At 38.0% G+C, this 144179-nt stretch overlaps 5 protein-coding genes and 1 pseudogene across 5 annotated transcripts; all 6 read left to right on the top strand.

Moving 5' to 3' along the window:
* The first annotated feature begins 10838 nt into the window (after window positions 1-10838).
* LOC121959489 (immunoglobulin-like and fibronectin type III domain-containing protein 1) lies at window positions 10839-46546 on the top strand. Its single transcript, XM_042508810.1, has 26 exons — window positions 10839-10971; window positions 17406-17492; window positions 25506-25625; window positions 26796-26938; window positions 28207-28306; window positions 28447-28491; window positions 30239-30272; window positions 30439-30622; window positions 31838-31951; window positions 32042-32210; window positions 32442-32714; window positions 32875-33010; window positions 33758-33813; window positions 36163-36189; window positions 38577-38701; window positions 38866-39007; window positions 39165-39458; window positions 39546-39842; window positions 41130-41309; window positions 41414-41542; window positions 41642-41950; window positions 43374-43459; window positions 43570-43762; window positions 43862-44158; window positions 45513-45839; window positions 45953-46546. The coding sequence occupies exons 2-26, from the start codon at window positions 17444-17446 to the stop codon at window positions 45955-45957; spliced, it is 3834 nt and encodes a 1277-aa protein (XP_042364744.1). The 5' UTR covers window positions 10839-10971; window positions 17406-17443; the 3' UTR covers window positions 45958-46546.
* A 3440-nt stretch (window positions 46547-49986) lies between these two features.
* LOC121948677 (immunoglobulin-like and fibronectin type III domain-containing protein 1) lies at window positions 49987-61146 on the top strand. The gene is made up of 24 exons (XM_042494078.1): window positions 49987-50038; window positions 50215-50337; window positions 50425-50558; window positions 51640-51739; window positions 51838-51879; window positions 51960-52005; window positions 52126-52309; window positions 52438-52551; window positions 52647-52809; window positions 52974-53246; window positions 53360-53811; window positions 53848-54031; window positions 54127-54251; window positions 55038-55179; window positions 55314-55607; window positions 55720-56016; window positions 56296-56475; window positions 57488-57616; window positions 57701-58009; window positions 58103-58188; window positions 58335-58527; window positions 58634-58930; window positions 60720-61046; window positions 61142-61146. Exons 1-24 carry the CDS (start codon window positions 49987-49989, stop codon window positions 61144-61146), a joined length of 4251 nt encoding a protein of 1416 aa, XP_042350012.1.
* Window positions 61147-78458: 17312 nt separating this feature from the next.
* LOC121948666 lies at window positions 78459-95899 on the top strand (annotated as a pseudogene).
* Window positions 95900-106308: 10409 nt separating this feature from the next.
* LOC121948655 (immunoglobulin-like and fibronectin type III domain-containing protein 1) lies at window positions 106309-119834 on the top strand (the record flags this gene model as incomplete). The annotated part of the gene is made up of 21 exons (XM_042494058.1): window positions 106309-106435; window positions 106531-106670; window positions 106917-107016; window positions 107604-107630; window positions 108572-108608; window positions 108721-108901; window positions 109953-110066; window positions 110142-110304; window positions 110434-110706; window positions 110890-111240; window positions 112265-112389; window positions 112549-112690; window positions 112786-113079; window positions 113190-113489; window positions 114418-114594; window positions 114701-114829; window positions 114988-115296; window positions 116606-116691; window positions 116787-116979; window positions 117110-117406; window positions 119482-119834. Coding segments are annotated over 21 exons (3918 nt in total), but the record flags the coding sequence as incomplete, so codon positions are not given.
* A 2472-nt stretch (window positions 119835-122306) lies between these two features.
* On the top strand, window positions 122307-125928 carry LOC121948644 (neurofilament light polypeptide-like). The gene is made up of 5 exons (XM_042494047.1): window positions 122307-122682; window positions 123872-124350; window positions 124450-124597; window positions 125340-125531; window positions 125692-125928. Exons 1-5 carry the CDS (start codon window positions 122413-122415, stop codon window positions 125926-125928), a joined length of 1326 nt encoding a protein of 441 aa, XP_042349981.1. The 5' UTR covers window positions 122307-122412.
* Window positions 125929-130423: 4495 nt separating this feature from the next.
* Window positions 130424-143554, top strand: LOC121949147 (protein phosphatase 1 regulatory subunit 12B-like). Its single transcript, XM_042494766.1, has 7 exons — window positions 130424-130788; window positions 136336-136352; window positions 136506-136641; window positions 138765-138866; window positions 139303-139353; window positions 139465-139515; window positions 143177-143554. Exons 1-7 carry the CDS (start codon window positions 130687-130689, stop codon window positions 143261-143263), a joined length of 546 nt encoding a protein of 181 aa, XP_042350700.1. The 5' UTR covers window positions 130424-130686; the 3' UTR covers window positions 143264-143554.
* The last annotated feature ends 625 nt before the right edge of the window (window positions 143555-144179 follow it).

The raw sequence follows: 144179 nt of genomic DNA, 5'->3' as shown, positions 1-144179 counted from the left end.
CACCGCCGCTAGAGGTCCCTCTGAGGATCAAAAACTTCAACAAACACAAATACTGTTATTTATCACGCTGATTTTGGAAGTTAAAAATTAGGGTTACAAACATCAAAAATGACATATTTTCTACTAACATTGCAGAAGAATGGGTTCATTTTGGTGGTGGACTGATGGTATAACAGCAAAGAGAAATGATGCAGTACAAAACCCCAAATAAATATAAAGTATATTGTTGATATTTGAGCTTTTTGAGTGCACACTATAAGAGATGCAGAAGGAGGACTGTGTTGATCCCAAACCTCTGAGCAGTGAGCCACCATCTTCCTGCTTTTCTCAATTATGCCCACCTTCTGGTAGCAGTGGATTGAGCAGCATTAATTGGACACATGTCACCAGTAAAAGGACACCCGGCTGGGAGGGAGGAGGGGGGGACTAAATGACCCAGTAGTGCCAAGTTTGCAGTATTCCAAGTTAAGCGTCCTAGCATGCACCAGCAACAGGTGGCGCCTTTATGAGTGCCCTGAGTGTTGCATGACAGCGACAGCTATGGTTTTATCACCATGGTCAAGGGGAGAGACGGGCGAGGGGAGGGGGGGAGAGGAGTCCAATGTCAGTGGATGAGACGGTAAAAGTACGACTTAGTAAAGTGTGAGAAACAAGGAGAAGGAAATGGCATCTGGGGAAAGAAAAATCCCCAGTTGATAATGATGAGTGAGAGTTTAAGGCTCCACTTTCTCTTTTAACATTATGGTGCAAAGAAATGAAGGAGATCGCTCCTTAGCTGGAAATAGAGACATCTCAGTTATCCCAAACGCTCCCTCAGCAGCCGAATCACATGATGTACAGAGAATTCCAGGGAGGCCACACTGACCTCGACCTCTCCGACTCTCGGGAAGCTAAAACAGCCTGGGATCGTGACTCAAGCCATTTGGGCGACCCCAAAAAAATCTCAACTAATGATGACTCTAATATTAAGTGACCAGCTACAAAAAGCCCAGGGGTGGAAAGTAACTAAGTACATTTACTCAATGATTGTACTTTAGTACAATTTTGACATACTTTAAATTTACTTGAATATTGTCATTCTCTGCCACTTTATTCTTCTATTGCGCAACATTACAGAGATAAACATTGCGCTTTTAAGTCCAGTACATTTATCTGACAGCTATACTGTAGTAACTAGTTACTTATTAATAAAAATCTAAAATATAATGTTTATATGATATGCTGGAGTGCTGTGCTACAAATCTACCCAGCATGATACAAAGTATAAAACTGGCTCCACATCTATAGACAACATGCATTCATTAAAAAAAAAAAGTAAACAGTCCATCAATATATAAATCCTAAATACAGCGGATTCCTTTTGAGTGCCATGCTCAGAGGGCCAGGTCAAGTTTAGCAGAAGTGAAAAGGTGGTTGGATAAAATGGGCGCCAACAAGGATGGACGCTGCAGGCCGAATTTATTATGAAAATTGTTTCCATATTTTTGTAGTCTGACAGATTATTGGGTGGTCAGCATGCAAATTAACAATAAGAGTAAGAGAGGAAGTGACAAGACTGTGTAGGGGCCATCTGAGACTCCATCCTCATCCAAATATTATTTCTAGGGTTGGAGTGATTGTGGACCCACTCAATAACCCTCTGAATATTTATGGCCCAATAGTAGTAAAGTAAATTGGGGGTAGCCAGTCCCCTGCAACGCTTGGGCCTTTGCATGAATGTTTTACGAATATGTGGTTGTTTACCGTCCACATAAAAGCAGATATATTTCAAGTTGTGAGAATACCCTCAGGGGAGTGAGAATGGTAATGTTCTGGAAAAGATATAGAAACCGTGAGACAATATTCATTTTAATCAAATTTACACGGCCTACGACAGATAAAGGCAGGGCACGCCAGTGTTCAAGATCAGATTTGCATTTCTCAATTAAGGGGATAAAGTTAAGCCTGAATAGTTGTTTGGGGGAGCGTGAAACTTCAATGCCTAAATATTTGAAATTGGAGCTAACCTTCTTAAAAGGGAATAACGTGGCTGGAATGTTAAGAGCCAGGGAGTTAATTGGGAAAAGTTCACTTTTTTCCAGATTAGGTTTGAAGCCGGGTGGAAGCTGAATTTGTCTGTAAACTCCCTTATCCCTTTTTTATCTTGTGTGCCATTGTAAAATACTTTTTTTTGTTTGTTTTGTTTTGTTTACACGTGTTAAGTTTGTTATTCGTCACAATTTACAGTATTAGTCTTTAATTTATGTTGTTTATGTTACTGGCTTTGTGATTATTATGTATAATTCAATGCTCTGTTCTTTAAAGGGGTTGTTCCTTAGCACTGTTAGGCAACGTCCTTTTTTAATGTCCCCTGTCTACATTGTATCTACTGTGTGTCGTTCTATGAAAAATAATAAAAACTATAAATCTCAAAAAAAAAGTTTGTAGCTGTATATTTTTCCAAATGGTCCCAAGATCGCTAAGATAGGAGACATGGAGAGGGTGGGATTGCACAGATATAGAAGAAGGTCATCTGCATAAAGCGACGCTTTATGTGTAATACTCCCTCTGTGTATACCTCAGGAAGCTGCGCACTGACAGAGACAGACAGCTAAAACTTTAATGATAACATTAAAAAGTAGCAGGGACAGCGGGCACTCCTGTCTAATCCCTTTAAAAACCTTTGCTCTGAAATGCTGTGAACACTCCCGCTGAAGGAGCTAAAACGACAGACTCGTTAGCAGCTAACTCAGAAGCAGAAACATGCCCGAAAAACAAGTGCTGTTCCACAACAAAGGACTCTCATTCAGAAGTTAACGGCAGGTAATGTTAGCACACACACCGGCAGCGGAGAGTGGTAACTGTCGGAAGGAGCTGCTAACCCTCTGAGCGGAGGACGAGATCAGCCGCCACACAACAGAGATGGTAAACGACGTTATGCCTCTGTTACTGTTTAGAAAATATGCTGATGTGTATATTATATGTCACAATAAAGGCAGATGCTCTTGTGTTAAACGTCACACCTGTCATGCCTTTTTTGATTGCGGGATGCCGGGATGCAGTATAACAACACACCGGAGTGGCATGATGCCGCCATCGTTTTCTTCTGTGTAAAAATGCAATGGCGGTATAAAAGGGGGACTTCACTGTGGCCCCAAAATGCAATCTCTGTATAAAAGCAGCTATTGGTTACTTAAGTAAAGAATCACAGTACTTCTTCCACATCTGGACTAGGGACCGGAATTAAAACCCGGTTCTGCTTAGGACCTGGTTACACTTTTTTAAAAACCCTAAAATTAATAATGTTTGAGCTTATCAATACTGCTGTTGAGTCACGTGGGTCCTATAACGTAACATTGCACCTCAAGTCGAGTCACGGTATTTAAATCCCATCACTGATCTGCATCAAATTAAATCTAAATGCGTCTACATGATGTGTTCAAATGTAGCATGAAGAAAAAGAACGTCCTCTCATGAGCTCTCATCATCTTATAATACATCATTAAAACTACTGATGCCAAGATTTTCCAAAGTAAATATTTTAAGGGGGCGCCTGGTGGCCCAGTGGATAGAGCAGGAGCCCCATGTATAGAGGCTGTGACCTCACCACAGCAACCGCAGGTTCGATTCCAGCCTCGGCTATTTGCTGCATGCTCTCTCTCCCTTTCACACTTGTACTGTCCTATCGATTACAGGCAAAAATGCCCCAAAAAACTCTTAACAAAAAAAGTAAACATTTTTTAAAAAAAATACAATAATTTATTTCCTAATCACTAAAATCATGACTGAAAGTGACAGTGAAACTAGCTCTGTAAAAAACATATACTCATCTTTCTTCCAAATAATAGAAAAGTATCGATAGTGGTATTGATGAGGACTCAGATTGTTAAGGAGTCTCTATCATGGTATCAATGTCAAAAAAAATTAACGATCCCCATCCCTACTATGGGCACGACCTAACACGTTACATTTTTAACATTCACCTCCACCAGGAAAGACAATCACAGGATGCAGCCATGAGTATAAATACTGGAGGATGAACAAAATGACTTAAGTATATAATTGCCACAATTACAACCCCCTTCACCCAAGACCCTGCAGGCCGAGCTGATCCACTTCATACCCACATCCATCTGCACTGCTGATGAGTGACTCAGACCTGATTCATCAATGCCATCATGCTTAAACATCCAAAGACTGCCAAAGTTGGGTTTTTTTTAAAGATCTAAATCAATCTCTACAAGTGCAGCTTCATAGTCCCTACTCTTGTAAGGAATATCTAATTCTAGTCCATAACCTTGCTTACACCCACATAATTAAGACCTAATTTTGTCTACGTTTAACTTCATCTTTCAGCTAATAGCCGCGTGAAAACCAATTTAGCTCAATGTGCTGTGTTGACAGGTTGACACCAGCTCCCACTCTGACCATGGCAACATGCCAAGATGTGACCATCTCACGTTCCTGCTAAATTGTCAATTAACATGTATGAAGACGGTATCATCTCTCTTATCGAGGTAATACACACGTCTGTTCAACCATCTGTTAAGTGCGCCATGCCAGAGCCGTGCATGGGCCATACAGCGGGAGAGAATTCAGTCTGCTGCTCACACTTGTCTCCTCGTTACAGTTAAATGTAGTTGAGTTAATGATACAAATGTTGACAATGTGAAGATGTAGACAGTTATTTCTTTGATTGTGCATTATATTTAGAGCCTCTTCAGTGCCATATGTAGCAACAAGAATACACTTTAAGTAACACATTTAAATTCGTATCCTGCTACTTTATACTTTGACCCCATAAGGGACATATCAGGATTCCAACACGTTAACCAATACATTTTCAAAACTTACACATTATAGAGCTTCATAATATTTCCATCATATTGTACCCTATCACCATGACTATATTTAAGTATCGAATACTAGTGCAACAGACTATTTAGTGTAACGAATCTATTCATGTCCGTTCATTTCCAAAGTCAACAAACATTAATGCTATTTATTTTGCAGAGTAAACCATAAAGCACAAATGTTGCATTAATTGCAAGTTGCAAAACAATGAAACCAAAGATAATTTTGATGCCGTACGAATAATTTGCTGTGGACAAAAATAAACAAATCGCAGATGCAGGTCAAAAATAACAGATGACGATGCAACAACTTCTAACAAACTCCTTTCAATAAATAAAAACAAAATTTTAAAAAGCATCACCTGCATTAATAAGTACATTGTGACTTGTTTGGGACTCGAAACTCAAAGTTTGAGACTTGGGACTCCACTTGGAACTCACCAGTCTTGACTTGGGACTTGATTTGTGACTTTAGTGTGAAGACTTGACCCTTAGTTGTGACTTGCAAAACAATGACTTGGTCAAGCCTCTGCAATATATACAATATATAGTGTACCTGACTCTTAATGGGATGATTTTGCATACTGAATACTTGATGCTTTAAGTACACTTTGATGCAAGAACTTCTTTACTTTTACTAGAGACAGATTTTAACTGATAAACTTTATTATAGTATTTTTATACAGTGGTATTTCTACTTTTACTTTAGTAAAAGATCTCAGTACTTCTTTCACCACTTTAAGATGACACCAAAAATCTGACCCACTAACTTCCTGTGTGTCTCTCAGACAGTCAGGTAAAGGTAATACCACATGTCAAGAAAACTGCTTCCACTCGATTCACATCAGACTGCAGGTTTTCTAGGTGTGATAAGCATTTTGCTACGAGGACGACTTCGGTCAATGTGTCTTAGTACATTTTCAGTACAAGTACTCCTTTGAAAGTATAATTCAGTCAAAATTGAGTTTTCCACACTGTTGAGTCCATGACGGGGACATGATGAACGCCACTTTAGAGTCAGAGGAGTGTGAAAAGTGAGCTTTCAATTACTCTGGAGGTAAAGTAAGAAGTTTAGCTGCCTGTTCAGCATCACTGGTTGGATGCATGTGTGCTTCAAGGAGGTGAAAAGTTTTATTTACTTCAGCATCCTGGTTCAGAGGTGAGATAGAGGCCAAATCTTGAACCCAACAAACACACTGCAGCCAGACATAAATCCGTTTGTGACTGTTGTTATTAAATTTGAAAAATACATATGATAACGTCACTTTCTTATTGGTGCGTGCCAAAAATAGAGAATGCTTGTGACCTTCGAGAACTCCTTGACAGGGCTGCGCAAAGCTCTGAACTCTGAAACCTTTTCACAACTACTTTTACAACCAAAGGAGTCAAAAATATCTCCTGATTTCTATACATGCCGCTTTGGGCCGAGTCCAGACCGGGGTGTATCAGCATAGCAAATCCAGCAGAGGCAGTAAATCAGACACATGGTGTGACCTCATCAGCGTCTCGCCTCTTACAAGGATTGGGGGCATTACCTTTTCTGATCGCGTCTGTGAACTCCCTGAAGCCCCAAAACATTATCCACGGTTGATAAAAATGTCTCTCTGATTCTGACACTATCAAAATGATCCTGATGAAAGTAGAGCTGCCACTGACACCTGAGGAGGAGAGCCGTGTCGCCTGGGAAAATTCCACCTTTGCAGTGCTCTCAATGCAAAAAGAAAAAAAAATCTTATAATGCTGTCATTAAAAAAGAAAGAACAGCAATTACATTTGGCAACTTTAAAAGCTTTCATGTCAAATGATGCAAACTAACAAAGTAATTGATGCTTCACGGACAAATATCAAATACAGCTGCCTGCGTCTGGCAATAATGTAGTGGTAAAATGCTACATTGACCGAGACGGATCAAAATGAAAAAGAGCGAGATAAGACGTTGCTTGAGGGAGCAGGCTCAAAGGACGAAGTGGAATATCAAAGAATAGGTAGATATGGACGGTAAATGAAGTGGAAGGGAGGCAACAGGGAGCCAGAGGAGGTGGAGTGTGAATTATGACAAAGACCATTAGAAACAGATGCAGACACACTTGTAAGGAGCCAGTAGGCATGTGGGTCAAGGAATTTAGTGAATGCTAAGCCGTCACTGGATACATATACCTGAAAGCTTTAGTCAGAAAAACAGTAAACAAAAATACGAGGAAGTGAGAAACAGCAGGGGAGGGGAGATCATGGAGGTAATCTGAGACAAGCTGTATTTTTAGTGCAAATTCCCCCTTTGTGTTACACTGCAGTTCAGGAAGGAAACGCTGTCGAAGGAAACATAAACAGGGATTTTGGTAATAACAGGATTGTAACTTTGGAAGATGCCCACCCTTGTTTCATCTAACTTATATTAGCTGCAAAAACTGGTAAACTTCTTTTTCCCACAGAATCAGGACTCTTTTGTTTGAAGCATGTTTTGAAGGGATGTCATGAACAGCAGGAGTGATTACAGCAAGCAAATCCAGTTTCAATGTACTTGTGGGAACCCGTCTATAGTTTACAGACAGGCTTTAAAAATAACACAGTAAAGTTCTTTCTCACAGTGTAATTTTTGTCATTTGTATTGTCTACACTGTGATTCTATTAGTTTGTATGTGTCAGTTTCCATTTATTACGTGCATTAAGCGCCTTTTCAAAATTACCTTATGTTGAGGTTTAGGAAAAGATCAGAGTTTGGGTCAATACATGTATGTTTGTTACATAAATTTAGTCATAAGACTATTAATCCCACACTGGGGAAATTCACACTCTACAACAGCTCAAGCAGCAGAAGCTGAAAAAAACGCAAAAAAAATAAGAGTGCAAAAAAAAGGATAAAAATACAACAAAATACAAATTAGAAAAAAAGTTAAATAATATAAAATACACTTCATACACATTTAACTTATACAGATACTGTATGTACATGATTGGAAGTTGCACAGGATAATGAATCCACACATGGTGTGTAGTATATTTACTATAAAAACATAGAAATACAGCCTTTAGATATTATTGCACAGTAGGAAAGTACAGGGCATGTTACACTGTTAGAACGTTACTCAAGTCATCTCACATTTCTTGGTTATAGCCTAATAAGTCAACATCGACTCTTGGTTTCACACGCGATACGAAAAGCGGTCTCCTAGGTGAAGGTATCTCCTCTCTACATGAACTCTGTTGCTCTTTACTCTACATCACCTGACTTCCTCTGTTTCTCCCCTTATACTCGCCAAAGCCACACGAAGCGTCAATTGTAGGGCTGGTGTTGTGCATGATTGCGCTAAAAGAGCACATTCGTTTAATGAGCTCATGTTTTTGACGAACTGAATGCGACCAACTGTAACATGATCTTGAATGCGAGCCATATGAGCTACAAATCTGAAACGCCACATCTCGTTGAAGAATTCGATCAGTCTGGAGATACACCTGCAGGTGAGTGATGAAGCAGAAGTAAGAAATGAATGCAAACCTATTCTTTTGGGGGACTATGAATTTAGGTTAAAATTGTCTTTACTTTCAACATGAACTACTTTATTTTAATCTGTGTAAACTGAATTTTGAGCTTGCTCGTGAAGTGTGAACGCTGCATGGGGCCGCTGACCAGGCTGCTGTATTTGTTGAGTTGGGAGTGATAACGCCTTATAACCTCCATCGAGGTGGGATTTGTTTAAGATTATTGACTTAGACTGCATTTGATTCAGCTGGGCATCACCAATAAACTGGCTTATCAGTGAATATTTCTTGACTGTTGCTATGAAGCCTGCATGCGTGTGTGAATTACTTCAGAAGCTAATAAAGTTGATATCAACAAAGTCTTCATATAGAAATATCTTCTACAAAATAAATGAAAGCAAACAAAAGCACATCAAATAACTTCATAAGTGCTCAATCAATCAAATCATATGACTGGACACAATCGTCACAAGCCCTCCTCATTAAATTATTTTCTACTGGCATCTTGTGTCTTATATTACCGATACCATCCTGCTTTATTTGTGGCTACAAAACCGCATTGACCCAAATATAGCACCAGACAGTTTTTTTTTATGCTCCTCATCAACCCATGCCCGACCTCGACCTGACTAGATGACACGGCCAAACCTTCGGCCAATATACCAGAACATGCCTGTGGTGTTATCTTTCCATGCAAGGGAACCCGTAATCCATTTAAGTAGCTGGCGAACATGTATGTATGCTTAAGCATTAAGTGCTTATGATTGTATGACATCTAGTAACATGTAAGCGACTCGTTTGTTACTGTATTAGATTCCATAATCGCATATGATGTGTAGCTGAGTAACTAAACATCAGTATTAAAGCACAATTAATACAAATTCCCAAGTAAAAAAAAAAAAAAAATTCTTAAAAATAATAATTCAAAATAAAAAATAAAAGCAGACCACATTGTTTTTTGCAATGACTTGTACTTTTGCTTTGCATAATGCATGACTTGCAGAGGTACAGAACCGTGGCCACCTGCGAGAAAATGATACCTTCGGCATTTTTGTTCAAGTGAGAAAGATTTACGATTGTTATTTCCTGAGGGCAAAGTTCACCAGTTTTACCATCGGGGCATGACATTACACACATTTCAGGGAGGTCTAACATACCTGTCTCTTTTATTTATTAATTTGTTTGGGGGATGTTTTGCCAACATCTATTTATTTAAAAAAAATCTAAAAAAGAAAACAACAACAACACTTTTACAGTTACTACTGTATATAAGTTTTTCATCATGTTTTATATGAGGTACACTGTGAAAAAAAGAAAGGCTGTTTTACTGTATGTGTATTTCTGGTAAGGATTTTACAGCAGATTTTACAACACTTGTCTATACACTTGATCAGATTTCAGATGTTCATGAGAACATAACAAACTCATAACAGCTGCTCCGTGTTTGACTCGACACCCGATGGGGGGTGACAATGTTACGCACCTACACATCACTTCTTTATTTAAGCCTCTAAGGACAGTGGCTGGCAACGTTTACGGCACGTCTTAAAATAATACAACTCCCAACATGACATGGAACTGGAATACCAGAGTCTGTAATAAAAGACAACAGGCACAAGCATTCGAGGGCTGCAGCCTTGAGCCTTGATTTAGCTGTAATGCATCTATAGGTTTTATTCCAAGCCTAATACAGAATCACATGTCCTAAGTTGACCTGAATATCAATTCTAATGTTTCTGCTTTGTTTTCAAATGCCTGCCTTCAAACTTCATCCGGTGAACATCATCATTATAAATTTCCACTCCAGTTTGTCAAATCAATATCGGCCATTTAGAGATTCCTTCTTTTGTTAATTGAAGTTGGCAGGATGGTAATTAAAATGTCCCAGTTGTTGTCAAGAAGGTATCACTTCCACTAAACCTGATTACAGGAAATCATCCTCACAAGACAGCATCCTGAAGTTATCCAAGCACACAAACAAATGTTGATTTTTTTTGTGAAAATATCCACCTGACGGCTTGATTTTAATATCCTTTTCTTAGGTTTTATGCAGGGTGTGTTTGTAATAGAAGTGTGCTGAGTGGAGCGAGATAAGCAGGTGCATTGCAAATTAATGTCTACTGTCTCATCGGCTGCATTTTATCTGTATTCAATATTACATTCCTTTCAAATGAGTCTCGGGGAAAACAGACACAACAGGAGTTTGGTTCTCAGAGTCTTTATTTTCATAAAGAACAGGGACTTTAAGAGTTAAAGACTCCCATTAACAGCACACTGACACGACTTAATCAAGTCCTTAACTTGTGTACTCCGTGTACTCGATTCCAGGCTTGTAAACAAACTTCATTCATGTGCCACTACATCTGGTTTATGGGAACAAATGATTCTTTAAGAGGTGTTTAACCTGCTCTGTGACCCACCCTTCACTGTGCCCCCTCTGTCCCTGACCGCCCACCCAACCACCAATGTCTTTGGAGTCACCACAAATACAAAAAAGCCTAAACAGCTTTTGGCAGTCACTGGGTCTAGTCAGTAGAGGAGCATCAAGCACAGACTTTGCACGCTGCTGGAAGGATCTATTACATTGACAAAAATTAGGAGAAGGCACAGTGTGACCAGACTGCTGCCTGAAAGGGAACAGAGCTGAGAGGACTGTGAGCAGGTAGGTGGCCCTAAAAAATGAAGGCAAGCTAGATGAGGAAATACTCTGAACAGAGAGCAAAAATGGATTTCAGTCAGTCTGATTTTTTTTTGTAAGTCAGGTCCTGAGAACATAATCAGGATAAATACAATGTTTGCATCAGAAAGACGTCAGCATTTTGTGAGCAGGTGTGCAAATAGGCGCCGTAAAAACAAAACTGAATGGAAGTCTGTTATGAATACGTATATTTTCCTTTACAAAGGGTTGCTGTGCTTAAAGAGCAATAAAGTAACTTAGAGCACAATTTTATGTGCTACCTAATTCCACTTGCTCAAATTACAGCGTGTGTTAATAATTTTGATATTCATTAAACGTTGTACAGGATTTAGTTACACACAAATTTGGTGTTGCTGCATGAAATCACTTCAGTGCGGCATGCAGGCTTCTCAGTTTGAATTTCACAGCTTTAAATCTGGGAAGCTGGATCACAGCAGTGAGGTCAGAGCTGTGAGGTTGTCGGGTGATGATGACTAACTTTAGATGGAGGTATCAAATCGATATGTAGCCTGAGATTCAGGGTGCTGCGTGCAGGCTGTGGGTTGCATTTTGGCAGAAAATAGGATTTCTTTTCACATTAAAAGAAGCACTGTGGCTGATAATGTTGGCGCTGTACTTGTTTCTTTCTATGCCTGTGTTTCACATCCTGCACATGCAGAATGTGCTTCTGTAAAAAGCAATTATCTTCAATGTGGTTACGCTTCGTAGATCTGAAAGAACAAGATCAATTTAGAAGATAAGACTAAAAACGTAACACAGAGTAAACACGGACTGATCAAAACACGCCGCCACACACAACATGCAACAGCCTAAGCATTTCTTGCATGTTTTGAACAACAAATATGCATCAACTTGTCAGGCCTCTAACAGCGATTGAACAAATGAGCAAATCTCCTGGGAAGTTTAAATAGCACCATTAGCGCTCCTTTGACACCAAAAGGCCTTGTCATCGGGCTGAGTTTCATGTGAGTTACACAGCTGAAGCCACTCTCTGTGTCGCACACTGCAGTCAGTGACGTGTGGAGAAATGCAGCGAGGGACATTTGAGAAGCTACCAAATGCCATTTCAAGAGTATGTGGTCATTGGTGCAGTCATCTGCAGAGGGTGACTGAAGCCCTGAGACATGTCACGTACTACTGAGACATTAGGCATAATTTGCTTCTCTGCTGTGCAGCCTCTCAAATGTATCTTTTTGTGTGTATACATTTAAAAGAAGTCAGCTGGCGTCCTCTAAAGACTGCCACAATTTTCATGTTGTTAATTCAAGAAGAAAGACTGTCACTGTTTTTCATGTTGTTAATTCAAGAAGAGGTCAGGTTTAAGTAATGTCAAGGGATGCGGTGTTTTATCGCATGCAAAGATTAAATTACAGGCAAACATCATAGAATCTGACCATGCATGGACAGCTATGGAAGCTCACACCCACTCACGGATCACTCTGTTCATGTCAAACACGAATCATGTGGAATTAGTTATGAGACAAACTGTCAAATACTACAGCAGCAGATAATTACCACACGGATCTTTTAATTAAGATTATATTTAACATCATATTTAGTAAACATCTATCATGTTTATGTTAACACGATTTGCTCCTGTATGATTGTGTGTGCAGAACAGAACAGCGTGAGATTAACACGACCATGATATCAACTGTCTGAGGGAACACTTCACCCACAAAAAGACCTTTTGTGTACCTGTGAGTCATGCCACGTTACCTTGAATTTGTAAAGAAAACGTTTTTTCGCATACCTCTGCGGAAAACAGCTCATTTATTGGAAACATGGACAATTAAAAAGCAGTGGCAAGCAATATAAGAAGATGCAAATAAGGACTAACACACTGTGCTCAAGTTAAAGGAAGCTGATGGGATCACGTTTCACTGGAGTTGTACCTTGTTAATAACTTCCATGTGACGAATAAATGAATGATTGATTGATGGCAGATTGGGGACCATGTTTAACAGCAGCGAAAGTCATCAAAACATCCGTTTACAACTCGTGCTGTATAATCCAAGTCTCATTTATCCAGTTGTATGCTCAGTACTTCCCAAACGTGCATTTTCACTAAAACCTCAGCGCTGGAGTCTGGCTTTGGAGAGAGCATATGTATGTTTTACTGTCAGTTCAGTTTTAAATAGTATGGTTTTAGTTACAGACTGAATAAACGTAGCTGGCGCGCTGTCATCCATTGTTTTGTGGGCTGCCATGTTGAAGACTCAAGTTTGGTGTTTGAGAGGGAGGGAGGCGTGAGGGTTGGACTCGTAGACTGTAGTGACGCCTCGTAGAAGCTCATGGGCCCGTATGTATGAGAGTTTGTAAACAGATGTTTTGAGCTCGTAGGCAGCGCTAGTTTTGCTGTTGTTAAACGTGGTACCTAATCAGTCAAAAAATCAATATGTTTTCCGTTTTTCTGTAGATGCATATGAGAAAAACGTTTTCTCAAAAATTCTTTATAACTAACTGATATGAAAGTGTTCATTTTGTGGGTAAAATATTCATTAAAGAGTACAAAAAAAAACACGGGTAGGCGAGTCAAAGCTCTGAGGATGAAAAGCTGGATATATCGTCTTTTTCCTATAATGGTTCAACATTTCAAATAGCCGGTCTCTAGTTTTAATCTTGGTGACTTTTTATATTACCTGCAAGAGAAGTGTTTACTCTAATACAGACTGCAGCAAAAATCTTTAAAATCTCAGGGCCGATAACTGAGAAAAATGCTCAGGATCTATTGACAGTTATTTGGTCTACGGCGTCACCGCCCCCACAAGTCAGATTAAATGGAATCAGACGAGAGCATCAGCCAAACAAACTATAAATGTAATGAGCTACAACAGCAAAACCACTGAGAGGGAGGAGGAGGAGGAGTGGGGCTCCTTTAATGCAAAGGGCCTCCTGCCAAACTGTCTCCTGTTGCAGGCTGTTTTGCTTTTACCATATGTGTTGCGTAGTTCATTTTCAAGATCCAGCAACAGCCAAGATCGCTGCTGGAGCCCGGCACTGATCTGAACATATGCTGGAGTGCCAGGCCAACTAAAAATAAAACACTTACTTTCCAAAACAGCAGGTTTTATTTTCAGTGCTACACCAGGACAGACTGTAAATATTTAAAATTGGAGGTGAAATATTTAAGATTCTCTATTCAGTAAAAAATACGGTGCATGTCCAAAAAAAAAAAAAAAACCTCACTCCACCAAAGCAGATTGATTATACAAATAAATATTTCAGCTTTTAGACAATATTCTACTTGTTAAAAGGGGGTGTATGATGCTCATTTTCAGGTCAGTGCTTGTCTTTAAGGTTTCTACTAAAACAAGTCCACATGCTTTAATGATAAAAGAAAAAAACGACTTATTTTCCACATACTGTCTGTGCTTAGCCACCTGTATTCACCCTCTGTCTGAAATGCTGCTGTAGTGCCTGTCTCTTTAAGATCCCTCTAAAAAAAGCCCAGTCTGCTCTGATTGGTCAGTGTTTCTGGGTCTGTGTATCTCAGCATCTCAGCACTGTCATTGCAGCCAGGGAATGACTGTAACAGAGCAGAGTGCACTTACTACCATGACAAAAAAATCACCTATGAAACCTTCTACATTCTCCAGCAAGAATATGAACCAAAATATGAGAGAACTTTACAACACTGGCAGCCAAGATCACATGTTTTCCTGACGTTAGCATGTAGCTATATGTAGCGGTGAAGCCTACGTAATCTAAACACCTGCAGCGGCATGTCTGAAGCAGATGACCATATAAAGAAATCCAGATCCAATCCAAATCCAGAATCCAAGAAATCACACTACATCATCATACTGTAGCGGTACAGTAGTGTACTGTAGAGGACAACCTTTAGAAACACTGTGATCAAAATGGTTTGAAGCCTGAGATGTTTTTCTCACAGAGATTACTTCTACATTCATTTACCTCATTATTTGTAACTTTGTCTATGTTTAACATGAACATGCGCCAATTTAACATTATTTATAAAAACAACATATGTAAAAGTATAACAGGTCTTCTCCTCTTTAATCAACCAAAAAAAAATCTTGGTCAACTGAAATCCTTCCTACTTTTCAAACAATCGATTGGTCGATGGGGGAAAAAATCCAAACGTCATCTCTAGATGAACTAAACTCAGAGTGCACTCTAACCGTGTGATCGTATCAATTTCAGAGGCTTTGTGATCCAGCCTCGAACTGCTGTGTCTTTTTAGAGTCTAAATTTAGGGATAATTCTGACACTGAATGTCATCTGTGATTATTTCTGATTCTGACTAAAAATAGAGTTGAAAAATGGTTAACTTTGGGTTAACGCTGCGCTTGACACTGTCACCAGTCGTCCAGTCACACTGGGGAGTGGGTGGGACAAAAACCACAAAGCCCAATGGTCACAGAGGACAAAAAGAAGTGATGGACATCTTTATAAACAGTCTATTAAGCTAAACAACAACTGCTGTCGTTTTATGCTGGCAAAAGAAATGCTTTGGCAAACACACGGCCTTGATCGTCTGACCAAATCACGAGCATGACGACGAAACAATCAACCAAAATTTTCTAAAACAGCTTGTTATAAGCACTTCAGTTTAATGTGAACACTGAGATTTAAGTCTCAAAAACATTTAATGAAAAAGAGAAACAGGAAATTTTATATCAGGTTTTTGGGGGCTTTAAAGGTTTAGAGGAATTGAAACAGGTTGAGTGCGCATGCAGTTAGAAAAATGTAAAAACCATTCACAGCAGGCTTGTATCTATTACAGCAGACGGATGTGATAATGCAATTTGAAGAATAATGCAATCAATAGTCACCAGGACTTTTTCATGCACAATACCAAAGCATTAAGGAAAACATAATCGAAGGTATTTTAAGGGATTGGGGTTAAAGAATCTGTATTAAACCATCCAAGAAAGCACAAAATTCACACAAAGCACTAAAAGCAGAAGTCAAACAGGACTCACCTCCTCATGTCAACTGCATTTTCTCAAACTCTTTGTTCAGCTGCAAAGTAATAACGAAATAATATTAATTCCCCGTATGGAACCACTCCTACTTTAAAGTCCCTGTCCAATAAGAAGGTTAAGACCCTTAAACTTGAGAGTCATTAGGTCAAATTTTACAAGAACAAAAAATAGTTATGACATAGAGTGATGCATGATGTGACCTTTCATAACAGAGAAGAGACATGACTCATGTAACAGATTAACAAGTGTCATGAGAGCCAGCTATAATCTCCAGAAGTGTCATATTACACCTGATGTTTTAATGTTAAATTGTTGTGGAATCTCTAATAAATCTCCTAACTGAATAGTGGTGGTGTTGAATGAAGTCCCTTTCAGAGTCAGTGCTAAAAATGTTATTTCATTTGAAAAATAAAATTAAATGACAAGACAAGATAAGATAAATTTGGCATAAAGCTGCATCTCAAGTGTATATATGGCATAATAGACAACACAGTCATAGTCAACCATAGACAACACAACACAAGAAGGTAACACATACTGAGGTGGAATAAAAATAGCAGCGTTACTTGGAAAATAGGACGATAAAGTTGATATTGCACCTGCCCTAGTGATAAAAGAAGATAATGTCCCTGTCCTTCACACAACATGCAGACTGGGTCCACAAAAAGGCCCAACAGCAGTACACTGGTCACTAACTGAATCAGTCCTCACATTTAACAATGCACCTGGTACAAGTTTCTCACCAAAAAAAACAAGAAAAAATTCACCAGAATCTTTGAACAGAAGAATTCAAAAATAAATTGTTATATTATTATTATCTTTTTTATTATTGTTATTGTTGTTAGGTAATAGATTTGATATGTATTATTTGCCTGCAGGTGTGGTGTTGCATGCTGCATCTTTTAGCAGTTTTTTTTTCAAAAGTCTGTGAAAATGTCACCTGAAACATGACATTTCAGATAAATACCTGTATTTATTTTTTTCAAACAGCACCATAAATCATCTTACATTAACCAGGACCAGGAGGCGACAGTGGTGGCAGTTTGTGAGCTTTTTAAAACTGAGCCTAACTCTTCACCCTGCTTATTTAGGGCTTCAACAAGTTCCCTGCTTAATCAACACATACCTCCAAAGGATTCCTGAGATAGGCATTCGCCCCGTGTTATGAGTTACTGTAAATGACACGAGTTGCTGCCTCTTACTGACTGCTCAGAGTAACTGCAGTGAGCTTTGGAAAAAACTATGAGTTTTCTGATTTTCCCCCAAAAGTTTTAGATGACTCAGTGAAACATTTGTTTGAATTTTCAAAAGAGAACAGGCAACCAACACTCAAAGACTGACACCTCAGACTTTAGAGCGTACGCCAGTCAATATTACTTATTTGCTTCTGAGCCATGCACTCAGTGCTAAATATTTCCTCTCGTATCTCCTGTCTTTTTGCTACAGAGCCGTGTGAATAAGCAGAGCTTGGGAGGAAAGCCAAGATGTGGAAGAGGTCAAAGGTGACCGATCCAACTGCCGCTGGGCAGGCGGGTAAGTGCAGGGTGATGGACGCCCTCTCTGGTTAGATCAGTCGAGAGTTTCTATTACAGCTGTCTCCTCCTGCATCACCTCTTATCTGAGGAATGATGACGAACAGGATCTATTTGACTTAAACAACTACTCTTTATACAAAAATCAAGATATATGTGGCAATGCTTTCAAGGAAGAAAAAAAAACCTGCAAGACATGAAATCTCCTGGGAAGCTTTCCACGACAAAGAATGCATAAGGTCTGTGTCTACAAAATGTATCTTTTTTTGAAGACATGGAAAACTCCAGACAAAGAAAAATGCTGTATTTTGTTGAGGGCTGGCCATTTTCACTGAGAAAAAATGAAGATAAGCACCCTGGCTATTTCTTTTGTCAAGTGGAAGCAGTCCAATATTCATGGTTTTTCTGAGAAAACTCAACAGTAAAGATCGTTTTTTGTCAGCAAGGAGACAACATTTCACTAGAAGCTTTTTGCTACCAAAAAAAAAGAAAAAAAAAGAAGCAGCAGCAAGTTTGAAAGTGGCGGCGGCCATATCATTCATCAAGCGCTCTTTCCCAAAAATGTGATTATGAAGATGTCCGTCGCATAAATGAACACGGGTGTCACAGATGCGGAGGATGAGATGCAAATAGGATGTCATCACCACTGAATGACAGCAAAATCTTCTCTCAGGATCACTCTGCGGATATCTGAAGATCAATGGAGCGGTCGCTGCCGCAACTGAAGACAAAACTGAAGACATAATGGTGTCCTTGTTTGATAGAAGATAAAATAAAGACGTCTTTAAAATTAAGTTCCACAACGTATTTGCACATAAATTCTCTCAAGCACCGCGCAGGAATCATCCTGAGATCTCATGAGAGCCGTGAGAAAATGCCTGAACGAGCTTTAAGTTAAGTCTAATCAGCAGCTGCACAGCACAAATATTCTCATGCTGCAACAATATATTGCTAATATTGTATTATACTGTGTCTATGACTAACCTTTTGTGTGATATGTCTCTGAATATTCTGTTCTGCCTAAGTTGTGTCTGTGTTTGTGCTTCCCATACTTGGGTTATCCCGTATTTTGTGGTGTTTTGTGTTTATTGTGACCATAATCCTGTCGAAGTTCCAACCTGCCATGGTGCTTTTGTCAGGATTAATATTTACCTGTCCTGTTCCCTCTCCTGCTGTCACGTTGCGTGTTTAGTCGACGGTTCAGACGGAGTTCAACCCGACGACAAAGGTATGCGAGCAAAAAACAATCAAATCACACAAACGACTCACCGTCTGTAAGTGCATGACTCCACGTTGGGTGAGTTGCATGTATGTTGTGTTCTTTATCACGCCTTGAAAGGTGTCATCCGAAAAGGATGATTCAACTTTCAGTGTCACAACAGATGCATTTCATTGTGACATTTTAAACAACAACTATAGCTCCAGGCTGTTGCTAAAGGGCACTGCGGTTGATTTCCATGTGTGTCTACTTTATCTTGTAATTTAAAGGATAAAATGCCACTTTTTAAAAGTATGCCCAAACACTGATTAGTCCTCTATAATATGTTGGCACAGTTCAGTCTCAATAAGTGCACCTGCTCCTCAGGGACATCCTCAAAGGGCGGCATGATGTCTCCTAAAAATCAAGCTTGTCTGACAGGTCACCTCAGTGGCCACTTAAAATTATTCAACCTTAAATACAATTAACTTGAAAAATCGGATCAATATTAATCAAACACAGACAGTGTCAATTTGGTATTAGTAAAAGACTTTTCAAACACTTATCAAAAGTTTGAGACTTTTAAGGACTTTTTAAAAGCCACTAAGAATTAAATTTAAGACCACTTTTACGATAACTACAACAGAAGTGTAAATGTTTTCTCTAACATTAAATATGAATATTTTGTCTTGCAGCTGAGACGACAGTGGAATGGGATTAGAAAATATCTGGTGTTTGTTGCCTTGTGTGAGCAATGCTGCAAAATCTTGATTAATTATAGCCAATTTCTGATGAATTTGGATCAGTGGACAGTGGATCCTCTGCTCTGAACATCCAAGCAAGAAACAAAATTTGAGTGCGGTTTGTTCTGCTATGACTTGCATGTGAGTCTTTAAACAGTAAAACAGTAAAAAAATATAAATAGATAAACTGAAGAAAAATTGAAATGGCATCTTTGGTTTTGCTCCCATTTTCACTGATTCAAGTTAAAGATAAAAAACTTTTTTCACGATGACTACAAGATTATCCAGCTGAACGATCATTTCACTGGACGTCTACAATGTTGCGTCCATTAATTTGGCAGTATATCCAACCAGCCTCACAACCGCAGGCTACATCGGGACCTCCACATCTGGCGCCTCCACCTGCAAGATCGTCTGAGACCAGTCACCACAACATTTGATGCAACAATCGGTTTGCAAAACTGAAGAATTTCTGCACAAACCGCCACAAACTGTTTCAGGGAAACTCATCTGCATGCTCATCGTCCTCACCAGGGTCTTGATCTGACAGCAGTTAGTCATCATCACTGACCTGTGTGGCTGTAAGGTCATTTGGATGTACTGCCAAATTCAGGAAAACATCAATATGTCTATGGGAGTGAAAAGAACATGAAGTTCACAGGCAAAAGCTCAGGTGGAGAATCCTGCAGTCAGCGTGTCTATGGCACATCTGTGGCACAGGTTTTAAGGCAACTTAGACATTTTATGACTTTTTTAATGCCACTTGAAATTAACTGTAGGACTAATTTTCTATTAACCAAAATTAAATGACAATTTTATTTTACCCAAATGTGTAGTATGACATAAAACTTGAAAAGGCTGGAAAAAAAGGAGAAGCGCTCAATAACACAGATTTTAACAAATTTGTGACCAAAATTTGAGAGGAATATATCTATTGAGTGCATTAAAAAAAGTCTCAACATTAAAACTTAAACCTGTAGAAAAAGGGAGCAAAACCAGAAATGTAAGATGAGATTAGATTGAGTTTAGATGAGTTGTTTTGAGCTTTTACAAAGCAACCTCTGAAAAAATGATTCATTTAATCCTACTTCCCATGTCCCAGCACTTTCAAGACTTTTGGAAGTTAGATTTAAGACATTTTAATACCAATGACGGCCTTACTTTAGATGAATGAATTCAAATTACTTCAGTGTCGTGTAAGACTTTTGCGGGATCTGCAGGGACCCTGTATTTGAGGCTATATTTGAGGCTGTATTTTCAGACGACGAACACCGAGGCACACTGAGTCACCGCTTAAAGTTACCAGCTTTTCTGTATTCCCTGGAGATTTTCGGCCTTTTCATGCCTGACCCTCGTGCTCTCCTCGGCTTTACTGTGACGACCGGGACTGTCACAGACACAAAATTGCAATTTCTATGATCCTAGCAGTTCAAAGCAGCTCTAAGAGAACCATGTGCTGTCAAGTTAACACAGAACATTGAGGTCCCGAGGTAATCAGCCGGAACGACACCCGTGACCTCTGGGAGCCCTTAAGCTTCACCCAACTCTCGATATCTTTTGATTTCTCGTATTCCTTTGACAATTACTGGGAAAGGATTTATGGCGACACAAGTACACAGTGATACCTCGTGATATCAAATCATTCTCTGTTACCATGGCCGTGACATGAAACAAAGAAATGACAAGTGCAAGCTTTTAGTTCATATCTACAGAAAGAAAACTGCTGATATCTTTGCAGTAAACCTAAATGATAACATACTGTAAACTGGGATTCTCCATTAGTCAATGTACATGTTTTTAAGCTACAAAGTGGACATCTGAGTAGCAAAAAAACTGTAACTCTCCAGCGTATAAGAGCCCAACAACAGCAACTGGGAAACCGAGAATAAGCGTCACACAACAGTGGGAACATGTTGTGATTCAGCAGCTTTAGAAAGTTTATCATTCTCTTATTTATTTATTTATCTGGCAAGACAAGCCAGGTGTATTTATAAAGCACCTTTCATACCCAAAAGCATTTCAAAGTGCTTTATAAGCCGTAAAGGACATGAAATGAGAAAAAAACAAATTTGAAAAGCCAAAAGAAATTAAAAAGATGAAAGCGCAGAGTAATAAAAAGAGGAGAGTGCAGCACTCAAGTGCAGGGAGTTATGTACTTTATATTCAGAGAGTTAGAATACTGTAATTTCTTATGTAAATTTGTTCCTGTGCTGTGTAGCTTCATATATTTTTATTTGGTTTGGATAGCAGTCAGAGATGCATTTCTATACTACTTTCAGTGCAGAATAAAAATGACTGTAGAGATCAAATTAAAATAAAATGAAAGAATAACAAAAGAAATACCAATTTCAAAGAAACTTCATCCTCAAAATGTCCAGCTACAACAAAGGGGTTAAAACATTAACTAATGAAACATGATGCAAAAGCTTTTTAATGAGTTTAGCCAAAGTACACGCTCATCTGGAAAAAAAAAATCAAGAGTCTGGAGATGTTTGTGAATGAATGTAATATAACTTACATATACAGTATATATGTGTTTTTCTGTACCAAATGTATTCTAATTATATTCCACATCATACTTTTTACTGTTTGACCCATGAAATCAATGCCCGGCTTAAACACGCAGCTTTAATTGCTGTTCAACATTAATAGGCTGATCAATATTTCCATGCAAACAAATTGCTTTTAATGATGTCCGCGTCATCCTCCCGATTCCACAGCGTGAAAGTTGAGCTTGTTAACAGCATCAAAACTCATGTAATGTCATCAGCTCTCTGCCACATACAGTACATACTGTTCTGTAGCACCTGCCGCAAGCACTTCACCTCCAATACGCTTAACACTGCAAAACGCTGGGGCACCCTGCTCATTTCTCCTTACTTAAACTACATATACTATAGTTTACGTTCTGCCTATTACAGGTCTTTCATGCCAAGAGAAAATAATTAACGATCCCTGGACCAGCTGAAGCTCTGCGATCAGCATTCAGTGATGCCGCCCTCGAGATTGCTATGGGTTAGTCAATATTGGTACTCTGAGGTGTTCTGGGATTTCTGCAAAGCATTTAAACCTGCTTCAATGCCTAACTCAACTCTAGAGTGAGCTTTAAGTTGGACTCATAATTTTTACCCTGTGGACCTCCAGAGACTGCAGAGGGCAGTGCTTTTTCCCCACACAGAAAACTTCTGCCCAACTTTCCCTGTTATGAGTGCTCATCATTTAGACTGAACTGTGCTAGAAATAAGAATAATATGCACTGTATACAAAACAAACATATGGGCTTTTTATTCATTAGAAATATTGACTGTCATGACTGTACATACTTTAGGGATTACTACGGTAGCCAAGAACTGCTTCTGTGAACTTACAAAAAGAATGAAAATTGTTATTAAATTGTTTAAATAAGCCTCTGTCACATATTATAAAGGTTAAAAAAAAACTGCACAACCTAGCTTAACACAAAAATGTAGCACAAGGCCTCACTCAACTTGATTCATATAAAACATTTTAAAATGTACACAGAATGTGCCAGAAATTTGATTGAAATAAGAATAAGTGGGTAAAAATAAACACTTGGATGATTTTTTTTTTCTTAATGACTCTAATAACTCTTCGCCCATGCGGACAATCATAGTGGTATTCCAGGTAAACATATTCCACATTTTAAGACACATGAAGGCTGGTCCTGCATTCAGAGAAACCAGGCTTAAGTTTTCACAAAAATGTCGGTGCTGTTTAAGCAGGAGTCTATATTATAAACAAATAAATCACCTTTTTTTCGGAGATACAGCCTACAAGCTAGCTAGCAGTCACCTAATGTTTCACTACCAGCAGTACATTGTCAGCATCAAACTATTCTGAATTGCTTGCTAAAATCTGACTAGCTTTTAGATAAAGATGGCACAAAATATTTATTTTATATAACACTTAGGAATGGTTAGTTTACCCCACTTGATCCATCAAAGTCTAGTTATAGTAAACTGATTTTAAGAATTTGGCAAAAAGTGAGTAAAAGTGCACTGAAAACTGAGTGTGTAGTCATTGATATCATTATTAGGACAACGCAGCAGTCAGTAAAGTTCAAGTGGAAACCTCCGAGGCCAGTGTTAATCCTTTGAAACCTGGCAAAATTGTCTCGATTTCTTTCAAAAACATGGGAAAAGGCAGTGAACAGCCAAGGAGGAAATGACCTAGAAATTTGCTAAATATACATGAAAACCCCCCACCCCCAACCCCACCAAAAAATGAAAGTTGAAAAAAGTTTAAAAATTGTTATTATTCTATAAAAAATATTTAAGTCTAAAATTATAATCATTTCAAATGTAACACATTAGAGATTTTTTCCTAGATTTTTCTTAGAAATCATTTCCTAAACCTAATAATTTCTTGCATTTCTTGTCAAGTTGCTCATTACCTCCAGAAGCAAGTCAATCCCCACTGACTTCCACGTTAAAATGCCCAACATTACAGCACAAATAAACGTGTGCAGCCTGGTTTTGGTCTGGATAGCAAATTTTCTCATTCATGACAACTGGAGGCTTAAAGTTCAGATAATCAAGGGTGAATTGCTTTGAATGAACCACCACAACAGTGTGTTAATCATATCCACCCCTCGCTCCTCCACAGCTCTACCCCCTTGTCCAAATATGGCCACTCCCGGCTCCAAAATCTAAGATAGCTATGGCCGAAATGCTGAACTAAGGATTTCAAAACAGGAGTCCACAAACAAAAGCGTGAAATCACAGTAGCTACGTCCATTATTTTAATACAGTCTATGCTAAAAAGAAAAGGCAGTAGGTAGATATTGGGTGTTCCTGTACTATATAAACCAATCATCTAAGGTTCCTGTCACATGCGACAGACTCCCCGTTGGGACTGCAGTCAAACTCTACTGAAACAAACAGCTCTGCATACAATAGGTTTCAACTATCTTCACAACAATCAATTTACAATATGAATTGTCCCATATTTTAATTAATATTAACTATACTCATATTTTCAACAAGACATAAACTTTCATGTTTATGGCAAGAGTCCTCGATTTATTACAACACAACTATAAGCTTATTTCGCCTGCTACTTACATTAATCAAGTCACTTGGAGGTGCATGTTTATATGAAGATTAAATACTCACTACTAATATCAAGAGAGAGATCCATAAAGTAGAAAAGACATGGGAGAGTCCAAAGTACATTATTTCAGAAAACTTGGATATGCCTTTTACAAAGTTGCTTAAAATATGTGGTTAGACAAGTATGTCTTGATGCATACATCTGATAGTCACATCCCCTTTGGAAAGGTTCCTGACTTTTGGCCATACTGTTGGTTGTACAGTATGTACTGCTCCTTATGAGCAATATATGAGAATAAAATGTCTGCGCAAAGTCAACACACAGGAGATGTAGAGTAGGTGGGGGTGTAAATTAAGTATCTAACATTCTGTTCTTGCAAAAAGGGCAGTGGAAATTTTGCAAGAACAAGTATAACAAACATTTAGCAGGGTCAGACTTAAGGTGACAGAGAGAGTTATGCAAACTTAGTCGCAAGACTTTTGCAGTCGCTTTTGTTTTCACTGTTGACATGTGACAGAATTTATAAATAAATTATAATCTTACAATCTTGAAAATATTTTGGAAAAAAAAATAAAGTTTATATAAATTATCGCACCAACTGCAGAGCTTTAAAAGAATTTAGAAGTTTGTCTCATTATTGTGGCATTTTTATTCCACAACGTCCTTCTTCCTTCAGATAAACATTTATTTAAATATGATTATGTGTGAAGTTCACTCTGATAAATGTTAACTGGGGAATTTATCTGGGTTTTGCATTCATATTTGTTATCCACATTTATGCTAAATTAGTGAGCCTTTCTCTAAAACTTTTTTTTCCTTCAGACATATTGTACTCATTCAAGTTCACAGATTTACAGAAGTGGCTACTTGAAAAAGTCATTAACATCATCATCATCAGTTAACATCATCATTAATGAGTATATTGTATATACTCTATCTTTAACTTTTACTCTCTGTACATTATTGTCTAATTGATAATATTTTTGTTTTGACTGATCAGGCATCAAGAAGAAGTCGAAAGTGCCCGGTGTCATGATAACGCAGTTTAAAGAGGAACTTCCAGAAGGAAAGTCAACTCCAGATTTCACCCGCAAACCCATTGCACTGACTATTCAAGAGGGTAAGTATCCACGTCTCTGAGCGATAGACTCGAATTAATCAGAAATTTAAAAAATAAATAAATAACTAACTCTCATGTACTGGACATTAAAAAATGCATTGATCTTAATCACAAATGGCACAAAGTAACCTGCAGACTGCAGGAGGAATGAGCAACCAGCCACACCACATTCAGTATGCAGAGAATATTTGCATTATTAAGCAAGAATGAACAGAATTCTCAGACAGGAGCGGACCTTAGAGGCTGATTTCACCTTCCCAACTTCTGAAACCTTGACAGTCTATCATAAGAGATCAAATCTTCCTCAACGCACATCAGCTGCTTCTTTTTCTAATGAGTTGACACTCCTTGACTAGAGCTGAATTAGTGGTGTGCTGGCCATCTGGTATACTGGGACAAATCCCAGCAGGCTGCCACATCAGTGGACTACAAAACGACGAAAAGAAAAAAAAAATTACGTTTTACCTGCCGTCCGGCCCTGTTTGTCTCATACCGGCCCCTCTGTGTGCCTGTCATTTGGGGCACGGATAGTAGCATGATTTCTATGGTGGATAAACATTTCTGAGTGATACAGTCCACATGGTGTTGATTGTTTCACCATCAGCATTTGATCAATTCCACCCAATAACATTTGGAAAGCCTACAAAGCAGCACAAATGAAATATTTGACCTAATTTAAAGTTAGCATAGGGCTAAACTAGAAATTAGCTGTAGGGAATGTTGTGTTTTTATTTGAGGGCATCTTTTTATGTGTTATCTATGAAAATTAGTGAGAAAGTAACATTTATGCTTTAACATTTATGTTTTATTTTCTATGGGTTCTATGGGTGGAAAATAACACTAACAATTTCTGTGTTTCTAACTGCTACTTATTTTAAAACATGACACAAAAAGTGATAAAAATTTAGAATTTTTTTCAGTACACCCCTGAGCTTAATCATGTGCAGCTACATGTAAAAGTAAACAGCAAAAGTGGAGTATATACCTACAAACTGTAAAACATGTTAAACAGTATTTTACTCTAATGTGCCAAACAAAATGAACCAAACACAATGTTTAATTATTTGCATGTGTGTCTATTGCTATGTATCTTTCATCTTCAATGAAGAAAATGGCGATGACGGATTTGTCAGTCACTAATAAGGAAATCTTCATTTTATATTATTCCAGGTAAATTTGCAGTCTTTAAAGCCAAAGTGGTGGGCACCCCAACCCCGACTATAACGTGGAGCAGAGCAAATGGAGAAATAAATTTTCTCCCTGGCGTGTGCATGCAAAAGTATGACGAGGCAACTCTCGAGCATACTATTGAGGTAAGCTCTTTATGTAGCACAAAATACTGAGGTATCTAAAAGACATGGTCACATTACGTTTCTGTTCAACGAAATTTACCCGCACTCCACCCCGAAAAAGGACACAATGTCTCCTTTCTGACATAGATAATGACTGTAAACAGTGTGTGAGAGCAGTGCTACAATTTGTTGTTCGATAGTGCAGTTATGTAATGAGACAACACTAAGGGGCAACCTCCGAAACTGAAAAATGAAGCCAATGTGGAACAGTGTGAAATATGACAAGGTGATCTTACTTATATAAATAATCCTTCAAACGGCTTGCCTTGAAAAAGGAAAGTAAAAATAACTATAAATCTTAATTTATGTTCACTTTACAACAAAATGTTGAGCTTATTTTAAATATAGCTGTATATTTTTTTAATTCTTTGAAGATGTTGCAACTTAAAAATGACAAGTGGAATTACCTTGTTCTTTCCACGTTTTAGTAACTTTGGTAAATCAAGCTAGTCTGACTTAACTTGATTATGACCAAGAGGATATCACTAATGATGGAGCTATGATATAACAGTTATATGAAGTTACACTGTGCAAGGCAATTGGTTTCTGAAATTTTTTTAATGTAAACTTGTCAGATTTTGCAGTAAAGTGCCAAAAACCGTAGTTCATCAGGTGGCCACTTAAGGCTGACGCTAAACAGAGTAAATCCCCATAGACCCCCATATTAAAATACCTCAATCTGACTAAACCTCTAAAGTCTCAAAAATGGGCAGGGCTGGGAGGAGGGCTGAGATACACCCAATCGTGCCGCCTCTTGATCCACAGCAACTCCCTGCCCCCCGCACACCCAGAGTTGTTGGTTGATGAAGAAAGCAGGCTCCTGCTACCAGGATCAACCAATAGCAAAATTCAGTTGCAATAGCCAGTTTTCAACCTTAAGAGGGCAGTCACTATGCATATTTATAACAAAATATCGAGAATTTTAATAATTCCATTCAAATGTCAAGAGTTGGACCTGAATCAATAAACACTATGAAATACCCATATACATTGCTTTTCAAACTTAAAAAAAAAGTGGCTAGGAGGTTTAGTTACTCTTCAAAGACGTAAGATTGCGGCAAAACAGGAAACATACGTTTCAATTTGTCCATCGTTTGGGCTTGAATAGAAGTGAATGGGAGATGGAGCAGATAGTCATATACTAGAAATGTAATGTGACAATGTGTTAAGTTTGAACTGTTATCAGTGATAAGGACAATGCCATAAACTCTGTGTTTGTATTCCATTAGTTCCCTAAGGTCAGCCCCGAAGATGCTGATACTTACAAGTGTTTTGCAACAAATGAATATGGAAGAGCTGTTTGCACGGTTGTCTTGAATGTTATTTCGGGTAGGATCCTTATTATTTTTTCAAGTCTGTGTCTCTCGAGTGTGTTGGATAATAGCTGCATTATAAAACCTCTAAGTTGGCATATTTGTATTGAAATGTGACAAATTACGAGATGAAAATTTCAGTTGTTTTTTTTACAGTTGGATTCTCTAAGACCAAGGAACTGCAAAAGACACCAGTAGAAGGTGGGTTTTTTCAAATACTTGACTCTCAAAATTTTATCTGAAGAGGTGCAAATCTTATTATTTATTTATTTTCCTTAGAAAGGCAGTTTGCATTTCTGACTGTCAAGTCAAAGCTCTCCATTATAATGCCAAACTCATGGCAAAAAAAGAGCTAATATGCATTTTCCTTGCCCCTGTCAGATACAAATAGCACTCAACAGCAGACAAACTACCTCTGCAATTAAAAACACATTCATCACTTTTCTTAAAAACTCACTTTAAGAGAATTGGGCAACCAGCTGAGTACAAAGATGAATAGATGCTGGTAGCTTTCATCTAAACTATCAATACTTGGAATGAAGCAGCAGCTCAATTTCCCTGAGCCACAACCTAGCCCATTTGTTTCCATAGCAACATGACATTTAATTCACTAATAGGAATTCCTGGAAAAAATCTACCTGTCAGGGAGCATCTGTCATATCAGTGCAGCACCACTGTGCGCTTTCACTTGACACATTAAAGGCTTTTTAAGAAATGGACTGAAAAATGTGAATATCAGCAAACAGGATCATGCTAAGCAGTAAGAAGACAACTAGGGTTGTGACAGTATGCATGTTGTAACTTTCTCTAATTTTCTGGTGTATCAGTGAAAAGCTTGATTTACACCGCAGACTGGACTCTCTACTCAAATAGAGACAGGACAGCTGACTTGTATGAACATCCACGGCAGGTCCGTGTTATAGAGTGGTGCAGGAATGTGTTTGAATAGGTTTATGACTAGATGCCTGAAGTAAGGTCTGTGGTTAACACAAACTTGAGAAATGTTTTTGTTTTGTTCTATGATATGAAATACATTGATAAATACCCCACTTGTGAATTTTGAAGCTTTTAGGTGAAAAAAGGCAGTTGTTAATAGATGGCTAAATAAGACTACAGAAGGTCGTAACGCCAAACCCAGCTTTACAAACTTGTTGTGGTCGTGACTTCAAGTCATGCAATTTTATTTTATGGCCTAATGTTAGATTTTGACTTCTGGTGTTTGTATTTACCTTCAAAAATAATAACAGTGGAGTTAAATTGTGAAGATTACCTTCCTGAACAAAATGCATAAGTATCATAAACGTTTGTTTGTCACAGAGTTTTTTTTCTGCAATAATCCGAAATCCAATGGAAAAAATCGAATTGGTTTTTTGCCGAGGGAACCAGGACAATGCTTAAATCCTTGTCGGCCAACAAAAAAAAACATCATCCCTGCAGCACTCTATACATGTCTGGTGTATGAAATGTCTGTATTGTCACTGCGCTGCATTTTTATAAACTAAGATAATCTGGTCACATCGCTCGCCTGCAAGCAGGCACGGTCTCACTTAAAATAACTTTTTCATATCTGCTCAAAAAAAGCTATGAAGATGGTGATGACTTCATTACTGCGGTAACATTACGTCCCTTTGCCCAAAAATATCAAAGTGACTTAGAAAGATTGAGTGAGTTATTCTAGGTTTCATTCTGTGGGGTGCCAATAGATATGATTGATACTCGTCTCTATTTGCTATTAAGTTAAAATACAATTATATTTATTCAAAAAGAAAACAATTCTTATGGGGCTGTAACACATGTAAATACATATATATATATATATACATATATATATACATATATATATGTGCAATGTCAGTTAAGTTAAATGGAAACTTTTATCTTTGAATACCACTGTAACAGACAAAGTACATTCAGATATGGACTGACGTCTTTTGTTTTGCTTCCCCAGATGCAACGGAATTTAGAAAAATGCTTAAAAAACGGTAAGTGAAATTCTGTAAACAGTGTTGTTTGTGTATTATACTAAACGGATGTGGTATTTTCTAAATGACGTTTCCTTTTGTGTGGCACTGCAAAGTTGATGTCGTTTTTTTTCTTTAATGAAAAGACATTGGTGTTTGGTGCTTAATGACATTTTTCTCTCTACAGTAATGTTGATGGAACACGTGAGCAAAAGCCGATGGAGCCGGAGGAGAAGGTCTGGGAAATTCTCCTCAGCGCGGACAAGAAAGACTATGAACGAATCTGCGCCGAGTACGGTATCACAGACTTCCGCCACATGCTGAAGAAACTGAATGAAATGAAGAAAGAGAGAGAGGAGGAGATTGCAGAGGTATGTGTCCTTTTGATTCTTCTTCAGTTCTAACATAAACATGTCCAAACAAATTAATATTAATGCCAAAAGCTGCTTAGGTAGTCTTCACTCTTAAAAATAAAGGTTCTAAAAGGGTTCTTCCTAAAGGGCTGAGGTTCTACCCAGAATCATGAGTTTCTTAAGTTCCCTTTTAAGGAGATAGTTCTTAGAAAAGTTACTTACTTGATCCTTAATTACAATGGTACAGTGGGGTGGTTTGCTAGACAGCACCAAGGTCCCAATAGTCCTGAACGGATCTGGTTCAAGAACTTGAGCAATTTGGTGGAAAGAGGGGGACAGAGGGTTCTCAATGGACCCTCTACATCATAGTATCATTCCCACTGCACAAAGAACGCTAACACCCACTAACATTTGGCTTTTTAATGCAATGGGAAAGTCTACAATCGGCATTCACACCTGGGTCAAATGACTGCAGTATTCATGGGTATTTATCGCCTCTGGCTCCTCTGATGAAAACACCCGAAAAAATGCGCAAATTTCAGCTCCTAAACGGCGACTTGCAATTTGGCACCACCGCTTATTAACGTCCGTCTCCACTCCAATGAACTCTCAAACACTGATCCAAATTAGTGTGCATCATGTTTGAAAGAGAGATTGAAATAGTAAGAGATATAACAAAGGAAGTAACCACCGTAAAGCTTTCACGGACCTCTGACCATGCTGCTGTCTACTGTTTGCTGTTCTCCTGCCTGTCGGTGATGTCGAGCGAACGCACTAAAACCACACACACATGCTTGTCTGCTGCAGATCTGTGTTCACAGCTTTGCTCAACTGGCAAAGGGAAAGCAGTTTGTAGCCTTCTTTTAGATGGTTTACCCATGTTTGAAAAACTTGCGTGCATGCACTAATTTTGTAGGTGATAGAAGGGTTCTCCCTAAAACTTCTCATGGGAGGTTCCTGACTGAAACTTTCACAGACGGTCGTGGGTATAAACCTTTATGTTGGATAATAGGAGGGACACTCTGAAAGGGGTCCAGGTAGAACCATAATAAAAAAGGTTTAGGAGGAACTGAAAAAGGATTCCCTAATGGGGACAAGCCAAAGAACCTTATACATTTCTACTTTGCCAATTTTTTCCAAACAGTATTTGTTCGGTGTCTATCTTACATTGTGTGAGCAGTCTCATTAAACATCTGTTATGACTGTGTTTATATCTCTTCATCTCTACTGTAGTTTGTGACACATATCAGTACACTGAAACATATTGAGGTCAAAGACACCGATTCTGCAATAATTGAGTTGGACATGGACCTCAAGGATCCCTCCAGCAAAATCTTCCTGTATAAGGTGAGGGGCGTTATCTGCTAAATCCAGTGTTATAATGCTGCATTTCATTATGCATTTTCAAAATAGTAACATGTCCCATAACTTCTGCAGGATGGCGTTATGGTTCCATTCACCATAGAAGAAAGCGAGTCGCAAAAGCATAGTTTGAAACAAGTTGGCAAGAAATATGTCTTCACAATTAAAAATCTCAGTTCAGATGATGCTGGACTCTACTCAGTGGATGTTGAGGGCGTCAACATATTCTCAACAGATTTTAAAGGTAGGTCTTCAATCGCGTTAAAATTAGATTAGGTTTAAATAAATTCAGTCTAAGTATTACTGATATTTCTTTTGAAATTAAACTTATAACTGCGATTAAATACCATCAGACATACCAATAGTGACCCTGTACAGAATAAGCAGTTAAGGAAATGGATGGGATAAATTAATGAAATGAAATAATCACTCCCGGCTTCTTTTCTCTATTTTATGTCTTTCTGTTACCACGCAGTACCCAACGTTGACTTTGCTGTCAAAATACAAGAGGTTAAGGCAGAAGAACGAGAGGACGCCCTCTTTCAATGTGTCCTGACTGCACCTTTGAATGAGCTTGTATGGATGGGCAAAAACGTGAAGCTGTCCAATAGTGAAAAACATGAAATCACTGTATCTGAAGATAAGCTTATCCACAAGTTGATTGTGAGGGACTGTATGCCTCTGGACGCTGGTATCTATACTGCTATGGCAGGAATCAAATCTTGCAGTGCCTGGCTTGTAGTTGAAGGTGAGAAAATTGTTTTTGTCCTACTTTTTCTCTTAATGCAGTATGAATTTCAGCTCGATAAATACATGTGGAATGTTTTGAAGATACTTTGCCCTGAATACATACAAAACACAAATATGATACAAAATTCTAAATACATTTGACATGTTGTCTTATACAGCTGATAAAGATCTTGCCAGCAAGGGAAAGAAGGCAGCTCGTAAAACTACTGTGGCTGGTGCCGGGAATGACGACGATCTGATGAGAATAGCAAAGGAACAACAGGAAAGATATCAGAAAGAAATGGAAGAAAAAATGGAACTTGCCAAGAAGGCTCAAGCGGAGAGGGAAGCTGCAGAAGCAGCTGCTCAAGCCGAGGCTGAAGCGGCAAAAAAGAAAGCAGAGGAAGAGAAAGCTGCGGCTAAAGCTGCAGCTCAGGCCGCTGCAAAGGCAAAGAGAGCAGCAGCCTCCAAGGATGCAGCTGAAAAGGCAGCCAAGGATGCAGCTGCAAGGAAAGCTAAGAAAAAAGAAGCTGATGCTGCAGCTGGTGCAGCTGGTGCTGGTGGTGCTGCTGGCATCGCAGCTGGTGCTGGTGGTGCAGCTGGTGCTGGTGGTGCTGCTGGCATCGCAGCTGGTGCTGGTGGTGCAGCTGGTGCTGGTGGTGCAGCTGGTGCTGGTGGTGCAGCTGGTGCAGCTGGTGCTGGTGGTGCAGCTGGTGCTGGTGGTGCTGGTGGTGCAGCTGGTGCTGGTGGTGGAGCTGGTGGAGCTGGTGGAGCTGGTGGAGCTGGTGCCGCTGGCATCGCAGCTGGTGCTGGTGGTGCAGCTGGTGCCGCTGGCATCGCAGCTGGTGCTGGTGGAGGATATGGAACTGGAGCTGCAGCTGGTGGTGGAGCTGGACGTGGCGAAGGTTTGGAAGAGGGAGAATATGACGACGAATCTTTTGAAGATTCTGATTTTGAAAGTGATGAAGAGGGAGAAGGAGCCAGAGCTGGAGGTGGCAAAGGAGGAGCAGGAGGTGGTGAAGGAGGAGAAGGAGAGGGAGAAGGAGAAGAAGGTGAAGCAGGAAGGAAACGCAAGAAACGTTTGAGAGATGGTCCCCTTGTTCCAGACACAGTGACAGGTAAGAAATTGATTTATTCTGAAATCCATATTGAGAGACGGAATGATAAAAGTTTTTCTACTACATGTTCATCAGAATACAATATAAACATCTCTGTAGATAAACTTTTGAATTGTCATTATTCATAATATTTATAGCCATAACAGAGAAAGTCTTTTGTAATGTGTTGTTGTTGTTGATGTTAATATCATCTTTTTTTCAATCTTACAATTCTCTTGACGTTTACGTTACTGTTGTTTGTCTTTCATTAACAAAACTCAATTTTTCTTTAATTAATATCTCCTAAAAATACCTCTGAAACGATTTTTCTGTTTTTATAAAAAAAAAATACGAATTATTTTCTCAAAAAAAGAAACAAATAATACTGATTTTGCTCATCAAAATGGTGTCTCATCAAGTCAGCCCTGATTTAATGATAATATGCATGACATTCTGAAGAAAGTTGATACTTATCGTCACTAATAGGAGATAATATTGATGAGGAAACTGCAACTCAAGAAGGTGAAAAATCAAGGAAAAAAGGAAAACGCCTCAAAAAGAAAAGTGTGGAGGCTGAAGAAGCTGTCGTTGGTAAGAGATGTCAAAGGCTGCATGCTGTAGACATTCTACTGGCTACTAAAGTCATTTGAATGAAAATGACTTTGACATCAAAATAGTAGGAAGTGTTACACTTCCTAGCTTTGATGCAGCTGCATTAACAATAAATGTAATATACAGTAACACTGACGGAATTTAAACAGCGACACTGACACACATTGGCGCCAACTTGGGTCCAACATTAGGGGAGCAAAAAATGTTGGTAAAGTTAGAGGAAAATTTCGCTTTTTATATGTAAATTGTTTTTTATACAAGCGTCACCTTATTTAATGATTCCATGTAAAAGACCAGCAGTGGATGTATCCCTATGTGCCTGTATCACCCTAAATATGATTAACAGTAAATTAAAAAATCTTAATTTATTATTTGTAATAAATATTGGTTTTAAATTAACTTTCTCCTCAGACTTTACTCCCCTGTCGATAATTTGCACAGCTAGTCAGATCAAAACAAGCAACAGGACAACTGTTGTCACTGGCCGACTGAACAGTTTATCCATTCTCTCACTTGAAAAGATCATCTTAATTTGGATTATAAAGAAATTATGTCATTATCTAAGACCAAGTCCCACTGCCATGCACTGTGATGTGTTGGAATGAAGTCTTAGATTCCAGTAGTTCAATAATGTTCTGTAGAGATCGCCCCGTTCATACCGGTGCGTCTCGCCCTTATGAGCAGCGAAACGGAGAGCAATAAACTCAGAGTCCACACTGAAAATTATGTTTTTTTTAAGGGAAACTGCCATCAAATAGAGGTTGAGGAGGATTTTTTTGTTTTAGATAAAGATATGTGAATTGCTTAAATTATTTTGTCCATATCTTTTCAATAAATTGGGATTTTTTGACTTTTTAACCTTTTGAAGTTATAGCACGTGTTCGGATCACACCAAAACTGTTCAGCTTTGATGTTAGATACCTTTGCGTTGCTCATCAGCAGGGCACATGGCTACTACTAACTTAAAGTCATTTTTAATTACTTAGTAGGCCTACCTGAAGTTTGCAGAAATGTAGAACCTAAATTTGTCTGTGAAAAAAATCCCGTTAATAGAACGATAGAAGATATAATAGGCTCTGATGGCCACTGCAAAATGGCAAGATCCTACCACAGAGTTTCAGGTTTGGGGGGTGCAGACTCCCCCTCTTTAAGTTTTGGAGGGAATAAAACCCAATTCCACCCCCCATAGATCCATAGATGGCACCTATGCTGACTCATCACAAAGTGCTATGCTGCTCAGCCTTGCTCGATAGTAGAATTAGCTAAAAGCTGAATGTGAAACGTAGTTCAGAACAGTCTCACTGACGCAATTTACCTTAACGAGGATGTGACAGATTGTAGCATGGGTTACGGTTATTAATTCTTGAGAACCCTTGCATGACATCCTGAATAAACCTGCCACTTACTATCACTGATAGGAGATAATATTGATGAGGAAACTGCAAATCAAGAAGGTGAAAAGTCACGGAAAAAAGGAAAACGCCTCAAAAAGAAAAGTGTGGAGGCTGAAGAAGCTGTCGTTGGTAAGAGATGTCAAAGGCTGCATGCTGTAGACATTCTACTGGCTACTAAAGTCATTTGAATGAAAATAACTTTGACATCAAAATAGTAGGAAGTGTTACACTTCCTAGCTTTGATGCAGCTGCATTAACAATAAATGTAATATACAGTAGCACTGATGGAATTTAAACGGCAGCATATCAGAGAGCGCTTTGCTGCTCAGCTTTGCCCGATACAACAATTAGCTAAAAGCTCTAGTGAATTTTAAAAACGTATTTCAGAAAAGTCTTGGGGACACAATTTACGTTATCTAGGAGGTGACAGATTGTAGCATGGGTTATGTTTATTAATTCTTGAGAACCCTCGCAGTTCTAGAGCCTCCATTAAAAAACACAGTACAGTTTAATCTTCATGTGAGCTGAGAAATGTTATTGTCCACACGGTTTTCAGTCCAAACACAACTAAAAATCCTGCGTTTTAAGTATTTATTCTTACCTACTTGTTAAAAGTATTGATAATGGTATTCATTAATAATCTATATATATAGATATATATATAATGTTCTACTTCTTCATCTCTAAATGTTTGTTTGTGTGTCGCTGTAGTATAGCATGTATATGCTATGCTAAATTCTGATTCCCTCTTAATCAAACCCCTTACTTGAATAAATCTAGATATGTTCTATATTTGTGTTTTGTGTGCATTATGTGTGCTTTCATGTTTGTGTCTGTTGTTATAAATACCTTGTTTACTTCATGCGTAAGCTTGTCATGTGAGTGGGTTAAAAAAAATGGAAAAGGTGACTTGACAACAGATGTATTCAAGTTGAGAACATAAAAGTGGCTGTAATAATAGATTCTGAGGTTTGTAACAGAAAAACTACTCCAAAATTAATCACATCATAGACGACTGTGCATTTTGTTGAATACTAAGTGTTTTCTAAAGTATTTCTCATGTATCCATGTAATACTTGATATTACTGATTAATGTGATACTTTATAGCACAACACTATAAACTGATGAAAGAAAATCAATAATTGGAGCCCTTGGGTTCATTAATTCACTTAACAGTGTCACCATTATGGAGTCCATCTTGAATATCACCTTTTCTGTTATCCTCCTCTTCTGTTTGAAAGTTAATGTTTGTTAGTTCTGTTGTTGTTGCTGTTCTTTTTATTATGCTCCATGTTGACATTTTAATTGTTGCTGTTGCTGTTTTCATTAATGTTATTTATAAGGCATATCCAACAACAAATGAGAAACATTGGATTGATGGTAATTACGATGATATCCCCTAAAACTGAAAAAGCAAAAAACACAGAAGCGAGAGGTGCCAGTGGTGATAATGGCACGGGGCCAGCAGCAGGCTGTGATGAATCTGCTGAAAATGGTGAGGGTGCAGACGGCGGCAAGCCAGCAGCAGCTGGCAAGTGTTCAGGCCGTGCACAGCAAGGCCCATTGATCGTGGAGACAGTTAGTGGTAAGATTACTGGCGCTGCATTAACTGCTGCATGGGAAGCACTGTCACTGAACAAAGTCATTTGATGAGCAGATGACTTTTCCAGTGGTTTGAGAGTTAACATAAAACGTGTGTGGCTACTGGGCAGAACGCTACATTTGATCTCTAATTGGTTAAATGGCCTTTTGCAATGATCAGAGAGTTGACTGCCTTTAAGAAATGCTAATTAAAGCTGATGGTTTTTGTCTATAGCACACAATGTAACAGTGAAATGAATAAACAAATCTGTACTTTAGACTGTTTGCAGACTATAAAACAGCATTGATTATATCATTTTATTTCTGTGACCTACAGGTATTAGCAGGCAATACAGACGTGTCCATCTCCATCTTTTACGTATTGTGTTTGCAGACTGTGTGTGTGTTTAAATGCACTTGTGCTTTGTGTTAACAATCTTGCTTGCCTTTTTGAATGTTAATTCAGGATGAGTCGGTGCATTGAGGTTAATTATTTAACGGTGCAACCGCAGAACTGATGGTGCTCTTGATACAACACTTGTGTGTAGACACACTCTTATAATCTGAAGATGGAAGACAACCTGGACTTTGGAGGATGACCATGCTCCAAAAATCAATTTATGCAGATAGATGAACAACTTCCATTCAACCAGACAAAATGATAATTTCTTCCACCACTGACGAAGGAAATGTCAGTCATCAGTGGGATTTTCCTTTCAATATTTTAAGTGTGCGTATTTCTTTCAAGAATAATTAAGTCAAGAGAGGCAAATGAAAGCCTCGGTGATGATATTCTTATGAGCTTCAACTCTGCAAACTCTAAAGTTGAAGAAGGCCAAACAAGAAAATCAAGAGGAACAATAACCAAGAAGACATCTTCATCAAGTGTCAAATAAATTCCAAATGTGCTCTTCTTACAACCCTTACAAACTTGGATTGGTATGGTGTTTTTAAAGTTTATTTTCTCACATCACATCTGCATTTTAACATGTATTTTATGACCAAATATTGGTATAAAATACATGATATCATTAATAATGCAGAAAGAAAATGTGTGATGTTTGACTGAGGTAAGTGCGTGCTCATCCATACACGGATGCATTAAAAAATCTTGGAACAACTTAACAATGACTTGTATGCAGATACCAGCTTTAGGCTATGTGCATTCACTAACTTACTGGTTGATAAATCCTCAGACCCAGGAGTTCACTTTCATGCTGGGCTTTCTGACTGCAAAGCCATTATTGGAGAAGCAGCAGAGCTGGAGTGTAAAGTGAGCAGTGAAGACTGTGTGGGAGTCTGGTACAAAGATGGAGAGGAGGTAAGCCTGGGGTCTTAATGCGGTTATTATGATGCGTATAGATGCTGATGTTGTTGATGTAATATAGCCCAACAGTAACTGGTGATTATCATGTATTCAGTAGAGCTTACGATGAGACTTTAGCCCTATGTGTTGTGTTACAGTAATATGCTTGTTTTTTGCAGATTAAATCATCTGAGGGTATAACCATTACAAAAGACGGAACTTTTCACAGGCTGAAAATTCACAAAGTCACAGAGGAATTTGCTGGAAAATACAAATTTGAAGCAGATGGACGCAAGACAGAGTCTGTGATTGCTGTTGAAGGTAAAAACACTTTCCTTACAGAAATTAGCAAAAGTGCCAAGAGGTCATGGTCATGATGAAAAGAAAATTTTAAGAGTAGTGCTTATTACTCTAAGGTTTATCTAAAGTAGATTTATAGCATGTATCAGCTTAAAATATCACTATTGTTTTACCCTAGATCCACCCAGATTTTCCGCTGAGGAACTGGAAGCATTTAAAACACCTGTAACTGTGAAGAAAGGACACAAAGCTACCTTTAAACTACCTTATATTGGACGGGAACCAATTAAAGTCCAGTGGTACCTTGAGGGTGCAGAGCTTTCTGAGGAACCAAATATCAAGTTCGATCACTCTGAGGGTAGCAGCCGTCTGCTTCTAACCAAGCTGCAGCGCAAGGACAGCGGTGAAGTCAAGATAAAACTCAAAAATGAGTTTGGCACTATTGAAGCCTTCAGCCAGCTTGTTGTACTGGGTAAGGTTATATAGTGTATTATTTTACACTATTCTATACAGTGAGTGACTTACGAACTACCTGTTTAACTTATTTGTTTTCTGACAGATAAACCCACTCCTCCGATGGGACCTTTGGAGATCGTTGAAGCCAACTCCTCTTCAATTGAATTTAAATGGAGGCCCCCAAAAGACGCTGGTGGCTGCAAGATAGACAACTACATTCTTGAACGACAACAAATTGGCCGCAACACCTGGAAGAAGGTGGGGCCGATTGGTTCAGAGGCCAAATTCAGGGACACCGATGTAGACCACGGCAGGAGGTACTGCTATCGCATCAGAGTGGAGACTGAAATGGGCACCAGTGAGCTGATGGAGACGGAGGATATTCAAGCCGGAACAAAAGGTAAACTCACACAAAAGTTATAAAACGCTGCTGAATACCAATCTTCAATTAAGGCCTGTCACACTGGCATCAAAAATGCCAAAATTTCACGACAAATCAAATTTCACTGGAATGGCAAATATTGGCGGATGCTCTTAGTGGAGCGAAGAATATACGCACAAGCTCCTGTATTGAGTTCAAATCTGATAAACCCTCAAATGTGCTAATTTAACTAAAAGGAAAACATCTTGAATGCAATGACATTCAAAGGGAATAGAGAACCAGAGAGTCCAAACTTGAGGAACCCATAGTAGCTTTTCAGTAGAGCTGCATCATCCAGTTTTAACAGTATATAGTTCTCTACAAAAGAGCAGTGGTGGAAGTACTCACTTACTCCTACTTAAGTAAAAGAAGCAATACAACAGGATAGAAATACTGTGTTACAAGGAAAAGTCTGGCATTTAAAATCTTACTCAAGAATTTAAATATTAAACTAACTTAAGTTAATACTACTGCTAATACTAAATATATTAGCATCAACATATACTCAAAGAACAAAGAGTAAAATTATTCACAATGCATAGTCGATGTCACCAAGGGAACAATAAAGTTTCATCGTTATAAAAGACATAATTTCTTTGTTGATTATAATCTTATTAATAACCTGAATCTGCAAAGTAACTAGTAACTTATGTTGTACAATGAATGAAATTTAGTAAAAAGTACAATATTGGTTTTCAAAATGTAGTGAAGAATGAGTATGGAGTAGCAAAAATTGAAATACTCACATTAAGTACACCTCAAAACTGTACTTAGATATAACTCTTGAGTAAATAATTTACATACCACCACTGCAAAATAGTTAGGATTTTCAGACCATTATGAGACAGTGGTCAACGCTACAAATACACCTATTGAATAAACTATGTGAACTTATGGTCCTTTTCCTAAATTATCAATAAATGCTTATTACCTAAAATAATGTACGATCCTGAGACCAAATACAGTGTGAAGGAAATGTCACAGTACAGAGAAAATAGGAAGAAACTTGGAGGGCTAATGGGACTGTATGGCACTGGTTCGTTCCCAGCTTGCCAGCATGTTAGCCATTAGCTCACGAACTAGCCCTGTTGGAAGTCCAGCAAGCCTTTTTTTTTCGCTCTGCCACTCTCAGGGGTGACTGGGTCTTCATTAAACCTTTGAAATTCCAACATCACAAGCAATTCTCCTACAGTACTCTCACAATCCTGCTTTGTTTTTGTTTTTTTCAGTAAGAAACTCACAGATCTCAATCTTTTGTGTTCACAGCATACCCTGGACCTCCTTCAGCACCAAAGGTTGTAACTGCCTTCAAGGATTGCATCAACCTCTCTTGGTCTCCTCCATCTGACACTGGAGGAACCAATATTCTCGGATACAACCTTGAGAAACGCAAGAAGGGCAGCAACCTGTGGAGCCTAGTCCACCCACCCGATGAGATGATTAGAGGTTACTCTGTTATTCATTCATTCTGTTTCATGGTGTTATGAAAGCAGGTTACAGCGCAAAGTGAAGGTCTAATAACTCCTATATTGGCCACTGTTTCCACACAGCCAAAGGATTTGGAGTGAAAGATGTGGTCGAGGGCATGGAGTACGAATTCCGTGTGGCAGCAATCAACAACTCAGGAGCGGGTGAACACAGTGCACCATCAGAGTTTGTGTTTGCCAGAGACCCAAAAAGTAGGTGGACACTTTGAACGGTTATCACAGCCATTATTTTTTTCAACCCTTGATTCAGCCTACAAACTGTAGTACTGAGTGTGAATCATGTGTTTACAGAGCCTCCTGGTAAAGTCATAGACTTGAAAGTGACAGACTCCACCTACACAGCCCTGTCCCTGTCTTGGACCAAACCCAAGGACGTTGAGGGGGTTGAGGATGAAGCAAAAGGATACTTTGTGGAGATCAGGCCTGCAGAAAACACAGAATGGGATCGCTGCAATGCTAATGCGATAGCCTTGAACTTCTATACAGTGAAAGGCTTGAAGTCAATGGCTATGTACTGGGTGAGAGTCATTGCTACTAACGATGGAGGAGAGGGACGACCACAAGAGCTGGACAATTACATCCTCGCTATGCCCCCTCCTGGTAAGAAAACTCAATTTAAAGTTATTTATGTCAAACTGTTATACTGATTATTGTGATTACATGGACTCCAATGTACTAAATACTTAAATAATTATTTCAGTGCTGAAAAGATGTTTTTTTTTTCCTTCATAAAACTAGGTTGTCTATGTATTAAAAAGAAATTGGTCGTACAGGACCAGAAAAAAAAGAGAAAAAGAGCCATGGCATTCACTTTTCTTCAATTATAGAAAACACAACTTCCAGAATGCACTGCACTGCACTGGACCAATAAATGCAGCTCCTGAAGGGAAACCTAACGAAAGCTTGTCCGTTTTGACCCAGGGAACAATATAGCAACCATTTGGTAACAAACTACTTGAACAATCACTTAAAATATGTTTCTGAAAACAACACTGGAGAAATAGGCAATGTATAGTTTATTGTTTATGTTTGATCAGCACTGTTAAGTTTTTATGTTTGATTGCAGAAATTTCAGCCTTTGTTTTCACAATACCAGAAACAGTATGGCGCCAATTTCCTCCGCCAAATTCTCATGTTACAGCCAAACAGTGCACTAAAATACTTTTCTGAAGATATTTTAGGTCAGAAATGTGCAACCCAGTAACCAAATTTTAACAATTTCACAGATTTAACAATTTGATCAGAGTTTGGTCTTAGTTTATGTGTTAGAAAGAGAGGGCTGGGTCTTTCTTTTGATCCACTTCTGTATTCTTTGTACACACTGTAGTTAGAGCAACAGCTAAAGAACCATGACAAGGTTGTACAATGAAAAACTCTGAATTTGTAAACTAACCTCATAGAAGTGGGGAGGTAAAAAAAAGAAAGGAATATTGTGAAAATCCTAAATTTACTCAACCTAAAGAAGTTAACTTATACTCCACAAACCCACCCACTGTAGGAGTTACGTTGATCAGACTCACTGAATCCTGGTTTGAAGAATCAAATTAAATGCAAGGATTAACAACTGTTAAACACTCAGCAACCTAATTGGTTTCTCCATCTTATCAGCAGTAATGCAAGTATCATGTGACTTAAGTTGAGGATGCAACTACAAACATGGTTTATACCCTTAAGATATGATGTATACATTTGCAAAAACACATCACGTTTTTGTATACTCCAAAAACTAATGATAACCAACACAACAGAATGCTAATGAAAACTTTAATCAATAAGTTCAGCATGTTGGTGTCACTACACCAATGGATTTATGATAGTGGAGTTACGTTTAGGCCAACAATGAATCCTATTCCAAGTAAAATGCATAACACAAATAATTACAACGATACTGTATATTGTACTGTAACATAACAGATGATTATTTTGAAGTTTTGCAGGGGTTTTCCCTTTATCCTTAAAAACAATTATTGACACCCAAATTAATGAGAAATAATGACTTCCTTTCATCCTGTTTTCTATTCAGTGAGACCACGATTCACAGATTCCAAAATCAAGAGTTTCATGGTGGTGCGAGCAGGAAACTCTGCACGGTTCAACATTAATTTTGAGGTAATTTAAGAAGTAATTAAGATGACTTATATCCATGACAAGGCATATATGGTGATTTCATTTCATCTCCTGACAACTCTGATAAAATTGTACTTTCATATTCTTTGTAGGCCTCTCCTTGGCCTGAGGTCACCTGGCTGAAAGATGGAGTGCCTGTACCTAAAAAGGTGACCATCAGCAACGCAGAGGGAAATTCCCAGCTTCTGATTGCATCCTCTGAGCGCTCAGATACTGGAATCTACACCATCACTGTCAAAAACATTGTCGGCCAAGAATCATTCAGTATTGAAATTAGAGTCACAGGTGAGTTTGGTATAATACTTAACCTTCTTACTGTCTTAATCATTTCCTCCTATTCCAGATACTGTGGATAAAAAGACAACTTTTGTGCCTTTACTCTAGATGAGCCGAAGCCACCGGGTCCTGTGGAGACTGACGAAAACGTGCGAGGCACGGTAACCATTTCATGGACCCCATCTCCAGATGAGAAACGTGACGACAGGCTGCACTACATGATTATGAAGCGTGATTCAAGTAAAAGAACATGGAACACTGTTGGCGATCACATCTTCAACAACAGATTCACAGTCTGCAACATACTGCCGGGCCGAGAATACCAGTTCAGAGTCTTTGCAAAGAATGACATGGGCTGCTCCAAACCTTCTGAATCACCAAAGTGGCTGATACCATGCAAAAAGGGTACGTAAATGAATTTAGGGTACGTCTTAAAATAGACAAATACCTGTACTTGAAGAAACATTTTTCAACAAGACACAGGCTGAAAGGAATATTTCACCGCTCAAAATGATTATTTGATTATAACTCACCTTGTGTTACTAAAAAAAACTTTTTTTCCTGTATTGCTCCAGTGAAGAAAGAATCCAAAAACACTGAAATTATTGATGAATTAACGTAAAACGGGTCTATGTCTAACGACAGTAAAACATCCAATGCCAATCTCTCACACAACTCATCCAGAATAATCCAAGACGCAATTATCCGGCTGTATGCACAGTATTTCCTAAACGCCTGCATTTTTCTAAAACCTTACTATTTAAAACTAAGACATAAAAGCTTTATTTAAAGCCAGGCGCCATTGACAAAAACAATCACTTTACCTCGCTGAGCACAGGAGCTGCTGCTCGACCACTACCTCAAATCATAGTTTGTTTGTTTTATTGTGCGTCTTTGGTGAATCCCAACTAACACTCTGAAACACCAAAGTCACGCAATAACAGTTCACAAATTAACTAATTGGAAGTGGTAAACCAGCAGCTCCTGTGTTCAGCAAAGGTAAAATGACTGTATTTATCGATGGAGTCTGGCTTTGAAGAGAGCAAAGATAAGTTTCAGTTTTAGTTCAGTTCCCTGTTGAAAAAGTCTGTTTGGGAAGTACTGAGCATGATACTGGATAAATGATACCTGGATTATACTGAACAAATTGTGAAAGAGTTTGTAAACTGATGTTTTGATATAGTTTTGATATAGTTTTACTTTTGTTAAATGCAGATCTAATGACTTCAATTAATCAAGAGTTTTCTCTATTTTTGGATTCTTCGTTCACCGGGGGCAAGCGAGAAAAATAATGCTTTCTGCAAAAATTCAGTGTAACACAGGGTGAGTAATTATTATACAAACGTCATTTAGGGGGTGAGGTATTACTTTAAGCAAATGCTTACATATTAATCACACCTCTACAAAGCACAAAGGCTTCAAGCAAAATTATATTGTCTGGGTACTTTCTTTATGCATCTTTCACCACAAAGTTCAAAGATTACACCACCCTATTCCTTAAATAGATTAATTTAAAAAGACTGATGCTGATGATGAGGCTGCATGTGCACAGTGCAGGTATACATTTTGGGGCTAATATAACAATATTTTAAGCCACACAATCTCTCTAAAGATCAACCCTCATTTTAGCCTTTATGATTTCTTGTGTCCCAAGACTTAATGATATCATGTTGGTATTCAGCCAATCAAGTCAAATCATGTCCTCCTGTTTAATTACTTCAATTCTAAGTTGATGCCATTCTTATCTCCTGTATTTCAGAAAAGTTTACTCTGAACAGGCCAGAAACAAAGCCGTGTAATCTGCAGTGTCCTCCCAAGTTCCTTGTCCCACTGAAATTGCACACTGCTCCTGAAGGGTATGAATGCTACATGAGCTGTGCCATAAAGGGGGATCCAACACCTCATGTGACATGGCTTCACAACAACATCAGCCTGAATACCAACACCAACTACTTCATCTCCAACACCTGTGGAGTCTGTTCACTGCTCATATTGAGGGCTGAATCTAAAGACATCGGGGAGTACAAGATTGTTGCAGAAAACTGGCTGGGAAGAGCAGAGAGCTCCACTAAACTCACAGTGAGAGGTACGTCTTTACCAGACTGTACTCATATCTTACAGATGCTGTCACTAAGTTCTGCATTGATGTGATGATCTCTGATGAAACTAACAACTGCCTTTGTCTTTTTGTTTTCACAGAATAAATGACCACACTGAAGATGGTAAAGCTCTACAATGCTTACAGTTGTTAGTAATAGACATACTGCATCTTTAGAGCAAACCCTGCCAAATGTAGAACAAGTGATTATTTAACATTGCCTGTGACACCTTTAGGTTGTTATCTATTTCACAATAAAGTCTTAGGCATAGAAATGTTGCTGAAATAAAAACCACAAATGTGATTTGTTTGATTTTAATTGTGCAATCTCAATAAAATGGAAGCTTGAAATTCTAGCGTGCAATATGGCATATTTTAACAGTGGTAATACACATGTTTAACAGCAGAAGTGTTTACAGCGCATGACACTGTGTTGCGGTGATTTATTGGCTTTAAAAGTACTATTTTAAGGTGTTTGTCTCAAACTGCTTGTGTCCTTGACGTATTTTTTTAGATTTATAGTATTGTTGGGTTGCAGTTGTTAGTTTTCCATTATTGTGGATTAACAATCTTCCCCTAAAGTGAGACTTAAGAGAAAAAGAAATACTGAAATGAAAATACACTGTATATGATACTGACTGTTATACAAAGAGAATATGTGCAGGTTCAGTGTAAATAAATATTTCATACTGCTATTGTGACGTGAAATGTTTAATATGACCTGCATGTCACCGTGAAAAACAGTTAACACTTAACATGAAATGCATTTATTTGATTTTAACAAAAAAATTACAATGACTGATTGATAGCCATGAGCATATATTGTGTCAATGGATCAAGCCTTGACATTGCAAGCAAGTATCAAAATTCATACCACTTGTTCACCTCCATGAACATTTATGTGAATAATTTATGTCCAGTCTTCTTGTATTACCTCTCTGAGCATATTTTTTGTGAGGTCAGACATTAGTCCAAGTTTAGAGTCACTGAAGAAGAGAGGGTCAACTGTTGCACTCTGGGCTAAAGCATGTCTGACCGGTGCAGGATGACACCTCTCAGTTTCAGGCTGAGGTGCTCATTACAATGCTAAAGTATATGCTGCTATGTAACTTATTTCTGTTTCGGTCCAACAAGACAGTAAAAAATTATTGTGGCTTAGTAGTTTTAGAATGAGGTTTAGCTTGTTTCGTTTGCTTTGGATATGTCCGGAGTCATGTCAATCAGTAAACACATTTAAAAGCATTCATGCAAATTGTCTAGTTTTTGGGAAAGACTTTCAGCATGAAATTAAGGTTTCTTCATTCTGTCATTTCTACATTTTTATAGACATTTCTAAAACAAACCCATGCATGTATCTAAAAAAAAAAAGAAGAGAACAAGTTAATTTAATTGCCACTTACCTCTCATTAAATGTTGTGATGAAAATCAAGCAGCCTACATTTACAAATTAAGCTAATGGAGATGCATCTCAGCCCGTGGCACTGCTTTGTCACTTCTCATGAGACTTCTCTTTTTAATAAGAGCAGCCAAAAGCTCCCAGCTGCTGAAATTCCAGTTTTGAGGGAGGGATTAGGAAGCTTCACTGCTGTGTTTCCTTTGGTGGCCCCTTTTCAAGAACCTATAGCACTTGAGGGGCCAAAGTGCATGTCAGTAAACCTATCCCTGGGAGCCACAGTAAAAAAGCAGGGGGCTAGGTTAGTCTGAGTGTCTCTGAAAGACTTTATTGCCTCTCAAAACGAAGAGCCCACTCAAGAATCAGCTGGAAGCTGGCCGACAACAGAGAGCAGAGAACAGCAGTTCACTTGAATAAAAAATAGTAAGTACATTTACCCAGAACTGGGAAGATTCTTAATATGGTTGGATATTGCATCTGTATTATGTAAGCCAATTTGTGAACATGTTTGTGTTTTATGTGCTAATCTGACACATTTGTTTATTACTGTATACTGACCTTGGGCATAAAAAGTAATGACACTTTACTAGTTATCTTAAGTCAGCATTCTTGAATGTTTTCAGTGGTTTCAATTATTCTAGTGTCTTGGTTTAATATTATAACCAATATGATGAGCTGTATTTATGTTGTGTTTATGATATATGTTTTGAGGCAAGCCGGATTGTCTAAGCTAAGTAACACAAACAGAAATAAGATCCCAATTAGAATAATCATTGTACAGGGGGAAGATAATACCAATAGTCAAACTACAGAAGTTCGTTTTTTTTTTTTTTTTGGAAGGGGGGGTACCCTTAGACATTTGCAGGAGGAAAATGCCCTAGAGATTTAACTATGAATACAGGGCTTCAGTTAAAGCCATACAGTCCGTTGCCAAGCTTTAATGTGATATTTTAATTAGTATTTTATCACAAAAGAAGCGACACAGTGAAAGTATATGTTCTGCTTTTAAACACAGCTCTGAGATTTAGGACACAGATCTGACATGTTGTTCATGAATCAGTTCACACCCTTGGCAAAGCTATTTTCTCTCTCAGACAAATATAGTTTTACAGCAAGGCGCAGAGGGGAAAGAACTGCTAAATATGCAGACACTTTATCAACTGACAAAAGTAGGAATAAATTATATTAATTAGATTTATTTTTAATGGCTTAAGTGGCTATCAAATATAATCCAAGAACAAAAAGCTTCTGTCATTAGACTAATGAGATCGTAAAAATGAAGGAGGTTTAACAGAAGTGTGGGGAAGACAGAGCACTTACAATAGTTTATACTTGAACCTTTAAGATACAATAAGATGTTTATCATACATCATATATAAAGAAGTAATATTTACACATTTGATACATAATCTGATGAAAATGAAATGTATTAAAATATATTACTTTAAGGATAAATTAATGCTTTTTACTTTTTGTCCCTTTTGTCAGTCTTAAACACCTGATGCTGTATCTTACAAAGCCATTTATCACAACGACTGACGAATGTCTTTTAATCTTAATACTTAAATTATTTAGTTTTAAATGAAGTTGAAAGTTACTGTTATTGCCTTGTTATTTAAGTAATTATTTATTTATCTAAAAAAATATTCTTTCTAAAATGTTTCTAAGAGTATATATATTTATATTGTATTTTTTTATGTACACTACTTTGAAGAGTGGTGACTGAAGCTTGCTTCTCCAATAAAGCAGAATTGGCTGTGGAGTCCAAAGCATAGAAACTGACTCATTATAAACTTTTGTAAAAGTTGATTAAGAATTAACTGGAGTGATTACGTTGATACTTGATCATAAAATTACCATTTTATACTTTCAAACAACTTTGATTTAATGCTGCAACTATTGAAAAAAAAAAGGGGGGGGGGGCTGTGGTACTACTTTTCTATATTATCCTTTTATCTTTTCACCTATTTCTTAAAATAATATTCAAGGCTACAAAGGAAGTAGAAATTAAACGCAAAGATATTTATGACTAATGTTACATTTACAGTCAGCGTCTTACGCCACCTCCTGAGTCATGATGGATGTTTTATGAGGTATGTGACCTACTGTCTGCAAAATTAGGCCAGCCACTTGCAGGAATCTACATAAGGAATGTTAAGTATTTTGTGATCGCAGGAATCCTTTCATTTATAGCACAGATAGAATTACTAACCTAGGTGTCCTGACACCGGGATGTAGATCTTACCGTCATGGTTTATCACTGACTTCCCACAATGTGTGTACGGCGTAATGATATGTAGCCCATTTTTGGTAATTGGAGGGCAGGATACATTGTGTCTCATTACATGTTAACCGTCTCTGGAAGGATGGACTTTACTTAAAAATGCATCAGCACTGTGTTGTAAAAGCACGCACAGTGCCTTCAGTCACTAGTTAAAACAATGAGTGATAGCCGTTACAGATTCAGACCATCTGGATGAGATTAACTGCATGTCAGACAGATGGGGAGTCTCATGGTTACTTACAGTGGTCAGGACGTGCTAACAGCTCCAGACTATATTGGGATTTAGGGATATGTTGGGCATTGACAGGGGGATAATAACCCTTAGACATCATCAAAGTGAAGACCAATTAAAACAGTATATATGCAAACTCAACAGCGTTGCCTTATTAACTATAAAGTGTCTTAACAGCTCATTGTAATGTTTTTGCATTAACAGGGAAGCTGTTGTCTAAATCAAGATGTTTAAAATACGTAAAGCGAAGGATGAGGAGCCAACTGCTCCAGGGCAGGGTAAGTAACAAGAATTTAAACATTCATCATCAATTACTGCCAAAAATTTAAATGTGTGAACAAAACTAAATGCTTAAAGTTCAGCTACAAGCTTTATCTTAAATTGTATCAAAGCTGTTAAACCTTCACATGTCCATACATTTGTAAAGAATGCCATTGATCTCATTAAATTACAGTGAAAATTAAAAAGAGGTCAAGAGTACCTGGAGTCATGATCACCCAGTATGTGGAAGAACTACCTGAAGGAGTGACCACCCCAGATTTCACTCGGAAACCTATTGCTATGACTATTCAAGAAGGTAAAATACCACCTCTAAACATGCATAAAATTTAGATTTTCTTAAAAACAATAACCTCATGGTACATTTTTGTTGCTATTTCTGTAGGGAAAACGGCAATCTTCAGAGCAGTCATTATTGGTAAACCAACACCAGAAGTGACCTGGGTGAGAAATAATGGGGAAATTGATGACAGGTGCAAAATAGTCCACGATAAAAGTGCTGGTGAACATCAACTACAGGTGAGACCGATGACCATGTTTTATAAACAATGCTTTACAGTTGCTCAATACCAATATTAATATCAGAAAGACCTCCAATACTGTCTAAAATGCTGGATCAGGTATCAGTGAGTATGTGAGTCTGTGCAGTGATCTGATCTCATATCATTTATTAAGAAATGTTAAACAGGGTCCCTACAGCTCAAAGCAAGTTAGAAAAGAAAAGAAACACATGCATAGACATCTATCACTAAGGTTAGTGAGAATTTTGCAGAAATATTGTCATATGACTTTTTTGGTTAAAAAGTTAGACAATGTACTTTAAATGCTGAAAAAACACTTTCTAGAGGGCAACATATGGAAAATAATTAATGTATTATATTATCATAAAAGAATCCATTTGGTTTACATTCAAAAAAGGTTTATTGTTAATTTGTCATTTAATTGGATGTGGTAATTACTTTTTATATTTAACAATGCAATATCAGAAAAAAACAGATTAATATAATTGTTCTTTCTATGTACAAGCATTTTATCAGACTTTTGAAAGATTGATTTAAGAGATTTGAATAAAGATCAAGGCCTTGTTTTTGCATTAATAATCTCACTGGCTTTTAAAAGTTTTCCAAGAAATCTATTTCAATTTACATCTCTAAAACAGTTGTCGACAGCGAGCGCATGGCGCTGTACAGCTACTGACAACCACAGTTTGAGAGCATCAAAGAAGAACTGATTTGCAATATATAGTTAGCTAAATGTAATAATTTCTATGGTATGGTTTCACAAATGGTTTAGCCTGCGCCATGCTATACAACAATGATAGCAATCATTTTACATACATACGAGGTTAGTAGTACATGCTATTCAATTTTTAAATTTAAATTTATCTTTTTAAACTAAACGGTATCAGTTCATTTGCCGATTTGAAAGTTCGGGTATTAAAATCAGTTTCAGGACGGAGAAATGGCATCCGAGCATCTGTAGAATGCTTTCTCAAATAATTGAAAACCAAAAGAAGAGGTCAATAAATCAATCAGACAGTTCAGTATGAGTGTCTATCTGGGTTTTGTAAAATTACTGATGCTCTCGTATTAATTGACAGATGCCTGATGTATCCGTGGACCAAGCTGACACCTACAAGTGTTATGCCAGAAATGAATATGGAAAAGCGGTTGTAACTGCTACGCTTAATGTTATTGAGGGTCAGTTACTCACTTTTATTCCATTATACATCAAATCAAAGCTAATCGTTAAGATAAATTACATCAGTCTCACTTCACTTCATCCTCTTTCATTTTAGTTGGCTTTAAGAAGAGCAGAGCCATGCAAGAATCCAGAACAGGTACACAGCCTATGTTTAACCTATATTAATGCAAACTGTTATTGAATGAAGGTTGTAATTATGCTGCTGGTTTTTTGTAGCTATCCGAGAGTTGCCTGAGGACTATAAAAAGGCCTTGAAAAATAAGTAAGTAGTACATATGAATGGGCAAAAGTACATGACTGTGTTTTTTGCTGATGTTTTCTGTTATCTGAACATGTATAATTATTACCTTACAGTGCTTTATATACTTTTTTCTCTTTGTAGGGTTGACATGGAGGCAAAAGAAGACAAAAAACCTGAAATTGATGATAGGTTTTGGGAACTGTTGATGAGTGCGGACAAGAAGGATTATGAGAGTATCTGTTGTCAGTATGGTGTCACTGATTTTCGTGGAATGCTAAAGAAACTAAATGAGAAGAAGATCGAAAGGCAGCAAGAGCAAGAAAGGGTATGTATCAGCTTCACCTAAATGTATATATGAAGCACCAAACAGCCAACACAGCCACGATCATAATGTGAATGAATGCACTCGAATACAACTATCTTAATTTTTTTTCCTAATTCCAATTACTGCAGGTTGTTGAGAGGCTATGCAACCTAAAGCCTGTTGAACTGAAAGAAAGTGGTGATGCAGAGTTTGAACTTGAAATGTCACTTAGAGACCCTACCAGCAAAATCTTCTTATTCAAGGTGAGATGTACTAAAAGTCATATCACACAATCTGCCACTCATTCACATTTCGTCATATATTGGACCAACTTTTATGACTGCTTCCGTTCAAACAGGACGGAGTCATGATTCCTTTTGATGCCGACACAGAGGTAAAACATGGACTGAAACAAGTGGGAAAGAAGTTTGTGTTTAGCATCAATGGTGTTAACCCGGAAGATGCAGGGTTATATCAAGTGGAGGTCGACGGAGTTAAGATCTTCTCGACTGACTTCAAACGTGAGTGGATGCAGAAAAATAATGATCTACACACTTTGCTGTAATATGAACAAAATGCTGATACAACAGTGAAAAAGTTCTATGATTGCTAGTAGTTGTGCTACTGTATGACAGAAAGTAAGAGATACTGTGTTATGTTGATAATAATTTTGGGCTTTGTCTAGTTCCCCCAGTGGAGTTCTTGGTCAAGGTTCAAGACGTGAAAGCAGAGGAGAGAGAGGACGCGGTGTTTGAGTGTGTCATCTCAACTCCCCTGAAAAAGATAAATTGGTTGGGAAAGAATGTCCCACTGGAGCAAGGGGAAAAATATGACATCCTTGTGTCAGAGGATATGCTGATTCACACATTGGTGGTGAAGGATTGTATGCCATTGGACAAAGGCATTTATGCTGCTTCAGCTGGAATGGCGTCCTGCAGTGCCTGGCTTATAGTGGAAGGTACTGTTTAGATATTTTATTTATTTTTAGACTGTTTAACAAAAGTTTATCAAGTATTTAAAATGTCTCATAAAGCTTTAAAAATGTCCTGGTACTGTGTATCTTTTTAATAGTTGACAATGATCCAAACTCACACGGGAAGAAGAAACCTCGCAAAACCACCAGAGCCGGTGGTGGCGGACCCGAACTATTGAGGATTGCTCAGGAGCAACAGGCTAAGGTACAGAAAGAGAAAGAAGAGTTAATTGCAAAGGCGAAGGCGGAGGCAGAAGCAGCGGCTGAAGCAGAAGCAGCAGCTGCAGCTGAGAAAGCAGAAGCTGAAGCAAAAGCAAAAGCAGAAGCTGAAGCCAAAGCCAAAGCCAAAGCAGAAGCGAAAGCTAAAGCCAAAGCTGAAGCTAAAGCTAAAGCTCAGGCAAAACCAAAGGATGAAGCAAAGAAAGTGACAAAGAAAAAGACAAAGGCCAAGGTAAAGGTGCAGGCAAAGGCAGAAGCGGGAGAAGGCGCAGAAGCAACTACTTCTCAAGAGGAAGGGGCAGAAGAGGATGAAGAAGAGTATGAGGAAGAGGTTGAGGAGGACACTGAGGAAGACTTTGATGAAGAGGATGTGCAGGGGGAAGCTAAATCTGCTGAACCAGCTGAACCTGCATCATCAGAAGCAAAGAAAGAGGTAAAAGAGAAGGAGGGAGAGGCTCCTGCTGAAGCTGCTGAAACTGAAGAAGAGGGGCCCGTTCAAGAGAAAAGAAAGAGAGTGAGAGCAGGCCCACTCGTCCCCGATACAGTCATCGGTATGCATCAGAACATAGCAATTACATTATTAACACTGCTTTGTTGTTCATATGTGCCCAATCCCCATTAACAATAAGACTGTATTTCCATTTAGACCCAGGAGTATACTTCACCAGTGGACTGTCAGATGTAGCTGCAATCATTGGTACTGATGCAGAACTGGTCTGCAGGCTGAGCAGTGAGGAGTGTGATGCAGTCTGGTACAAAGATGGGAAAGAGGTGAGAAGAGCTGACACAGGATAGGGTTGTGTTGGTGTGAAAATTTCAAAGCGGTTTGAAATTAAGCCAAACAAACGGCCGTACCGTTTGTAATGTTATTTTTTAAATCGGAAAACACATGCTGCATATTGTGACATTCAATGGAAATTACATACAGTATAGCCAAGAGCAAGTAACAATAGCATAACTTGTTTTAAGCGATGTAATTTACTCCAGCAGAAACTCTCTGCCTTCCAGCCAGCTGACACTATGTTTAGGTTTTTGTTGTTAAGAGGGATAAATAGCAACACGGTGTCCAACAAAAGTTCAGCTCACAACACCGCCTGCTGCCAGTAAGGACAGCTCTTTAATTGGCTTCAAATCCAAAATGTTGTCAGATTGGTTCAGTTTTAGTCTTCACTCCTAAAAGTAAACAACCACAGTGTGTGCCGCTCTTCCCCCTCTCACGTTGCCAACACTGGCCACTTCGGCACACACTACCTGCTGGACAATAGTGGCTTTGTTAGTCCATTTTTAAGCATAATATTACATTATTTACGCTGTCATATTACTTATTACATACACAATTTGACTTTGATTTAGCACTGTGACTTATGCTCCTTTTAAAAATGCCAGAACATGTCAAAATGACAAATGCTGGTTCAGCTGGTTTGCATAAATCAAACTGGTTTAAGCTTATACACCCCACCGGATCGGCAAAACCAGAAATCGACCAAACTCTAACAGAGTAATAGCTTTCATTTTAACCTTCTGATATTTGACTGTTGACATGTTTGTGGATTTCAGATAACAGCTACAGAGAATATCTGTATTGTTAAAGATGGAACTTATCGCAAACTGATTATCAAAAGCTGCAAAGAAGAGGATGCTGGAAAGTATAAATGTGAAGCTGATGGGCGTAAAACAGAGGCTGCACTAAGCGTTGAAGGTACTGTACTGAGAATAAAGATGAGGTACTCAAACTAACGCAAAACAAAAAGGGCACCCGCTATGAAAAACAATATTCTCTACAGCTCAGCGATAAAAGACTCAGATTGAAAAGATGTGTGCTTTTTCTACTAGATCCTCCAAGAATTAACACTGATGACCTCGCAGAGTTTGTAAAACCTGTTGCAATCAAAACTGGGAAAGAAGTAGCCTTCAAGCTGTCTTTTGTTGGCCGAGAGCCCATGAAGATCCAGTGGTACAATGAGGGCGAGGAGCTGTTCGAGGACACCCACATCAGAATCGAGAAATCATCCACACACAGCCGCCTAGTGCTAACCAAGTGCCATCGCAAAACCTCAGGAGAAATTAAGATTAAGATTAAAAATGAATGTGGAACAACTGAGGCCATCTCACAGCTGGTTGTGTTAGGTAAGGTTACGGTGCATATTGAGAGCTGCATGTTCTGCATTTGTAGGTTATATACGTATCATAGGACATGAATATGAGTATGTTTTTCCTTTTTTCTTTCGTCTCACTGCAGATAAACCAACACCACCTCTGGGCCCTGTGGATATCATTGAAAGTTCTTCAAATTGCATTGACTTCAAATGGAGGCCTCCTAAAGACAACGGCGGCTCCCCGATCACAGACTACATCCTGGAGCGCCAGCAAATTGGTCGAAACAGCTGGAAGAAATTAGGCAAAATTGGCCCAGAGCCTAAATACAAGGACACTGATGTGGATCATGGAAGAAAATACTGCTACCACATCAGGGCAGAAACTGATCAAGGCATAAGTGAAATGATGGAAACCGATGACATTCAGGCAGGGACAAAAGGTGAGTCTTCCAACAAGCACACCAACATTATCGCCAGTGTCTCAAAAACAAAAGGCTCAATGTGTTGATCTGTTCTGTGCACTCGACATCTACTGCAAGTCTATCCATCCCAAACGAGGGATCCCTCTCAGTTTCTGAGGTTTCTATCTTCTTCTTTGTAAAGCGCTCTGAGGCAAATTGTGATATTGGGCTTTATACATAAAACTGAACAGAAAAAATTAATTTGTATTGCCAGGTGAAAAAGTTACACTTTTTTTTTTCTTTTTGTTATTCTTTCAGCATACCCTGGACCTCCTTCTCAACCCAAAATTGTTAGTGCTTTCAAAGACTGTATCAATCTTGCGTGGTCTGCACCCACTAATACCGGAGGAACCAACATTTTGGGATACAACGTAGAGAAACGCAAGAATGGCAGCAATCTGTGGGGCTTTGTCAACCCACTCGATGAGCCTATCAGAGGTATAGTCTGTCCCTCCAGAATGTTGCGAGCGTAACAACTAACGCAAATTCAGCCAGTCCCTGTGACCTTAAAGTGACTTTGCTATTTTGTCCAAACATCACAACTTTACTGCAAATTTGACTATTTAAAGCGGGTACAATGTAATTTCACTGCGCATGGCATATTGATATTCTCATCCCCTCTTTGCCCCACTTCCTCTCTGTTTATCATGAGGCTGCTATGGAAGTGTGAGCTCTGTGCCTGGCACAAATTCACATACACTGTGACAGGGCTAACTGTTGGCATCACACAGCTAACATCACATAATGGTTATGAACAGGTTTAACGACAAAGTCAAGCCGTTTTGGTGTCAGTGTGAGATTGTTGGGACTATTCAACGCCTCGGAATTGAATGTTAGCCATTACTGCTCTGTATACTAGTGCTAACTGTTAGCAGGACATGGCTATTCAATGGTTAATAATGGATTTAACAATTTTGTTTTGGTGTCAGTGGAAGATTGTAAACAACTCAGCGTTGGGTGTGAGCCACTGTGTTTAGCTTGTGCTAAAGAGGAAGAGCGAACAGGTGTAGAGCAGCTCAAAGAGATGGTCCTTCAGCACTGCTTCAAAAGACAGCAACAGCTGTTGGTCTGCAATCAGCTGTTAATGACCCCCAACCTGCCATCACAAAGAGTTTCTCAGTCTGTGGGAAACATCGAATGCTCAGACTCCAACACTCCAAAACAGCATCACAACCTTTTTTTTGTAATTTTCACTTGTCCCAAAATTTCATTGGGAACAACACCTATACACATTGCAATATGCTTTGACATCATTTAAAAAAGCTGCCATATAATCAGGCATTTCAGACCACAAAATTAAAAAAAAAAACAGCCCACAGAATCCATAAGGGACTGTATAGTGTTGTATACAATTAGAATATAGATGCAGCAATGTCATGACAAATGTGATGTGTAAAGAATTATTTTCTACATTTTAAAGCCCTAACTACACATTTTAACATGCTAACAGAGAAAAAGTATGCAGTGAAGGATGTTGTTGAAGGCATCGAGTACGAGTTCCGTGTATCAGCGATCAACATTTCTGGAGCCGGGGAGCCAAGTTCGCCTTCTGAATTTGTGTTTGCAAGAGATCCAAAGAGTAAGTAATAAGCCAATAAAAGCTATATTTTGACTTCAATGATTTATCCCTCCAATCTAAGTGCTTAAATGCTTTTATCTTCAGAGCCCCCTGGTAAGGTTATTGACCTGAAGGTGACAGACTCCACATACACCACCTTATCTCTGGGGTGGACCAAACCCACTGAGGAGGAAGGGGTCCAGGATGAAGCCAAAGGATACTTTGTTGAGCTCAGACCAGCAGAAAACCCAGAATGGGGTCGCTGTAACTCCAGTGCTATCATTATGACCTCATACACTATTATGGGTCTGAAGTCTATGGCCATGTACTGGGTAAGAGTTGTAGCCACCAATGAGGGTGGAGACGGTGAGCCTCAGGAGTTGGCCAACTACATCATTGCAATGCCTCCTCCAGGTGAGTCAATGGGAATTGTTAACTGAACACAGACAGAATTTTAAACGTTTTACGTTTCTGTAATCACTTGAAATTCTTCCCACATTGTCACAGTGAGACCTCAATTCACTGACAAAAAAATGAAGAACTTTATGGTAATGAAGGCTGGGAACGCTGCTCGGATCAACTTCAACTTTGAGGTTCAGTATGATAATCACACAATCACTTAAAAACACAGAGTCGTTTAACTCAATGTCCTGCTACAGTGGAAAACAACACACCTCTCTGCTGCTCTACAAAAAGAGCATAAACCCACATCTTAGCCTGTATCTGCTGTTGTTAACAGGCCTCTCCGATACCAACTATCAACTGGCTCAAAGACGGACTTCCTGTCAGCAAGCATGTAACAGTGAGCAACACCGACACATCATCGCAGTTAATGATCCCCTCAGCAGAGCGCCATGACACTGGGATCTACACAATCATTGTCAAGAACATTGTTGGTCAAGAGACCTCGAGTGTTGAGATAAGAGTCACAGGTACAGTAAGAAAAGAACATTTTAAATAATCTGGGATGAGTGGGGAAAGTTCACAGAGAGCCAGACTCATAGCAAGATATGAATAATCTGTCCTACCTGTTTCCAGATGACCCCAAGCCTCCAGGCCCCGTGGAGTTGGAGGAGAATGTGTCAGGAACAGTGACGGTTTCCTGGACTGCCTCTCCAGATGAGAAGAAAGACGACAGGCTGCACTACATGATCACGAAGCGTGATTCTGTTAAGCGTACTTGGCAAATTGTAGCAGACCATCTCTTCAACAACAAGTTCACCGTTGTCAACATTATGCCGGGGAGGCAGTACAAGTTCCGGGTCTATACCAGGAATGACATGGGACTTTCCAATCCCTCCGAGTCAGCAGTCTGGGAAGTGAGGAAAAGAAAAGGCAGGTTAAATAAAAGTGAAGCAAAAGTGTGTATAGAGCTGAAACAATCAGTTGATACTAATGTTAAAAAGACGATTCAGCCTAATATCAAAAAAATATATATTTTCCCTGTTATCTGTGGTGTTACTTCTCAAACTAGATTGTTCTGGTGTGAGTTGCTGAAGGTTGGAGATACTGGTCGCAGAGCTGTAAAGCATCTACTGCTAGCTCACCCAGTACCATGGAGCGAGCTAATGTTGCAGCTCAGCAGAGGAGAACACTTCATTTTTGTATTTCACACTATCATGAGCACGAGCTTCTCGTCCATGAGGAGATGTTTCCTTGTGCGTCCTGATTCGGTTGGTGCGTGTAGTTTGGTAGAAAGAAAATAGTTGCTACAGCTTGAGTAACTGGGTCATGATTTAGTGAAAGAAATAATTCTTAATAATTTAATTTAATAATTTAAATTTTCATATGTATCTTTTGAACACCAAGAGCTAAGCTCCAATACATTTGAGAAATGGCAGACATCTCTACAGTTGATATCTCCAACACTCAGCAACTCACACCAAAATAATCGAGTTTGATAAATAGCACTAAAGGTAAGATGAACGATATGTAATTTAAATTTTTTGGGGAGGGACTGTGCCTTTAAACTACTTGTTTCAGCCTTTCATAAAGCAAAAATAGATAGGATAGGCTGTTTGCTATGTAACTTTAAAGTAAATGTATTTGAGACACACAAAACAAGACATTTTTTTAAATATAACCTTGGGCTCTCGAAACTTGTGAGTGACACATTTATCACTATTTTGTTTGTTTCTTAGACCAAAAATTAATCAACAGATTAATCAGAAATGAAAAAAGCTGTGTGTGTGTGCAGCCCTGTCAGCCCGGGTATAAACAGATGAAGAACAGTATAAAGCTGCAAACAATTACTCAAGTTTAGCTGGGCTAAAGAAAACTAATCATCAATGATTAATCATTTCATATATTTTCATATATCATATTTTTTAAGTAAAATGCCAAACATTTGCTGGCTCCAGCTTCTAAAATGTGAAGATTAGCAGCTTTTCTTAGATCAGGCACAACCTCGGGCTCTAAGAAGTTGTGATTTTGTTACCTTGGCCAAGATAATGAACCTCAAATCGCTCCTGATGCTGCGCCATCAGAGTGTGAGAGTGTGTGAATGGTTACTGAGTAGCAGGTGGCACCATGTATGGTTGCCTTGGCCACCAGTGAGTGAATGTGTGTGTGAATGGTTGAATGTTACATGTAGTGTAAAAAGCACTTTGAGTGGTTGCAAGTTTAGAAAAGCGCTATACAAGTGCAGTCCATTTACCATTTCATAAATTAGATGATTAATCAAGAACGTTACTGGCAGATTCATTGATAATGAAAATAATAATTAGTTGCAGCCCCAGATTTAAACAAAGCAGTTTAGAAACAAGTGAATAGACATGAGCACTTAACAGGAGCATAACAGGGATGACAATTTTAAAGAACTATAATAAAAAACGTCTTCCTCCCAAAACAAAATTAAAGAATAGCAACTGGATACATCTGAAGAACATTTTTGTGCATATGTGTGAAGCCTGCTATGTGGTTAAGTGCAAGGTTGGCCATCTTGCTGGTGAATGTTTTGTTTGCCTGATGTAAATAATTACTCTGATATTCAGCTGTAGACACTAACCGAAGATATATGAATCAGTCAACATACGACTGAATCGAATGTAGCGATGAAAAGAGTATCCATCACGATGTATTCCATCCTTTCAACTTTTCTCTCATTCTGTGTGTATCCTCCCAGAAACCTTTTCTGTGAACGCTCCTGCCTCTAAAAACTGCACCTTTGAGACGCCTCCTTCATTCTCCGTTCCACTAAAAATGCACAACAGTCCAGAGAGCTACGAGTGCTACATGAGTTGTGCAGTAACAGGAAACCCCAAACCCCATGTTACCTGGTACAAAAACAACATCAGCCTCAACACCAACAGTAACTACTACATCACTAACACCTGTGGGGTGTGCTCCATGGTGATACTCAAAGTTGGACCCAAAGACAGCGGTGATTACACAGTCATCGCAGAGAACGCTCTGGGCAGAGTGGAGTGCTCAACTAAACTTGTTGTTCAAGGTAAAAAAAAAAAAAAAGATTTTATTGCTATATCTTAAATTACACACTTCTGGCTATGTGTTTTAATATTTTTTCTACTCTCCCTCTTGCTTCAGAGTGAGGTGATGCAGTGAACACCTGAAGACAGCTCTTCGATTTAAAATTAATGGAATACAAAGGATGTGCCAATTTTGAAACCTGTTTTTTGTGAATTACTGTATTAATGTGCTTCAGTAAACTGTGAGGAAAATAAGAATGCAAGAGACAAAGAAAGAGGGAGCTCTTGATAACTATCCACAATGTTTCAAAGCACTGATTGTGTTGTATTTGAGTGCAAATTTTACTGAATTTATCTACTGGATGCAGAGAGCACTTTGACAAGAGACATCCGAGATTCAACAGTAATTGTATGCTAATCTTGCACCCAAACGTGTTTATTCATTGACCTATTTTCCCTGAGCTGTGATTATAGCTAGTTTACTGTCTGCAGAAAATCCACTGGCTTATCTGAAGTTACTACCTCATGGAAAACTGACAATATGGCTATAACCATAAGTACGAGTTAATGTTTGTATGTGTACTGTTTGAATGAATTATTATGCCAAAATGTAAATAAATATTTCCTGTTCAACAGTGAATTGCCTTACTTGCCTTTTTCCATGCTTATTTAATCATGAGTTTGTCACCTGATGTATTCTTAGACTAACAGTCTACAGGCTCTCTAGTGCCTCAGTGTGGCTGTTTATAGGTAAATTTATAGCTAAATACTTAAACCATTATCCTAACACTCAGAATGACAATGTTCATAAGTAGGTAATGTTTACCAGGTTCACCGTCATACATTTTAGCATGTCAACACCAAGGTTCAACCTCCGGGGCTGAAAAATGAAGCCAACTCAGAAGTGCCAGAAACTGCAGTTCCTCTAATGGCCACTAGAGGCTGGCTACAGAAGTGAGTCAATCTCCCTGGACCCCTATGTTCAAATGCCTAACTTTACAGCAGAAATAACCATGTTTACAGCCTGGTACAAAAAATGGTTTTGGTCTCTATAGTTAATTTCAACATTCATGACAACTAAATGGGAGTTGAATGTTTATACAACTCACCTATTTACATTTTAGTAAGGCTGATAGTTACCCATATTTAAGGGCGGGACTGCTTGAGTGACAGGCTGTCTCTGGAGCTTCACCCATAAACAGTATAAATAATGGACGTACCTACCATAACATTGTCCATTGGCTTGTAGACTACCGTTCTGAAGCCCCAGTTCAGCATTTCAGATATCCCCATTTTGGGGCTTTTGGAGCCAGGGGTGACCATATATGGATGAGAGGGTAGAGCTGTAGGGGAGTAAGTGGTGGATCTAACTCACAGATTGCAGCAAAGCCTCACAGACAGCCTGTCACACAGCAGCTCTGCACTTAAATATGCCTAACTTTAAGCCTTAATAAAATGTTAACCAGTGAGCTATTAAAAAAAAAATCATCCCACTTACAGCTGTCATAAATTTTGAGACTGTTTTTGTACCAGGCTTTACACACTTTTTCTGCTGCAATGTTATGCATTTTAACATGGGTTTTACCATAGACTGTATATAAAGATGGACGACATGACAGCTTCCCCAAAGTGAGACTATTCAATTTTGATTGTAACCTGGTGTCTGACTGCAGTACAGGTCCTAAGACCCGCCCCTCTATGTTAGGGAATGGTCATAGGCTCCCTCACAAGATGGCAACGCGCATATCTGGGACATTTTAACCTCACTTCAGCATTTTTATTTACAGTCTTTGGGTTTTACTCTGTTCTGAAGCCAGCCTCAAGTGGCCATTCGATGAACTTGACTTTTTAGTACTTCCAAATCAAGATCTTCAGTCAAATTTGCACTCCACAAGCCAGTAGATGAAGCCATGGTGGCCACATCCGTTATTTTATACAGCCTATGCTTGACACCAAGTACAGCTGAGGTTGATGGGGATGCCTTTGGTTTGGTCAATTGAATTTGCACATTGAATACAAATTATAATGTTGAGCTCATGATGGCACAGAATGATAAGTTAGTGTCTGTACCAAATGTTACTGCAATCCATCCAACAGGTGCCGATACGTTTCACTCAGAACCACAGATGTCAAACTCATGATTGCGCTAGATCAGTGGTGTCAAACATACGGCCTGCAGGCGAGAACCAGATGACCAAAGGGTCCAGTCCAGCCCGCTGGATTTTGCACATGTATTATCGATGAACTTGTGAAGGCCAAAAGGTGAAAGGTTTCAAGAGCAAGTTAAACAGTGAGTAGCCTACTTCATATAAAAAGCTGCTTCAGAGCTTTTCCACCCTGACAAGAATACACATTTCTGAAAAAATGAACACTTATCGTAGTCATATTTTTAGAACATTGTACGAAACATTGAATAATAGAATATGTTGCAGCTGCCTCTGTAAATGGTTTGTAAGGCAGGGGATAACTTCACCTACTTTCTCAATAAATTCTACTTTATTTTGGTGTGGTGATGACAGTTTTGCTTTGCAAGAGTTGAAATGTATGGGAAAATGCACATGTAATGACAATAAGTAGTAGACTGAGTGATTGCGGAAAAACATGATTAAAATTGCACTTACTTTTCTTGAGACATCTCGGGCTGTTCATAATATGTTTTGAAAATGGATGGGACGTGTTTGGCATGTACTTCTTAACACTAAAGAAGGGGGAAAATTTGGAGGTGTTGTTATTAATTGTTTACGACGCGTTTTACTGGTCCGGTCCACATGAGATGAAATTTGTATGTGGCCGTTGAACTAAAATGCTGCAGTAGAGGAAAGGTCAAAGGATTTAAAAAAAAGAAAAAAAAAGCCAGAAGAATTCATCCTCTGGGCACCATGAATGTTTTTATTACATTTCATGGCAATATATTGATTTGCTGCTAAGACATTTCACTGAAAAGCAAAAATGTCAACATCCTGGTGTCAAACTATCCAATAGTTACACAGATATATTAGCCTGGAGCAAAGTGTAGAACGAACAGACCAACATTGCCATCCATTGAGCCACGCCTTTAGCGCAGATAAAAAAAACAAACAATCACAATGACATGTGCACAATACAATTTCTGTGCTCTAAAATGTCAATAAACAGACTCAGGCAGTAGCCTTGTCTCTTCCTATATTTATCATTGCCTTCAGGTACAATCCAACCATACATCATTCTGCAACACCAAATGCTCGTCCTATAAAAAAACCCAAAAAAAAAAACCCACAAGAATTAAGTTCCAGTGTCTTTTATATAGGTCTAAGGTCCCAGTTTTCTGGTCTCATACATAATTATCAAGTAATTATGTATATAATATTTTTTTTGTCTATACTTAATCAGATCTGGCTTGTTTGCTTTGATCACGTTCACCACGTGGGGTGAGGCATTGGCATTTATTGTGTGCCTTTCCATCTCGTGACTTCACATGCACCGCTTCCGTTTTGCCAACTGTCACATGGCTTCAAATTTCTTTTTAACTGCGAGCATGTGTTTGCAACGCTTTCGGAGTATAATACAAGTCTTTGTTGGAAAGTCACAAATGATGAAATCTCATGTGTATGACAACATGCAACCCTACAAACAACTGTGCATCTTCCTGCGTGAAATCTTAGGACACACTAATATTATCAGTGGCCTCACGGCATCCTGTTATTACAGACAGAACTGGGAGTTTATTGAACGAGGCTTTGACATTTAAAAGCTTTTAAACTACATGCCAATGGTGTTTAGCAATTCCTTATCGGACATGCGTATCAAAACATCTTTGCTGATGTTAAACACACAGTACAAAAGAGATTTTCTTTTAACAGACATTTAATTCCTTTCACAACATAAAAACATGGATGCTGTAGATCCTTTTTCACCACTTTACCAGAAAGTTTTTGTGAATTTAGCATAGGTCAAGTATAACTAATCAGGTCAATTCTACATATTTTTCATATTAACAAAGCCGTTGATTAAAAAATAAATAAAATTGCCAGCACACAGATGAGGTTTCCCTTAGTCCATGTTGCATACCGTTGTGTTGGGTAATGTCAGGTTTTTTTGTCATTGTTTTGCAGGGTAGAATTCAAAGCTCCTGACTTCTGTGACCTTGTGCAGTAAATGCCTTCAAGAACATCAAGCCTCTCATATCAGCTTCCCATGCCTTGGAACAGTCATAGTTCCTGGGCCACGCATCCGCTTTTATTACACTGCCTGAAATATCCACGCACACACATAATCGTGCTCAAACTGAGCATAGCTCTGTTATTACTAACACCACAATAACTGGGCTGTGGTTTAAAGTGCCAGCAACCCAGACTCCAGGAGGAATCTGAATGACTCCTCACATGTAAGTTAATAACCTCAAGGTGGGCTGCATGTACCACAAATACACAGTACGTGTCACATTACTGAAAAGTATTTACGTCCATTTTGAAATAAAAGGACTTACTAACAATTTGATTTATGTTGTTTTTCCTTTTCCCTATAAGGCTGATGTTGCTATGACCCAGTAATGTCGGATTCTCTGTGTTTTAGTGTGTAATTATACAGCTGACTGGTGGTGTTGATTTACGGAACAACTGGTATCATTTTGACTTTTTACTAAGAGTGAAATAAATGATGGTGATAGCTGCGCTGTGATGATTGCTCCAAGCTGTTTTGCAAAATAAACATAAGTCTCTCTGTAAATCTCTCTGAATATGCATTTATGTGAATAAAAACCTGCAAACAAAGTAAAGCTAGCCAGTGGTAGTGAACTAACAATAACAACAATAGAAATTAATTTAATTCAAGATTTTCATTCATAATTTTAACAAAAAAGAAGTAAATTTATTTAACAGTTGCCTTTCTTCTCATCAAATTACATTTGACCCATCGTCTTTCTTGACACAAGACTGGTATTACAATATTTTATTTCAGGCATCTATTAATACAACAATTATCTCACAGCTGGTCAAATGACTGTGCAGCCATGTGGTTAATGAAGCCCAAATTAAACACTATTGGACCTGCAACCTGTCACCTGCATACAGAGCATGTGGTGGGATGTTTTTTTTCCCTGTTTTTCACCATACAGTATAATGCCAATAGTGAGGCTGATTATTTAAAGAATACTTTGAGGAAAAAAAACATGAGAAGGCTGCTGAGGCACATTACCATTTAAATTAGTTTCACTTTAAGTCCATGTGCCTAATGACACTTACCGAGCACTATGAAAAACACCTGGTGCTTAGCTTTGAACAGGTTATGGTTGATCTTCAACAGTATGACCTTAATTACTTTGCAGATTGTTGCAGGCTATGACAGAAAAGAGAGAATTGTTTTTCCTGCTTTGTTATTGTTGAAGGCTCACTAAAATCCAACCCTATGTGCTGAGATATTCTTACACTATGTTCATAGAGAGAGTTGAGCAGATACATAATTTACTAAAAACAAAAAACAAACCTGTCAATGAGAAAGTAACGCAGTGAATTAATATTTTGGTTGATTTCAGGGAAGATTCATAAAGTGCCAAACACAATATTTTAATGAGTGGATTCATCTGAATTTTCATGTGAAGCCTGTGAAAACACTGTTTAGTATCAACATAAATGTAATAAAAATCCTACGACTTTTAGTTTGGGTCTGCAGCTGCAGGCAATATACATTTTAGACTTTTTAAACACCGTTTGGATTGAAGTTTCAGACCAATTTTCTAATAACCAAAATAGAAGGACATTTGTATTTTGCCCCAATGTTTATTGTAACATAAAGTAGTTTAATGATGAGTGAAAAAGTTAGATTATCTATGTCAAATGTTCAAAAAAACAACCCTTTTTAGACACATGGAAGACAATGAACATATTTATATTAACATAAAACTATCTATTTGGTTTACAAACACATGTGGCAAATATCTGGCATTTCTGGCCTGTTTTTTGGGTGATTTTGAGTTTTTTCAATCTGCATGTGAGATTCCACTGCTTGGATTCCCATCATGACGAGTTTAAGGATTTAAGAAAAAAAAAAATGTAAGAAATAATTTATTTGATTATTTAACAAAAAATAGGTTCTAAATTTAAATTAATGACTTTTTAAGGATTGCCAGGAAAAAGTAAACAAGTAATTTGTTAATGCCAAGACGACAAGACTTTTTGTAACATAAAAAAACCTCATCTACAAAGACAAATCTGTGGCACACAATTTGAGATTACACTGGGCTCACAATGTTATCCACGTATTATGTTAACACTCGCGTGCTAGGCCTCTTAGACACCTAATAAACACACTGTATTTTTTAGTTGGTGTAAAGAGGAGTCATTAGTGCATCTAAATATTAATAAAATGTTTTGTTGTTCTCGTAATTTCATGAGAGTGTCAGCTTGAGCATACCTGGCTGTAAACACTTCTTACTTTCACCTGTGCAACAACACTAAATGACACAGACAAAAAAAACAAAAGATAAAACAAAAAATGATATACGACTCCTTCAGTTCTCTTGTTTAAAATTTAAGAAGTAATCTCTAAAAGTTGTAAATGATTAAGTGAAAGGATCAGGACCAATAATGAGGAGAAATTACTGCAAAACAACATCAGACCCTCATTTTCACTGATTCCGACCACGAAAAAAGACATTTTTAAAAAACAGTCGAAATAGGTTAAAATAAACAGATAACCAAAAGTCTGAACACAGAGGCGCCTGAGAGTGAAGACTGGGTGGATGTAATATGTATATATGATGTATATATATATATATATATATATATATATATATATGTATATATGATTAGGAAGTTGACTTTTTCTTTCAGAGTGGAACTGGATAGATTTCATAGAATTTGGGAAAACTGGATTGAGTACATAATGCCAAGCAGATCGGACTTCATATGAAATATTGTGCAACTTGAACAACTGGTTCATTGCTACAATCTAAAAAAAAAACAAACTATAATTTGTTTAGGTAGAAGAATTCCTACTCTTATCCCTATTATGACACAAGTAAAAAGATTCTGTATGAGAACTGAGACCAGTTTACCAATGTTTGTCTGTTTTTCTTTTTTAAATAATTATCATTTACTTATTTACTTTTTCATAATTAGTATAAGTATGATTCTGCTTTTTTTATTTTAATATATATTTATTTTCTATTTTTATGTATTTAGTTATCTTATTTATTCATGTAGTTTATATTATTTATTTATTTTTCTCTTATTTTAAATGACTGCATGAAAATGCATGGACAAATACTGATACGGAAGTGTATATATAAATATGTGTATGTAAGGACATATATGTAGGGATAGAGGCATGCTCATGCAAACATAATGGGTCAGTCCTTGCAGTTTTTGTCTCTTTTTGTCTATATTAAATTTTCTATTATTTGTGATGACTGAAAAAAATAACGGAAAAATGTATATGAGACGATAACGTGTTTGATGGCTATTATGTCCTTGTCACAATAAAAAGAATTTAAAAAAAGAAACATAACCAATATGAAAACCAGTTCAAATATAAATAAAATCTTATAAAATAACAATAATTGCAATATATATTAACTCAAAGTTAAAACACAGCATAATAAACATGCTATAATTAATAATCAATTAAAAAAAAAATCTGAAATAGGGTATTTAAACAGCCGTAACAGTGGCAGAGTGTCCAAGTTTTATACGACAAAACAGCATCTTCATATTGATTTGGCTTAACTCAGAAAATTAATATCATCCATTCACACTACTCCTGTTGAAGCTCCTGCATTTGTGTCAGAAGAAGAAAATGCGACGGTCATCCCACCGTAAACCTTAGAGCCAACCTTGGCTTCCCTCCTCCCCCTTCCTAGAGGTTGTGATTTATGCCAAAAACCAAAAAGCAATCTGCCTTTCTTGGCAGGCACCATGTCTGACGACGTGTGTGCTTGTCTCCGAGTCACTGGCATTCCTGTAAGGGCTTAATAGCTTAAAGACCAGGGAGGCAACACTCAAATATCAGACTGGGAAGCAGCACCACTCAAGAGGATCACAGGAGGACTGAGGTAAGTTCATCATTCATCTTACACACAGCAGCACTCTTAGATGGAGGTGTGAACTATTTAAGAGTCGGCTACTGTTTTTAACACTGAACTAATGCTGTGAGTTAACACCGAGCTAAAATCGCAATCTGTCCAAAGTGTTTGCCTATAAACACAATTGTTTTACTCAGTGCTGTGATATGTAAGGTGTGTTATTTTAGTATTCTATCACTGACAATATTTTTAAGTGTAGAAGAATTATTTCAGATATTTATACTTGAATGTTTACTGGAATGTGTACTTTTAGAAATAATGTATTACTGTTTGGCATTAAGTTTGTGCAAATTAAAATCAGGGGCCAAAAGGTTATCCGAGTCATTCAATAGAGTTTATAAATGCAAATATATGCTAATGTGAACTTCCAGTAGCAAAAGCAGCTTCAAACCACATTCTCGGTTAGATGGTTATGTTCGTGTGGTCTCTTTTGTTGTGGATAAAAATAATTCTTATTTCGTTTAAAAGTTATCAAACACAGATTGTTTGATAAAAAATGAATAATCTATCTTAAGACGACAGTCATTTGATGAATTCATGGCTGTATTTTTGTATTTGACAGCTTAAAAAAATTCTATTTCTCAGCAGCATTTTATTATTTCCAAAAAATTCTATTTAACCCTTTGAAACCTGAGCAAATTGGCTTGATATCTTTCAAAAACACTGGAAGAAGGCAATGTGCAACGGAAGACGAAATCAGGAAATTGGCAAGAAAATAGTAAAAAGTACGAGAGATTTAACCTTACAATTTTTTGTTTTAATTAAAAACAAAAAAAACAAACAAAAATGTAAATGCCATTGAAAATGTGCATAAAAATGTATAAATCCATAACATAATTTTTAAATACGAAATTACAAGAATTTTAACTATAGTGTCCCCCAGATATTTTTCCCAAGCTTTTTAAAAATGATTTTCACTAATTTCTTGCACTTCGTGGAGCATTTCTTACCAAGTTGCTCATTGCCTTTTTCCCATGTTTTTTGAAAGAAAAACCAAATCAATTTGCGCAGGGTTCAAAGGTTTTTAAATACTTTTAAAAGACGTCTGAAAACAGCACAAGAAAAGTGATGTCGCTCCAGGTTTCAAAGGGTTAAACCACACACCTGTTCACCCCTTTACTTGTTTCTACAGTTTTGACTGTGACTGAAAGAGATACATTGTCAAACCGTAAAATCTCTCTGAAACCACGTCAAGAAGAGAGCTTGGTAATAACCCAAATTAAGCAAAACTGCCACACTGAGGTACTGCAGATGCTTAGCTTCGACGTCAACTCCATAGATAGCCACGTGCTTTCTGAACATGCCCTCTTGCATTTAGTCATTTTTATGATGCTTTACGATGTTCCGTGCTGTGTTTCAGTGCTGGTCATATAAGCAGCTGGTAGCAGTAACAGCAGTGTGTAACACAGGCCACATGAAACCCATAAAAACCAACTCCCATAGCAAATGAGCCATTTGCTTTGGAGCATGTCTGAGGCAGGGCTTAAAACTTCAGAGAACAGCTCCAAATGTTTGTTGAGTGCAAAAATGTATTTTTTTAACTTCTCACAATGAGCATTTAAAAGCACAGTTTTGGTTTAAAAAAAAAAATACATAAGTAAATAAAATCAAGGTCAACAGCATGTGACTCGAAGTCATGTGAAGTGCTCATCATACTCACCATATAGACTGTCTAAAGTTACATCATATTTAGCACACTATCTCTGTCAGCATATACAGTACCACTTTAAAAAGTGAATTTATTTCTACTTAGTTGATATACTGACATTAAAGTTAGGGGCAAATTGAAAACTTTGACATGTCGGGAGTTAAGCTGTAATTATGATAAATTATATTATGTTTATATTAATGTTATATTTTGAATCAGAACACCAAAATAATTGATCTAAAGTCTTCAAACCTCTCTTTAATTAGCAGGTTTCACCACATTACGACACACTCATAATGTCAACAGTGATTTACAAGCATATTAAGATGTTCGAGATGGGATGTTCACACTTTATGTGGCATGTGACGTATCGTGTGACAATCCAGTTTCCTCGTCTTCCAGCAGCCATGGTTGACACCCAAGAATATCACACGCCTGGGTGGGGCTACAGTTGTACAAATACCATACTAGCCTATACATAAGTGGGTTTCAAACACGTCAGAAGGTAAAGTTCAATTTGTCAGCATCATGACAACAGTGTCAACAGTTTTTTGGGATATTGTAAATCTCATGTCACTGTTCATTCAAATTCTTTTTTCTTGTATTGTATAAAATGCCAATCATATGAATGGCCAAAACAATATATTTAAAGGGACACATATTTTCCCCTTACCTGTAATGCTATTTATCAATCTAAATTTTTTGGTGTGTTTTGCATAGTGTTGGTAATATCTATATAATATATAATAATATTATAGAACGAAATGGCACTCTGCTTGTGGTGCTCAAAGTATATATAATATATAATAATATTATAGAACGAAATGGCACTCAGCTTGTGGTGCTCAAAGTACCAAAAAAATACATTTGCAACTTAACAGCAATGTCTCTTTATATATATATATATAAACTCAATTTTGAAACGTTTTTGCAACTTAAAAACACCAAATTTATCAGATCAATCTTTTTAAATTTTAGCCATTTCCGCAAACCAAGTTAACTGTGCCATATATCTGTATTCTGCTGGTTGTAGTCAATCAGTAGACAATCATATTTGTAAAGTCATTTTAAGGAAACAGACCTTGCAGATCTTTACTGAGGTTGCTAACACTTTGAAAGAACAAGGTTATTTCACTTGTCATTTTTAAGTTGCAACAACTTCACAAATTAAATACCGTTAAATTTTAAGTAAACTTAACAAATACATATTAAGTAGACATGATTGAGATTAATAGTTATATATTAATAGTTATTTTTAACTGTGTAGGTCCAAGGACACAGGGATGTTGTATGCTGTAAAGCCCTCTGAGATTCTGAGCTTTATAAATAAAATTGAATGGAAAATTGAATTCTATTTGACAAAAAGCAGACATCTCAACAGCCTATATCTGCGACAGGATTTCTAAAGAGCACTACAGGTGAGAGAAAAATTATGGGGGTCAAGTGTCCCTTTAACACCAAAAGAATCTAGAAGAAAAGAGTCTTCCATGAATGTGCATCTAAAACTATGTTGGAAAGATGTACAGTTGAGTTGTTAGGTGTGAAATCAGGCTTCAGTTCTCAAAATAACACCTGCTGGTGCCTCACGGCAGGAAGGTGCCCTTGCATATCAGCAATGCTATCAACATCATAACGCTGTAAAAAGTCAGTTGGTCAGTCGGTCATTCAGCTGCTCGCTCAGCCAGTGAGAGTGTGTGTCTGCTCTGTTCACCTTGAGTTATAAGGAGCTTTACAACTTCAGGTGGCTGCTGTCTGCGTTCACACTCTACTCTGCTATTAGATCAGTCAGGGATAACTCAGCTCACACAATGCATGATCCAGTCATGCATTACGTCGGCTGTGCATGTGCACGGACAGCAGTTAGGTCCCATTGTGCATAAAGAGAAAACAGCCTATAGTGACAGCAAGCAGGGCTGTTATTCAAACTAGCCTTGTGACAAGGGAAATGATTTCACAGTTACAGAGTTCAAACAACATCAGCAATATTTAGTTTGAGGAAACAAACTTGATTTTCTCTTAATTTTCTGTTAACAGAAAATCTAAGAGAAGTCAACTCCAGATGCACCGAACGTTCCTAACCAACAAAATCTGCTCCGACCAGATGTGCTCAATGCTGAATCCCCCTTGATCATACGTCACTTATTAGAGTAGGTAACTAAACACTATATAAGGGCAGGTTTTGTGCTGTGTGCAAACACTCTGGCACATGCCCAAGACCAATGACATGACAAGGTTGTAAGAAGAAGAACTTCAGCGGTAGTGAAAATGACGTAGGCATACTGTTAAATAAACTTGGAAATGTATGTAAGTATTAAAAGTGAAAGTATGCACGCAAAAAGGTTTAATAACTAAAAGGAAAAGCAAGTCCTCATCCATATAATATATATGAGAAGCTGGAACCATCCAAGTGTTTTTTGCATGAAAAGTGACTTAAAGAATGCTAAAAATAGTTGCCAATTAATTTTCTAATTAATCAACTAATTGTAATTTTTATATTATTTATGCACAAAAATCTTAATTTGTAAAGTAGTTACCTAATCTGGAAAAAGTACAATATTTCCCTCTGAATTGTAGTGGAGTAGAAGTGTAAAGAGGCATGAGATTAAAATACTCGAGTAAAGTAAAAGTCCCTCAGATTTGCACCTAAGTACAGCACTTGAGTAAATGTACTTAGTTACAATCCAGCTCTGCTCATCAGAGGAACGCACAGTAACAGAAATGACAGAAACTGGGATCACAGAAGTATAGTAGTATTTCTTTAGCCCTGAAATGTAATAATCTGGTCATTATTATTACTCAAAAACATTTTCTTAATTTGATTAAATGATATTTATGCATTTTTTAAACGTTCCTCAGATGTAAAACTTATTTTTCCTTGCATTGGAAAACAGTTTGTGGTCTAAGAAAACGAGATGTTTTTCTCTAATCTTGGTAAGAGTGATGAGAGACAACTCTTCTTCTGTCACCGAAGAAAAGAGCAAAAATAAGAAAACACTGGTGAAGCCCAGAAATCAGATTTGTTTCTTGCATGAGGCCTATTGTCTCTGACGACATACTCAGTCTGCAATGGGATTGTTTTAATCAATTTTCAATCAGCTAGCGATAGTATTTACGTGTACATACGTCTGTGTGTGTGTCGGTGCTGATGTCAGCAGTGGGCTCGGATTACAATCAATATTTGGGGACATGAGCATCTCTCCTCCAAAGCTATAAACCAAAGACTAAACAAACAGTTCAGAAAGTGACCAGAAAATATATTCCAGCTCCAGGCAATGTCCTGCCTGATATCACAGTCACCTTTATTACAAAAGTCACATCTGAACCTACACTGTGATTAAGATGAGTCATGCAATAGATAATGGGTCGGAAAAGATGATTATTCAAGCAATTTAGTGCAGCTAAATTCACCCAAACTTGTTTTCTCCATTTCCTCTCCATTATCTGGTTTTGGGAGATTTACTGTAATGATTGACAGTCTTGACAATGTCAACGTGACTGCCTAAATATTACCGAATCTCGCTTTCAGCACATGGACACACAGGAAGGTTTCTCTGATAGAAAGGACTCGCGTAAACACTGAAGAGCTGCCATTTTCCAGATTTTAAGCTTTGTCTACTTAGAAGCTAAACATCAAATTCCAGTTAAAGATGCCCTGTAGAGTTTCCTGGGAAATAAAAACAAAAGGTTCGTAATGTGTGATTCCTTGAGGTGTGCTTAACATCACTTCCTACAAACAACACAGAAAAACATTAAGTACATTTACATGCACAAAAATAGTCTGGATTATGCCCTTATTCTGAAAAAGACGATATTCCTACTAAACTGTTTATATGGCGAATGAAAATGAATATTCCAGTCTGCAGCCGTGCATACTCTGATAAACGTGCACCAGAATGCCGTTTATTAAGTCAAAATATGGAAAAGTGGAACAGCTTGAGCTGCTTGTCATTTTGCTTCTTCACATCAAAATAGGATTTTAGTTCCCAGTTTCCTACAGGAGGCGGTCTTATTGGGCCAAACAAACACAGACTCTTTCCTTCCTTCACCTTCTTGAAAAGTTTGGTGTTGCGTATTTGTATATATCCAAAAACCTGTTGATATCCAAGACTTTCATAATGTTTGAAAACAGGTTTGTTTCTTTTTCCCACCAAAAATGTGGGCCTTTCTGAAAGCGTATTTACATCCTTACCAATTGTGAGCAAGCTGGTTTGTGTAACATATCCATGACATACAGAGCCGGACATAAAGAGACGAGAAGCCCTGAGTTGCAAACTGCTGTAGAAACCCCAACTGAGGCGTATATTCTGCATGGGCTGTATAAATGCCCACATAATGCTATTAAAACCCAAATAATATTGGCATATTCCAGATTTATGTTCTGAAAGTTTTAATTCAGAGTTCATGACCCACATCAAATTTAGAATACTGTCATATTCGGAATAATAGGGGAATATTAGTGTGCATGTAACTGTAGCTGTTCCAAAAAACAAGTTTCTTTAAATATCAGTGCCCATTTCTTAAGGTTGAATAAAGTGTTATGAAATGTTGTCAAACTTGGCAACAATTAATTTGAGGGCAGTGTAATAAATGCTAGAGGTCGACCGATATTGTTTTATCAGGGCCAATACTAATATCGATTATTAGTTAATAAGAAGGATAACTGAGGTTTGGAAACAATATGCATTTACAATAAAAATGAAAATCTTTCTGTCAATATTTAGAATTTGTAATATTACAAACTCCAAAACAAAACTTTATTTAAGTGCCTTTAGCAAATGTTTAATCAAAACTGAAACTTTCAACATCAAACAGAAAGTTCCCAGCATCTCTTTTTTATGAAGTCAAGTGAAAATTAAAATAAAAAATGAATCAATAAACATAGCTCCCTGAGGTTTTTACAAAGTATAAGTTCATCCCATTCTGACACTTTCTTTGCACTTTTTAATTGATTAATTTAATCTGCTATCATTAAAATGAAATGCCGATACAGGTAATGGCCAAATAACAGCCTCAGTTATCGGCCAGGCCGATAATCTGTTAACTCCTAATAATTGCATCGTTTTGTGTCCACGAAATAAAATCTGTAAAAATTGTAAGATTATAGTGAAGATGGTGATGAAGTCAATGTACTGGAAAAGCTCACTGAGGCATTATGACCATTCTTAGTGACGAAAATACATTTTCTTTTAACTTTAAACAAGTAATGAGGTATGAGGTTCATTATTTTAGACAACAGCATCTTTATTAAAATCAGTACTGATGACAGTAACAGATGCTGCTTCTACTGTGATTGTGTTACTTTAAAAACTCAGAAAATCACAGCACAAGAACATAGCAGAGCGAGGCAAATGTTCTTTGCAAGTCAGTACAATTATGTACCCGTCATGTTAAGGTAATGAATGCATTTTTGGCAACATGTCTGTAAATCCACTTACGCCCCAGCAACACTGACTCCACTACAATTAATGTTCAGTCTATTTTAGTGAAGCGACATTTGTCATCTAAGTTTAGCAGCCATGCGGGTAATAAAAGATGGCTATGTTCTTGTAGCGATCCCTACTGCGACTGGATCTGACACATCATAAAAAATGTAAATTTGATCAGCATGTAATCATTTGAACATCACGCCAACATGCTGCAGCTTAAAGTGACAACAAAAACCCTTTGAAAAATGGAAGTTAAAGCCTGGTGAGAAATTACATCATGAGGTTGATGAAACTCAACACTCCAGTCCTAATTTCAAAAGGATTTTAATTTTGGGGAATGAGATAACACTTGGGACAAAGCAAACAGCTGCATGGCATGAAGCTACAGATGATCGTGTTTTCAGTCTTTTGTAAACTGAAAATAAATGGTCAAAGATTATGTTCAAGAGAACTTTTTAAAACAACAAAATGTTTTGATCTAAAGATCTTAACATTTACTACATTGATAAGTTTTACTTTTATCTCATGCCTGCTTTTAGAGAAGCTGAAACTTTCTTACTTTTGAATTAATCTGTTCAAATAAACAGGAAATGATGACCTTCCAAATAACAACAAGTGATACAAAGTCAACAAATCCTTGCAGAAATGCACTGTTTCAAGCTCTGAGTGAAAAATGAGTATAGGGTGAAGGCAAACTATAATGATCCTATGGTCTTTTTAAATTTAACCTTGTAAAATGTAGTTAATTTTGTTTTTTGAAGGAGATTTTTTAATAGCAATATAAATTAGATATTAGAGGAAATGACAATATATTATTAATAGTAGAAAGGCTTTTAAAGATGATTTTCATGTGAAGGAAGGTTATTTTAAAGTTTTTTTGATTATACTTGTTCAGTTCAGTTATGTTTTAAATAGGTGTCAGTGTTAACACCTTGATTGCAAAGCAATTAAGGTTCATATATAAGGGGTTTTTTTTCTGTTTGTTTTTTTAATCAGTTTAATCGCCGGCCGATATTACAGTCTTTAAAAGGCTGCTTCGGGCTGAGTTTTAAAGCTAAAGTGACGATATCATGAGTAAAAGACCCGAGGAATCCAGTGGTACCAACCATGTCATGCTGGCTTCTCAATAAGGGGCCAAATAACGCTAGAAAAACAGCATGGCCTTTTCACAGTGGTCCCTTGACCTCTGACCTCAATGTATCTGAAAGAAAATGGGTTCTATGGGCTCCAATGAGTCTGTCCTTCACAGAAATGCCGCCTAAATGCTAGTCCCATGCAGTTTTTTGCCTTCACTTAATTCCTAATCAAGACAATCTGGTAAGAATAGCTTCATCTTGTCAACATGGACTTCAAAACTGTTTTGAAATGCAAACTAATGCAGCTGAAACTTAATTAAAAAATGTAATTAATCACAATTAACTTTGAAATTCTGCAATTTAATGTTAAAATAATATTAGGGCGCCCAGTAGCTAAGCTAGTAGAGCAGGCACCCCATTTACACAGGCTACGTCCTCGCCGCAGCAGCTGTGGGTTCGACTCCTCGGCCCTTTGCTGCATGTCCTCCCCTCACTCTCCCCCTTTCACGCTTATGCTGTACTATCAAATAAAGGCAAAAAGTCCCCCCCCAAAAAATATTTAAATAATAATAATAATATAATAATAATGATTGTTTGACAGTCCTACTTTAAATCAAAATCTCTTTGTTAAAACTGACACAAAACGGCAAAGAACTAACACCCGTATCCCGTATAAAACATCCGTATCAGCTATCAGCCAAATTGTTATTTTAAACTTTGCAACAATTTCACACTGCATCCCTAATCCTAGCATTACTTGAGGAGGTTTGCAATTTTTTTATTATCTCCACAATATCTCAACATTCAGCTGAAAGAGTACATTTAAGAAGTCAGCAAATACATTGCTTTTTTTTCATTAAATGATCCAACAAATACTCAGTCTGAGAAAATCAATCACACCTCAAAAAGCCTTTAGGAATTCAGTGCCAAAGGAACTTTCTTGCTATCAACTGAGGCTTTCAACAAGGGCTTCCTCCGCCTCAACCGAATCCTTCAACAAATATAATCTCTTTCAACGGCACTGTGGATTTGTGGCCAAATAGCACTTAAAAGCTACCAGTGAATTATTCATCATATTCTGGGGAAAAAAATAAGCAAAAAAAACTTTTCTACTTCTGCTATTTGAATATATCAGCAGAGCCATAAATACTGAACTTAAATCCCTTTCTTCATCTATTGCAGTTGGGGAATTTTTTGCTGAATCCCTGCAGGAATCAAAGGGAGCCAGGATGTTCAAAAGATCTCAATTGACGGATGGGACAGCCACTGGCCAAGGTATGCACTGAAGTTTGATCTCGCTTTCTACAGGAGAAATGCCCGAAATCGAGATAGTGTGTCTGCACAACAACTCAACAGTTTACTTTTGTTCTTTTACTCCAAACTCTGAAGATCAATTAGCCACACAGAGGCGACAAGTAAGTTTCAGCCAGCTTGATCTCGGTGACAGATTCTGACACAATATGACGACACTTTTCCAGGTCAAAGTGTGACAGACTTGATAGAATGAGGCTGGCATCTGTTTGTGAATAAAGCTAAAGGAAGCTGTGAATATATCTAAGAACTGTCTGCATTGTTTGCCTTTTCCTCTGCCTGTCTGAAGCCTCAAATGAGTAATTACCTGTTATTATCATCAAACTTCGGTGGCCTTTCCCTAAGATACTATTCTAATCAGGCTGACTCTATTCAGAAAGTTCAAGGCTGCAATCTGTCCATTAGCGATCATATTTAGACTTTACTAGAGCACATGTACACTGTCTATTAAAGGCCAGCTCATAAAGTACGCAGACATGCATTGCAGACTGATCATAACATTGTAAACTGAAGAGCCGATCACCTTTACAGGGTTACAGAGATGGTTTGAATCTTTTAAAGTGAGGTTGTATGAGATACTTATCTATAGTCAGTGTGTTATATTAGTGGTTTGCACGCTCGCAGTTTAGAGGAGCAGGCAGGATTTCGGGCACAGATGCTATGGGTAGGAGCAGCAACAAATGTTCTTTATGGAACATGGACCCGCACTTGTGTAACGCTTTTCTAGTCATTTTTGACCTCTCAAAGGGTTTTCACACCACAAGTCACATCTAAGCAATATTACACTCGAGGGTGTGCTTTAACATCATTTAAGCACGACAGTGATACGGTCAGGACCGAGGCGCTTGCATCGAGGGCCGCAAGCATCACTGAAGTGCTCAAATAATGTTAAAGAACACCTTTGAGCGTAATATTGCGATTATACAACTATTACCAAGAAAATAAAAATGTATAATCAAAATGTATTCATGTTTTGAGGCAATTAGTTCTTTAAAAAAAAAGTTTTGTAACAACTGTTATTTCCATTTCAATGGAAATACATGGCATCTGGCTAATTACTGGATAAAAATCACTCAGTATAGTCCTATATAAAATTAAATCTAGTTTACTGCTCCAGCAAGTCGATCAAATCTTAGCTGAACGTTAGCAACAGGCACATTTTCACCAGATATAAACACAGAAATGCTCAGCTTGCTCAGTCTTGATACCACTTAGATATCTGCTGACCTCAGTGGAAAGTCTTAAGCTTTACCCACAAACAGCAAAGGTACATACACGCATAAAACAATACATTAAAAATGCACAAATGTACAATATACAAGATACAATAGTGCAAACAGGCAGGTGGGAGCAATACATTATATAACTATAAATACATAGTAAAATAGTAGTACCAAATAGTAGTTTTCCTTTATACATTTATTCTGTGATACTAACCTGAATGGCACAGGGAATCTTTTTTTTCCCGTTAGATCATTTTATGGGGCTTTTATTGCCTTAAATGAACAGGACAGTTTAAGTGGGAGGGAGAGAGGGGGCTGCATAGGGAATGTTATTGATGTTTTTTTTTGTTAGGGCTGTTTTTAAATGGCTAAAATATATTTCCTTGCTGCCCGTGTCCACAGCAGTACATTTCTTAGCTTTCTTGCAGGTACTTCTTCCCACATCTCCAACTGTGTCACCCAACATTACTGTATGTAACATAGTGACTAAGGATAAGTGCCTTATACAACCACACTTCAAAAGATCTGACTTTCCCTTTTATGCTCCGGTACACCTGAACATGATTGTCAGATTCTGATATTTTCCATATTTATATGTATTTGCACATTGATAAGCTACAGTGCACATACCCCATTGTATATTTCTGCAACCTGACATGTACGAACAAAAAGAAATGTTTTTAAAATGCTACCGTTTTCACCTGTGCTGCAACAAATGCTGCTCTAGTATTTCCTTTCAGTCCCTCAGTTCAATTATTCAAGTTTGATCCATGATCAAATGTGAACACCCTGCTGACGTGTGCTATATATGCTCTTTAACATGTGCCTTGTCAGGTCCTGATGCAGAGAAAGAAGGTAGGCTTAGGGGACAAGAGAGACGCAATCATCAGCTGTCTTTTTTTCCCCTCCGACTGCTCATGAAGGCATGAAGAACTGAAATGTAATGGGTTTATTAACGTACTGTATGAGCGCACAGATATTTTGTGCGTGGATATGTAGGTGCATCACTACATATCTGATCTCAGGTTGAATTTTAGGCATGGATTCCCGAGGAAAAAGGGTTAAAAAGATAAAGTTATTAAAATGTAAATGTACTGACATAAGAGAGAGTTCAACACCCGAGCCAAAGCTCTCAATGATAAACTGCTGCAGGAATTTAACATCAAACGTTCTAATATATCATATATTAGAATGTGTTTCAGCATGGTGTATGAGGGTGATGATTTTGATTACAAAACAACATGTTGATGGTTGTTTTTGACCAAGGTCATGTTTTTCATTCTCTTGTTGGCACTGACATTTCATTTTCCAATGCCGACAGTGGGGATCAAGAAAAAATCTAGGGTCCCCGGGGTGATGATTACACAGTACATAGAGACGCTGCCAGAGGGAAAGAGCCATCCAGACTTCACCCGCAAGCCGATTGCTTTGACCATCCAAGAGGGTAGGACGGATAGTATAAGAATCATTTTAAACATTAATATCACAAAATATTCCAATGTGGAATTTCCATGATTCTGCATAATGGATTAGATCCATGACTTTTGTGCAAAGGGCCAGTGGGAGCAGAGCTCTGACATTCAAGACCCAGACTCCTGCGTCAGTCTGATAAAGTTAAACACACTGACTTGAGTTTAAAACCAAGAAAAAGCATGATTTTTAAAAAATCTATGTTGGTATCAAGGTAAATTCTCCACTGTTTGCATTTAAAATATACTAAAGTGGTGTTATGTAGGTATCAAGAATTCTATGTATTTTTATTGCATATTATTCAAATCAATAATCACACCAACTAACAGAAACGTTGTGTTTTAAAAAAAGATATGAACATGAAATGACCTTGTCTGTCTTTTCTTTTTACAGGCAAATTTGCTTTTTTCAAAGCCATTGTCACTGGAGACCCACAGCCGACTGTAACATGGAGCAGAAATAATGGAGATGTGTCTGATACGTCCAGATATCAGCCAAAATACGATCCCAGTACCAATGAGCATACATTTGAGGCAAGTGATACGGGCTATCAAATCGCTGTGATACTATACAGCACCATGCTGATGTAAAGGATAAAAATAGCACGAATATACGAGAACAGGAGAGAGGGAGCAGAAGCAGCTATTTGATTACATCAATGTCATCCAGTCTTCTGACCCTTCAGTTTGCTTTGCCGATTACTTTAACTACAATAACGGGATTTCACTCATCCTGAGAGAAGCACGCTCAACAAAGTCAGTTTCGTGAAATGGGCCAGACATGTCCACCCCCACATCCTGTCAGCTCACTGCTGTTTGAGTTTGAAATTTTAAAATAAAAGTAGGCCATCTTACCTATCAAGCAATGTGCAGAGCCTGTAATTATTCTATAGTATTACAATCAAACGGGTGTGTAGAAGATTACACATAGGGATACATATCTATTTATATCTCTATTCATTACATAACGTATACTGTAAAACCTGGTACACCACTCTTGTCGGAAGCTCTGCAGTTTCCAGGAGGTACAGGGGGAAATTATGGAGACGCTCGGCTCCTTTGGAAATAAAAATTGGAAAAAGGATTTGGGGAAAAAAATATCTACACTTTTTTATGTAGGAGAAAAATAAACAAATAGAGTTGTAAGTTGGTGATAGGTTGATTTTATACATTTATTGCAACAAGTAACCAATATAATAACCTATAAACTTGCTATAATAAGAGTGAGTTTTAACACCTTAACATCACATGCTGTGATTAAGTGTGTATGAAACTAGCTAGCAAGCGAGCAGAGGAAATGAACAATGTGATTTCATCCCTGCTGAAGCTTCTCACCCAAACATTTTGCACTGTATTTTGGTGCAAGGGGTCAGTGGTTAAGTTAAGGCAACAAAACTTCTTGGGTTAGGCTTAGGAAAAAGTCGTGGCTGATGTTAGTCACAAGAGTTGACTCACATGACTAACAAATGGCTACGGACTCATGTGATTAACAACTGCCTTGTGAAAATATAAGTTTTTTACTTTTAGTTTCACAAAGGACATGAACAACGGTCTCTGAAAGGTCAAAATCCTGTGCTTGCTGGACCCATCCACCTCCCCTCCCAACTGTCCTAAACTGACTTTCTTGTTCTTAATACTACATCCAATGCTGTAAACGTCTAATAATGATATAGATGGGTTTGCATTAACGTTGACTTAAAGTCTGAGTTGTCCCTTAAAGATGTTAAAGGGAGCATTGGCATCCATATCTGACCAAGTGGCATTTTTTGAACACCCTTGGAGCGAGACCAAGCTGAATTAAAGTAGATCTGTAAAACTATCAGCTAAATGGCTAAATGGACCTCCTTCCACTCCAGCTGGTAGTATTATAAATACAAACAGGTCAAAACCTATTTGGAAACCAAATTTAAGAAACCAGACAAAGCCTACAAAACCAAAACCACTTTTGGAATGTGATTTATTAAAAGGTAGTTGAGCTGATCGGATAGGGCTGCACGGGTACATAACATGTAAAACAAATAAAAGTTGGCAACCACTGCTATATAACATAAAAACCATTGACAGAGGCAACTATTTCACCAACTGGGCCTTTTATATCAAGCATGTCTTGTATCTTCCAGATGCCAAATGTTAAGCCGGATCAAGCTGATACCTACAAATGCTTTGCAAGAAATGAATATGGACAAGCCACAGTCACAGTTGTTCTGAATGTCATTGAAGGTAAGGACTATCGGCTTGTTATGGATATGTCAATATCGAATCTGCAATGAGTGTCATTTAATCTGATATAGCATGCGGACTCAAGCGTTCTCCCAAATCTACTTCAAATTGAGTACACTTCTATCCAAATTTGACATTTTACTACTTGATACCTTTGAGTGTATAACACTCATTCCAGTACTTATCACCCTGCAGGTCCACTTGTATGTTGTTTAATTATATGATTGTATTAATGATGTGAGTACCCTCTTTTCTGCTTTCAGTCGGTTACAAAAAGGACAAAGTCCAGCAACCAGTAGCTGAAGCCGCTAATGGGAATTTCAAGACTGTATTAAAAAGGAGAAGGTGGGTTTGTATTATATGTGTTAATGGCCCTCTTTGTTCCAAGTTTTTCGATTAAATGCAATCTATTTTAATTTCCAGTAAAATTCGTCCGAAATCTGAGCAGCCTGAGAGAAAGGATGGTGAGATTGATCCAAAATTTTGGGAACTCTTACTGAGTGCTGACAAGAAAGACTATGAGAGAATCTGTGCAGAGTTTGGAGTGACTGACTTCCGCTGGATGCTAAAGAAGCTTAATGAAATGAAAAAAGAAAGGGAGGAAGAACAAGCTGAGGTTTGACATCTCTGATATTTGCATTTTTGTTTTTGTTTGCCTTCTTTCTGATTATAAGATTTGAAGCTTAGATCCCGATAGAGCAACAGCGGGTAATTCTGAACTATTTATTAGAAATATACTCATTTGCTTTCATCTTGATACTCATGCCGTATTCTGTTTTTGTCCCAGTTTGTCAGAGGCATTTCCAATCTGAGACCTATTCAGGTCAATGCAGATGGTACTGCATCCTTAGAGATTGACATGGACCTTATCGATCCAAGCAGCTCTATTTTCCTGTACAAGGTCAGTGTGAAAACAAAATAACTCTCCTTGCTGCCTTAGTTCATAATAGATACGTTACTCAAAAATAGCAACAAGAGTAAAATTCTAGGGACCCTAATTTTTAATTAATGACTTAACTAACTGAATTGCCATCTAGCCAGTACTTGTATAGATCCACCCAAAAATCTCAGCCTGGTCATCAGAGGAAAATGGTGGCAATGTACGTTTCTGCAGAACACGGATATATTACATTTGCACATTTTATTTGCAGCATATCAACGCTTCCATCGTGAGGTAGTGTATGGGCATATTTTCACATAGGTGGAAGGGTTGGTGGATGGCCTGACACTGAGGCGAGATGCCTGCCAAGCTGCTGACCACTCTTTGAAACCAACGACACTGGTTATTTTTGGTGACCTTTCATAGCGTCTCCCAGCGCCATTTAAACCTGAGTGTTTTTTCTGTTGCATCTGGGTGTTTTTAGCTGTGGCGTTTCTTAATGGTGTTTTTTTGCACCAAATCTGGACTAAACTTTGTAATGTTTTCAAGGCATATTTGCAGCATCGAACCAGGAAGTTTTTCACTGAGACATTGAATCTTTTTCCAGAGGTGTTTAAGCCACTGAATTTTCTTTTCCACTGAATCGTCCCTTTTCCAGCCGCTTCTGTGCTATTAAACGCTGGTATTTAAAGCCAAAACAAGATCTTTTCCTGACTATAACCAAGTGGGTTTTTATTTTGCTTAAATCTAACCACACCCTCAGGTATCAGAAATACTTTATTGATCCGCACGGAAAAAAGAAAACAGTGAAAAAACCACCAGAACTCTCTCCAACAGCATCTTTAAAGAGGGCAAAATTTAATAAATTACTATTTAAAAAAATTGTAGTAAAAATAGTAAAATGTCGACCGCAACAGGCTGCATGCACATTGGCACAAGCACACTCAGTGTTGCAATGTATCCACTACAAAATAATGGACCAATGGAACATAACTGAAGTTTGCAGAAACGTATGATGTGAACATTTTTTCTGACGACTGGGTTGGATTTCTTGTTTTTGAGACATTTCATTATTTTGCTAAGAGATTTACAACACAACCATTAGTATACAGTGTATAACAGAGCTCATGGCTTTGAGTTTAAAAATGTTTTGATGAAGTCCGCCTTTAAAGCCTTTTATTCTAATTCAAATGAATGGCATTTCTCAAGCTATTATATTGAAAGTTATCTGAAGCATCCCATAAGGAAATTACATCATATATTTCCCCAACAGGATGGTGTAATGATTCCATATACAAAGGATTTGGGGGAAAAGATGAAGCACAGCCTTAAACAAGTGGGGAAAAAGTATATCTTCAGTTTAAAGGATCTCATGCCAGACGATGCTGGACTGTACCAGGTGGATGTAGAGGATGTGAATATGTTTTCCACTGATTTTAAAAGTAAGTTTTACACACTACAAATTATCATCACTAATTAAAGCAAACAAATACAATGTTTTGATGCATAACACAAATCAGCCCTAATTAAAATAAATAACAGCTACTGTGTTTTTCAATAATTGTCTTTCATGCAGATGTAACAATTTTTAATCTGTCTAAAATACATTGCTTGTTATTTTTTAGTCCCCATGGTGGATTTCTTGGTGAAAATTCAGGAAGTGAAAGCAATGGAGAGAGAAGATGCTGTTTTCGAGTGTGTCCTGTCAAACCCATTCTCAAAGATTTTGTGGTTTGGCAAAAATTTGCCGCTGGAACAAGGCGATAAATATGATATCCAGGTTTCAGAAGACAAGCTCATTCACAGGCTGGTGGTCAAAGACTGTATGATAGTGGACAAAGGAATTTATTCAGCCTGCGCAGGAATAAAATCTTGCAATGCATGGCTTGTCGTTGAAGGTAAGATATTATCATCCACCAAAAGACTAACTAACGATATTTAATAGTGGTCATTGAAAATGATTAAGAATGTAATAATAAGAAAAGAACAAGATGCCTACATCTTACCAATGACTGCTTTTCACGTCATAATATGCCATTTTTTGTACCCACTCACAGTAAGTCTATTTTTTCCACAATTCAGCTGACAAAACTGTACCACAGGGCAAAAAATCAGCGAGGAAAACAACAAGGGCAGGAGGTTCTGGGGTGGATCTGCAGAAGGTTGCCCAGGAGCAGCAAGCAAAGTTAGAGAAGGTGAGAGAGGAAAGGAAAGAGCAGATTAAAGCTGCTGCACCACCTGAACCCCCTCCAGCCCCTGAACCCACTAAGCCTGAACCTAAGGCACCAAAAGACCCTAAGCCAAGTAAGTAAGCTGACCACAAGGTTTATGAAACAGCGAGATGAATACACAAACAGGCTGAAAATCTTCAATTTTAGTTAAATGAATACTTCACTTACAAATGTTTTTTTGTATATCAATTGCTAATCCCAGGTTATGTTGAATTTGTGAAGAAAACTTTTTTTTGCATGCCTTTGGTAGAGGTAGAGACAATTTTGGTGAATTAAAAGCCATGGTGGTCCATTTTTAAGCAAAACAATATCAAAGCATCTGTTTAAAAACCTTTGCACAACTATTATTATCCAGCAGCATAATTCAAGTCCCTTTTATCCAATCAGTTTTTGTTCAGTCAGAGAACTGAACAAAAAGTTAAATTTATCAATGCTCTCTTTAAAGCCAGACACCACTGACAAAAACAGTCATTTTACCTCACTGAACACAGGAGCTGCTGGTCTACCGCAGCCTCCATCAGTTAGTTTGTTTGTGTTATTGTGTGGCTTCAGTGTTTTGGGCTTGGATTATACTGCACTAGCTGCATGAGAATTTGTAAATGGATGTTTAAAAGTTTTGGGATTGAAGTAGGGGTTGGCAAATTATCAGCCTGGCAGATAATCAAATAGTCAAAACTGTATGTATTTAACTTTTTTTTTTCCAGCTCCTGCACCACCTGAGCCTAAACCAAAAGAACCTGAACCAAGTAAGACTGACGATCACAAGGTTTATGAAAATGGGGTGCTGATTTTACAATGGGGGAACATAATGGAAACTCCTGAATTTAAGTTTAGGAAAACATGATAATCAAAAACAATTTTTTTACATGATTATTATCTGTGATTTTTCTGTTATTTCTTTTTTTTTTTTAAATCTTCATTCATTGTCTGAATAATTTCAGAAGCTGAACCGGTAGCAGTGGTGGATCCACCCGTTGTGGAGGTTGTAAGCACTGGTAAGAAACCTGAATGATTGTCACGACTTCTGCATGCATTCAAAGGTGAATATGAACGCTATTATAAATACATAATGTCTTCAGTAATATGTTTCTTTATCTTGATACACTTAACTTCCTCTGCATCCAAAAAATGTTGTTTACACAATTACCGAGGTCCATGTAATGTTCTAGCTTTATTTTATGTTGTGTTGTCGGCTCATTATGTGATTGTCTGCCTCTTTAAGGTCAGGCTTTGCTTTATTTAGCTAAAGATGGTGCAATCAATATTCTTAGGATGGCTAGGTATGCAGGTCGTAATGCTCCTTCACAGCAGTGTTTTCTGTCTGCAGCTTGCTGATTAAATGTCAGTTTTGTGTTCTGATATCTGAAACTGAAATATGTAGAGTTTGTATGACTGTGCTTCCCACAAAAAGCAGACGCTGGTTCACTTCACTGCCATATTGAATTATCGAGCAGACAGTTCAAACGTGCCCGTGTTAGCTGATCCTTCTCAGTATTTATGTCCGGTCTTCTGTAGACGCTGTTGTCGCTTTAGTGTCTTTGTATGTGCAGACTGGTTACAGACGTGATCTTCACATGTAGTACTTTTCTAAAGGAAGGTTTCTTCAAGCTGATTTTTACACTCCCCTCCAGACACATTAAGACGTCTGGAAATACCCTTAATACTTTTTTGTACAGAATGCTTTTTCAACAAAAAAAGTTCAGACTACTAAAAATGCATTAGCACATCTACCCTTCTTCCTCACTGAGCATATGGGAATATATGAATATGATAATGTGAAGGTGCCTCGAACCGTATCCCACCCTCGACCACTGCTGTTTGGAAAAAGAGAACTCGCTAACAGCCTCACAAACCATACATATCATTTAAAGAATCAGCGGAGCTGTTTCTTCTTATTTTGTTTCATCTCTGTATGTTCCAAACTGAAAACATTAATCGACTGAAAAGCTGCACAATTCTGGAAGCAATTACAATAACGGTACGGGCTGTAATGTTACGAGTCGGCAGCTAAAACAACCGGGAGAGCATTTAAGATAATTCAATAGTTGTTTTTTTTTAACACTTTCAATTGCTAATTTAAAACTGAGAAAACCTTGACTCCACCCACTCCAAATGACCTTCTGTAAGTAGGATGTTGGAAAAGCTACGACCCTATGGCATGCTATGGAAAATGGTCAGGAATAATTTGTCATGTGCACATGATTTGTAGAAAACACACAAAAAAACTATGAGACTTTGTCAGAATAAGTGTCATCAAATCCATGAAGACAGATTAACAGGTTAAAATTCTAAAATGTTGTCATACTGTCTGTGATCGCTGATAGGTCAAAACATCAAATCAACAGTCAAAACACCAACAGCACCAGCTGAAGACTCGGGAAGTGGTAAGAGAAAGCATAGAGCACAAACTGAAGGGTTATTTACTAAATCAAGTTTAAATGACTTACTGTTTTTATTGCTGTCAGGCCAACCAGCTGAGGAACCCACTGTAGTTCAAAGGGTTGATCCACCAATTGCAGATGCAGGAGGTGGTATGCCACATATCAAATACTGAAAGTACAATAACAGTAACAGGGATATTAAAAAGACTAATAGAAGAACTTTTCATTTGCAATAGTAACACGATGGAGTTTTTAAATTAACAAATCCAGATCTAATCAAATTATCTTATTCTCTGTAACATCATAGTTCTGTAAATTCACTGTAGTTTCTAGTAAGTAAACTGCTTATTAATTATTAAGAAGGTGTGAAATAATGACGAGCATCCAAAGACTCACGCTGTTCAAACGGGCTCACTCTTCTTGGAAAGTCCCGTGAGCTCACTAAGTCTCTGTTAACCAAGCTTTACGTTTGCTGCTCGTCTTTGTCTTCATTTTGATGCCATCGTCCTGCTTTGTAACTTGTGTTTATCATAAACTCTCTAACTGGATAACACTTCTAATATTTGAACCATGTACTTCATTAGCTATTGGAATATACAGTGTGTACTACCCCCCCCCAGATGGTGGTATGCCAGATACTGAGTACTGAAAGTACATAGTTTCCCGAATGCTAATTTATTAATGAGAAGGTGTGAAATAATGACTACCATGTGGAAACACCATTTTTAATATAATACTGATCTAAAGACTCACACTGTTAGAACATGCTCACTCTCCTGAGAAACTCCTGTGAGCTCACTAAGTCTTTGTTAACAAGCTTTATGTCTGCTGTTTGTCATTGTGCTCGCGTTTGATGTCATTGTCTTGCTTTGTAAATTGTCCACCAGATCACACTTATCTAATATTTGAACCATGCACCGTATTAGTTATGGAATGTGTACTGTATATATATATATATATATATAATTATATATATATATATATATATATAAAGTGAGTGTGTGAGTGTAATTGTGTAATTTAAGTTATTTATTTACATTTTACACAGTGGTATAATTCATAAACTTCTCAAAGCATACACTAAAACTGACCTTTTTATTTATGAAAAGGACAACTATCACATAAATCACAGGAGACATCACAGACTACGACAGGGTTGACACATACACACAGACAACTATTCACCCTCACATTCACACCTATGGGGAGTCACTAATTAACCTAACCTGCATGTCTTTGGACTGTTAGAGGAAGCTGGAGAAACCAGAGAAAACATTGCTAACCACTGCACCACTGTGCCGTCACATATGCTTGACTGAAAGCTGCTACACATGAATATGCAAAATGGAGAGTAACTTTGTTTTATGTTGCCCAGAGCCTGAAATTACCTGCGGACTCTCGGATATTTATGCTCTTCGTGGGCAGCCTGCCGAATTAACGGTGACGATGAGCACAGACTCTGACGGCACCTGGTTCAAAGACGGCGAGCAGGTAAAACCCATGAATTAACTTACAATATGTACATGTGACAGAATTTATCTGATATTCAGAGTAAATTGTGGCTGAAAGAAGAGCAAAGTAAAAAAAAAAAGTTGTGTCTTTAGATGGGAGGTTTTTGGGGGTTGTTTTTGCATGTTTTGTATAGTAATACAAAAAAGTTTTTGTCTTTCCCTTTTCTAGTTAAGCTCAGGTGCTGGGGTCACCATAACCAAAGATGGAACGTCTCACAAGCTGACAATTCAAAGCTGCAATGATGACGACTCTGGAGTTTATCGCTTTGTATCAGGGGAGCTCAGTACACAAGGAAAGGTCACTGTCGGAGGTATAATTTACTCCCCTCTGTTGTAGAACATATATTAAATGCCACAGCAGGTCTTGCACATTAAACTGAGTTACACTGTCTCTCACAGACGTACCTGAATTTGACCCGGACGACCTTCACAAGTTCTCCAAACCTGTGATCATCAGAGTGGGCCAGAACGCTGCTTTCAAGATGCCCTTTCCTCCTCAGGAGTCTTTGGTGGTCAGCTGGTTCAAGGACGGCACCGAGATCAAAGACGGAGGAGGAGTTAAGATCGTTAGGGAGCCAATCACAGCCGTCTGCTGATGAGAGACTGCCTGCGGACAGACGCAGGGGAAATAAAGATTCAACTCAAAAACCCATTTGGAGCTGCGGAGGCCACATCAAGGCTTATTGTGCTCGGTACGAAAAAAAGAAAATCTAACGAGATAAGCGGGGAAAAACAGGATGGACTTCCTAGTGTTTTTGTTTTCTTTTACATTCATATTTTCGCCTGTCTAAGCATCACATTTTGTCACTTTATCTGAGGTTTAACACCATCTTTTTGCAACAGATCGCCCAGGTCCGCCGGAGGGTCCAGTGGAGACGGTTGAGACCACCTCATCTATGATTGAGATTAAATGGAGCCCTCCGACAGACGACGGCGGCTCCGCTGTCACCAACTACATTATAGAACGGCAGCAGGCAGGACAGTGTCTGTGGACGAAACTAGGGGACGTCTCGGCTGACAAGACCTCCTTCAGAGACAGGAATGTCACTCATGGAAAGAAATACAGCTACCGCATATACGCAGAGAACCCAGAGGGCCTCAGCGACGCCCTGGAGACAGCTGATAGCATTATGGCTGGCATAATGAGTGAGCGCGGAAAAAAAGAAGTCTCATTTAGCATTCCTCTGCAAATCCCATGTTAATCTCCCTCAGGTTGTAATAAATGAAAATGCCTCTGGATAGTTTTGCTTCAAATCGTTTGTCACCGGCACTATTTAGTCACTGTAGAAAGCTCACCTTTTATCATTGCTGTAATAGTTGCTCTTCCTCCAAGAGGAATAGTATTTAATAACCTGCAGGGATAACATGTGGATGTCCTGAATATATTTCACGCCTTTAATTACTTCTTAATTATTAATAATGAGCTCACTAGATTAATTCGACTACTTGTCATTCTTTAGTACTCTCCGGTCCACCTGGTGCCCCCAAAGTGGTGAGTGCCTCTAAGACCTGCATCACCTTGACCTGGACCCCTCCGGAAGACGACAGAGGAGTACCGATCATTGGTTACCAATTAGAGAAACGAAAGAAGGACACAAACCAGTGGATTGCCCTGAATGGACTTAATGAACCTATTGAAGGTCAGTCAGAAACCAACAAATTCTCACTCCCACTTTGTCAAATACAGACGCTTGGTCAGTGACCCTACACCTCAAAATATGACGCACTGTACACTCCTCTAACGTCAGTTTTGGATGCTCAGGGATGTCAATTCTCGCTCTGTACCTGCGTCGTGTCTTTTCAAAATGAACTTCCATTTTCACAGTAAATGTACAGTTTCTGCACGTTAAATGCACACAGTCTCTTTCTCAAAATAAATTACAGTAAACTACACTAGTTGTTTTTTAAAACAGGTTTTTAGGTTTACTTCCTTATGTTAGGGCAACAAAGTCATGTGGTTAGGTTTCAAAACACATCATGGTTTGGCTTAAATTACGTACATTTGTTTTTAACATAATTGAATGTCATGTGATTTAAGTCATGTGACATAACTCACAAGCACAGCACGCTACACATTAAAGGTGGGAATCCTCAAAGGCCCGACAATACGATATTGCATCGCTGCATATTATTACCATTTTGAACTTCGCAATATGCTAAGTATTGCAATAAAATATATTGCTATTGATTCCCTTTTTCCAACTGGAAAGGATGCCCCAGAGGAAAACTTTGACAACATCTGTTTTTATCTGATAAGATGAAGTTTTAATTCTGTTCAACTCATTTCAATCATTTTTACTGAAGCATAACAACTCTAGTGGACTAAAAAAAACAGTTGATTAAATTATTCCACTAGTCTCCAAAAAATGTAATCTACATTTGTGATATTTATAATTTAGATGAGAAAAAAGTGTCACTTGGCATCCCTGTAACTAATCAATATTGCCACACAAAATATTGCTTTACTACACTGTATGAATTTTTTTCCCCACCCTGCTACACATACTAGCACACTATGTTATTAAAATGGGACACAAACAGCGGTGTCATGGCTGAAAATCCAGAGTTTTTTGACGCCACTACAAATACACTCTATGCAGAGTTTCTCAGTCTTTTTGCCACAGTAGTTTCCGGTAACATCAAAAACAAATGCGCCATCTGGTGCATCTCGTACTGCCACTGACGGGTACCTCGGTGTGTCTGTTTGACGATGAGGGCCACTGACCAAGCATCGGTATTTGAAAAGTTGGGAGTGAGACCAAAAAAAAAAAAAAAACGCACTATCATGTTTTGATTGAAGGAAATGCAGTTCTTCTTCCATCCTGCAATACTATTAATTTCCATTTCAGATGTGAACTATGCAGTTAAAGATGTCACGGAGGGCGCAGAATATGAGTTCAGGGTTCAGCAATCAATGAGTCAGGAGCAGGAGACCTGAGCCCCCCTCCGCAATGGTGTGTGCAAAGAATCCCAACAGTAAGTAGTAAACTTCCTCCGCTGTGCGTATTAATTATTAAACTTTGCTATCCAGAGCAATGTTTGTTCCCTGTCTGCATTTCATGTTTTATGTGTTTTCTTCTTCCAGTGAGACCTTGTTTTAAGGACCCAGAGGACTTCATTGTTGTCAGAGCAGGAAATTCTGCACGTGTTAAAATTTGCTATGAGGTATGAAGAAGCCTAAAACCTTGTACATATACTGAGCCCTTCTTCCATGGAGTGAATCCTAAATCTATCTTTTCGAGTCATTACATTTCGTATTTTATTGCCCCAATGCAGCATGACGTATTCTTGAGTGATGAGTTTACTTCGCTGTGACATGGCTGCATATGATCTCATTTATCTAATATTGATATCTGCAGGCTGAACCTCCACCTCAGATCACTTGGCTGAAGGATGATGAGCCAATATCCCCGTGGATTAATATCATCAATACAGAGGGAATGTCTCAGCTTGTTATTCCCTCATCAAAGCGCTCAGATTCGGCCATTTACACAATCATAGCCAAAAACTCTGTGGGGGAGGCTTCATTTGACGTTGAGGTCAGAGTCACAGGTAAGGAAAAATAATGGTAAGTGCAAAAAAAGTTGTGGAAACAGTGTGATATTTTTGTGCTGAAACTACTTGGGGCAATTATTTTGTGCTGATAAGAACTGTGTGTTAGTTTCAAAATCCTTAAGTCTTTAAATTAGGAATTAATTTGTTCGAAATGAGAAATTAACTTAATTGCTCGCATTGTGTTCCTCTGGCTAAAGGCGAACACCAATTATATCAACACCGGACAACGTTAATTAGGTAATATCTAGCCAATTAAATGCCAATGGCACACCGATGTATTGGCAACCCAGTGTGAAACCCTAATTAACAGTGAACAACTTCTAAATGGAACAAGAGACATAATTCCTACTGTGTAACATGCAGTAGGATTTGATTAATTTATAACAGCTGTCAAATGCAAATGCAGTTCTGTCAAAAAACCATAGAGGAGTAATATGACTCTCCGGTGCGGTAAAATAAGGTTTCAAAGCTGCCTCATTACTAAGAAATTAATGAGACTTGTTCCAAAAGAAAGCAATATTTAGCAAAAGATTTATTTCCTCTCTTACTAATGTAATCTGCATCTTATCGTATTTGTCTCTAGATGAACCCAAGATCCCGGGGCCAGTGGAGCTGGAGCAAACAGTCCACGGCAAGTTACTGGTATCATGGGCTCCTTCTCCGGACCAGGAGCTCGACGACCGCCTGTACTACGTGGTGTCTCAACACGACTCGAACAACAGAGTGTGGAAGACTGTAGCAGACCGCCTGTTTGCGAACACATACACAGCCAACAACATCCTTCCTGGGGTACAGTACCACTTCCGGATCTACGCCAAGAATGATGTGGGTCTCTCAGATCCATCTCAGTCACCAACATGGGGCGCCAACAGCAACAGAGGTGGGTTTTTATAGTTGTTCCAGTTCAGCTATGTTTGATTGTGCCATTACAGTTAAGCAAAGCAGTTCATTGTGGTTGGACTCTTATACTCTGCACTAAAAACAAAAAAATATATATCATCATATCCATCTACATTATATTGTTGTTTAGAGCTAATCTGTTTAAAATGGCATAAGCATGATTCCATTACACAATAGCTGACATCAGTGATGAATCACTATCACAGCTACAGCAGGTTTTTGGCGTTCGTGCGACATCAATAAAAACCTGTGTCTATTGCAGAGTCAACTGATCTGGGTGTGAATGCCGATCGAAAATTGCATTAAAAACTCAGACGCTTTTTTGTGCGGTGGGAATGAGGCTTATGTGTTAGTGTGCGGTGTGAGAGTGGTGGAGCAAAAAAGTGTGTGAGCGGTTGATATAAAGATGGGAAAGGAGATCTGTGCTGTAGTGAAACTTTTCTCAAAGCCAAAAAAAAGATTAAATGCAGCAGTGAATGTTTGTTTCTGGATCTTTGTCAATAAAAATATAATTTAACCTTAATAATAATCTAATCTTTTCCTTCTTTGATTTTTCCCATCAAGTTCCAATAACTACAAACGGAGTTATTTCAAGAGAGGTCTGCTTTGAGAGACCCCCATCCATCCTGGTCCCTCTGAAAGTCCACACACCACCTAAAGGTTACCAACTCTACATGACGTGTGCTGTCCGAGGATGCCCCACACCCACCGTGTCCTGGTTCCTGAACGACGTCTGCATCAACTCAGACAAGAACTACTACATCACCAACTCATTTGGTGTGTGCTCCATGTACATTCTTCGAGTGCGATCAAAAGACAGCGGTGAATATAAAGTTGTTGCAGTCAACCCTCTTGGAAAGGCAGAGTGTTCTACGAAACTGGTTGTGAGAGGTAACGTTTGAGAGTTTGAATAGTTTCAGTATTACTCGTTTTGATTATTTTTTTTACTGATAACTATTGTCTCTCTCTGCTTTTTCCCCACAGATTAAAATGGCATGGAGGTTTTACAGACACGTTTCCTCTTACTGAGCTGTTCTGGAAAAAAGAAAGTAGAATGTTTTCTTTGACTGCTCTGAGAGCGTGAGATATTGTTATGTAAAGTGCTGGTAAAACCATCTGAAATGGTCTGAATACTAATTTCTTTAATTTATTTGAATTGCTGATTGTTTCTGGAAAATAAGAAAGTTGGAAAGTTTTGTTTTACTGCATCAACTGCATTGAGGGTGTGTGATATTGTTATGTTAAATGCTGGTAAAACCATCTAAAATGGTTTAAAGACTAATTTATTTATTTATTTGAACTGATTTACAATTGTCATCAGAAATAATAACAGTTTAACACGAGTGGAGTGACAAACCGTAGTACAAAGACATCTGTCAGATTTTTCTCTTGTAGAAATTGCAATAAATCAACAAACTGACAACTGTGTGCGATGTTCTTCTTGGTGTTGTCTTGATTGATGCGTTTATCAATAACTTTGCAAATATTCTTCACTAACTTCACTGACAGAGACAAAGTCAATGGCTGTTGTTAAGCAACAGATGTTTTCGGTGGCTCATGTCTCCATTATCTGAGCCCCCGAATTCATGCACATCACAGAACCACATTAAGCACTTATGAACTAAGTGCACATTTTTATAACATTTGCAAATATATATCTCTGCCTGAGCTCCCCAGTGAATTGCCTTAACAAGATTCTCAGCTGCAAACCTAAAATTAGTCCTTATTTATATCTACAGTAAAACAACAATTGAGGATAGTGCTTTCAGGGAGACAACTTTGTTTAACTGCTCCCTGCATATCTGAGAGAAGCACTCATACATACAGTCTCCTTACATACTATATTTTACAAGGACATTCTGACAAGGCCAACACAAATCCAGTCCATACTGCACATAATGTGCCATCTTTAAACCATCAGGATCGCTGCTGAAAATAACCTTTTGCGTCATCATTTACAGCCTATTTTATCTGATAGCATTACTCAATGATGCACCTATTTATCAGCTGCACATCGATATCAGCAGATATTCACCTTGATGACTGTGGGGCTGCAAATATCGATTATGTTAGTAATCGAGTAATCTATCTATTATTCTTGCAATTAATTGAGTAATTGGATATGCGTGCAGAAATGCGGAAAAAAATTGCCGAGCCACCGTTTCTCTAGATGTGCTGCAGCTGAGACGCTCCTGACAAGCACTGCAGTAAATGTAAATGCTCTAACTTGATAACATGGGCGCCAAAATAAAGCAACACGCTCGGCGCTGGTCACGCGTTCCTGACGTGTGCTGTATGAAACGGGCTTTATTGGCGTCAATCCAATGGCACAGGGGATGAGCAATTCAATCATTTCTTAAACTTCTTTAAAAAAAAGATTAAATGCAGCAGTGAATGTTTGTTTCTGGATCTTTGTCAATAAAAATATAATTTAACCATAATAATAATCTAATCTTTTCCTTCTTTGATTTTCCCCATCAAGTTCCAATAACTAATAACTGCCAAATAGTCATTTTTAACATCAACACTGATTTCAGCCCAGTATTTCACAATTGGTGCATCCCTACTTCCTATAATATTTAGGGTCAGAGGTGATATTTGTGTTTATTCTTCACGCATGTCATCAGGCTTCTCTTTTAGATGTGCATCTTTAATGAGGTCGAGGTGACTATTTTAACTGTCTGGATGAGTCGTGCTTGTTTAACCTCTAACAATGTGAACCCAAAAACCTGATCTGTGCAAAGAGTCCATCACACTGCCACGGCATGAACAACCGTCTTTTTATAATGCTACCACAGGCCCTGTGTGACTCATCGAAAACCACAGGCATGCTGTAAGAATCTCCGATGATACTTCGGAGGCTAATTGGAACGGCCAATTCATTCACATCAACCAGAGATTATTTTACCAAATAAAATGTCTCGCGTTAATGTTTATTGGCCAATAAAGTCTATAGGTCAGTGATCCTATTACTACAGACCTTGTGAAGCTGCCAGTCTAAAGCTTTGGGTTAGATACTTGGACTCTTGCATGGCTATTGTGGATCCATAAATCATAGAGCCAACGATCAAGTTCAGAAATATCCATTACTAATTTGTTTTATTTAAAATCTGACAGAATGTGAATCTTGATATTGGTATATAATGCACCTGTTGTTTTTATATTGTCAACGGTAACAGTGGCAAACTGTTGACTGGATATGACCAATACCAGATTGAATGAACAGTCATAATGTATTTCCAGAACCAACTGCAAAGTGATCGCTTTCATAGGGATGAGTAAGAGGAACCTCCACCCTTTACCACTGCGGTAATATGGGTTTTAAGCAACTACATTTCAGCCATGTATGGGTTTTATCGCCGAACAAAAAGGGGTGTCACTGTTGAAATATCGGACAGTACCAAGAGTTCAAGCTGAAGACGGATAGCTGAATGTAGACGCCGAAGAACTTAAAAGTAAGTCCGATTTTTTCTTCTTTTTTAACGGCAAATTTCCCATGTCAATAATTGTCGTCGGATTAATCGACTGATCTAAAGCAACATTATATTTGCAGTGATTGAAACTGACATGCAGTACTGTTCCAGGCAACAAGAGGAACAAATCAGCACAACTGTGTGATCATTTAAATATGAAGGACAAAAAGGCAGAATTTATTGAGGTCAATATTAGGACTGAGAAACCGTACAGCCTAGCTCCAGTCTCGTCTCCCTACAGTGACGGAGCAGGTTTAGAAATGCAATCATGTTTTGTACATTATTTCATAAAGACAAATGCAGGGATTTGTTTGATGGAAATAAGCATTAGGTTGAGTCCAAAGGCTGTCGAAGTTTGAAAGGAAATTTAAATTCAAAGTAATAAGTCTGACAAAAAAGAAAAAATCAGATGACAATTTTTGAATACTTTTTATCGTAGGTATAGATTTCAGATATAAATATTTAGAACAAGTGACTTTGTCCCCATCAATAAAAAACATTAAAGTAGCAGAGGACTATTTTATTTGACATAGTAGAATATTTACTCAATAACTTTGTGCAGAAAAAGCACAAATTGCTGCAATAATTTGCAGGAAATCAAGTGTTAGACGTTCAAATGTTGCTAGCTGCCCCCCCCAAAAAAAAACATGTTTCCCATGTGATCCTCACAATGTTGAATAAAAACCTAAACCTGAGCTTCTTCTTTTAACATTTAATGACCTGCAGATGCGGTGCTTCTGTAAATACATGTTAAAAATGTTGGTCGGTAAGTTGACATGGCCTCACTGACCTGGTCCAAACAAGAACCACCATCATTTTCTTTTTGTCCTGCCACAGGCACAGGAGTGGTATCTACAGGATTAGACCCCAAAAATTTGACTTTTTGTGCCATATTTCAAGAATTAATGAAGTGAAGTCTGACGAATTTTCATACCCTGTGAAAGGAGAAAAAAATGAAGGGACCTCCTGAGATCCTCCTGTAAAACTGATGTTAAAGAGCTCAACTGGGTGCCATATTTCAGTCACGAATGTGACCTTCCCAACTGTCGTCCCATGACTAACAAAGGACCGAGCAGGAGACTGTGATCGCTTTTGCACTACAGGATGTGTGACACATCAAAGCCTTTATATTACCTTTTTTTTGCTGGCTTGTAGATGTTCAAGGTCAGATATCCTTTTTCACATTTCTCAGTCTTCCTGTTATGGTCCTTAAAATTAAAGGGCCATTTAAAAAAGCCTTATGGCCATTATCTTGATACACACTTCATTTAGTTCTAATTAAATTGCTCTCGGCAATGAAGATATTGAAAGAATTACTTAACTAACTTTAAGATTAAAATCACCCTACACTTTTCAGGTCATTACCACCCACTGGTGCCTGACCTACAGGTTTTGTGGTCGACAGTCAAAGTAGGTTGAAGTCGTCTCCAGTTTACTCCCACTAAGCCGAGGACCTGGTTAAAATAAATTCTGTTTCCGATATTAACTCTTTGGGGATGTTGTGTTAAAAAAATAAATCAAGTGCAAAGCTGGTGCTTTTTCACCTTTCATACAAAGCAAATTCACACAACCGCTCAAGCGGTTTAACTTTACGTTTACTTTCAGTCTTTTGATAGCAGTAAACAACTAGGCACCTCGCTGTGCAAAACATAATTTTTAAGAGTTGGTGGTATGTGAGAGATTTACAGATATGTGTCTTGGCTTAACAGTTTGATGCGAAGAGCCTTCGCTCCTGTCTATGTTTGGATCCTGAGCAGTTAAATTGCTGGCACAGCCACTTGACTCCACAGGCAGTTAGGCAGAGTCAGCCAATAGGTGGGATTTCACATTCCCCATTTACTGTGTCCCAGCATGTCTCCAAGTGTCTGCACGAGTCACGCAGGAGTCAAGGCATCCTCACTTTGACAGACTGATGTCATACGGTAACACAGATGACACATGAGGAGAACCTCCAAGGCAGGGACTCTTAACCTTTTCTGGCCCACGACCCCATTTTTAAGTGTCCCATTTTCATGACCTAAGCAGTTACAGAGTCGTCAAGTTGAGTCATGTGACTTTGGGTATACTTGAGACTGTGGAGGGGGCTCTAAATAAATGTTTTTAAAAAATAACTATATAGCTACAGAGCTGAAATTATTAATTGATAAGCTCATCAATAGAAAATGTATCAGCACTTTCAGAGTCAATTAATGATTTCAGTATTTTTTTTTAGCAAAATTGCATAAAATTCATAACTCAAGTTTCTAAAATAAATATTTGCCATGTTTTTCAGTCTCCTATAATTGTAAACTAAATGTCTCTATTTGCTATTTTCTGACAAACCTAATAATTGATTGATGAACTGAGAAAATTCTCATTTGTATTCTGATTATTATTATAATTCTGATGGAGCTGAATCCAATTTTGAGTTTTTCTTTTTCTTTTTAAACAGCCACAAAGTGATCAAAACTCTGAGTTGACAAACAGTAACATCGCTGCAATGACTTCAAACCAGGATCCAAATGCTTCAGGTATGTTAACAAATGTGAGGGACTTTTGTTTCTGTGTTTGGTTTGATGTCCATGGAAATGTCCAATGATTGTTATTGACTACTATGTTATATCATAAACTTATAGCTTCCAAAAAATTAGCATAAACCTTAACACAAACATTCAAATTCTGATCCATCTGGATAAAAATGACCTCTTTTTCCTCGAATGCTTTTTTAACATTCATATCCATCAACAAAAAGTACTTGTGAAAGTGGGTAAAAAATAAATAAATAAATGCAGAAGAGAAGGAGAGAACAAAAAACAAGGAGAGTAGAAACTAAGTAATTATCTTCAGCAATCTAGTTTGTTTAATCTAATCTCTGGACTATGCATTTGGTCGTGTGTGTGTGTGTGGGCCTGTGTGAGTGTGTCTATCTGTCTGTGTGCAGTTTATCTCCAATAGTACCGGATCAATCAGCCCAATATTTGTGTGCACATTTATGATTGACTGTATGTTCAATGACCGATTGTTCTTGCTTTGGTTTATAATTGTTGAAAAACCTGTTTTATTGACTGCTATAAACTGTCATTAAATGCTGACCTCTCGCACTTCTTAACCACCTGGTAGAGGCTGTAAAGCCAGAAACACACTGCATGCACGAGCAGCTGCGTGACGGCATCCTCGCCAAACTGCAGCGTGTTGCACGCTCGCGGTGTTCACGCTGGCAGCATTGTTTCTGTGACTCTTCTGCAGGGCTGCAGAATAGTTCTGTATTTCCACATTTATAAGCACAAATTCCACTCATTTGTCTTGCAAGCTCCTGCATTTTAAACATGTTCCTGCAAATGTTTCACAATAAAATGCCTGGTGTCAACAACTGATGGGATTCTGTCAACAGAGCCTTTGTCAGAGTACTTTAATTTTGAAATGAAAGCAGTACAGTCAATATAATTATCAAATTATAATTTTCACTCCGTATTTTTGCTGACAACCGCGCAGAGCACGCAGAAAAAATTGGCGAGCCACCGTTTCTCTAGATGTGCCGCGGCTGAGTAGCGCTGCCCACGCAGGCAGTGTGGCTGCTCTGAGTTTTTAACGAGGGCGCTGAAAAAAAAGAAAACTGGTTCGGGGACGCTCACGCAGGCCATGTGTTTCCACATTTAGACCTTTGTCATGGCTCAAAAAATGACATCCACATAAAAGTTTGGTGTCATTTTGAACCAGAGCATCTGTATATTATTCCCATACCTGATAATACATTAAGGTTTACTAAAGTTGGGCATGAGAAAGGACTGCAGGATTTTTGTTTTACAGACACAAATTTAGTGGCAATGGTCATTTTTATTTTTACTACAAAAATAATAAATGATGATAATTTTAACCAGCGTCTGTACTAAACAAACATGTTCCCTTATATTTGGAACAGATTTGGGAAAAAGCACTAGCCGCCAGCCAAATGCGGGTAAAATGTGCAAGTGGCTGCTTGATTTGCTGCACTAACAAGCCAAAAAACCCAACGATTAGCTATTGAGTGGCTGTTGGATTTTGGAGTCCGATGGACAAAAAGTTCATTTCCAACCCTAATCTAGTATATGATTTGTAGGTTGGGCTTCTCTGTAGCACCAAAATACTACATACAATACTACATGACAAAATGACAAATTTTACCTACATCAAAAAAATGTACACTCCAATTAAATATCCAGATTAACTGTACAGCCTAATGACGAAATGAATCAGCCTCTTTTTCTGTTATCACTGCCACTATCTTGACTTTAGGGGAGCAAACAGAGAAAATTACATCGGGCACAGCTACACTGCGTACCGAGGTTCGTCTGCAGGAAGCCAACAGGACATAGGGGCCAAACTATGGAATTAAAACTTCTAAGTCCATCCATTGTGACACCATAGTGCCCAAAAACACTTCATCCCAAGGATTTACACTGTGAAATACATATCTGTAAATCAGTAGATACATTTTTTTTCCAGCACCACAACCCCCTCTAAATGACTCGTTTCTCAGCGGAGATATGCACTTAACTGAGTGCACTTTAATAGCTACACTTGCATTTGAACTTAATTTGATGCCAGAAACAGCACTACTTTAGCTCTTGAAATGGAAAGTCTATCATGGATATATGAAGGACAAGAAGTGCACCAATTTCATTTTATACCTGCAAGAAACACTATTCCATTCGCAGTCATACTAGAAGCCTAGTGTTGGTGGCTCAAAGTGGTTTATGAAAGGGATATCAGCTTTATACAGCCAGCAAATTTTTACTGAAAGTGTCCTGAAGTCTGGTGGTGTCCAAATCTCACAGTTTCCTCCAGGAGTGATTGGTATGCAGAGGCAAACGACTGACTGCTGTCCTACCAGACTTGGATTATGTGTGAATCAATGCTTGAGGAGCAAGAATCCTGCCTGCATTCAGATGATATACTGTAAGAGCGTAAACCAATCCCTTGAGAGATGACACATACAGTTTGATGAATATTCAATACATGCCCTCTAACTGGAGAGGGGCTGCTGTGGAAAAGTGATGAAGAAAGGGTAACCAAAAAGTGACTCACATTGGAAGTAGGGACATAATAAGTCAACGCGAATGATCTACTTTAGAGAGACGAGGATCTGGTTTCACTTTTAAGTTCACTCTGTGGCTGCAATCTGACATTTTCAAAGTAATTTAATTCGTGATACGCTATTTAAGAGATCAGATTAATCTGTTGTTCTTTCATTATGTTTTCTGTTTTCTTTTTCCGTATCTCATTGTTTTGTAAGCATTATTACCCGCCTTCTCACGTGTTTCCATGTGATTTTGTGCAACTATAGCTGTGTTTACATGCACATTTTTTCTCAATCTGATTGAAGATTTCGGGTCAGCTCTACATGGGATGTCCGCTAATACGTTCTGGTGTTTAAGTGGCTTTGGTTCTCCATCTACACTCTAATCAAAGCCACTCGACTCCATTAACAAAAACAGTAATTTAAGCTCTCTAAACACAAGAGCTGCTGGTCTACGGCTGCCTTAATCGGTTTGTTTGTATTACTGTGAGAATTCAAACTAACCGTTTAAAAAGCAGAAGTCGCACAATAACACAAACTAAGTGATGGACGCAGCGGTAGACCAGCAGCTCCTGTGTTTAGTAATGCTCAATTACTGTTTATGTTTCCCAATGGAGTCTGGTAGCTTTGAGGAGGCAATTTAACGGCTTCAGTTCCCGGTCGGATATTGTTGTCATCAAGGTGATGGTGGAAATATTCCAGAATTTAGCATACTCTTTTTTTAAAGGTCGGCTTTCTTCGATGTAAAGCTAAAATATGCTCATCCCTCCACAGCGATCATTGCTTAGCGTCCTTGTCAGGAACTCCTGTCTGCCTCACCAGACCTGCATCTACTATACGCAATACACTGACTATGGATAAGTACTTCATACAAAACCACTTCAAAAGATCCAAACTATGCCTTTAACAGCTTCTTAATGTAGGAAATCAAACATGTTGTGCAGGTAACTGGTATATCTACATTTGAAAATTAGTGACTGAATGCATTTTTAACTGTTACAAGGACTAATAGCAGAAACTTAATAAAGACCTTGACACAAAGGCAGAACTACTTCATCATAATGTAGATGTCACATTTCAAACTGAACACAAATTAAATGTAATATTAAGTTGTTTAAATTGTGTAACTGATGGTTTTTGGTCCAAATATCTCTTTCTTTCTTTTTTTTCTCTCTAAAAATCGTCATTTATTGACCAGCAACTCACCAGATCCTGCAATATCCTTTTGAAATGTGTAGCCACTGTTTTCTTATTAACTAAAAGTAAATTTGATTTAAGTTTTGGTATCTATATAGTTCACTCTGGCACAGTTGAGGGAAATTTAATGAATCCTACTGAAAGGCAATGGCTCCAAATGGCTTAAAACCTGATTTCACTACAATAATTCGGAGACATATTTGATTCTGCACACAGTAATTACCCATTTGGCCTATCTGTACTATGCAGCAGTAAAGTATGCTAAAGGTTCAAGCCCCAGGGTGAATGAAGCAGCTCTGAGTCATTACGAGGTGCGATACTGGTGCAGAAAAAGGAGTTACAGGCTGCCGGTTGGAGTTTTTGATTTCAACAGCTGTTGGATGAACTTACGGTTGTCTGCTGACTCATCCCTCATTTGAAATCCTAGAGAGGAATAAGGCTTACAAAATGCGTCACCTATCACTTTTGCTGTCCCCACCACCGCAGGGGGGAACCATCAATGGCTCCTAGGGTGTTACAACTGTTGACATTGAGGCACCTCCACTTTGTCATCATGCATGTCATTTGTCATGAACAAAATGTGATTTATTTTTTAATAGAAAAATATTAGTTCATAGGTATTTATATTAGAATATATCAGTGAAGAAATAGCACCAATTTAACTGGGTTTAAGTGTTTTTGCGATGTATACGTTTGCCTTTAGAGAAAAAATGTTGTTTTTTTTCCAAAATAGATTTCATCGGTACATTTTATGACATTGCAGGCCCTGCCATGACATGGCCGCTGTGATGGCTGACAAAGAGAAAGGAGATACTGACCTCTTGTGAAATTCTAGCGTAACTGCATCCAAAAGTAAAAGCACTAGTAACGTGTAAAATGCCCCTTTTAAGTCTTCTGTCATCTCCTTATATTATTTCTTATATTATTTTCATCATAATTTATTGCATCTATTCTTATATTTTGTAAAACTTTATTCATGTAGTACTTAAACTGCCGTTTGAGAGCCGCCTGTTTTATCACTTTTATTCCTCTTATTTTCTTTATTCTTGTTGACCTTTGTGTACACATTTTGTTCTTGCCTTTTTCTTTGACTGTTCTAGACCTTTCTCTGTTTGACATGTTTGCTGATTTTTATGTAATTATTCCCTGAGTTCCAGCCTTTGCTTTGTCTGTCAAACTGTTTTTAAAGGTGCTATACAAATAAAGTTATAATTATTATTATCATTAAGTGACAATGACTTTTTAATGTAGTGCTTTTTTTTTGCACAAATCTTGGCTATAATAGATCTTCAAGATAATATTACTACTTTTAAAGAGGAACTTCTCCTATTTTCAAAATTCACACAATTTATTCCTTTATTCCTATGCTCTAAAAGAATTTAAAAAAAGAAACTGACTATCCAGATTCAAAAACTAAAGCGCTAAAACTCAAATTTGTGATGTTATAGGGTATAACGTCTGGAGCTGCTCCATAGACAATGACTGTCACTTCTGAGAAATCTGGCAAGATAATATCTGCAGCTCAACAAATATTTTTAACCATATTCAATCCCTTGGTTTTTATGTCAGCATGTGTGAATAATAAATACAGCTCATGAGCTATTGAACAAAACATGAATAATATTCCTTATCTTTTGCCTACATTTGTTTTCACAACCTCAATCACGACTTTTACTGATATTTTCTGGTCTTAACAGTGGCTATCAAGAAAAGGTCCAGAGTTCCCGGAGTTATTATCACTCAGTATGTCGAGCAACTGCCGTTGGGAAAGTCCATACCTGACTTCACCCGGAAGCCAATGGCTACGACCGTTCAAGAAGGTAAATAACAAAACCAGCAAAGTAAAACTTTGATTACCGAACACTATCGATAACTGTATCACTGTTATATGGCTCTATGTATTTTAATTTTACAGGGAAAAAAGGACTTTTCAAAGCTATGGTTAGTGGAGATCCCGCACCAACTGTAACATGGGGGTGTAATAAGGGCGAGGTCGATGACCCCAAAAAGTACATCACCAGATATGAAGCAAGAGCTCAAGAGCACATTCTTGAGGTGAGAAAACCAATATAAATAAATGGAGAAAATCCACTCCCCAGTACTCCACACCTCCTAATCTGCATTCAGAATGTACTGTATTTCAATAAAAAACTCTTAAATGCACTAAAGGTGCAGGTACTAAAGTACTTTGATGTGTTTTTAATCAAAATACTTCATAGTGCTCAATTAATTAAAAAAAGCTCAGAAACTAATATCCAGCACTAAAGATGAACTCTAACAATGATAAAATTCCTTCATCAGATACTCAATGTAAAACCGGACGACGCTGACACCTACAAATGCTTTGCGACCAACGAGTACGGACAGGCTGTCGCCACAGCAACTCTCACCATTCGTCAAGGTAAAAGACAGATCAGCACTATACAATATCAGTGACTCCCCTACCATTATATAGGGGGGTGCCCAGTAATTCAAACCCCCACCCCACCTGACCGGCAATTAATTCGATTTTTACTTAAAAATGACTTTATTGATATTAAGAAATAAACTTGGCATTTAAGGTTGAAATAATGTCCGTCTATCATCGTGCACGTATTGTGTTTCTAAATGTTGTAGATTTATTTCCAAAAAAGGTTGTTTACCTTTCCTATAGTTGTTTATTTTTCAAAGACCACACATTATTTTCTTCAGTTGTAACATGAGGCACTTCATTTAAGTTCCTTTAAAGAGGAAACACCATCAACAGAAGGTGGAGGTGACACTGAAAACCAGCGAACCTCAGACAACATTTTTTAACGTAACTAAGACGTAAATTTATTAAAGAACGCCTGCAAATCTCTTGACGCCATCCATCAATGCTACACCGTCCTCACCGCCGCTTGAAGACAGCTGAAACACGGATATCTGTTTCTTGTAAGCTTTAAGTATAATATGTTGTGCTTTTGACTAAGATTTCTTGTTTTGCTATTGTTTTCATGTTTTTTCCAGTTGGCGTAAAGAAGAAGGCCCCGGAAGGTACGAAACTGAGATTAAGTTTTCTCTCTCTAACATCAATCGATCCATACTTTTCTTTTTAAGGATCAGATACTCTGTGATTGTGTTCGTCTTCCTCTCCTATTTGGATTTGGATCTCAGCAGCGATAAAACCAATGTGTGTTGAACATGGTGATAAAACACTCAGACCTATAGATGAATCCAGCGACCAAATTTGTGTGCTCCGACATCCAGCGGCGCCGCCATTACTGCGGCGGCAACTGACTGACCCAGTCACTAATGAAGGCACTTTATATGAATGGTGATCTTAATGTTATTCAAATTTACATATTACATAAAATAAACTGATAAAGTGCTGTAATGTAGCGTTGCTGTACTAGCTAACGTTGCCTAGCACAATCAATAAGGACTTACATCAGATCATTACAGACCAGATACATTAGTGAAAATAAAAAAAAATACAAATTCATGACATTTTATAGGTATTTAAGATTATTTCATCAATCACCTGGCATCTGATGGGCAACAAAATGCCAACTTAGAGGATCTGTAGACGGTTTGGTCTCAGACGGCACTCTTTAAAGTAAAGACGTGTGTATTTTGCATCCAGTTTTTTTTAAAGTTGAACTTTGCCAATACTATTGGAGCAGCTGAGAACTGCACAGGTTCTTCCCAAACTCCTAGACGTTGTTTTCAAAAGACACATTGCACAGAAAGTAAAGGTAGAAGTAGAAAATTGTACAATTCTCAGTACAGTTTGCATTCAAATGCGTGCAGGAGGGAGTTAATTGTTAATTGCAGAGCAAGACCCAATGGATTTAAATATGTACAAATTCATTTAATCCAATGTGGGTTTTTTTTTAGCATTTTAATGGTTAGAGAGAAGCATGTATAGAGAGTGAAAAAATATGATATTGGAACTATTTGCCATTAAAAAAAAATCATTTCTCATTCTCTTTCAGCAAATGGACAGGATTTCAGAAAAATGCTTAAGAAAACGTGAGTTAGGTGAAAGTAAAATGTTGTGTTTTTTGTTTATTTGTTTTTAACTGCTGTAGATTTCCAAATACATTTTACTCTGTTCCTCTCTTTTCAGTGTTGTTGTCACCAGAAAAAAACAACTCCCACCACAAAAAGAGGGAGAAATTGATCCTAAACTCTGGGAACTGCTCATCAGTGCACCAAAGACGGACTATGAAAGAATCTGTTTTGAGTTTGGTGTTACTGACTTTCGCTGGATGCTGAAGAGACTCAACCAGATGAAAAAGGAAAGAGAAGATGAGCAGGCAAAGGTACTGTACCGTGTGCAGTATGGAACAACTGCACATTAATTCGGGATCATGTATTATAAACCTGCATCTCGGCACAATCATTATTAACCCAACATGCATTTTAAGCTGTTAAAGTTTAAAACATGTGATGTAAATGTTTTTACTGGGATAAAAAAATAGTTTAAAGTCAGTGTAAAGTGATAATTAAAATGTGTTCTGAGTTTGTCACGTCACAGAAAGATGTGTAATTAAACACCTGACCAAATTTGAATAACCAAAAAAATCATGAAAAAATGCACAGTGTTCTCTGATCTGAAACACCGGGGGCGTGCCTGCTCGAGGCGCCGAGGCCACGCCCAACTGCGGGACTATGCCAAGATGCTTCTTGTTTTTATACTGCGACTTTGTCAGGGGCGGGGTTATGCTGAGTATAGCTCCAGTGCATCATCGAGCTATGGTTTTAGGCCCGCCCAAAAAATCTTAAAACAGGGAAATGGTGAAAAAACAGTCAACTATCTTCACAATTCAGTACTATAAGTAAAGTGTCTGTAACATGTTTTCAACAATCAGTTTCCAACATTTATTTGTTTTGAAACAAATCTGTGAATTCACTTTACACTGACTTTAAGTTTAATTGTTTTTGGGCTGATTTAAAGAGTAACTCAACACCAGTCTGTAGACTATTGTTTCACTGCCCTCTGTGGTTGAAAGTTTTAAGTCTGCTTCATCTCTGTGTGGTCAGAAGTGTGCTTCTTTGCGGCTGTAATGACACGCAGAAGTGATGTCAAAGAGTACAGCACAGTACACTTGTACCTCACAGCAGCAAGGTGAGAAGTGACACCGCTGGAGGTCTGAAAAACAGCATTTTCAGGGGGTGTTAAATTACTCTCTAATAGTATTTCTCACGAAAAGAAAAGGAATTTTAATGACTTTTCGCCTCAGGTAAAACTAGCCGAGTGCGTCGTGAAAAGTAAACATCCAGACTCTGCTCAAGGCCTTAACGTTAACGTTTCATGTCTTCGGAAGTGAAATTCAGAGCAACATCTGTACATTTTGTCTCTTTTATCTGTAGGTTGTGGAGCAAGTGGGAAATGTGAAACAGATAGAAGTAAAACCCAATGGGAGAGCTGAATTTGGCTTTGACATGAAACTACACGATCCAAATAGTGCAATTAACCTTTACAAGGTGAGTTATTTAATATGCATTCCAAGACTGCTTCGATGAAAATGAACCCTAAATAATCTGTTTGTCTCGCAAAAGGATGGGACAATGGTTCCATACGACGACGACGAAAATTCAAAACATAGCCTGAAGAAAACAGGGACAAATTATATCTTCAGCATTAAAGATCCTCAGCCGGAAGACGCTGGATTTTACCAAGTTGACGTTGAAGATGCAAACGTCCTTTCAACTGACTTTAAAGGTAAGGTGAAACCACTGCAACTGTTAAAAAACCACAATAACTGTATTGACAATTCAAGGCACATTTAGGAATGAGACATCAGTGAATTAATCCAGCAGTTCATCCAAACCCACCCTTCCTCCTCCCCAGTGCCCGCTGTGGACTTCATAGCCAAGATTAGGGACGTGAAAGCCTTTGAAAGTGAGGACGCCATCTTTCAGTGCGTCTTGTCAAAACCCCTGAACAGAATTAACTGGTGCAAACAGGACTCATCACTTGACCATGGGGACAAATATGAGATCACTGTCTCAGAGGACAAACTAATTCACACACTGAAAGTTAAAGACTGTAAAATGGCAGATAATGGAGCATATTATGCCATCGCTGGGATAACTTCCAGCAGTGCTTCTCTCAAAGTGGAAGGTGGGATCTCTTTTTCTCACTTCTCACTCACTCATTCATTCATTTAAATAAGCAATTTCTTGCATGTATAAAAACATGTTTCAACACAAATTAATTGTATATTCTCCCTGCTTGTATGTGTTCACTGAAATTCAGCTGATCCGAACGGTAAAGGCCGCAGGGGCACTCAAAGTGGGGATCAAGATGACCTGATCAAACTAGCGTTGGAACAGCAGGCCAAGCTACAAAAAGAGAAAGACAATTTGGACGCAGCCAGACGAGCACAGGCTGAGAAGGACGCTGCACTGGGGGGTGGAGGAGATGGTTCTGGTGGTAAGACTGATGGAGACAAAGGTGATGGAGACAAAGGTGATGGAGTCAAAGGTGACGGAGACAAAGGTGATGGAGACAAAGGTGATGGAGACAAAGGTGATGGAGACGGCAAGAATAAGAACCTCCTGATGGATGGAGATGATGGAAATAAAGATGACGATAATGCAGATAAGAAAAAGAAGCGAGTACGCGATGGCCCTTTGGTTCCTGATACGGTTATAGGTAAATCTTTGCATTGTGTGAAGTGTTAATAATTTGTTATTGCACTGCAGAGATTTTTATAAAATCATACTTTAAATTGTAGTTATAGTGATGTGTTTCTGCTACTGCACACTGTGTGTTGTCAGTTTTGCTATCTGGGTCCAAATTGTCAAGTGTCTCAGACTCTTGACAGTATGACAGTATCATAGGAGATAAACGTACAGTCGTAAGGAAGATAAAGGAAGAAATAAATTAAAAGTGTGGGCCAATCCGAGTGTAAGATAATTTCAGACCATAAATTAAGAAAATCTTCTTTAGATTGTTCTTTGTGGAGACGGCAAAGGTCGGATCTATGGATTTGGAAAGTGTAACAGTTAAATAAATGTGCTTCAAATTCTAGGTCTGACCATTCTGGCTGAACTTTGGAAATCGGTAGTCTAACATGTGACATTTAAATTCTAGGTTATAATCAAAATAGTTTCCGCACTAATGGGTTTTCCAATAACACGTAACTGTAAGAAGAAATCAGTGGCAGAAAATGAACCATTACGGGTCATCACACAAACCATTAACTGTAAAACAACAAATTTGCAATTACAGTAAAATTCAGTAGACAATTAGGTACAGTTTTTAAGGTCTTCGTAAAATGATTATTTATAAACTGTTTAACTGAATTATTATTGTAGTTTAGTTGTTATTAGTATTTTTATTATTTTTATTATTATTATTATGTAACCTCTACTGCAGTGCTGTATGTTGACCACTAGAGAGAGACACACTGTCAACAAGTAAAGCGACAGTGTGACAGCTCCTCAGAGCAGGCATGTTCTGGGCTTCACTGCCCCTGATTTGCTTTTGCTGAGAAATATAAAACTGCATGATCATGTGCTTTCTGCATTATCTCTGCCTTTGTTTGCTCTGTTTACTCTATAGCCTTCTATTTATTTACATGGAGAAATGGTACATTCTTATACAGACTTACATTAACCAGAAGTTACATCCGTCATTCTGATAATTTATGTTTACTTTGCTCTCTCCGTTGCAGATCGTGGTGTTCAGTTCGTCAGTGGGCTGTCAGATACTCTTGCTAATGTTGGTGAACGGGCAGAGCTGTGCTGCAAACTAAGCAATGAGACCTCAAAGGGACGTTGGTATAAAAATGGGAAGCTGGTAAGTCAACTATTTAAGAAGAATTACCAGTATATAAGACTACTGCCAAGCACATCACTGTTTCTTCCTTTTCCTTGGTCAAAAATATTGCAGTGCATTGCATATCTTGATTTAACTAAATGTTTATTTAATGAACATTGAATCTTTTTATCTGACAAGCTAACCGATGGGGATGGGGTGAAAATTATCAAAGACGGAGCCTGTCACAGGTTGATAATTGACTGCTGCACAAAAGACGATGCAGCCGAGTACCGCTTTGAAGCTGAAGGCCGTAAATCAGAAGCAACGCTGAATATTCAAGGTCAGAATAAAAGATCAAATGAGGTCGAACGATAATTTGGCATACAATGGTTTAGGTTTTTGATTAACTTTTTTTTTTTTTCTCTGACACTGAAGATCCACCAAAAATTGACACTGACGCACTGGGGAATTTTTCAAAGCCAGTCATCATAAAAGCAGGGGAAAACGCTGAATGGAAGCTGCCGTTCTCGGGTGGGGAACCGATGACTATACAGTGGTACAAGGACGATGACGAGCTTTTGCCTGCTGCAAATGTCAGGATTGACACGTCAGCTGCAGAGAGCAAACTACGCCTTTTAAAGTGTCAAAGGAAAGACAGTGGAGAGGTCAAAATCAAAATCAAAAATGAATTTGGGACAATTGAGGCAATTTCAAAACTGATCGTACTGGGTGAGTTGACAATAAGCCACGCAGAGTTTGCCATGTGTTACACACTACGGTGTATGTAAGAGATAAATGCTCTCTGCTGTTAGGATGAGCTACTTTCATCTCCTCGACAGACAAACCCACACCGCCACAAGGACCTGCGGACATTATGGAAAGTGCTGTAACATCTGTTGAGTTCAAATGGAAGCCCCCGAAAGACAGTGGTGGATGCCCAATCACACACTATATCGTAGACCGCCAACAAGTGGGGCGCAATAAATGGTCAAATCTGGGTGAAATCCCTGGCGACAACCCGAGTTACAAAGATTCAGATGTGGACCCTGGAAGGAGATACTGCTACCGGATCAGAGCCAAAAACGCAGAAGGCATCAGTGATTACCTGCAGACTGAGGACATACCAGCTGGTGTATTACGTAAGTCAGTCGTTGGAGCCTAATTTAGGCTTTGCGAGCTATTTTTGATGAAAACCTCTGAACTTCTTGTGAAGCAGGGAGAATAACCATAAGATTAAACTAGCAAATAATTATATTTCTTTTCATTTATTTTAAGATCATTTAAAATTTTATCCTTTCGTAATCATACTAAAACACTGGTATATGGCCATTAAATGTTCAAAAGAGGAGGATTATTATAGTAGATTGCAATTTATGATAATACCACAGTCTGGTGCACATTAGAGGATTTTCAAGTCCTAATTGATTTTAAAAAAACATCATTTTTAAAAGACATAATGACAGATTCACCTGCTTTTTAATATTTTAATCCCAATAATGGACACAAAAGATGGTTCAGTCAAAATGCAGGATCACAAAATTGCTATTTATACTACACAGAGTGGTGATTCAAGGGACCTGAGATCTCATCAAAACCTGTGATCAAACACGACTGTGGTGTGGGGCCAGCATAGGAGTTGCCAGAAATAATAAAGTTTAAATCATACACTTTGGGGTTTTAATCACTTCTACCTGGCCTGACAACCAACTTTTTCACAGTTTATCACAGAAATATTTCGCCATTAATAACAGGAAAATATAATGTCATTCACTGACTGGTGAATATAATAAAATATTGATCTCTGACTTCGAGAAAACACACAGCCTTTTGCAGGCCACTGTGTGTTCATTGAAACTAAAATACTCTCTCTCAGGACATCATGCTTTATTCAGCAAACATTTTTCAGCTCTCTTGCTGCTTTCAGCTATCCATCAAATTTTATTTGGTGAATAAATCACGGTGTGCTGCAGTTGTGCCATATGTTTTAATTTTGGAGGCACTAAAAAGAAACAGAGCAACATAACATAATAATACCGAATAGTAAAAATGTCATATTTCCACCCACAGGTTATCCAGGATCACCAGCAGCACCTAAAGTGGTCAGTGCCTTAAAAGACTGCATCAATCTGGCATGGTGTCCTCCATGTGACACAGGAGGAACCAAAATAGTGGGATACAATTTGGAAAAGAACAAGAAAGGCACCAATTACTGGAGCCTTGTGAACCAAGGAGGGCCCATTACAGGTACACAACTCGCACAACAAGTTGTAGGAATGTGTGTGTCACGCATCCACCAACATCAATAACACACTGCTAGTGGTATGAAAACAATTTCTTCCTTTTTCCACAGATACAAAGTATGCAGTGAAAGATGTTTTTGAGGGAGCAGCATATGAATTCAGGGTGTCTGCTATCAACCTGTCTGGTGCTGGAGATCCTAGTATTCCATGCGACACAGTAATCGCAAGAGATCCAATGAGTAAGCCCGTCATGCTGAATTATTATCTTCCACTGCTCTGAAAATTCATGCTTCATGGTGAACTAACACGCTGTTTAACATAATGCTGTCTGTAGGTCTTTGGTTAATATAAAAGTACGGCAATGAGAGCCAATAACCTCACGTTATTGTAATTCCAGAGCCCCCGGGCAAAGTCACAGACCTCAAGTTAACATCCTCAAATTATACCACATTTTCACTGGCTTGGACTAAACCTAAAGAAATTAAAGGGGTAGAGGATGAAGCTCAAGGCTACTACGTGGAGATCAGACCAATAGAAATCCTTGAATGGACGCGTTGTAATGCCATGCCAATTACTCTGACTTCCTACACCGTGCTCGGTTTGAAGGCAATGGCGTCCTACTGGGTCAGAGTGATTGCCACCAATTATGGCGGTGACGGAGAACCTCAAGGCTTTGACAGTTACATCATCGCCATGCCCCCTCCTGGTAAGAACATTTTAAATTCAAATTAAGAACAGTTTTTATACTCTTCTACATTATTTATAAAAATGTCCTGATCAGGTTATATTCAGTACCAGCATGACGTCACTACAAATATCTTGTTTTTTTCCATCACAAATCTGCACAGCCTCCTTTGCCTAAAAATAGCCCTACAGCTGTCAAAACTACTGCATTGCTCTAAACCAAGAAAATACAGCCAGCAGAACAGCTGTTCTGTTTTTCTTATATGATGATTTTACGGTGTCTCACGACATTTTGTGTCACATCCATGGATACTGGAGTTGAAGTGTGGAATTGTTAAGACAGAAAAGTGTCGTAGCACAATTTTGGACAGCCCGGCGTGAACAAAATACTAAAGTTCAAAATCAAGCTTTAAACAAACCATAGCAATTGTCAGGCATGGAACAAAATCAAAACTCCTCTGTAACAGAGACGAAGCGCTGTTTTACACTTTCTCTGATAGCGGCCGTCTGTGTGGATATGTGATATGATTCTGTGTATTTGTTTATCTCGCTGTGCCACCTTATGATTCAATCATTTGTAACATTCGGGGATAGAAACAGGCTCCAGTAACAGATTGCAGTGCTGTATTTGTTTTTTTGTTGTATTTTTTTACAGCTGGTGTTCCCAGCACAGTGGAACAACAGTTTACAGTAAACAAAGGATCCGAAATGGACCTGAATTTATGCAGATGGTGATCAATTTTTAAAAATGTTTTTATTCCATATAACTCTGAGACATTCCTAATTATGTCTACAGGAACAGAAAACACGGCAGATATTTTCACAAAGGTTTTGATTTCTCATTTCATCTAATCAATAGAGCTAAAATGATTAGTAGATACACTGGTTCGTGGATCGAAAGAAAAATGATCATTTTGATAATGGATAAATGTTTCAATCATTTTAAAGTAAAAATGTCAAACATTTGGTGCTTGCAGCTTCTTATATGTGAGAATCTGCTGCTTTTCTTGGTCATTTATATAAGTAAATGAAGCATTTTTGGAGTTTTGGGCTGTTGATTGGACAAAAGAAGTGAACTGGAAATTCTTTAAGATTCTGGAAAATTGTAATAAGCATCTTTTACAATTTGTTTTCCATTTTATAGACTAAAAGATTAATTGATTAATCATAAATAATGAAAATAATCAATATCCATACTACATAATATACTAGACAGTGTTGTAAAACAAAAAAATAATAATTTCAAGGAGAATAAAAAATTACCAGGTAACTTGCTGAATTGTATAAATACAAGAATCTAAACATTTTTGTGATATATTTTACCCTCACAGTTAAGCCAAAGTTTAAAGATCGCAACATGAAGACCTTTGTGGTGGTGAAATCTGGAAACACAGTCCGTCTGAACATCAACTTTGAGGTACTGGGCCAGGAGCTTTCCTCCTAATCGGTTCATCTGAAAATGTTTTTTATTTAATTCACAAACTAATGTGACATCTTTGTTATTGCTCACAGGCGTCGCCCATGCCAGAGATCATTTGGCTAAAAGATGCTACTCCACTGGCCAAACATGTAACTATTACCAACTCTGATAAAGGCTCTCAGCTGTTGATCCCGACATCTGAGCGGTCTGACAGCGGCATCTACACCATTACTGTCAAGAACATTGTCGGCCAAGACAGCTTCAATGTTGAAATCAGAGTTACAGGTGAATCCAAGTGTGAATCGCCATGAACTGAGAGACGGACCCGGATACTGTCATTGGAGAGTGCTGTTTGTGACATAGAAAGATACACTTTCAGATCTCCGTATCTCTGTGCCTCTATATCTGGTTGTAGATGATCCCAGGCCTCCGGGTCCAGTGGAGCTGGATCAGAACACCCCGGGAACAGTGACTCTGTCCTGGACGCCCTCTCCAGATGAGAAGAGGGACGACAGACTACACTACATGGTATCCAAGCGGGACTCCTTCAAACGCACTTGGAGGACAGTGGCAGACAACCTCTTCAACAACAAGTTCACAGTTGTGAATATTTTGCCTGGACGTGAATATAACTTCAGGGTGTTTGCTAAAAATGACATGGGCCCTTCAGCACCTTCTGAATCGCCTGTTTTTGGAACCACAAAGGAAAAAGGTTTGTGCCTCCACTTCAATCACAACTCGAAACTATTGTCAACTATAAAAACTACGCTATAAATTATTACATTTTCCTGTACACTTCACTCAGTTGTGGTAAGTGCTGAAGTACAGATTTATTTTCATGCAAAAGCTGCCTCAGTATTCTACATCTATTCTCAGATTTAAAACCACCTCTCACTAAACCAGATGTCAGGACTCCTCGTTTAAATACTGTAAGACCCCCACCCTATAAACGGAGGGATTTTCAGAGGATTTTAAAACTTGAATGTCTCCTCCGACTCTGTTCGAATACAAACTTTTAACTTCTTTGTGAATTTAACCACCATTTAGAACAGAATTGCTGTGCTTCTGGGCTCTCTTCCAGGAGTAATAAGGTCTCATTCAGAGCTACACCGACATTTTCAATACTGCTAAAATTATACCCTAAAACAAAATCGTGCTCACCACTTAAGGTATGTTGTGCAGTTCGCTCTGTATATCTTGACAAGGTTGGTCCAACTGTTAAAAGGTTACAACGGCAACAGTATTTCACTAAGTTGGCTGACGGACAAAATAATCAAAAAAAGAAATAGTCTAAATTGAAGCAGCAGAGGCAGAGATATTCTGGGTGCAAATTTCAGTCTCTACAATGAGCCATGTTGTATCCTGCATTTCCCTGCAGAGACACAGACAATATTAAACAGCAGTTTTCACAAACTGAGCAATTTCAGTAAACTAGGGGTCAACAGATTATGGGTGTGGCCGATTATCAGGGACGATATTTGGCAGAACATTATCTGTATCTGCGTTTTATTTTAACAAACACTGATAAGATTTATTAATGGCGTGTGTGTATTACATTCAACCAACACCAGAGAAAGCAGTCTACAATACATGCAAACCAAGTGAGGAACTTTTACTTTGTAAAACCCATGGGAGCTATTTTTATTTGTTCATTTTTTTGTTCAAATTTTCACAGAACTTTATAAAAAATAGTAATATGACCATAAAAAGTCATATGACTTCATTAAAAAGTTGCAGGGAATTTGCTGTATATGATGCTGAAAGTTTCAGTTTTGATTAAATATTTGCTAAAAGCATTTAAACAAAGTTTTGTGTTGGAGTTTGTTATAATCTAAATTCTAAATTTGGACATAAATATTTTTATTTTTATTGTAAATGCATATCAGTTTCAAATATTGGTGTCATTAAGTACCAGTAATTTTAATCTGTATCAGCCCTTAGAAACAAATATCAGTCAACCCCAAAAATAAACTGTGCGTCCGACTTAACTTAAGTAAGATATATTTAAAACTGTTTTTGGAATCCTTAAACAAACACCATTTCCCAAAAACCGGGTGAAATGTCATCCCTGATGATTGACTAAACTTTGGGACGCAGGCAAAGAGACAGAACAGGGAGGATTGAACTGACGCTTTTTAGGTGATAGAGACTAATAAGTTGGAAAGCTGACATGGGGAGTAACCATAAATCAATCTAGATCAATATGTCAATTCAGTGATCAACAGTCTAAAATGATCAGTTACACAGAGAAAACACTGATACATATTGCCATCTTTAAGACACGCCTAATTTGGAAATTCCCACGGCACTTCTGTGTCTCCATTTCCCTCCTAAACATTCAGAGCTAGCAGTGCAGCACCAGGCAGACAACGGCGAGCAAGAAAACACGATGAAACGTGTGTTAACACCCTGAAGCACAGACGGATATGATTGATAAAGGAGAAAAAGCTGACGCACAGTACTCGCACTTTTACTTTAGTGACCTGTGGTGGTTTGAGTGCCATTACATAAATTATTTATTACACTTTTCATAAATCAAAAATGGTTCAAATTATTATAGCAGGCGTTGTGATAGATATTCATTTCTCTTGATAATCCCCCTCAAAGGGACCAAAAAGAAACACTAAAGAAGAGAGCGGCTGGCCTGGACGTGATGTCAGGACTTTGACTCTCAACAGAATAATACATTTTCTAAAATAACATCGGAAAATCTTACAAGGCCACTCGTGCAAACTCAACTCTCACGATGCTGTAAAACGCTAAACTTTACGCATGTATGTGTTTCAGGAAAGTTCAAGGTAAACATGCCAGAGGCAAAATCCCTCAACTTCCAGTCACCTCCATCGTTCATCGTTCCCCTCAAGATGCGCACAGCGCCGCAGGGTTACGAGTGCAACATGAGCTGCGCAGTTAAAGGCGATCCAGCTCCACGTGTGACATGGTACCGCAACAATATCAGCCTGAACACAAACACCAACTACCACATCACCAACGTATGTGGAGTCTGCTCCTTGCTCATCCTGAGAGTCGGACCCAGAGACAACGGCGAGTACAAAGTCGTCTCCGAGAACAAACTGGGGACAGCCGAGTCGTCTATGACGCTGAATGTCAGAGGTATTAACACTTATACACACAAGTGAGGGATAGTACATTTTCACATGAAGAAGCTGAGTGCACAGTATCAAAGTAAAACTGAGTGTAACAAAATGTTCCTTTACAGAGTGAAGAAGCGCTGCAGACCGAAGCTGAACCGACTAATGTGTTTCAAAACAAATTACACTAAATTTAGTGACAATTTATATTCATTTGCGGTTATTCCATATCCTGCTAGAGTGATGTACTTTATTTTAGAAATCTCAAAAAAACATGCGCAGTAATATTACATTCTGTACTATTAAACTTTGAAGATATTTCACCACTGTTTCTGTTTACTGAAGATGTTTTCTGTTTTTTTAGTTTTTTTCTGCTATCCAATGATTTTCAACAGTAAACTCTATACATAGAGGAAAGCCTGTCGAATTAAGTGACCACTGGTAGCACTACGGGATTATTTTTTATCAGCTGTTTTGTTTGTATCATGCATCGACACATGCATGTAACACACAAACACTGTGTTACACTAGATTAAGAGCAGGGCTGCATATTTCTGTAAAGTCTGATTTAATCAAAGAGGCTGCACTGCTGCCTGACTGATGTCTGTATGTTTTGTTCTCCACTATCTATGTTAAAATCACACTTAAGCTGCGTCACATTTCACCATTAAAAAAAGGCAGACTTGAGCTTTGAAGGGTGAATACTGACAGCAAACACGCTGCATTAAAGGAAAGTACTGTGAAATGATCTGACTCGCCGTCTGCACTACAGTCAGACCCAGTGCACATGAACACGATACACCTGACGACAGTTTCACGCTTTTCCATCAGCTGAACTGGTTTGAAAGCAACTGCTAAAAAAATGTGGGAAATCTTGCTCAATGAAGAAGAAGTGGCACGAGAAGTGAGGGGTAAGTTAACGAACAAACCCAAATGTTTAACACGAGTACAATTTTGAGGTACTTGCTAAGTGGGAAGGGAGGTCACACCAAGTACTTGCAACTTGCTGATGTACTTTTATTCTGATAAATTTGTGTTTTTTATACTGTACATATTTCCTGTACGTTCTGATTAGATAAGAGACTACTGAGAAATAACTATGATCGATGATTATAAATTTGCTAAATTAACAAAGTTTAAGGCAACCTAAGACTTTGCACCATACTGTTCATTTCATGCATAAACCTATAAGCTCATCAAATATAACTATCTGTGAGTTCAAAAATACGGACCTATAATCCTGAGAAAATAATCAGACAATATGAAGTTGTCAGGTGATGCTTTTTCTGGGGGGTATGGCTTTAGATTCTTTGTTTTTCTCTTATTTTTCTATAAGTACTGACTGCTAACTAACTGGCAGACAGTACATCTATTTTTATTTGTTGATTTATTTTTGAGAAAGGGGCTGGTAAAAATAAGATTTTCTTCTCCCTACCAATTTTCAATCATGGAATATAATGTAGAAAATAACGTATAAACTGTCTGTTTCCATGAGTGGAATAAAAGTGAAATATGATGCATTAACTCAACTAAACAGCACATCTGCACATACTATACTGCATTTTGTATTCTCTATTTTAAATTTGTATTTGTTTTTTTTTTTGCATTTCATGTAAAGCATCTTTGAGTACCTAGAAAAGCACTATGTAAGTACTTTCTGTTATTATTGCTTTTCTTCTTATTATTATAATTATTCTTATTATTATAGTTAAACTTGGCCACAACAGGAACAGCTAGATATGGTAATATTGACTTTACATTTGGACAGTCAGAAATAATTTATTTAACTTTGTTGCTAATATTAACCCTCATGCACTGTTTAAATTTTCTGACTAATTACACATTTGGTACAAAAAAATGAACCCTGTTAAAAAGTGCCATAAAAATACTACATATAAATATTTGAACTTTCACTGCATTACATTTGTCAACCAACATCAGTCCTGATAATAACTACCAAATATGCATTCATTTTAAGGATTTTAAAAAATGCAGGTCAATAGCCCAATCTGGTAAAAAATAGTAAAATTTACAAAAATTCAGAGTAAAAGCCTGATATTACGGGATGCATGCTTTATACTGAAATGACAGTAGGATTAAAAAAAGTAGTTTTAATGGTACAAAAAATGTACCAATAGTGCTATGAGGGAGTTTTCCATTTCTACAGCGTATTATAGACATAATTTACGAACTGAGGCTGAAATCTAAAGGAGAAAAACAAAATAAATACCTTTGCCAAGATGTATGCAATATGCATTGACACAGCCATAATGATCCCAAAAAAGTACCAATAGTTGCATGAGGGTTATTCAACTTTTACATAATTGAAGTTATGAATGCAGTAGTTTTGCATCTCTGGAAGTGTTTTTACACTGTGTTATTATACTTAAGTAGTAGATCTGAGCTCCTCTCCCACCCCTGCTGTTACATAACATGCTGTCCCGCCCCCCACCCTGCAGTTGCTGTGAGTATTATGGGGGTCCAATGAATGACTAGGTCAAAGGGTCTAACAGAATAGACAACGTGATACCTTTGCAAATCCGGACGAGGAGCCACACTTTGCTGGATCCGTTTCCCTGCAGACACACAGCTCCTGAAGCCCGTCCAGTCCTCCTCTCCTGCAGCAATGGCAAAACGCAAGTCAAAGAAGCCCCAAGAAGAGGACACGTCCATTTTATTGGAGTCAACAGTATCACAGTCCAAAAAGAGGATAAACTCCCACCCAAACGTTACTCTAGCCTTGTTATTCATCATAATCTTCGCAGTGGGGGCGTCTTTAATGGGGTGGTTTTGTGTGCAACAGCAGTACAGCCTCGACGAACTGTCAGAGTCTTTTACAACAATGCAGAAGAGAATCACAAACCTCCAGCAGGTGATGGTGACGAGGGACGCACAGGTGAGTTAGCTAACTTTCTCAACCGTGTTTCTCTGCTTGGCGAGTCACTTTATGTGTGATACAAACATTTCTGATTCATTTTGTTTTATCTTGTACCAGCGTGAAATCGAAAACCTGTTTACTTTGATGCAATTTTGGCGTTTTAGAGTGGACAGCAATCCGCCAACTTCAATCTGGCAACAGCTGCTGAACTAGCTTAAGCGCGCCTAAAGTACCGGAAGTTGGTGATATGCCTTCAAAATAAAATGATTGAATTTCTCGTTCATGAACTATGGACGTATATCTGATCAATTGAATACACAAATGAGAATGTACATAGTAAGTACTCTTTCAGTCATTTGGGGTTGGAGTCCTACTTGGAGTGCTATTCGTAATATGACAGAAAGTGGTGGTCAGTAACATTATTTTGAAAAGCTACAGCTTTAAGGCATTTTAGCATGGCGGGCTTGACACTGACAGCAGCACCTGTTGTTATTTTTAGCAAGACTCTGCTCAGATCAGCCGCGTGGTCACGTTTCAGTGACATCCACAGTCCCTACTGCTCCTTATTCTTCATCATTATCAGCAGTAACTACCAGTTTCTCTATAATGGGACAACATTTTGCATCAAATTAGCGATATCATGATATCAACAATATATATTATATATATATATAAAATCAACAAGAATCAACTGAAAACCAGTTGATATATCTGTTTTGCCAATCTAGGAAATGAAACATCAGACACATAAAGGCACCCCATCAAACTGATGTAAAACACTGCAAAATGCATTTTTAAAAATCCAGTATGCTGCAGTGATTTGGCTTAATACAATAGTTCACAAAGAGCAGGATCCCCAGTGGACCTGGAGGGAGTTTCAAAGGGTCTCTGGACAAAAAAATGTTTCCACCAAAATGTGCGCATAGATGCAGTTTTTTTTTTTAAATGCTGCAAAAGAGGAAACACTGGCCTTATACTCCCAGAGATATGAAAAGTATTGTTACCACAGTATAAATAGTATGAATAGGTTATTAAAAATCACTGACAAATTAATGGAGGCCAATATAGCCAATAGATTTTCAGATCGCACAACCCTACCGGATACAGAAGAATTAACTACATCTGACAAACATCAATAACAAGAACAGATTTCAGATGTTTGAGCTGAAGTCAAATCACACAGATATACTTTTCTCTCGCTCTTTAGATTGACACAGGTTTGGGTGTGGAGGAGAGGCTCATTGCCCTGGAGGAGGCCCAGAAACAGGCTCAGGAAAAAGCAGAGGTCGCCCTGGCCACGTCAGAGAAGTTAAAAAACTATGGCCACTACTCGCAGCTGCAGGCCCTCCATGATGAGATGGACACCAGGTTGAATGAGATAAGGCAGGTCGCCCCGTCCGTCAAAACTCTCCAGGCTTTGTTCAAGAGCCAAAGTGAAGACTTCGCAGCCCTGAAGGAGAGCGTAGTGGCTGCTCTGAGCTCCAGCTCAGCCCTAGTCGAAAACGTGGCTCGGCTGACCACTGCCGTGACCAGTGGACACTCCAAAATTGATGAGCAGGTTGCATCACTGGAGGCTCTTAAAGCACAGTTAGCAGGACAAACCTTGGAGCTGAATGATCTGAAAGAGTCAATGAATCTTCATGATGTTGCACTTCTTACAACCGACCAGGAGATGGCTGCAATAAGGTGAGCTCACTTTCACTTCACAGTTTATCTGCATGGTCAAACAATGTTTTGCTGACTTCCAGAGACATTTTAATATCTGTCTGTGTGTTTGTGTTTCAGGGAGCTTTATGAAGCTAAGCAGGCCATGCATGCACAGGCGCTAGAGGATATGCTCAGCTCAGTGCAGACGACTCTGGATGAGCAGTTTTCCACCTCACAGACCCTCCGCAGCAGCGTCATGGCTCAGCTGCAGACTTTTCACACCCAGGTGAAACCCTGCTACTTATACTTTGACTTTTCTGTCTAATACCTGATCAATTTGAGGTTTTTATGTCTTCGCACTACCAATAGCCATGGCTGTAGCATTATGTTTTCAGGTTGTCTGTTTTTCCATTCTTGTAAACGCGAGCATGCTTTGAGGGAATTACTTCAAATTTGGCACAAACGTCCACTTGGACTTTTTAAAACATGCATTTACAAAGTGCTTTACAAACACATGAACACACACTTAAAATAAATGAGAGAATTAATTAATTCATCAAGTTTCAACAAATTACAATCTGGAACTCAGTACAATGAAAGAAAAACGAAACCAAAACGAACAATAAAAAACATCAAACATAGAGTTGCCTACAAAGCTGGGTTTTTAGCAGATGTTTAAAATGGTCCAAAGACTCAGCAAATCTGATGGACTGGGGAAGATTGTTCCAGAGGGTCGGGGCTAAAACAGCAAATACACGATCACCTTTTGTTTTGGAGTCGGAGCCGGGGTTGGATAAGAGACCAAGATTTGAGGATCAGAGTGGTCGAGAAGTAGAGTAAGGAACAAGGAGATCAGAAATCTAAAGAAAATCAAACTTGGCACAAACAGCCTTTGTATGCCGCCACGCACTTGACTGGTGCACGGGAGCATACGAGGGCGACACGGTAATTCTAGTTTTTCATGTTGCAACTGTTGAATTCTAAGAAGATGAATAATAAATCTGTTTATCCGTCTGTATCTGTCCTAGTTGGCGAATTCTCTTCTTCGGACAGTGAAACAGTCAAATGAGGAGGGTTCAGCAGCAGAAGAGTTAATTTCTGCTACAGCACAGGATGCTGCTGAGGTGCAGCAGGAGCTAGACGACACTGACGAAGAAGATGAGCAACAGGATGCAGAAGATGAAGCAGGAGAGGAGGAGGAGGAGGAGGAGAACAACGAGGCGGAAGAGGACGAGGACGAGGAAGAGGAGGAGGAAGAGGAGGAGGAGGAGGAGGAGGAAGGAGGAGGAGGAGGAGGACGAGGAGGAGGAAGAGGAGGAGGAGGAGGAGGAAAAACAGCCACTGGAACATGAAGTAGAAAGGGTCATTACAGAAGAGCAGGATGAAGAAGAAACTACAGAAGAGGAAGAAGAAGAAGAGCAAGAAGACGAGGAAATGACAGACCCGAGTGAGGAGCAGGAGGCTGCTGCAGAGGAGGAGGATACAGAGGAGAGTGTAGAAGAGGAGAGGGACGAGGAGGACTCTGAAGAAGTTGTGGAAAGGGAGGAGACTGTGGAGGCAGAGTCAGCTGAATTGGACAGTGAGGTCATCATGGACGAAAGTGAGGACGACGGGTAGTTTTACTTGAAATGCTCCAGAAGGTTGAACACTTGTAAATCATTAGTTCACAAGACTGTGATTTTTAAGTCTTATTGAGATGAATGGGAACCATTTTTACACGCTAAATTATTTGTTATATTTGTTTTATTCTACTTGGGTGTGGTTGCCTGATTCACAGATTATGTCAGGTGAGCCGTCCATCACTGAAAAATATAAAGAATTTTATAGAAATTTGATAAATACCTAATTTCAGTGACTTTTTTTTAGGGTTTTACTTCTCCTCGACATACATGTTCTCATTAGAACATTACTTAAATGTTATAAATTTAAGTCTTGTTCTTAGTCAAATGAAACATAAACTTGGGAAGAACTGGAAGAAAAAAAGGAAATTCACACAAAAAAAATGGATCCTTGGTCAGACTTCAAAATATCTGTACAATATCTGTTAAAGCAGCAGGTTAATGAGAGTTAAGTGTTTTTGGAAATGACATGATTTATACCAAATAATTCCAACAAATTTACCATCACTCTGTTGTAGAATTGAGTAACAAAAAAAACATTTTCAAAAACTTTTTAAAATGAAATCCACTGCATTTTTCTCATTTACATACAATGAGATTGAAGTATGAGTGTATAAATGCCAATTGTTTTTTATAATGTGAATGAGAACATAAATGTGAGTGTTCTTCTAGCTTGTAATTTAACACAAGTACACATGTGCTGCCTCCCTCCGTGAAGTTATTTATGGTACAAGTGCACATGCTGCACATGGGGGTTCATACGATTTCACTGGTACATGCTGTTCTCTTGTCACGAAGCTCTTTGTGAAAAGGTTAAAGTGTTATTTTCTGCCAGCAGGTGGTGCCTGATAACTAACACAATGATGAAGAATAATCAACAAATGTGAGAGGCACAAAAAACTTTCATGTCCTAAAGGAGTAAATCTGTGAGTGGCTCTTGATTTTTATCTTGGTTATAAGACAAATAAAAGGGGAATTCTATATGTGGCTCCATGCATTAGCCTGCTGGTGTTGTGTAGACTGCAGTTACCTCTCTGTGACATCCTGTCTGATCTCTCACTGACTGAGAAGCAACAGTGACCACATGTTAACCCTTTGAAAGCTGGATATTAATTTTCTTGTGTTGGGTTCAGATGCCTTTTATAATGTGTGAACAAATTGGTTTGATTTCTTTTAAAAACATGAGGAAAAAGGCATATAGAAATATGACAAGAAATGTCCTGCAAACTGCTGGAAATAATTAGATTTAGAAAATACTGTTTTGAAAAAAAAGCTAGGGGAAAATCACAATCCAACTGTATTCACAATTATGTATTTAAAATTATGATACAGAAATATTATTGTTTCTTAAGCATCTTTCACTGGTCATTTATTTGGCTTTTTTCTTTTTTAACTTTAATTTTTGTGCAAATTTTCAGAAAGTTTTTTTTGCCTTTTTTTTAACCTCATCTTATTTTTTTTCAGTTTTCAGGCAATTTTCTTTTCTTTTTTTATTATTATTTTAAAATACTAACTTTGTACTTTTTTTTCTTCTTAAGGTGCTTATTGCCTTCCTTGTTTTTGAAAGAAATCAAGCCAAGTTGCTCAGGTTTCAAAGGGTGAAGATTGCATTTTGTGAATAAACACTCAAGTATGGCAGCTCTGCCCGGAGACCAGCTGACTTGTTGATGGTGATTTCTTTTTTCAAATAAATTCTTGCGGTGATTAATTACATTAGTTTCTCTGCGCAATAGAAGGGGAGCATGAAGGCCGAATGAAAACGAGCTGACACGCATGTTTAATGCTGAAAAGTTTTCAGGCGTCATGAGGCAAAAGCTCTTGGGATGTTTAACTGTTAAATGTTAAATATATGATATGCAGGGTTTTCAAAAAAAAAAGAAAAAAAGACAACGTATAGACTTATATAGAAGTAATCCCTCTCAACAATTATCTGTCCTCTGCCTTTAGTTTCTTATTTCCTTCTTATTTTGCCACCTTTTGGAGGACCGACACTCAGATGAGGTCTGACCAGGTGTCAGACTGTCAGCAGCAGGCATCCAAGAGGAAGATATGAAAATTGTGGATTAAAGCGAGACAAAACGCCAAAATGCCAAGTGGACAAAGCTTGCTGTCTTTCACTTATACTTATAACTGACAATTCCTGCATAGTATACTTTTAATCTCAAAACTATCTTTAAAATGATAACATGCTTAAATTTTACTTGAACATACAGGAGCTACATGTTTAGCTGAAAATATGGGTTAGAAAATAAACAGCATCATGTTTGTCCATGTTTGTTTTTTAAAATAAAACTTCTACTAAATAATAAAGTGTGTGGAAAACCACACGCAGTCATCAGTGTAAGAACGTCAGTTTGTGAGACTGTTTGTTTAATTCTGTGGTTGGATTACAGCAGGTGCAGGCGAGGCGTACTCTGACAGCAAACTCTGACTCAGGCTGGAATTATTTAGACGCAAACTGAGACATTAAATTATGGATGTGGTGTGAATCACCACCTGAGACCACCAACACTTGTTAACTTACCATCGTTCCAATTGTTTCTTGTTTTTTATTCCTTGCTGGATATTTTGTTAAAAACATTTTAGTGTTATTTGCCATGAAATATGTATGTCACATTCCATTTAGCATTTACATAAGCCTTAACTACACGAGTAACACACGCGACGCCCCTTCAGATTCCCTTTTTTGGAGAATAAATTGCAAACAACTGACTTGCGCTCTCATAATGAATGCAACTGTGTGACGGCACATACTCACAATGGTATGTAAGCTCGTCTTAACTGTCAACACATGCAGCCTCCAGCTTGATTAAATTAACACAACAGATCTTAGACGAAGCACAGGATACTAGTGCATCTAACTAACCTGTTGTTCTTCTATCTGACTCTAACACAAGACCGTGTGCGCTTGTACATCTACTGCACGTATTTAACATTTTACTTCATTTGTGTTGATTGGAGAGTTACCATTTTTTAACTTTGTTTGTTCCGCTGTGGGAATGTAATCATGAATATTCACTCAATTACAGTGCTTCAGTAGATTTACACTTCACTTCGTTACAGAGGGAAATGTCATTTTTACTTTAATACATTTATTTGACAATATTAGTTACCAGTTACTTTGCAGATTCAGGGTATTAAAACAAAATATAACCAACTAAAACATTATGATGTATTATATATATTAAAATTTAAATGCAGCACTTTTGTTTTTTTCTCACATTTTACAGGTTTATGTTTAAGGTCTAAGACTTTTTTTCATGCAACTAATAGAAATATTTCTCGCAAATTTAATCAGAATCTTGATATGCAACACTTGTCAAGTGGATGGATTTTCTTAAAAATCTTAAAAAAAAAGAAGAATGCTCTCTAACACTGATTCCAACAATTTTGTGACCAAATGTTTTTTTTCAGTATACTGTAAAATACGGTCCTATTTGTAGTTTAAATAAGCCCCACCTTTAGCTGCAACACTGAGGTGACGCTTACAAATGAATGCATCACAATTTTTAATCCAAAAATATTATATACAACTCTGACACTGGCGAGTCTGCATAATGAGAGTTTTTACTGTTGTTCCTTCAAGTACATCTGATGTATATAAGTTTGTACTTTTCCTTAGATAATATTTTGAATGCAGGACTTTTTATTGTAAGCGAGAATTAAGTATTTTTACACTCTGGTAGTTATAGCTATTATTACTTAAGTAAAATATCTGAGATCTTCCTTTACCACTAGCAGGGTTCCCACAGATCCTTAAAAAGCCTTTAAAGGCATCAAATCCATTAATCTAAACATAAGACCTTAGCTGGCATTAAAATGTTTTGAATAAAGAAAATAAATAAATAAATAAATAAAAGTCCTAAAATGCTTGCAAATTAAAGTTGGGTTCATAATTAATCTCTTTTTCTGACTTTACATTGCAAAAGCTCAAAATAATTAACAATTTACCAAATTCCTCTGACATTAACATCACTAAAGAGTCGTGTTTTATGAAACAATAGGTATTTGAAAAATAAAATAAAATTCAGTAACCTTTAGTAACTGATGTCAATACATGTTTTTTTTCCTTTAATATTGGCTAATGTAAAATTGCTCTTAAATTTAACTACAAATGGCACTGAAAAGGTCTTAAAAAGACTCATATTGCACTCGCCTTAAGCTGAAGAAATCCTGCACTAGTTGTTTCCTCTTTGTACAAAAAAATTCCCAAAATAGTATAATACATCACACTTATTTTTAATGCAAAGGGAAGTACACTTAAAACAACCAGCACACTTCCCTGTGCATTACATACAGTACCAAAATAAAATGAACATTAAACACACACATCATGTAAACTATTTTTCACATTTACAGCTACAGAAACTGAACACTAACACCGATGATGCTTTGCTGTTTCCTTTTTTGGCTGAAAGACGCAAAGTCTCCCTGTGAACAATGCTGCTGTCAGATCCTTGTGTCCGCACATACACTCTACAGCCCGCCTCCTCCCCGACCCCACCACTTCCTCCACAGCTCTCACATTTGTGCAGCTCTTTCACGCTCATCACATAATTCAAGGTCTCACCATCACATGAAGATCACACTTGTTCACTTTAACTTAAAAAAACAGCCACAGAATTTTAAACCAGTGGATTATAAATAGATCTCTGCGCTGTACAAACTCCCTGCTGCTTTAAAACAGAAGAAAAAACTTTTGGGGGAACTTTGGACCACATTACAGCTGCATGCGGAGGCAAGCAGCTCGGCAGCGATGTCATCTCTACTTTCTCACAACAAAGATCAGCCCCGCATCAGAAAGACGCTCTCTGACTCCTTGCCAGCTTCATCCGCTGCCACCACCAAGAGCCTGAGGGTAAGACGCCTCATTGTCTTTAATTTTGTCTGTTTAGCGAGAGGAAATGCCACAGCTGACATAATGCACTAACACTGACATCAAAGGTCAGTCCTTGTCAAACAAACGTCTCTAACAAGCCACTGAGGTATTCCTGTGTGTTTCTGTACTTTGCCACAGAATCTCAGTTTACAACACAATCAATGGAAAATTCTGTGTAGCTGTAAATGACCTCTTACTGCTTCATTTGAAGGGAGTCCTTTTTTGGAAAACGCTGTTTACACATGACAGCTGTTGGAATGCGACTAAAGATTTTTTTTTTTCTTTTTTTTCCCACTTTATGCTGTCTGTGGGACTATGTCACTAATGCAATATTTTCCTTTAAATCATTCTGCAATCAAGTAAAACATGCCTATTAAAAGCATAATTTCTCAAGAGATGGTACTCCGTGTCTCCTCAAGTGTTCCTGTAAAACTATGATGTCATTCTGGTCCAAACTGACCACTAAATGAGACAGAGTTTGGAAATCAGGCCCCCGAGGCTCTAAAATGACCTGCCTCAGATTCTTTGTTTGAGTCGCTCCTAAAAAGATTACTTTTATTGGAAAGCATATCCTGATTTTATCTGATCTCTCTTTTTTATTGCTAGAAGTTGATTTTTAATGGTTTTTAAAGGTAAGGTTTTTAAAGTGTGTAAGATTTAGAGGGATTTTAGTGGCATCAAGCGGTGAGGACTGCATATTATAACCAGCTAAAAATTTTGCCGATATTTCTTTTATTTTTCTTTGTTCAGGAGGTTTTATCAGGAGTCAACTTATTTGTAGAAGTCTTTTCCACTCTAAAACAAATGGTCCTGGTAATTAAAACCAGTAAAAAGACTGAATTGTGTACGCTGGAAAAAACCCCAAAAAACAATTATTTTTCCAAAGCTTTCATCACAGAGCTTCTAACGGTGGCCAACACGAAAACAAGAACATCCAAACTGCCGTGTCTAGAGTCAATAGTTGTTTCCTCCTTTTCTCAGCTATTGCATCAACTTTTTAAGTTATGATACATTTAACCAGTAAAAAGTTTTTAGATTGAAAATGTCTTGGCCAAGACAGAAACAGAAACACAAGTTATAGACAAACAACTGACGACGCCCCCTATGTAGATTTGAACAGCTCATTCTAGGGGACAGAAAACACAACAACTCTTATTTTCAGGAGAATACACATTAAAGAAAACATGCATAATACATGATATTCCATTTTTGCCAATATATCCTGCTAAATCCTACACACTGCCTTTAGGTCATTTTTTGGGAAGCTGTTATTCCTCATAGTATAACAGGGACATGGTGGTTACATGGTACACATCTTGGACCCTTACACTACCCCAAATAATCCTTTTTTAATCTCTAATAAAATGCCTCTAATGGTCGGGGTCGACAGATTATCAGCCTGGATGATTATTGGGGCTGATGTTTGGCATTTTGCCGATTATCTGTATTTGCATTTTATTGTAATGATAGCCAATAAAATTAATTAATTAAAAAGTGCAAAAAAGTGTCAGCATGGGGGAAGCTTTTACTTTGCAAAACCTAAGAGAATTTTTTTTATTTATTAATTTTTTTAATCAAAAATTTCACTTACTTTACATTTTTTAAACAGTTGCTGGGAACTTGCTGAATATGATAATAAAAGATTCACTTTTGATTAACATTTGCTAAATGCATTTAAACAGAGTTTTGTGTTGGAGTTTCATATATTCTAAATAATGACAGAAAAATTGTCATTTTTATTGTAAATGCATATTGGTTCCAAATATCTGTCTCATTAACCACTAATAATCAGTATCAGCCCTAAGAACCAATATCGGTCGATCCCTATCTAATGGTTCATAATAACTCAAATGAACTGTTAAATAAACTTGCACGTTGATTTGCGTGGAGGAGCAAAACCTTTAAGTGAAACTAAGGAAAAGTTGTAACAAGCAGTTAATCTTATCCTTTTATGTAAACTAAGAATCCACTTGGGAAAGATTAATGGAGAGACGGAGGGGACACAGGAAGAGAGAGAGTGAGAGTGGGGGGTGAAAGACAAGATGACAGGGAACAGAGAGAAGGAGGGATAGAGGGCCTCGGACCGGCCTGTGGGAACTCAGACGCAGTATTTATGGATGTTTATCTCTCTGCTAGTCCTACGGGAAGCTCACATTTTCCATTTGGGAATAGCTGGTCAGCAGGCAGCAAGTTCCTCACAGGGTCTCTAAAAATCTGGAGGACAGCTCAGTGACAGAGTCGCTCACAAACGTGGGACACAAAAGCCAATCTTTCCATCAGCATCTGTTTATGTGGCTTAATCTAAACCAGAGCTTTTTCCAAGTCTGCGTACTGTATATCATTAATGAGCATTTACAGAGCAAATCCAAGTGTCCAGAGAGAGCGTTTAAGGAGCTGACATCAGAGTCTGGGGAAGATCCAGAGATCTTGTAAATGTCTGAGCAGAGGCGTATCGCTGTGTTTACACACACTGTATGTAACTTAAAGCCCCGTTTCTGCTTTATAGGAATCCACTTGTACTCTCCATGATGTAGTCAGAAGCGCCAGTCTGCTTTTTGCTTTAGTTTATGTGACTGTCACAAAAAGTCTGCCTGTCATACACTATGAACACACTACCCATAGATATCAGAGAAGCCAGCTCACTAAATATTTTCAAAAGAACGCTAAAAACGTATCCGTCACTTATCCCTTTAAAACCTGGTTGGACGTCAGTTTTCTTTCGCTGCGACATCTATCAAAAGCTATTTAACCCTAAAGGGAGGTATTAGAAAATTAGCAAAAACTAGCATTAAATGGCCAGAATGTATTTTAATAAAAAATTATAGTTATTTTAATCATATATATATATATATATATATTATATATATATATATATATATATATATATATATATATATATATATATATATATCATATACATAATCTTACAAGACAAAAAAATCTACATTTATTTTTTAAGTTTTCTATTTTTGGGTAATTGTTTGCCTGTTTTTTATTTTTCAATTTATTGATTTTTTTTGTGCTTATTTTCAGATAATTTTATTTTTTTTTTTACTGATTTCTTGCCGTTTTCAGGCCATGTAAATTGCTCACTGACTTCTCCCCATGTTTGTGAACCAAATTAAGACACTTTGCTCAGTTTTTAAAGGGTTAAGTAGCTCCAACTTTCTGAAACTCTCTTTTTCACTTCATACTGCTGCACTATCTTGATTTTATTATTTGTGGTTTAAGATTTTATGATTTATGGTATGATGAAAGAGCACTGACAGATGATGAGCGTTCAGCAGGTTCAGTACAGGATTTATGAAAAGTGTGATTTCTGTCCACTGTGTGCTGTTTTACTGTATATCTTGTGTCAAATGTATCTTAAAGCACTTTGAACTGTTGTTGTTGAAAAGTGCCACAGAAGTGAGAAAAGTGAGAGTCTGCAGTGGGAGCGGCTCTGTGAGGCTTCACTTTGGCACAGCTGATGTCATTTCTAACATCAACATGCTAATATGCTCACAATGACAATGCTGACATTCAGATGCTTATTAGGTACAAAGCACAAAGATAGGAAAGTCATTAATTTTGCAGGTATTTGAATATTAATCAAAGTACTGGACAAAAAGATGGCATTAGATAAACAGTCAAAGTTATTCCAATTCATCCTGAGAGGGAACAGGAAGGTCTGTATCTAATTTCATGGAAATCCATCCAATAGGTTTTGAGATATTTCACTTAAAACCACAAATGTGATACTACTGGTGACAAGAGAGGAAAAGTCACTAAAGTTATTAGCATTCACCAACTGGAGACCATGAATATATGTACAATTAAGTGGCAATGCATCAAATAGTTGAAATTTTCAGTCTAGAGAAAACCAGTTGACCAACCGACAAACCAGCACTCCTACAGAGCCAATCCAAAATAAATACATAAATAATACAACCTAAACACCTGTAGTCAATTAGAGGATAGCACTGAATATATTAACATCAGACTTCACATGCTATTGTAAGATTATGGACAGAAACACCAAATGACTGTAATGTAATCCAAGATAATAAGAATATATGATAAATAAACACGTATAAGTTTATGTAAATATTGTCTTTATGCACAGATGGCAGAAATATTAAAGCTATTGTTATTAAAGCTCGAGGTCATACAATGCTGATTAAGCCAATCATTGCCATATATGTGTGCAATTCTGATGTTTTCTCCCACAATAATGCATGTGGAAAGTTTGAAATAAAGACTTAAAAAAGTAAGTGGGCAGAGACTATAGCAACGGAGCAGCAGTTAAAAGTACAGTGGAAAAGTTTCTTGAGTGGACGCTCCACACGAAAAAGAAACAAGCACAGCAAGCACACCAATAGGCATATTTCATAAGTTATGTTTAAGCGTGTTTATGTAATTACTCTCATTGGCAAAGGAGGACACAAAAATTCCTCACTCCATCTTTAAAGGCAAGGGGTCACAGAATAGTGTTGAGTGTGAAATTTATGCATGTAATCATATACTTAACACATTTGGGATATTGCGGGCCAATTTGTCAGACAGCGCTCTCTGCCATCATCATCAAAAGCACTAAATAAGGGAACATATTTTGGAAGAAAAGTGTTCGATCTATGCCAAGAAGCAGTGTAGCTGTTCTGGCAGCTCGTGGTGGCTCAACACCTTTCTTATGTTCCTTTAATTTGTCACCTCTCCGAATCTGCATTTTACATTGGCATTCATATTACTCCAATAAAATGTTTGCCCCTCATAGTCAATAATGCAGTGTTGTATTAGGCTGTCAAGTGGGAGTTTTAGTTCTGCTCGTCCGCTAGAAAATATCCCACAAAGGAAACTGTACAACCTCTCCAACTTCAGATGGCAATAATGAACACAATGTGAAAGCTGCTGCCAGAACTATTACCTTTTTTGGATGTGTTTAGTGAGTATCTCTGCTTGTCAGTTTATTTAAGGGATCACTTCCTCTCCCTTCTTTAACTCAGCTCGGTATTTCATACTGCCGTAAACCTTTTCTTGGAAAACTGGAAAAAAAAAGTCTTTCATGAGGAATTTCTGGTAATGTCACTTCAAAGAATCACTGAGCTTTTCCTGCATGGAGATCTGCTGATAATGAATGTACTTGCTGACATTGTACAAGTAATAAAACATGTCCTGTGTCCACAGTAACTGCATGTTTACCATATAATGCAGGGGAAACGGTCAACATAGTACAAAACACAACCATGTTTGTGGATTTGACTCCACGTAGTACTTCATAAATCTCGTATTACGACCAAACTGCCTGTCAAACAAAATGATGGAGTCATGCTGTTTGATGCCGTTATTTGTGCAGTAATGAGCATCCACTGAAATAAAGGACTGGTAATGATGGGGTTAAATGACTTGTTTATACCAATGTAAAGTTTAAATTGGGACCATGTACAACTGAAACCTCTAAATGTCCTCACAAAAAACACATTAGCTTGGTTGTTGCATTTTTCATTTTGGTCAGAGAGCCAGTTCTAAAACATTTCTCTTCTATTTCAGCACGAGAGACTGTCCAGGTAAGCAAATCTAATTCACACCATTAAAACACAAACAAGACATTAAATCATCGCCTGAGACAGAAAAAAAAAAACACAAATCAAACAGTGATATTAAACTCTGACAGTAACTGAGCTAAACCTCTGTGTGAAATACCTGTTTTGTGTTTTCAGACTGAACTCGTCTGGATCCTCCGACGTCTCCAACAGCACATCAAACCATGCTGAGTCTTACTTCCAACGGCGGGAAAACAGACTTTCTGCAAGGAAAAAGGCAGAAGAAGAGACAGCAAACAATGACTATAAAAAGGCAGGTGATGCAGTTTGCATGTGGATAGTATTTTGACTGTTGGTACTTTAATCAACTGTAGTTCGCTGCTTAACTAAAAAATGAACCAAATGTGATCACTTGACAATGATTTAAGCTGTTTAAACCGCCTGCATTTGAGTTTACCAAACTTTTCCAGCACAGGGCCACCTCCATCATGGTGCTTTACAGACTGGCCCAAGGACTCCAGGTTTAAACATCACAAGATGGCTGACCCTGTGTCAACTAGCCAATGAGAAATTGGACACAGAGTCATCCAGCCCCTAGAGGGTGCTGCACCACCAACACAGACATTTCAAAATAAAAGTACACAAAAAACGTTACACAAAGAGCAGAGCAGAAACAACACTTTATCAGTTGAAAAATAAATTGGGATTACTTTTAATAAATTGTTAAAGTAATTTAATAAGCAAAGATTCTTGATAAATTCTTTTTTTAATGAATGTTTTGTTTTTATATCACTGTAAATTCAATATCTTTGAGTTTTCTGACTACTGGCCGACCAAAATGATCTGTTTAAAGGCATCATCTTGGATTCTTGGAAAATGTGATCTGCGTTTTCCATTATTTTCCAAAACTAGTGATTCTCAGCCTTTTTCTAGCCAAGGAATTTAATTTGAGTCACATTAGGTCACAGACCCCAGATTTTGCCCCAGGGACCGCCTAATGAAAAGATTTTGGTTGTTAGATCAGGATCAGAATCAGAATCAGCTTTATTGGCCAAGTCTGCCAACACAAACAAGGGATTTGACTTCAATTAGCTTTGCTCTTAGTGTACAGGAAATTAAACATTAAATATTAAAATAAATAAGAAAATAAAAACAAATTAAAACAGAAAAGGAAACAGGAGATATCTGTGGAGGAAGTGAAACTTGTGATCACAATAGTCAGTCCTACGACTCGTATACACTTGGACTCACTTCTTTAGTGGACTAGTTTGCAAAAATTTGGTCTTAAGTCACCAACAAATTAAAAGTTTAAACTTAAGATTGCGCTACAGAAAACTGAAGTAATCCTCCTTAAGAGAGGGGAGAGTACAGTATACCTGATATATATATATATATATATATATCAAGTGAAACTTTCTACAGCAGTCCATCCAATAGTTGTTGATAAATTGTACAAATGTGAACCTTTGATGGGAATGATGGCTCTGTGTACTAACCTTTCAGCCAGTCCATGTTGGGATATTTTACTTGATAAGCACATAAATGTAGATTTCTTGGGGGATCCAGGAGACAAATCTTTGTTGGTACTTTAATCAACTGTAGTTCTGAGCTTAACTAACAAATTAAACCAAGTGTGATCACTTGATAATGAGTTAAGTTACTTTACATTTGAGTTTACCAAACTTTTCCAGCACAGGGACACCTCCATCATGGTGCTTTACAGACTGGCCCAAGGACTCCAGGTTTAAACATCACAAGATGGCTGACCCTGTGTCAACTAGCCAATGAGAAATTGGACACAGAGTCATTCAGCCCCTAGAGGGTGCTGCACCACCAACACAGACATTTCAAAATAAAAGAACACAAAAAACGTTACACAAAGAGCAGAGCAGAAACAACTAGTCACTTAATCAGTTGGTCCATAGAAAGTAAACTGGTATCACTTTTAATTAATTGTTTAAGTCATTCATTTAGCAAAGATTCTAGATAGATTCTATTGTTTTAAATGAATGTTTTGTTTTATATCATTGTAAATTGCACAATTGGCTCTCTGTACTAACCTTTCAGCCAATCCATGCTGAGATATTTTATTTCTGACCACCAATAAATTAACACAGTCTAGAGAAATACACTCAAACTATTAAAAAATCTCTTAATAACAAATACCCCCAATAATCTGTTTGTTTATATGCACATTTTAGCTTTACAGTGTAAAACTAAGGGGTGTGAGTGAGACTTACCCATATTTAAATAAGCTGTATGGGAGCAGGTGCGGCCAGCACAGTCAATAATTAAAATAATTATAAGTTTCATTTCATACTGTTAACACACAAACCATCGCTGTGGCTGTTGATGTCAGCGTTTGTTCGTCTGTGTGCTGTGAAAGCAATCAAACGCCATTTGGAAATTCCAACGAGTGCACATTTTAATTTGCAGATGTATGAAAAGGCTCTGGCCACCAATCAAAGGCTCAAGTCCAGGCTGGAGACCAGTAAACAGGAACTGGCTGTGATTCAGGACCAGCTGCAGAGAGCGCAGGTACAGTACACACAGTTAATTACATTAATCCAGATTCATGAGTGTGAAAGAACGAGAGGAACTGGTCACTGAAGAGGTGACTGAAAAAGTATTTAAAAGTTTCTGCAAGTCAGAATTTTCATTTCCGTGTGTCTTTTGTCAGGATACACAGAAATGTCTCCCATATATTCTCATGACGACATCAGGCAATACTGTAATGTGAGAGAAATGTGACATGAAAAATAGCAGTTATACAAGGAAACTGCAATGTAATTACTGTCAGGGTGCAGGTCTGAAAAACTCTGAAATGGTTAGCCGCTTCAGATTTTGTGTGGGTATATTGGATATTTTCCATCAGGCATTTGAGCTCACTATTATGAAAATGTAGCACCCATAATTTTACAGTTTCGAAGCTTTGTACTATAATCTTTTTTGTAATAATCTTTCATTAACGCAGAGGGGAAAAGTGGGAGATTGTGGCTCCAATGAGCTTGAGACAGAAAAAAAGGTAAAAATTCAGCATTACTTATGTAATACTTACAAACGTCTTTAATTCATCTGCTTATCTTCATTTCTTTTTTTTATTTAATGTTTTAATATTTAATGTTTTTTTTCCTAGGAAAGTTGGAGTCTAAAAAACAGGATATCAGATATGGAAGAGCAGTTGAAGGTAATTCAGACTTTCTCTAAATGAATCTTTAAAGAAGTATTTCATCAATATGAAGAGGGTCTTCACATAAAACTGGGCCGGCTACACAGAAGAAAGACCCAATACTAATGAAACTGGTGCTACATGACCAGAGAAAAAAGAGAAAAAAAGGACTATGTCATTGGCTTTTGCTCTATAAGTAGAAACACTACAACTACCAGAATGCACTGCGCTGTACCAGACCAATAAATGCTCCTGCTGAAGTAATGTGACCTCAACCGTTTGACACAATGTTGCCCAGCTTTCTGGTATTACAGTTAAATATGCAACTCAGTAACAGAATTTTGGTTTATATTTGATCAGCATTGCTTAGTTTTACTGGTTGATTGAAGTTTTTGAAGGAAGCAGCATGCCGTCCACTTCCTGTTTACAAACTCTCACTATAACAGCTAAACAGGGCGTTTAAATATGTTTCTGAAAACATTTTAGGAGAGAACTAAGCAGTGCAGTAACATAATCATGTTATATTCAGTCAGCACTGCTTAGTTTTGCAGTTTGATTAGATTTTGGTCAGAGATTGAGAGAGAAGGAGGGGCGGGTCTGTCTCTTCATCAGCTCTATAGTGTTTTTGTTCAGTCCATTCTCTGTCTGAATTTGTCAAATACTGCTGCCTTTGCAGTGCTTTTGGCGTAAGATGTTGATGCCAAAAGCCACATTTAGCATCCATATGAAATCAGCTGAGAATGCCACTGGACAGCCAGAAAAACGACAACAGCACGGCACCTGCCGTGTCAGCCTGATATGTGGCCGCATGGAACCAGTCGTGTCCGCATCAAACACTGCTGAAAGGCGTCAGGTTGAAACGCTGCTGGTTATGATGTAATATAAGTAGCAGTGGGAGGCACAATGGATGGAACCAACAAACCCTGGACTGTCATGTGAGAGTCTGGCGTTCGCTTCCAGTCTGAATGTTATGTTTATTTTCTACACCCAACTGTGTGAATCTTTAGCCTAATCCTGACCATCTGTGCCAGCGTGTGCGTTTGTTGACGTTCCAGCATTGGCTGCTGTGTGCTTGTCTTGTCTAAACATAACCAAGTGCAGCGTGCTTGTGTTGACATCACGATGGCGGCATCCCAGAATGTCAAAGCAGACGCAGAAGGATACCTAGAGCGTCATATGTAGACATGCAAGTCCACTACAAAGTGGCAATACGTGAGACCTTGGAATGAAAAAGTATTGTGGTGGCGGCATTTCGTCGTGCAATACCAAAATGCTGAAGTGCATCTTGTATTTCCAGCAACAGCCAAAAAGCCATCAAAAGTTTAGATGACGTGAAAGAGGGATATTGGCTGAAGGATGTTTACCACTGTTAATCTAAACTTACTACCCACATTATTTTCATATAAAACTGCGAAGATTTGTGAAGAATAACAAAAAGCACACACAAAAACGTGGTGCTGGACAAGAGATAATACAAGAGAAGAAAAAAAAGCTTCAAATTGGTAAGGTATCCCTTTAACCTTTGTTATTTTCCTTAATATTTTCTTTCTTTCTTTTTTTTTTTTTTATAAACATTAACATTGAACAACATGGCAGGATCTGTTACCAGGAGAAAGTTGAGCTCACTTGACACGAGGCAAACAATGAACAATCAAACCCAAACAGAGTAAAGTGTCTGTGGGACTCGGAGCCGCTGTGTTTTAGCTGACATCATTTGTCACCATTATGCTTGGCTGACTGTGGGATGTGTGTGAGCACTTTGACACTGCAGCGAGCGAGCCATCAGTATTCATCTATAGTCTAACGTTCACAAATGTCTGCTGTGTTGTGCTCAAGAGGATGCAAACAAAAAACACCCTTGTTTTGGTCTAAGCAAACATGAGATGCTGGTTTGAAAACAGATATTCACAACAGAGAAGCACTGTTGTTGTGTGTATATAAATGAGCGCGTCTGGTCCGATTGTGTCAGTGTGTCGCTGAATGCAAGTGTACAGGATTACGTGCCTTTGTTACTGTATTTGTTTCACGTTATAGTAATAAAGCCCAGACTTATCAGGTCAGAATACTCTTATGTGTGAGGCTAGTTTCATTTCTTGATTAGTTAGCAGCTGGAACAGAAGTGAAAAATGTAAAAAAAAAAAAAAAGCTCACTTTGGACCACAGCCTTTAGCTTCCTGCTGCAGAGACCCTGTAGAGACAGTGACCCTCGGTGAGGTCACCATCGCCACCACGGACACAAAGACTATGAACGCAGACTGAGAGACACCCCCCTCTTTCTCTCTCTCTCAAACTCAGATCAAACTGTAAAACTAATCAGCACAGATCAAATATAAACCATGATTCAGTTACTGTGTAGCCTATTTCTACTCAAAATGTCATCAGAAATATATTTTAGTTAACTGTTTGTCTGTAGTACAAGGATTTGTAAATAGGAAGTGGGCACCATACTGTTTCCTGTATTGTAAAAACAGAAGCTGAATAAAACAAGATTACTAAAACTAAGAAATGCTGAAAAAAGATGAACTCAGATTATGTTACTGAGTCACCTATTTCTCATATCCTGTGGCCGAGCTCGAATTATGTCACCCACCAGAGGGATTATTCATTGGTCCGTGCGGCGCAGTGTATTCTGGTCGTTGTAGGACCACTTGGCCAAAACCAAATGCCACAGCCTCTTTTCTCTGTATTCTCTGCTCATGTAGCACTATTTCCAAAAGTACTGTCATCTCGGCAGCAAAGATAGTTTAGTTTTATGAAAAGACCGTATTTACAGTAGTGAAATACTAAAATTCAAAGACCAGAACATGAAAGTAACAAACTTCACACTTTGCTGGCTGGAAACAGAGGAAAATAACAAACAAATATATATTTCTGTCTTTTTAAAAAAAAATCTTACAGCTCAGTTTTTATGGATAGATTCACATTTTTTCCAAGTCTGTCTTTAAACAACGCTTTCATGCCCATGTTTTGACTGCGGTAGTTGTAAATTGGAATTATTTTTGTCCATACGAGCCACGGAGAGGTCCCCTCATAACATCAGTGTCACACTTGTGGTCTAAAAATGTATCCTGAGGTTCCACTAAAGCCAATCTGGAGCTTCAGTCTGAGTCAAACAAATAAAGTGATATTTTATACAGTAACTGTATTTTTAGTGCAAAATGTCCTCTTTTTTATTACAGTCTTTCAGATGCAGCTCAGAAATAATAATAATTAAAAAAGTACAATTAAAATTAAAATAAATTTCAATGAAATATGCCTTAAACACAGTAAATTCGGGGAAAAAAATTCTTCCTGGGACCAATGAAGCCACATGTTAGCTTCAGCTGAACAGTAGAGTAATTATTATTTTTTTATATATTGGCCATCATTTTTTTGGTGTCAATGTAATGTTGCTGGAATTGTCAGGAACTAAAACTAGGTTTGTGACATATGAAAATAAACCAACAAATGAATTCACAAATCTAAAAACAAGAGATAATTAACAATATGAACAGCCGAACAGTTTTCACATGGCAAAAATTAACATACAGCATGTGAGCTAGACCTGTGATGTTTGAATTTCTTATATTGACCCCTATGATAAGACATGTCCTACACAAGACAATGAGTCCTCCAGGTTGTGGGCAACGTGTCATTTTAAGTTTGTGCCCACTTTTGTTGTCTCGTGCTCTTTCTTTAGGTTAAAGCAGAGCTGAAGACGGAGAACCAGAGACTGAAGGACGAGAACGGAGCTTTAATCCGAGTCATCACTAAACTGTCCAAGTGAGACAGAAAGCAGGAAGGATGAGAAGAAGAGGGACGGATACCAGAAGTGAAATCTTTACTTGCGTTCTTCCACCATAAACCCTCAGACAGAATGTATGTACGTAGTTCTCTGGTAATGTTGGAAACTTGCGTCTGTTGAGTAACTAACATTTGCAGGGATAAAAACACAGCTGTGAAAGCTTCATGTCACTGTACTGTATCTAAAGTAGAAGCACATTTCCAGACAGAAAATGCATTAAATTAAAATAAATTTTGTATATTCATAATATTTCTCAATAAAACGCAAACACGACTACATGTTTTTTTTTTTCTTTAAACAATTGTCCAGGAGTAAAACATTTCTTAAAACTGCCTCATCATGTCAAGAATGTCCTGCATACTGCACATATATGGACAAAGTATTACAGGTATTTCCACGGAGGTATCACCATGGAAACTGCAGTGTTTTTTTTCCATTGCGTATGCAGTCCTTGTAAATCGTTTATTAGGGACAGCAGATGATGGATGAGCTACATTCTCAGAAACGTGGGAGCGATATCTCTGATTTAAGAGCTTCACTTTGCAGTATAATTTTTTTCCTCTTTACCTGCAATATAAAAACAATGAAACGCATAAACGGTGCTCAAAGAGTAAAAAAAAAAACTGTCAACACTAAAGCAAAGTCAGGCCTGCATGTAGAAAATTAAGTGATGATAATTGACAAAATAATCTCACCTTGAGGTCCATTAAAAACACTGATCTGGAGTTTTCAGTCACATAAAGATGATACAATAAAGATGGTGAAAGTGAGATTGTTTTGCCAGTGACTGTTTCAAATTTGAAGATGAGCTCCCAATTTACAATCAACATGAACAAGAAGCTCTTTAAGGAGCTGTATGGGACATTTATAGCATATCATTTACTCAGTCTGAGCCTCG

The sequence above is a fragment of the Plectropomus leopardus genome, chromosome 2, assembly GCF_008729295.1.
Source record: "Plectropomus leopardus isolate mb chromosome 2, YSFRI_Pleo_2.0, whole genome shotgun sequence".
Lineage (NCBI taxonomy): Eukaryota > Metazoa > Chordata > Actinopteri > Perciformes > Serranidae > Plectropomus > Plectropomus leopardus.
The sequence above is the reverse complement of the archived record's forward strand: the minus strand, read 5'-3'. Positions and strand labels throughout refer to the sequence as shown.

Excerpts from the sequence above, each read along its gene's own strand:
- LOC121948644 (XM_042494047.1), top strand. The coding sequence starts at position 122,413 with ATGGCAAAACGCAAGTCAAAGAAGCCCCAAGAAGAGGACACGTCCATT. Across the intron at positions 124,598-125,339 it reads TGCAGACTTTTCACACCCAG|TTGGCGAATTCTCTTCTTCG; the intron begins GTGAAACCCTGC and ends TATCTGTCCTAG. Across the intron at positions 125,532-125,691 it reads AGGAGGAGGAGAACAACGAG|GATGAAGAAGAAACTACAGA; the intron begins GCGGAAGAGGAC and ends ACAGAAGAGCAG.
- LOC121949147 (XM_042494766.1), top strand. The coding sequence starts at position 130,687 with ATGTCATCTCTACTTTCTCACAACAAAGATCAGCCCCGCATCAGAAAG. Across the intron at positions 138,867-139,302 it reads ACCAGCTGCAGAGAGCGCAG|AGGGGAAAAGTGGGAGATTG; the intron begins GTACAGTACACA and ends TCATTAACGCAG. Across the intron at positions 139,516-143,176 it reads ATATGGAAGAGCAGTTGAAG|GTTAAAGCAGAGCTGAAGAC; the intron begins GTAATTCAGACT and ends CTCTTTCTTTAG.
- LOC121948677 (XM_042494078.1), top strand. The coding sequence starts at position 49,987 with ATGTTTAAAATACGTAAAGCGAAGGATGAGGAGCCAACTGCTCCAGGG. Across the intron at positions 50,559-51,639 it reads CTGGTGAACATCAACTACAG|ATGCCTGATGTATCCGTGGA; the intron begins GTGAGACCGATG and ends ATTAATTGACAG. Across the intron at positions 58,931-60,719 it reads GGAAGTGAGGAAAAGAAAAG|AAACCTTTTCTGTGAACGCT; the intron begins GCAGGTTAAATA and ends GTATCCTCCCAG.
- LOC121959489 (XM_042508810.1), top strand. The coding sequence starts at position 17,444 with ATGTGGAAGAGGTCAAAGGTGACCGATCCAACTGCCGCTGGGCAGGCG. Across the intron at positions 43,460-43,569 it reads GGTTCAACATTAATTTTGAG|GCCTCTCCTTGGCCTGAGGT; the intron begins GTAATTTAAGAA and ends TATTCTTTGTAG. Across the intron at positions 43,763-43,861 it reads TATTGAAATTAGAGTCACAG|ATGAGCCGAAGCCACCGGGT; the intron begins GTGAGTTTGGTA and ends CCTTTACTCTAG.